The 141,757-nt window shown below is 30.6% G+C and overlaps 16 protein-coding genes, 1 long non-coding RNA gene, 1 other non-coding gene and 1 pseudogene across 32 annotated transcripts; 9 read left to right on the top strand and 10 right to left on the bottom strand.

The window, feature by feature from the left end:
• Positions 1 to 4,568: 4,568 nt before the first annotated feature.
• On the bottom strand, positions 4,569 to 4,640 carry TRNAP-CGG (transfer RNA proline (anticodon CGG)). Its single transcript has one exon. It is a non-coding gene; the product is annotated as a tRNA-Pro (tRNA).
• Positions 4,641 to 6,392: 1,752 nt separating this feature from the next.
• On the top strand, positions 6,393 to 7,242 carry LOC114190879 (LIM domain-containing protein WLIM1 pseudogene; annotated as a pseudogene).
• Positions 7,243 to 8,179: 937 nt separating this feature from the next.
• Positions 8,180 to 12,566, bottom strand: LOC114192390 (uncharacterized). The gene is made up of 2 exons (XR_014996692.1): positions 12,250 to 12,566; positions 8,180 to 8,872 (listed from the first exon to the last, which is right to left on the bottom strand). It is a non-coding gene; the product is annotated as an uncharacterized LOC114192390 (long non-coding RNA).
• Positions 12,567 to 14,261: 1,695 nt separating this feature from the next.
• LOC114190910 (uncharacterized) lies at positions 14,262 to 19,312 on the bottom strand. Of its 6 annotated transcripts, none has more exons than XM_085676215.1 (5): positions 18,889 to 19,312; positions 16,741 to 18,565; positions 15,134 to 16,079; positions 14,817 to 14,869; positions 14,262 to 14,677 (listed from the first exon to the last, which is right to left on the bottom strand). In XM_085676215.1, coding segments are annotated over exons 2-3 (933 nt in total). In that variant the 5' UTR covers positions 16,743 to 18,565; positions 18,889 to 19,312; the 3' UTR covers positions 14,262 to 14,677; positions 14,817 to 14,869; positions 15,134 to 15,148. The 6 variants fall into 6 exon arrangements, with proteins under 6 accessions (XP_085532341.1, XP_027935789.1, XP_027935788.1 ...); XM_028079988.2 differs by lacking the exons at positions 14,262 to 14,677; positions 14,817 to 14,869 and having other exon boundaries at positions 14,950 to 16,079; positions 16,896 to 17,003; positions 17,302 to 17,373; positions 18,431 to 18,565; positions 18,889 to 19,307; XM_028079987.2 differs by lacking the exons at positions 14,262 to 14,677; positions 14,817 to 14,869 and having other exon boundaries at positions 14,950 to 16,079; positions 16,896 to 17,003; positions 17,302 to 17,363; positions 18,431 to 18,565; positions 18,889 to 19,307.
• A 3,594-nt stretch (positions 19,313 to 22,906) lies between these two features.
• On the bottom strand, positions 22,907 to 24,334 carry LOC114192121 (uncharacterized). Its single transcript, XM_028081726.2, has 3 exons — positions 24,097 to 24,334; positions 23,788 to 23,974; positions 22,907 to 23,193 (listed from the first exon to the last, which is right to left on the bottom strand). The coding sequence occupies exons 1-3, from the start codon at positions 24,146 to 24,148 to the stop codon at positions 23,148 to 23,150; spliced, it is 285 nt and encodes a 94-aa protein (XP_027937527.1). The 5' UTR covers positions 24,149 to 24,334; the 3' UTR covers positions 22,907 to 23,147.
• Positions 24,335 to 31,513: 7,179 nt separating this feature from the next.
• On the top strand, positions 31,514 to 35,719 carry LOC114190304 (nucleobase-ascorbate transporter 4-like). Its single transcript, XM_028079136.2, has 14 exons — positions 31,514 to 31,780; positions 31,888 to 31,985; positions 32,065 to 32,241; positions 32,427 to 32,527; positions 32,637 to 32,712; positions 32,797 to 32,856; positions 33,325 to 33,503; positions 33,761 to 33,857; positions 34,080 to 34,166; positions 34,252 to 34,310; positions 34,486 to 34,577; positions 34,832 to 34,909; positions 35,090 to 35,250; positions 35,347 to 35,719. The coding sequence occupies exons 1-14, from the start codon at positions 31,675 to 31,677 to the stop codon at positions 35,563 to 35,565; spliced, it is 1,590 nt and encodes a 529-aa protein (XP_027934937.1). The 5' UTR covers positions 31,514 to 31,674; the 3' UTR covers positions 35,566 to 35,719.
• A 3,769-nt stretch (positions 35,720 to 39,488) lies between these two features.
• Positions 39,489 to 40,550, top strand: LOC146884896 (nucleobase-ascorbate transporter 4-like). Its single transcript, XM_085676066.1, has 5 exons — positions 39,489 to 39,591; positions 39,682 to 39,779; positions 39,897 to 40,073; positions 40,217 to 40,317; positions 40,445 to 40,550. The coding sequence occupies exons 1-5, from the start codon at positions 39,489 to 39,491 to the stop codon at positions 40,548 to 40,550; spliced, it is 585 nt and encodes a 194-aa protein (XP_085532192.1).
• Positions 40,461 to 44,190, top strand: LOC114191429 (nucleobase-ascorbate transporter 4-like). The gene is made up of 9 exons (XM_085676297.1): positions 40,461 to 40,651; positions 41,233 to 41,411; positions 41,673 to 41,769; positions 42,063 to 42,149; positions 42,236 to 42,294; positions 42,608 to 42,699; positions 43,014 to 43,091; positions 43,355 to 43,515; positions 43,605 to 44,190. Exons 1-9 carry the CDS (start codon positions 40,595 to 40,597, stop codon positions 43,821 to 43,823), a joined length of 1,029 nt encoding a protein of 342 aa, XP_085532423.1. The 5' UTR covers positions 40,461 to 40,594; the 3' UTR covers positions 43,824 to 44,190.
• A 4,753-nt stretch (positions 44,191 to 48,943) lies between these two features.
• On the top strand, positions 48,944 to 51,114 carry LOC114190811 (cyclin-D4-1-like). Its single transcript, XM_028079856.2, has 5 exons — positions 48,944 to 49,490; positions 49,585 to 49,671; positions 49,798 to 50,104; positions 50,184 to 50,308; positions 50,566 to 51,114. The coding sequence occupies exons 1-5, from the start codon at positions 49,245 to 49,247 to the stop codon at positions 50,809 to 50,811; spliced, it is 1,011 nt and encodes a 336-aa protein (XP_027935657.1). The 5' UTR covers positions 48,944 to 49,244; the 3' UTR covers positions 50,812 to 51,114.
• A 16,622-nt stretch (positions 51,115 to 67,736) lies between these two features.
• Positions 67,737 to 70,661, top strand: LOC114190183 (protein SOB FIVE-LIKE 5-like). Its single transcript, XM_028078978.2, has 4 exons — positions 67,737 to 68,554; positions 68,684 to 68,767; positions 68,847 to 68,914; positions 69,008 to 70,661. Exons 1-4 carry the CDS (start codon positions 68,147 to 68,149, stop codon positions 69,039 to 69,041), a joined length of 594 nt encoding a protein of 197 aa, XP_027934779.1. The 5' UTR covers positions 67,737 to 68,146; the 3' UTR covers positions 69,042 to 70,661.
• Positions 70,662 to 71,590: 929 nt separating this feature from the next.
• On the bottom strand, positions 71,591 to 72,465 carry LOC114190184 (photosystem I reaction center subunit N). Its single transcript, XM_028078979.2, has 3 exons — positions 72,170 to 72,465; positions 72,032 to 72,078; positions 71,591 to 71,920 (listed from the first exon to the last, which is right to left on the bottom strand). The coding sequence occupies exons 1-3, from the start codon at positions 72,387 to 72,389 to the stop codon at positions 71,789 to 71,791; spliced, it is 399 nt and encodes a 132-aa protein (XP_027934780.1). The 5' UTR covers positions 72,390 to 72,465; the 3' UTR covers positions 71,591 to 71,788.
• A 1,613-nt stretch (positions 72,466 to 74,078) lies between these two features.
• Positions 74,079 to 77,243, bottom strand: LOC114189875 (methyltransferase). Its single transcript, XM_028078596.2, has 8 exons — positions 76,934 to 77,243; positions 76,510 to 76,583; positions 75,825 to 75,967; positions 75,665 to 75,711; positions 75,461 to 75,569; positions 75,240 to 75,301; positions 74,819 to 74,933; positions 74,079 to 74,548 (listed from the first exon to the last, which is right to left on the bottom strand). The coding sequence occupies exons 1-8, from the start codon at positions 77,093 to 77,095 to the stop codon at positions 74,397 to 74,399; spliced, it is 864 nt and encodes a 287-aa protein (XP_027934397.1). The 5' UTR covers positions 77,096 to 77,243; the 3' UTR covers positions 74,079 to 74,396.
• Positions 77,244 to 82,364: 5,121 nt separating this feature from the next.
• LOC114190612 (phytosulfokines 3-like) lies at positions 82,365 to 83,039 on the bottom strand. Its single transcript, XM_028079566.2, has 2 exons — positions 82,823 to 83,039; positions 82,365 to 82,712 (listed from the first exon to the last, which is right to left on the bottom strand). Exons 1-2 carry the CDS (start codon positions 82,952 to 82,954, stop codon positions 82,587 to 82,589), a joined length of 258 nt encoding a protein of 85 aa, XP_027935367.1. The 5' UTR covers positions 82,955 to 83,039; the 3' UTR covers positions 82,365 to 82,586.
• Positions 83,040 to 86,013: 2,974 nt separating this feature from the next.
• On the bottom strand, positions 86,014 to 105,248 carry LOC114190951 (pre-mRNA-processing protein 40A-like). 9 transcript variants are annotated; one of them, XR_014983913.1, is made up of 32 exons: positions 105,078 to 105,214; positions 104,910 to 104,977; positions 104,743 to 104,803; positions 104,593 to 104,661; positions 104,159 to 104,506; positions 103,897 to 104,070; positions 103,726 to 103,802; positions 102,532 to 102,601; positions 99,865 to 99,917; positions 99,723 to 99,780; positions 99,254 to 99,621; positions 99,087 to 99,159; positions 98,903 to 98,998; positions 98,740 to 98,808; positions 98,538 to 98,615; positions 97,098 to 97,184; positions 96,972 to 97,006; positions 96,756 to 96,861; positions 95,335 to 95,415; positions 95,162 to 95,254; positions 95,003 to 95,056; positions 94,786 to 94,902; positions 94,510 to 94,608; positions 94,013 to 94,060; positions 93,844 to 93,936; positions 92,955 to 93,062; positions 92,790 to 92,854; positions 88,271 to 88,373; positions 87,386 to 87,643; positions 87,157 to 87,275; positions 86,629 to 86,775; positions 86,014 to 86,504 (listed from the first exon to the last, which is right to left on the bottom strand). XR_014983913.1 is itself a non-coding variant. In XM_028080044.2 (29 exons), the coding sequence occupies exons 2-29, from the start codon at positions 104,773 to 104,775 to the stop codon at positions 87,153 to 87,155; spliced, it is 3,036 nt and encodes a 1,011-aa protein (XP_027935845.1). In that variant the 5' UTR covers positions 104,776 to 104,803; positions 105,078 to 105,248; the 3' UTR covers positions 86,915 to 87,152. The 9 variants fall into 9 exon arrangements, 3 of the variants coding, with proteins under 3 accessions (XP_027935845.1, XP_027935848.1, XP_085521271.1); XR_014983910.1 differs by lacking the exon at positions 104,910 to 104,977 and having other exon boundaries at positions 105,078 to 105,248; XR_014983912.1 differs by lacking the exon at positions 104,910 to 104,977 and having other exon boundaries at positions 86,633 to 86,775; positions 105,078 to 105,248.
• Positions 105,249 to 109,873: 4,625 nt separating this feature from the next.
• Positions 109,874 to 112,758, top strand: LOC114191910 (F-box protein SKIP22-like). Its single transcript, XM_028081363.2, has 2 exons — positions 109,874 to 111,446; positions 112,560 to 112,758. The coding sequence occupies exon 1, from the start codon at positions 110,008 to 110,010 to the stop codon at positions 111,388 to 111,390; it is 1,383 nt and encodes a 460-aa protein (XP_027937164.1). The 5' UTR covers positions 109,874 to 110,007; the 3' UTR covers positions 111,391 to 111,446; positions 112,560 to 112,758.
• Positions 112,759 to 117,712: 4,954 nt separating this feature from the next.
• TUA2 (tubulin alpha-2 chain) lies at positions 117,713 to 120,095 on the top strand. Its single transcript, XM_028081366.1, has 4 exons — positions 117,713 to 117,934; positions 118,526 to 118,760; positions 118,856 to 119,226; positions 119,312 to 120,095. Exons 1-4 carry the CDS (start codon positions 117,842 to 117,844, stop codon positions 119,960 to 119,962), a joined length of 1,350 nt encoding a protein of 449 aa, XP_027937167.1. The 5' UTR covers positions 117,713 to 117,841; the 3' UTR covers positions 119,963 to 120,095.
• Positions 120,096 to 127,551: 7,456 nt separating this feature from the next.
• On the top strand, positions 127,552 to 131,762 carry LOC114191914 (amino acid permease 6-like). The gene is made up of 7 exons (XM_085676252.1): positions 127,552 to 127,732; positions 127,822 to 128,055; positions 130,011 to 130,104; positions 130,256 to 130,470; positions 130,561 to 130,703; positions 130,787 to 131,014; positions 131,160 to 131,762. Exons 1-7 carry the CDS (start codon positions 127,666 to 127,668, stop codon positions 131,574 to 131,576), a joined length of 1,398 nt encoding a protein of 465 aa, XP_085532378.1. The 5' UTR covers positions 127,552 to 127,665; the 3' UTR covers positions 131,577 to 131,762.
• Positions 131,763 to 131,981: 219 nt separating this feature from the next.
• LOC114191913 (tubulin alpha-6 chain) lies at positions 131,982 to 135,069 on the bottom strand. 2 transcript variants are annotated; one of them, XM_028081367.2, is made up of 4 exons: positions 134,629 to 135,065; positions 133,971 to 134,200; positions 132,896 to 133,003; positions 131,982 to 132,244 (listed from the first exon to the last, which is right to left on the bottom strand). In XM_028081367.2, exons 1-4 carry the CDS (start codon positions 134,819 to 134,821, stop codon positions 132,122 to 132,124), a joined length of 654 nt encoding a protein of 217 aa, XP_027937168.1. In that variant the 5' UTR covers positions 134,822 to 135,065; the 3' UTR covers positions 131,982 to 132,121. The 2 variants fall into 2 exon arrangements, with proteins under 2 accessions (XP_027937168.1, XP_027937169.1); XM_028081368.2 differs by lacking the exon at positions 132,896 to 133,003 and having other exon boundaries at positions 134,629 to 135,069.
• A 1,151-nt stretch (positions 135,070 to 136,220) lies between these two features.
• On the bottom strand, positions 136,221 to 140,436 carry LOC114191732 (pyruvate kinase isozyme A, chloroplastic-like). Its single transcript, XM_028081094.2, has 7 exons — positions 139,697 to 140,436; positions 139,123 to 139,210; positions 138,845 to 139,035; positions 138,113 to 138,231; positions 137,325 to 137,568; positions 136,913 to 137,147; positions 136,221 to 136,804 (listed from the first exon to the last, which is right to left on the bottom strand). Exons 1-7 carry the CDS (start codon positions 140,234 to 140,236, stop codon positions 136,476 to 136,478), a joined length of 1,746 nt encoding a protein of 581 aa, XP_027936895.1. The 5' UTR covers positions 140,237 to 140,436; the 3' UTR covers positions 136,221 to 136,475.
• Positions 140,437 to 141,757: the final 1,321 nt, after the last annotated feature.

The following is a 141,757-nucleotide window of genomic DNA, read 5'->3' as shown; positions in this document are numbered from 1 at the left end:
TTATTTTTAGTTGTATATATATTTCACATTGTCTCTGGTTCATTTGTTGATTTAAAAAACATTTTTGTATTACATACATTTTCATGTTAATGATCACTTTCATTTATTATTATTTAATTTACCAAGTCAAGGTTGCCAACTTCCAAATCTTAAAAAAATGGACATTATGAACTTGGAACCTCTCCAATGATCAACCAAACATTTGATGGCTTATTTTCGGTTTCCTTATTAAAAGGAGAAGCTTGGTAAAAGATTTTTTTATTGTAGAGTACATCAATAGAAAAATAAATTCTGTAGAGAAAGTTAAAGAAGTTGGTGTGTATATAAATGTGTATCAGAAATACTTTATTTTGTTTTATGCGTCTTAAGTCTATTCTTGTTTTGATTTAATCTTATTTATATGGACGATATTTTTTTATAATTTTTTTTAATTCTTATATGTTTAATTTGGTTGGTTTATCGGAAATATTTGTTACGAAGACATAACACTAAATGAAAATTAGGAATCCATATCATTTATAGATTTTTTGAAAAATAAATTTGTTGAAGAAACTCAACAACAATTAAAATCTAATCCCATAAATATAAAAAATAACATCACCTCAAATTTAAAATTAAAATTTTAAGACGATAAATTTATAAATTTTTCTTCTTATAAATTATTCAATTATGTGATTTAAATTTACATTTAAATTTCCAACATAATTTATAATACAAACAAAGTTTCTTAACTTTTTTAGTTTTACTGTGACTTAAATTTTCAACATAATTTCCAACTCAATGTTAATTAACATATTTAAAGGGGTAAAATATATCGTAAAATAAGATAACTAAATTATTTGAAATAATTACACGTAATATACTTTTAATATATTAAGAAAAGTGTTTTCTAGCATCTCTTTCTTAGTAATAAAGAATATATATATATATATATATATATATATATATATATATATATATATATATATATATATATATATATATATATATTACGAATAAATGAACATTAGATTCTAAAAATAACACATATACTAGATTTCTAAGAAAATAAATACATCCCCTATGTAACACATGATAAATCTATTATAATGCTAATAAATTTATAAATTTAGCAGTGATTAGCAAAAGATTATTAAACAATCAATGATATATTACATTTACAAATATCATCATAAATATAATGATAAATAATAACAAATATTTTTATTATAAACTTTGAATATGATTAATAATAAATAAAATTGTTATGAATTGTAATTACTAATTTAATGTATGTTATAGTAAATTATTTTATTAAAATCATATTATTTAGCACTCCTTTTAGAGTTTACATCTTTTTTTCTTACTCTATTTTGAAATTGTGTTTACTTTAACGTTTGTATTTTTTCCACAGGAAAAAGAGAGCAATAAAACTTGCTCACTTCTATGCATTTGAGAGAGGAAAAAACGAAAGAATAAAGAAATTCATTTATTTTTTAATTATTTCTCATGAACGAATAGATTCTTGAACTGAAAGGTGAAGATACGTAACATTAATTGACCAAAAAATTGTTATAAAAAAATTGAAAAAGTAATTTCTTTTATTAAAATATTTTATTTTAATATTTTTTTATAAAATAAATCTAAGTCATCTAATTATAATTTTAAATTGCTTTCTAAATTAAGAACAATTTGATATTTTTTTCTATTAAACTTCATTTTTAATTTATTACATCAATTAAACCATTTACAAATTATAAAAAATTTACTCTTAAATTCATTTATTTTTATCTCTAAATTCTTTAAAGTGAACGATACAAACTTCACAATTATACTTTATATTTGTTTAATAAATTAAGTAATTGACTTATCTAAATCTTATTCAACTCAACCCATAATCACTACTCACTGCTATAATCAAGAAAGAAAGAATGGTATGTACCTTAATGCAAATAATTTATATTTAAGTTTGTGTTCATTAATTAAAAATCATGTTATCATTTTAGTTTCATAGTATTTTTTAATATTTGTAACGAAATATTCTATGGTTATAATCATGTTCTTTAATTATATTTGTGTTTTGTGTCAAACAAGTTGTTTTAATAGATTTAATCCAAATATAACATTTACAAATTTAATGTACCACAACAACATGTTTTAAATTATTAATAATAAAAATTAAACCAGATTCAAATTCAAACTTTGATGAATTAAATTAACAAATAAGAAAAAAGAAGTATATAAATCAGCTCGCGGATACAAATCTAAGTTTCTCATGGTTGGTCCTATTATTAAAAGGCACAGGGTTTGGTTTCTACAATTTTTTTTTTGTTTCGAATGGGCTTATGAAAAAAAAAAACAGTTAGTAAACTTAACACATTTTAATATTAATAATAATAACACAGTTACGAAAAAAAATATTCAAACAAATATTCTAAAAAAAGTTAGTAAACTTAACACATTTTAATATTAATAATAATAACACAGTTACGAAAAAAATATTCAAATAAATCTTCTAAAAGAAAGTTAGTAAACTTAACACGTTTTAATATTAATAATAACAAGACAGTTACGAAAAAAAATATTCAAATAAATCTTCTAAAAAAAAGTTAGTAAACTTAACACATTTTAATATTAATAATAATAACACAGTTAGGAAAAAAATATTTAAATAAATCTTCCGAAGTATGTAATGTTTTAATTAGCAAAACAAAAAACGAGATAAAAACTAACCTCCACCAACACCATAAATCGAGTTCAGCAATTAACTTCCCATAATTGAAATCTCACCTTAAAAAAAGTCCATAACTTAGGTTGTTTTGATTACTCCATTTATAATTTCGTTGAAAAGAGATTTAGATTAAAATGAAGTGAGGTTACTTAATTTGGATCGGCTAGGAATGTTTTTCAGAGAAGTAGTTTCATATGTTTCAATATAGGTTAACTCAATTCATTATTTGCGCACCCATTCTTGTACATTGCACCTCTGTTCATTTACCCTTTGTACTCATTGTAAATGCTAACACTCCGTCGGATTGTAAATTAGAAATTTATGCTGCATGCACCCCTGTTTTAGCTATCACACCCATGCTTTATGTTTCATTTGGTTTTATGTTTTTTATATATAAATTCATTTTTCTGAAATTTTTTCTTAAATAAAGTTTGATTATCATGTCTAATCTCAGACTTGCTTGATAATTAAATGTTTTTCTTAAATAAATTTTAATTATCATGTCTACTATCGTATTTGTTTGATCACTAAATGTTTTTCTTAAATAAAGTTTAATTATCATGTCTAGTTTCGGACTTGCTTGATAATTAAATTTCTTTTCTTAAATATAAGTTTTAATTATCATGTATAGTCTCGGACTTACTTGATAATTAAATGTTTTTTCTTAAATAAAGTTTAATTATTATGTTTAGTCTCGGACTTGCTTGATAATTAAATGTTTTTCTTTATCATGTTGAGTCTCAGATTCACTTGATAAATAATACATATACATTAAAATTTAAAATAAAAAATAATAACGATAAAAAGGGATATTAATCAAATTGAAGTTTTTAATAATTTGTTTTTAATAGAGAATTACTTAACCCTAATTTCTCATTTTTGTAGGAACAAGGTTAAACACCTTATCGAGCCCTGAAATAAAATTTAAAAAAATGTTTTCTTCATTCATATTAGTGTGTTTTTCTTGATTTTTTGGAAAAAAAATATTTTAAAATCAAATTATTTTTGCACACTTGATTAAAGGGAACTGGCTTAGGAGGGATGTATAGGGTGCTAATACCTTTCTTACACATAACCGACTCCCGGTCTTGATTCGGTTTCACAAACCATTTTGTAGGTTTTCTATAGTTTCCCAAAAATTATGGTGGCGACTCCCTCTATTAAATTTTTATTTTAAAATGTTTTTTTATGTTTGTTGTCCTGTCGGGATTTTTTCCGAGGTTATGACAATTAATAAATTTAAAAAAGATGAACGAAAAGTAATATGCAGCTCCACACTTATCTAATATGTAGTTTATAGCTCATTTGCTCATTATTTCCCCTTATGTTGCAGATATGATTTCATCTATTTTTTTTTCAAGTTAGCCAGCTAGTGCAAGGAATAAGGGTTGATTTGTATAACTTATAATCAAATTTGTAGTGGTACATAAGTACATCACATTGGATTACTAAATTAGATTTATTATTAAATTTAAAAAAATTGTACGAATGGAAATATGTAGTTCCCCACTTTTTTTTATTGTACAAAAATTTAATATGCAGTTTGTAGCTCATTTGTTCATTATTCCCCTTATGTTGCAGATATAATTTCACCTTTTTTTTTTCAAGTCAGTCACCTAGTTCAAGTAATAAGGGTTTATTTGTATAATTTATAATCAAATTTGTGGGTGGTAGATAAGAAGTACATCACATTGGATTACTAAATAAGATTTATTAATAAATTTTAAAAATTGTAAGAAAGGACATAAGCAAAAAAATTTAAAAGAAATTTACAAGTATATGATTTCAAGCCGACTAGTGTAGGTAATAAAGGTTTATTAATCAAATTCGTTGTGGTACATAACTGTAATCAAAAGTGGGGGCATTCCGAGAATCGAACTCGGGACCTCTCGCACCCGAAGCGAGAATCATACCACTAGACCAAATGCCCAGACCCCTAGTGTGGTTTAATTACTTAAAATTGTTAGTTACTACTTTTAGAATTAAGTAAACTTTATACCGCATATTAAATTATTTTTCCGTAGCAAGCTTTAATGCTTAAAAAGTTCCCTCAAAAACAAAGTTTAACAAAAAACACTTAAGAATTAAAAAGTGCATCGAACTCAAAGCCAGTCGCACCCACATCTAGAATCAAACCACCAGACCAAATGCCCTACGTTACTTCGAGTTATTTTTAAAATATTATACGTTAATAACATTTTTTTAATCATCATCTAATCAGAAACTTATTAGTATCATATCGCTGATCTCCTTTGTGAGTCAAATGTATATATATAGGTAAATGAAACTATATATATCGCACCACAAAAAACAATTTTAGGAAGTAGTTTTTTAATTATTTGAATATTTATTAAATTGTATATGAAATTTACATATTAAAATAGTTTGTGTAATAAATTCATAAATATAGATATAAATAAAATAGGAACGTTACAAGGCTTCACTTTGATTTTTCCATTAGCAGGTTATTTTGAAGGCCCGATCATTATGGTCAACTCGTGGGGCCTTCTTCCTGTTCCTCAAAGGAAAGTTTCAGTACCTCCACTTTTATTTTTGAAAGTCAGAATAGTCTTTTGACTTTTTTTAGTACGGTAAAAATTTTCTCTTCATATATATTAACTCTATCATTACACTCGGCCCTCATCCACTCATCCCAAAATAAATGCATTTTGGAATACAGTTAAAAAAAATAATAGATTTCAAAATTCGATGAATAAATAATTTCACCAAATTTCAAAATTCTGTTAAGATTTCTACCAAATTTTGAAATTCGATTTAGAAATTTATCAGGATTCAAAATCGTATTAAGTAGCTCAGTGGATATCGGAATTTGATTAAACAGTCTTCCAAATTACAAAATTCGGTTAATATTTATTTAAAGTATTTTTTAAATTAAAAATTTAATAAACATTTTAATTATATAATTTTTCTAAATATTTGTTTAAATTAACATAAAAATAAAATATATTTCACTTTAATTTTAATTTAATAAAAATTTAAATAAATTTTATTAATATAATTTAATATATGTTAACTGGATTTATTTTTTAAAAATATTTTTTCAAATTTAATTTAATAAATATTTTTTTAAATGTTTATTTTAATTAACATAAAAAAAAGATTTCATCTGAATTTGAATTTAATAACGTTCTCATATTTGGATTACTCTGCTGCTGGTAAACCTGTTGTTTGGTTCTCATATAAAAGAACAAACTTATGGATACCATTTATTTAAAAGAATAATGATAAATAGACACTTTATTTTTTAATTTACAATTTAACACCAATAAAAAAATATTTATATTTTAAAAATAAAATAATTTAGAAAGAATTAAATAAAAAAAGTACATATATGAGATTTTTTAGGTGGTAGATAGGTGAAGAAAAATGAAATGGTACTCACCATTTTCCTATTTAAAATAATGTATACCTATGCATTCATCTTCAACTAAATTTAGAGTATCCATAAATACCATAATAGACTTATTCAAGAAAATTGTGGGTTTGCAACAAACCCTAATTAATGTAGGACACGTAGAACAATCTATACAAATCTCCGTTCATCTGAACCACAATTTAATTACTGAAATCAAAACCACTCCTTGATATTCGTGGTTGTTAAGGTGATCCGAAATTCACTCGTGTCCACAATTTGTCTCTTTATAACCCTTGCTGTGCTCTCCATTTTTTCATCATCGGAAGCAGCAAGAAAGAGAAAGAAGCTTAAGGGAGAAGGAGCAAAGGAAATTCTTGCAACAAAGAGTGCAGCTTTTCCTCTCTTTCTCTCTTGTTCATTCTTTCTCTCATCACCCTTTGGTGATATAATAATATAATAAAGAAAGAAGCCATGGCCAGCTTCGGAGGAACCACACAAAAGTGCATGGCTTGTGACAAAACCGTTTACCTTGTCGACAAGCTAACTGCTGATGGCCGTGTCTACCACAAAGCCTGCTTCAGATGCCACCATTGCCGCAACACCCTTAAGCTCAGCAACTACTGTTCTTTTGAGGGGGTCCTATATTGCAGACCTCATTACGATCAACTTTACAAGCGAACCGGAAGCTTGGACAAAAGCTTCGAGGGAACACCCAAAGTTCAGAAACCAGAGAAACCAATCATCGAAAGTGAGAACTCTAAGGGCATCGCAAACGTCTTCTTGGGAACCAGGGACAAATGTGTGTGCTGCAAAAAGACGGTGTATCCCACTGAGAGGGTAACCGTTAATGGCACACCCTACCATAAGAGCTGCTTCAAATGTACCTATGGAGGTTGCACCATAAGCTCTTCCAACTTCATCACGCACGAGGGAAAACTCTACTGCAAGCACCATCACATTCAACTCTTCAAGGAGAAGGGTAACTACAGTCAGCTTGAGAATGACCAGGTTCCTACTACCACCACCGAATCATCAACATCAACAACATCAACGGAACCCGTTGCTTGATTGAACTCGCATAGAATGCTAGCATTTGTTTTGCTCCGTTAATGCTTGTAAACAATATCTTTATTCAAGAGACAGAAAGTTTGCTCTATATTCACGCGTGCGTCTTTGCATCTTCCACATCTACTTTTTCAAGTTAACAAAAAAATTCTCAATACACATTCATTTTGGTGTAACTAAAATATTCAAACTGTTTAATCGCTCATTCCTGTTCCAATTCTATTTAAGCATTAAAACGCGATAATATGAATTGAATAAATAAATATAGGTATGATGTTTTTTAAATACAGGCTTAATTACGTTTATTTCTCTCTAAAATTGAGTGTGATTTGATCCTAATTTTTTTTTTACTCCCTTAAAATTAACTTCCGTGATTTACTAAATTTGATTAAAAAAAAAGTTTTTCATGATTTCAAGTTTAACATTAAAACTTTAGGGTTGTTAATATTGTTTTCATTAATCCAAATTTAGGAAAAAATGTTTATTTTTTTACTTTATTAAATTTTAAAAAATTGATTCAGGAGACTAATAAGCCAGAATTATTTCAAAATATAAAAAGGATTAAAAAATATATAAACAACCTAGTTATGAGTGTCAGCTTCGATCAAGTTACAAAATATACTACTTCATTCCTATAACTTATATAACTAATTTCGCCAATTAAAAAAAGGTTACTTTTAGTTTGAGAACTAAATTTTCTTGTAATTAAATAATTTCTAAGAATATCCTTAAGTAATTAAGGTATAAAGAGAAAATAATAGTAGTGAAGTTTAATTTAACCGTCACACATTTTATTTATGAATTAAAATAATTAAGAATATTTTAACAAAAAGTAACACTCAATTAGAGTGGTGTTAACCCCAAGTAACACAGTTCGTTCTTATTCTTAATTTTATTTAAATCTGAGGTTTATATATTGCTTGAATTGATATGAATCTTATAATTTCAAGCATGAGCACTAAAAAAGTGATTAAGAAAAGCTCAAGGCCTCTAACAGGAGGAATGTTACATGTGATTGACTATAAAGCTCTAACGGAATTTGCAGTGAGCTTTCAATGAACACAAATGAGATGGGGAACAAAGCAAACAAGGATACCACAATGCAGTTAACGACTGAACCATAGTCGGACTCGGACACAAAAAACAACAAACGAGAGAAATTCAAATCCCTGAAAACAAAGAGTAACAGATACACCAAACAGTTTTCCTCATCACCAATTACAACATCCATACATCATCAAACAGTTCTCTGGTGTTTATCCATCAATATTCATACAATACCTAGAAATCAGCAACAAAAGGGGGCTGAGAAGAGAGGAGGAGGAGATCAGAGTGGCGCAGTGGAAGTATGGTGTGCGATGGCCATGGCGCGACCGTAGTCTGGAGTCACATGGCTAGCCGATTGGGGGTATCGCCCGAGATTTGGAAGGAGAAGGAAATCCGCAGTGGCTCCCGTTTTGGTGTGCGTAAGCAGCAATTTAAGAAGCAACTCCAGTCACGTCAGTGTGGCTCTGACATAGTGGATGGTGGCGTGTGCCTGGGTTGGTGTTGCTCCCATTACCCTCATGTGATGAAGATGGGGAAGGGGAAGCCCCTCGTGTGAGTGATGAAGGAAGAAAAGAGACTGTGTGGGCCTGGACCAGCTTTGATTTCCTACACCTCCCATTACTAATGCTTTGCACCTCTATATTGGTTTGGCATTTTATTTTTATTTCAGACACCTATGTTTTTCATACACACACCTCAATTAGTTTTACTCTTACTTAGAATTTTATACTTTGTGAAAATAATAAATGATAGCAATAAAATAATAAAAGAAGTAAGACAAAAATAAAAGAGTTTTGCACCACGTTATCATTTCTTCTTCTTCCGCCTACATGCACACAACCATATTTCTGATCTCTTATCACTCAAATACTCATGCTTTTCAGAAATTGATCTCCCATCCCCCACCAACGCGCACCTCTCGTTCTTTTTCTCTGAACTCAACCAGTGTCGTGCAATGTTGTAAAATAATTGATGATTCTGCTTCTTCCACTACTTCCTTTTTATCATTCTTTTATTGCAACCATAATTTCTTTCTCACACGGTTCCACATCTTAGAAATTGTGGACTATTTTTATATATATGCACCATAAAAACATTTTTATTTAAGTTTCACTTTTAAGATTCAATTTATTGTCTTCACATGGCAATGATTCATTAAGTTGAATTCAATTTTATCACCATTCCAACTGCAGACGAAAATGGCTCGTGTGCAAATGCAATTTCCATGTAGCCCTTTCAATTTAGTTTCATATGTTTATTAAAGATGTTTTATTATAATTAAGAAATGTATTTTGTAAACTAATTTCTGCAGTTTGAAGATTGAATTAAACAAGCTTAATAAGAGATAAAAGCATCCAATTAATCCATACAACTGTCAGCTTCCACATAAGCAATAAACTCATGCAAACCAAAGTGGGTCGGCTTGGGACGGGCTAGAAGATTGAGCTCGCATTTCTAATGCGGACTAGACTAACCCGTCCCAAACTTTAGCAGGTCAGATATAGGGCAGGCCTAAAAGGATTGGGCCGACCTGCATTGCCACCCCCATGCGGTGAAGGTGGTAGAGTGATGAGTATTGATTGGTGTTGTTGAATCTTTATTGATGATGTTGATGTATATGTAGTATTGTTAATGTTCACTAGCTTACCCTTGTAATGTTGTGGATATGATTTCCACCTGCGATGATCGTATATTATACAGGGGTAGAGGAAAAATGCAAGTGGCATTGGATCAATAATGAGATGGTTAGCTTACTAATAGTAAGAACACATGTATATATTTATATACTTTAGTATTCCACAGTTCCTCATCGATATGAAATTTAATATTTTTTTAAATTTAACTCATCTTTTGGAGGATTGTGAATACATGTATATATATAAATTTACACTTATGTACTTCCTCATCAATATGAAATTTTATATTTTTTTAAATTTAACCCATCTTTTGCAGGATTGTGAATACATGGTATATAGATTTACACTTATGTACTGTTGATTACTAATTACGTAATTATTTAAATTAGTAGTATTATATGCTAATTTGGGTCATTACACGTAACCTCTTTCCCACCTCTAGTTCTTCCACCTCTAACGCCAATCTTTTTCCTAAATACAAATTCCGGATTATGCATTTTTTATTTTGTATTCTGGAATATAATCTTTGTATTTCGAAATATACAATCCAAAATACAACTTTTGTCTTCCGGAATAACCACTATGGTGCATTAACATAGTGCACAAATCATAACTTGGCTAGGGGTCTAACTGTATTTTGTTCTATATTGTCTTCAACAAAAATTTCTCGAAACAAAACTGTATTAAAATACACTTAATTTTTCTTATAGTATACTTCACTTCCCAAAACAATCTAGTAGCTGATGAATATGAGATCAGTTGACACAAAATAAATCTTGCAGGTGAAATCCAGTCAGTTGGTACAAAATAAATAACTACAAATGCACCCAAATGAACAAGTATGTGTTGGTATGTGAGTCATTGACGAAGCAATAAATATGAAATGAGTAAACAACCTCCGGGTGATTTACATGAACATATAGCATAAAAAAGAAGAAAGTCAAGATAGTCAGCAGTATATAAAAATATTCCAACTATGTGCATCTAACACTACTCTTCCATTGCCCTTTAGTATCCTATATTAAGATATCTCATGTCAATTAGGAATAGAGTGAAAAAACACTCCTTATAAGACTTGGATAATGCTCCCACATTTTTTGGGCTTAAGCCCAATTCATTTCTAATATGATTTTAGAGTCTATCCAGCCTTAAATGTTGGGCCAATGGAAGATATATAGTCTTGGCATGACGGGAATATTTTAAGATGTCCTATAATGGCTAGAAATAAAACCAAAATACATTTTATAAAACTATGACAATCCTACCCGATACCTAGCACCGAACCATATTTTAACTATAAAGATTGGTTTACTAATGATGGAGTTGCTCCAAGGTGAGACTCTTTCAATTGGAGGAATGATGAAGATGGATGTGGAAGCTTGATAGAAGTGGAAGAGGATGAGTGTTCTTGAGAGAGGTTAGGCCAACTCTCAAGGAAGAGGATAGGAAATCCAAATTTTAAGAGACCAAGATAGGTCATCTGTCTCTATATTCATAATGTGTTGTGGCTTGATGGTTTTTCATCATGTTTCCTGGACCATCTAACATCCACAAAGCCTCTAGTAGACGACACACATCTTGTATTGTCAGTGGTGGATAGTCTCAATAGTACAAGAAGTGCTTTAGTGCCTACTAAGACTAGAGCATATGTTGAAGCTACCTAGTGACATTATAGCTAAGAAGAGGAAAACACCATTCAGTCCAAGACTTCCCACCCTGTCTTGATGGTATCCAATGACAGTAATCAAAGCAGACATGCTACCGCTATGCATTGCTACACTTACTCCTTGAACTGCCATCATTGTCTTAGAATCTGGCCTCTGTTCACTCTCACCACCACCTTTCTCTCCCAAGTGTGACCCATCTCCAAATCCTTCTTTGTACCACAGAATATGAAACCTACCACATAGGAAGGTTCATAGGTCGAAGCTGATATCCCCAAACCCCTATGAAATCCCTAGAACCATCACTTTTTATAATTTTTGTAGAGGCACCATTCCCACTGACATATTGGGGTGATGAATTTGACTTAGACACACCATCCACCTCTGACTCACAACATCAAATAAGGTGCACACAAGTTGGCATGCTCCCAACCCCCTAAAACATGCCATCAAACTAACATCCCTAACTACATTCCTTACTGTTTGCACATAGCATTGTCAGAAGACAACTATATCATCCTTCTTTGAACAAATAGGAGTCTAGGATGCCATAATTGAAAAAAAGAGTAAGAAAAAACACCAAATTAAGCCCTATTATATATATATATATATATATATATATATATATATATATATATATATATATATATATATATATATATATAATTTTTTCAATTTCAAGCTTTTTAACAGGATCACCAATGGATTTTAAGCAAGCAGAATCGAAAATTACAGTGAGATGCACGATACCTATTTTGACATTGTGAAGTTCGGTTCTGAGTATACAAGCCCTTGTCTTTGTGAGTGTTGAATCAATTAAAGATCCCATTCCATAACTGGAACGAGTGAGAATAGCCAATAACACATCAAGATCGACACAGTGACGATCAGAATCAGGTGAACAGAAGTTGATCTTGAAATTCCCAGGCTGCGGGGTTCTCTAACTAACCCTAGATTGCCATCTTCACAGCAAACAAATAGCTCCAGGAATCGATAAGCCCACGGACCTTTACGATGCGCCGCCCTTACCTCCACACCAAGAAGAGGGAGCTCTCTCTTCTTGCACTCCAAATCTGAAATGACTAAATTATTTTCATGTATTTTTAAATTTCATTTTAACAAATTTATCAGTTCTTACAACACTAGAATGGATAGTTTTGCAATCACGGACATAAAAAAAAAATAAATGTATATCAAAATAGAAATTAAATTTAAAATTAATAACTTTATCCAGAAACTACCACATGATTAACCTTATGTTTATAGATATAGAATTTTATTTCTTACTAACCATATTATCATTAAGAGTGGATTGTTAAGCTATTTGTAAAACATTAAGATTATTTCTTAAAAATATTTAACCTAGTTAAAAACTATTAGGGTTATCCAATTATTATTAACAAACGAGTTTAAATTAATCACAAAAAAGTAACAAATGATTATTTAACCTAGGCAAAACTATTATTAGGATTATCAAATTAATTCAACAAATAGGAGAGTGTGATTACACGAGGACAATGACAAATACAATATTACACATTTTCTAAAGATTTATCTCACCTCAAAATCTTAGTCTTAATCCTTTATTATTATTATTATTATTATTTATACATTTATCATATTCTTTAAGGGAATTCGAATTTAAATTTAATTATTTATTATTTGTAAATTATAAATAAAACATACAAATTTAAGTTTAATAAATTCAAAATTAGAGAAATTTAAACAAAAAAGATCTGTATGAATTTGAAATTTAAATCTCTTGAATGGCAAATATTATTACCATGTTACCACGTATACGTAACATATTCTTTGTTGGATAAAATATTAACCTATAAAAGTAAATAAAATATACAAATGTAAGTTGAATAAGTTCAAAATTAAAGGAATTTAAACAAAAGAAATTATCTGTTTGAATTTGAAATTTAAATCTCTTAAATGGTAAATATCTAAATATCTTATTACGATATGTATGTACATATTCTCGTTCGATAAACCTACAAAAAATAACAAACACTTTCAAGATGCGTAAAAATAACAAACACTTTCAAAATGCGTAAAAACAACAAACACTTCCAAAATGTGTAAGAGTATTCGTATTACAAACTTTATCTGCTCGATTTTTATCAGAATATTGTGATTTAATTTTTCATGCAGCAAGTGGGGAAAACAATTCTTAACTGTTGGTACAAGAAAGAAAGAACTTGATTTAGTAGTGTAGGGTACAATAGAACTTAGTGTCATTATCTTAATAAAAAATGGCTCAGTGTTAGTTAACGAATTGGTATACTGTAAAAATACAACTTCAAAAATTTAAAGACTTAAGAATGCAACAAAAAAATAGGGAGATTCCATAATTTTTTAAACAAAGATACCGCTATATTGAAGAGACCATCAGTTCAATTGAAAACATAATTTAACTACATTAAATATATAAAGGGATTCCTAATAATGTAATATCAACGAGAAGATATCATTTTTAAGCCAAGTATATAATTGCTACAGTTATTCATTTTCATACGTCGCGATCGTTCCTATTGTCCTCAAAAGGTGTCTGGAACTACACCCATGAATACGACAGGTCCAGAAAATATTAATTTTTATATTTTAAAAATTACATTTAAGGAAATATTCTCTACTATCTCAATTTAGTTGTTGCTTCAAAAACTTCCCATTCTCGTTTTCCAGTCAAATTTAAAGTTCAAATTAATAAATGTTTAATTTTCTCAATACTAAGAATGCTGACCGTACATCAACAATCATAACAACACGCCAATAATCTTTAAGCATAGGAGGTTTTCTTTTTGGCATTTTTAGAATATCATAGTTTTGGAGTACTCACATCCACCAAACATAGATACACTTTTTTAAGAATCTCCTCCCATATCTTTCTTTCTACTTTTGGCTAAATAGTTCGAACACAAAAAAAATCAATTTTTCTTTTTCTTTCTCTACTAAAACAGTGGTCTTTTTCTCTCTCTAAAAATTCCAACTAGTATCACTAGTTATCCATTATCCCATTCTTAAGTAAACATAACATAACAACATCAAAGAAGAGTAATTAACAAACTACTGATATGAAATAAGCTGATGCATGTATTTTGTCGGAACGAGACTTTGCTTGAATCTATTTTTTAGGTTCCATGGATAGAAACTGACCAATCTTCCTCAATACAATCTACATTTTTTCAGAAACGATGAGTTAGTTACCTTTGATTAGAATTGTAAATTATTATTACTATGTCCAGAACACATTAAAGATCATTATAAAGCAGTACGATTGATAAATAAATAACCTTGTTATCAAAACATATTACCAGGAGTTCAATCTTCTTGCATGTTTAAATAGATTTGAGTTAGTCCCTAATTCCTGTTCAAAGAACAAACTGTGTTATACAAAACAAAACTGATTTTGTATTTGTATCCCAAACCACTTTAAAGAAAATATACTAACAAGAAAAAGCATCTTAATTTGTGCAACTCAAATTACATTTCTAAAACTAACTGTAAAACAAAACGTATTAACCTTTCCGTAAGGAAGGGACGAGTACACAATTTTATTCTGTGCAGAATGAAAAGGCATAAACATAAACTCATCAAGAAACAGAGGAAAAAAATCTGCATGTGTACTCACTAAAGCTTGGTCAGGTTAGTATTTCCTTCTCCATGAAGTCCACTTGAGTTTGAGATGGTACCACAAAGGTGGTATTCCCAGCACCCCTCCTGTGAGTCTAGGATCAAACACATCAAATTGGACCTTTCTTAAGGAATCCAAAAGAACCTGAGAAGGCACTGCTGGAAGGAGCACTGGAAGAGCCTCAGCAGGCACACTTGCAGCTAACTTCCGAGCCTTTTCTAAGTGTGCATTGGCCACTGATGCCATATCATAAACGGCATCACAAAGACCCTCACGAGAATCCACCCACCTCTCTTCCCCATTTTCTTGCTTAACTATTAGCCCATGCTTGGATGCTATTGCAGTTGGGATGTACCAAAAATGTCGGTTAAGAGATGCATGGTAGGGCAGTGATTTGAGGAGCAAGAGAATGCCACTGGCCTTGCCGATATGTGAGGCTGCATGATCAGCTGCAGTAGACTTTATACCACCTGCTTGAAGTGTCAGGTACAGCATGGTTGAGACAGTGTCCTCGGCGTATTTCTCCAACTCTCCAATAGTTTCTGGCATGTCAGTAACCTCTCTTCTTGCATCATTGATCCGAGCCTCAACGGATCGTTTCAACCATATCTTGCTGAGTCTGGTCTCAGCTATCACAGATGACAACGCTTGTGCTGTTGGGTGTTCAATCAATTTATTGGCAAACATTTTGTCTATGGCTTCCTGCCACCAGACAAGACGCATAAGGCCAATCCTGGGATCTGAAGCAATATCCATAGCTCTAGCTGTTTCAACATTCAAGGCACAGAATGCAAATGCAGCTTTCCGCATGGACGGAGGCAGCTCCAGGAGGCAAAGATAGTGATGATAATCATAACTTCGCACTTGCTGTACGCAATGGGAGAAAGCTGCCCTTAAGTTACCTGACGCTGAAGCACCGTTCATTAAATCTTCACTTGGGGGCCTACAGATGAAAGTTAGATCTATCACAATGACTATACATGGTAAAGTAAAAGTTGCAATGAAGAAATCATAGGGGCCTAGAAAAATATTATGTTAGTATGTATAAACAGATGTGTAACAATACATATGTTAAAAGTTAGTTGAGGATAGGTCTTTGACTCTTTGTCCCTTGAAATTATAACTAATACTTTAATCCTGCAGATACGTGAAGAGTGAATAGCTAGTTCTGATCTCTGAAACTGCCGACACCCTCCCCGCGTTCTCCCCCTATAACGAAATTGAGGACTGCAAGGTTGCCGCTCTCCCACTACTAGATATATAATGTACACTAACACTAAAAAAATGTTACTAAATCATGAAAAATGTTATTAATAGAATTTAGTAACATTTTATCACATGTTACGTATTCCCCATGTTACTATTTATTTTTTGTAACATTTATACTTATTAATAGAGACATTTACATAAATGTTACTAAAGATTTAAGTAACATTTTTTTAATAAAAGTGTAACATTTGTAAAATGTTACTAAAAGTTTACAGTAACATTTTTTTATACAAAAGTGACATTATAAAATTGTTACTAGAAAGTTTTAGTAACTTTTTCTTAATAATAAGGCTACATGTTAAAAATGTTACTAAAAATAATAGAAAAGTTCACACATGATTGAGCATCGCCATCAAGGGCCTGCGGGTAAGATTCTTCAAAATTTATAAATAAATAGTGTTAGTCAAACCAAACTGAAATTAAAAAAGAAAATTTAGCATAACAAGGTTAAATTCCACCATAAAACATCTAAAAGAGAGGGGAGGATAACCCTGAAAAGAACAAACAAGTCCTTAATCTCCTATGGCAACGCAACAAGTGAAGTCTTGTTTAGGCAGAGGCCTTCCACCTTTGGCACACAAAAGAACACATCTAGGACCTGTTGAATAATAAAAAAGAAACAAAGCTTACATCATCCCATTACTTCATTTCAAATAAACTTCCAGGTTCAAATAAAAAATAAGACAACAATGCAAATCCAACTTCAACTATTTAGAATAGCAATGCATAATCTAAGTTCATTTAGCAATTGAATTGATAAGTACATCGTTATGTAAAAAAAACTAGGTGGGTATATAAGTAGACAAATTTAGTGATACAAAATGAATTGTCTGTGCCAGTATGGCATACTACAAAATGTGCTAAGCAGTATAACCTCAAATTAGCTTACAAATTACCATAACCATTTGCCTTTCATGAGTGCCTCCCGCAGGAACACAATAGCAAGCTCCCTCTTAACCTGTTTTTCACTTAAAGAGGATCTGGTTGTATTAAGGTAATTCATTTTTCTTAACAACCTATGATGCAGCCCGAAACACATGACAAAATGTGAAACTATCAAATGATAATTGCTTATATAAATTATAACAGTTATAAATAGGAAATAGTAAGCCTCAATTAGTTATACTAAATCAAACAAAAGTAAACAAATGTAGCACACCCCTTAAGATTTTGGCTTCCTTGTTTTTGTTGAAACCTCTCAAACAAGACATAAAAAATAGTAGCACATACCGCAACATGGAAGTACCAGACATGCTACCTTGATCAAGATCCTTACAAATCACATCCAAAAGTTTTTCTACCAATAAACACCCTATCACTAGCAACTCTCATTAAACTTAACTATATCTTTGCATACAACACAAGTGAATCCTGCAGCAGAACATCAATACAATGAGTGCAAAATACTTAAAAAGATTGAAATCATCATACAACGAGTGTAAAATGTTAACTCACACTCCTGTTTAGATTGATATCATAGGTCAAATAGTAAAACTAATAAAAGTCCTACCATATAATGCTACTAGCGTAATTAGATTTCAAAAACAATGAATCTGAACATCATAACTCAATCCCTTGAATGCAAGCAAATTATATCATTGCCTCAATACCTTTGCGTCACATTAAAATTCCAATCAATGGATGTGCTAAAAACAAAAGTTGAATAACTAAACAAGATCATATCGATGGGCATTCTTGAACACAAAAATACCATATTGACTTCAAGCATTGGAAGCTATGTACATTTACAATTAACAAAAATGATCCATGGGATTAAAATCTTTTCCCTCCCAACTTGAAAAGATCTGCAGCTAAAATTTAAATAATAAAAACTACAACCGTATTTTTTTCCAGAAGTAATGCACATTACTTTTTACTTTTGATTTACCAATATTCGAGCATAACTATCCCTAAATAGAGAAATGAATCAGTCATGCACCATTCACTCTACACAAAATAACTATCTTTCTAAAATCTCCATTTCAAAGAGCACGCACAAAACAGAGGAGGATTTCGATCCCTTACCACTAGATAGTCACAGAGCACAAGAGCATGAACCACAGAACCACGAATCAGCCAACTACTTCACCACGAACCAGCCACTAGCGAACCACGAGCGAACTAGCGCGCCTAACATTGCACTTCGGAACCTAAATACAACTGTTGAATCGCCTTCAATAGTGTTAGGGCTCAACTGAGTTCGATGTGAAAGGGGATTTGTCTTAGGGAAAATTGAAGAATAAAACAGCAGATGGAAGTGTTGTGCGTGAGATTGAAATTTCAAGTTAGGGGAAATGACTTTGCAATGTCTAGGGCCCAATGGTTGTGTGTGTGCGAGATTGATATTGGAGAAGGGAATAACTGTGGGAGATTGAAATTGGGATCAGGAATAAAATCACCCATACAAATCATTTATTTGCCTCCACAAACCTCGTATGCAGCTAGAAATTGCTTAATTCGTCTAGACACACCAGAATCTTTACCTGACTCAGGTTTGGGTTGTTGAACGATGCAAGGATCACGAACACCATTCTCGCAGCAGCAATCAACCCGCTAGCTACCATTCCCCCGACGATCTGCCCTTGTTGTCTAGAGAGCGAGATGACGAACCCATTGAGAATCGTTGGTGACCGTAATCGTTGGTGACGGAGCGTGATGCTAGGCAACAATGCCGGAACCAGTGAGAACACTGACGCCCATATTCACGCGAAGTTCTGTGTCGAACCCTAGATCAAAAAGATTTCATCCTGGTGTAGAATACCTTCAAAGCATGGGAGATAAAACAAAAGGGAGAGAAGATGGTAATCTAAATTAATTTATTAGAAATGTTACTAAAAATAGAGAAAGTGTAATGATATATAGTGACATTTCTTAAAAATGTTACAATATTAATATTAATATTCTTTGTAGTAACAATTTTAAGAAAATGTAACTGTATTATACCTATAATAACATTTATTAGCTAAGTAAATGTTGATGTAGCTACTAAGTGTAATACGGATTGGACTCATGTTTGTCTTCTGAAAATATTAAATTTAGTCAGAAAATATCTACACTTTTTTACTATTATATAAATGGTTCATCCTTAATTTCATTTTTCAATTTTATTTTTAATAATTATTTTTTTAATTAAAATAATTATTTTATCAAATTTATTCTTCAAGTATCTTTTTTAAAAGTTTAACCACATTTGACCTTTTTCTTAATTTAACTATTTTCTAAAACTAACATAATTATTTATAATAAAAATTCTATTTTCCAGTTTTATATTTAGTTTTATCATTTTAGAAACTACTTTTTCAAATTTAAACAATTTCTCATAATAAAATATTTTTTAAACAATACTACCTATAATATTTTTTATTTCAATACCTACTTTATCTAAAAAAATTATTTACATGATATTACTTATGACTAAATTTTATTTTATCTATAACTATATTTTTATGTTTTTTATAATAAACGATAATAAAGTTATTATTATTGTAATTATTAAATTTAAAGAATTTTTATAATTTTATTGTAAGAAATGATTTTTTTAAAATAATTTTCTATTCTACTAGTTATTTTAATTTTAAAAAATGGTTTAATTTTGCGTAAAAGTGGTTAAATTTAAAAATCAAAATCAAAATTGGTAAAGTAATTATTTATATTTATATATAAAATGGATTTGTTTTTTTTTTCGTTTATATTTTTTTTTCAATTTTACCCTTTATTATATGAAAATATAAAAAATGTATACATAAACTTCTGCAAATAATAATGATTTTCTAAGTATATGTTTTCATTTTAAAAATATTATATAATTTTTATGAATATGATATAGTTATCTTGTAAGGTAATTTAGTGGTTTCTATAGAATTATGGTTTATCATCATCATTAAAAAACTTCAGCAAATTTTTAATTAACTCTTCATCAATGAATTTATGATGCTTGAAATTTTATGAAATTCATTTTGCATAGGTAAAATTTGTGTCGGTGTACTATAAGATTTTTTTATTATTATTATCTTATTTGTTTTATTTTTGCAAGAAGTGAGGGTAAGGATCTTCTTGAAGAGTTAAAATTTGTGGTGTAATGGGTGATTTTCTGGTTAATGTATATTCTATATTCTAACCTAAGTACCCATAATAATTATTTCTAAAGTTTACTTAATAGTGTAATTGATTTCTATTAATTTGGTTAGTTTAAACATATGTTTAATATTTGTTAACAAAAGTCTATCAATGTGACATTAGTTATCTTTCTTCGTTGTGCATATATATACGATGGATTTTGCATAGTTTTATAGAGTTAAGTAGTTTTCACTCAATCTGTTCTAAGAGAGGTTGAGAAGAAAAAGTTAAATTTTAGATAAGAAATTTGCTGAAATGTCAAAGAAGGCGTTGATGGGTGTATGGAGATAGATAAGTGGTCGAGAATTCTTTTTCTATAAAAAGATTGACAATGAAATTGAAGATTTATTGGTAACAGGTTAAAATAAAAAAATGGAAAAATTTACTTAATTAAGACTGATGATGAAATATGATATATAAGTAATGATTATAAATTTGTAAAATAACATATGTGTTGGCAAATAAGATAACACAACAACAATCACATTATCCAATTAAAAATAAATAAATAAAAGAAACTAAATTGAACGGTATAAATACTTTTATTGTTAAGAAAAATAATAAAGACTAAAATACTAACACCATCCCAACTAGTTTCAGTGTTTTTACAACTTGACTCAAAATAGGTCATCTGATATTCTCATTTTACCTTCCCATTCAGTTTTAGTATTTACAACAGGCCTCACAATAGGTTATATGGTATTCCCAGTGTACAATGTACTGTACTGCTATTTAATTTTGTCCTTAAATAAATTAATAAGTATTGGACAGATACAATTATTCCCACTCTTAATTATCGGAAGTATAAGACAATTTTAATAAAACGGTATTAAAAATATGTATCTATTGTTTTTCGTAATCAATGTATAAAAGTTTTAAATTGCAGATAGCTTGGAAGGTATAAATCATGTGTGCTTATTATATTTTATAATAACAAAGTAATAAAACTATTATTATTATTATAATTATAAAAACAAATTTAAATAGCTAATTTAATTCTTTTTTAGATAATTATTTCATTATAAATAGTTATATTAGTTTAAAAATAGCTAAATTTTATAAAAAAAAAAAAGTAAACTTTACAAAAAAAAAATCACTTAAAGGATAAATTTAGTAAAATTATTATTTTAATTTAAAAAATACTAAAAAAATAAAAAATAGGATAATGATACTTTAATCCATTTTTTTTTATTTACTTTTAACTCACCACTCTCAACACTCTCATCACCCTCACATCATTACATCACATCACGATCACATCATTACAAAAAATTAAAATAAAAAAAAAATAATAATTAAAATATTATTTTCCTAAAAAATATGTACATTCTTTATTCTTTATATAATAGTATAAAAGTATAGATAATATAAGTATTCACAAAAGATCTCTAAGTGCAGTATATATTATTAAATTATTAAATAAAAACTATCTCAAAACTAAAAGATGAGATTAAAAGCCAAATATTATATTATATTAACAGATATTATACTTAGAACATTAAATATTATTTATTAATAATTAAATCATAGTTGATAGCTGCCATTAACACCGTATCTTTTAACACCATCCCGAAAGATCGAATTAAGTGTTTGAACATTATCTCCTTCTGTTTACAGTCCAAAGAATATTTGTATGTATCATGTCTAAATATGTTGTGTAAAATAAATCAAGAATAGCACACAAAAAATGTGTACTTACAAAAATTTAAAATTGTGATTGTGTTCCAGAAACATAGTATGGGGGAAGATAAGAATAAGAAATGCATAAATGACAATTATAGTCAAGAGTATTAAAGCCACACACAACTTTAACAGTGAAGTTGGTAACAGTCATTGAGTAAAATAAAAACAGATTGTTTTATTAGTTTTTTTATTCACCTACAGGGAACTCCTAATACAGTACTCCAGAAACCTTTGTAACCGGGAAGAGAAGGTATGTGTGTGAATTACAATAGAGACAAGGTTAAACAGAGATTTTAGGTTACAGAGCAGATGTGTATAATTGAAACTGTTGTAGTATAAGGAGAAGAGAAAAGATATGTGGGTGGAATACACTGTTCAAGGTATTTGAGGAATCCACTAATCTAATTTAATAGAAGTAATAGTATGACAAAACACATTATTGGCCATGCAAAAGCCAAAAGTGCAATTCGCGCTGTCATCACATTGAAACTTGTTAAGCCAAACTATTTTATGCTACAATTTTGTTTCCTTGTGCTACTTAACTCATATTACTAGTTTCGTCTCGGTGGTTGTCTTATCAATGTTTTCAAAATCCAAAACCACGAACTAAACAAAGTACAAATTCAATTCATATGCAACAAATTTAAAAATTAACCACATGCAACAAATTTAAAAACTAACACAAGAAAGAAACACAGAAACTAACGAAATTGGACAGATTTTTATCAATTGTCAATATTAACAAAAGCATCAAATGTAACACAAGAACCACAGAAACTAAAGAAATGCCGTAAATGATGCAGAAGTATAATGTTGAGAGCAATAGTTCATATCCACTGAATGTAAATCAACAAGTACAAATAAAAAGCTAGAAGCAATATTCCTCATGTTCAAAGCCATATTAAACTTTCAAATCCAATTTGTGCAGCAACCCAAGGTTTCCTCAGAAACACGCATCCAGCAGGCAGCAGCAGCAAAGAGCAGCCAAGCTGCAAAAATTCACAAATTCAAACAAATTAAGTCTTTGAACAAGAGAGACTGATAATTCAGTCTCGCTATTTTACTCTGTCAACTCAGTTGACATTTCAAAGTCTTTGTTTATCATAAGTTAATTAGATTAATTAATCCCTAATTCAAAAACAATTTGATTTCACACTCTATCAATGGATTTTCAATGCTTAATCAAGTGGTTCTATAGCTAACAAACTAAAAAAAATAGTTTAATTGAATTAAATATAAGTATTAGTTGTACTAAATCTTGTTAAAGCAAATAACTACAGATTACTTAGAAAAGCCGCAGTGGCGGACCCACCCAAAAAAAATGACATCTGTTTTGAGTGACGTGCGGGTGAGAGAAAGTGAGATTAACAGAGACAAAGCAACTACTGATAATGAAAACCAAACAAGAGAGGGCAAGAGCCGTGCAAGGGAGCACACCCCAGATGCGGTACGCCCGCAACCGCAGTCAACCGAGTCAATCCCGATCTAGAATTCTGAGTCACCGCGATCATCTCGACTCACTCTATTTTAATTTTATAATTTATTATCTAGGAAGAGAGAAAATTAAGGAGAGAAAAACTCACCATCCTTCTAAGCAACCAGGACCCGTTGAAGACTGTTGTTGAGGCGGCGGAGGCTGAGCGTACTGAGGAGGCGCGTAGGGAGGAGGATAGCCCTGCGCGGGATACGCCTGGGGAGGGTAGCCTTGCGGAGGGTACCCTGGGGGAGGGTAGGCGTCCTTCCCATAAGATTCCCCTGGAGGCGGGTAACCTATAGTCATAACAGATCAAAAATCAGTGAAATTAAATAGAAAAAAGAGCAATCGAACAAGATCAAACAACATGCAAAGGCTGAAAAATAGTGTTACGAAAGTAAAAAAGAGAGGGAAAGACCTTGGGGTGGAGGAACACCGACCGGTGGTTGCTGCTGGTTGTAATAACTCATGGGGAGAGAGAAGAGAGACTACAGAGAAGGGTGAATGGGAGTTTGTGTTTGTGAAAGAAAAGATACAGAGGAGAGGGTATTTATTGGAATTGAAATTGGGATAGTGGGTGGGTTTTCCACCTTGGAGGTTATAACCGAGGAGAGCTATTTCCTATGCATTCTTTCTCCTTTTCTTTTCACTTTTATTATTATTATTTATAAAAACTTATATAATTTAAATAATATAATAATGAGTTATATGTTTGGTAAGGAACAGGAAGCAACCTGTCATGGTCACACGTCCTGGTCGGAACCATAAATTGTTGGCTTCTGTAACTTCTTCTTATTCAATATGTTCTTTTACCAATTTTTTTTTTTCACTTGTGGTATTCGGAATGGGTATATTCCGTGTCAAATGCGCGTTACGCGACTCTGCACTTTTCTTTTCTTTTTATCAATTAACATTTATTGTTAATTTAATAAGATAAAACAATATTGTTCATATACAATTTATAACAGTATAAAATACATAAAACAATAAATAAATAATTTATTGTTGTATTAAAATATTATTATAATTTAAAAATATAAAGTCATTTCTAATATTTTAATTACTATTATAACAAATTTATATCTCATATTATAAGAAAAAAGTTAGAAAAGAATATAAAAGAGAAAAAGGTTCTGTTATCCTTCTTGAATATAAGAGTATATCTGGCAATGAATGTTTAGTTGTATCTCACCTTTTCATGGAAATAAAAAGTGCATTATAAAATGACAGGATAAAACATTATCTTATCATATTAGCACAATAATAGTCGTTCAAACAAGGTTCCTTTTATTTATTTATTTTTAAGTTAATTTGCTATGTAACAAAACAATTTATATCTTTCTTTTTCATCAGATTATTTAATCGGCAACATTTATATCCGCATCCCAAGCAGTGATGGAGTTTCCTTATCTTTCGATCTCTAACTTTCTTTTTTATAAACCAAAATTAATATATAAATACTTTTTAAAAATTTTAATAAATTTCATATGTTTACCTCTCGTAAATTTTATATTTTTACTGATAATGAGAATAATAACATAAAATAAGCTATTGTATTTAAAATGTCTTTCGCTAGTCCCAACTGGTCCCTCTTTCTTTTAGATCTGGTTACTTCTCTCTGTTTTAGTCTTCGTCTTTTTCCGTGTTTGCTTAACAACAATAAATATACCTTTTTTTAAATAAAAATCATAAGTTTCCTATGGAATAACAAATGGAAGCCCATCAAAGAAATTTAAATTGCAAATGTAAATTTGTCAAATGAGAAGTATAAAAAATAATTTGACTTCTTCTAGAAAAATTGACTTGACTCATCTAAAGTGTTACTTAAAACCTGACCGGATGGACAAACAATTATATGAGGATACCAGTAATTTGTGGCAGCTGTATGCATGGACAACTATTGCCATGATCAGAACAAAACATGTGTCATGAGCCAAAATTATAAATAAACTACACAAAAGAGTACTTTTAAATATTTTGTTAATTATTTTCATCTCATACTCATACAAACTTAAATATTACCGATTTAAATTGAATTGGGTCTCGAAAATATTTTTTTTTTAATATAAGTTTAATTTAACTCAATTTACTTGATCTAAAAATGAAAAGTATTTTTTTAAATATTTAAATTTATGTTTTAAAAATACCAAACGATCCATTGAACCAAGTTGTTTTGGATGACTCATTTAATTGTTGTACCTCTCTTCACTTTGATAATAACTTAGTGCTTGATTGATAGCTTCAAATTAGGAATGGTCTCTTGATATATTTAAAAAATTGGTATATATTTCCGTGTCCATGTTAACTTAAATATAAGTTTAAATTCAAAAATAATCTTAGGAAACCATGTTTGTAAGCTTTTACCTTATATTTTTTTTTAATAAATCAAACCTCGCAAAACCCCACTCCATATAAATTTAGTTTATACATAAAAGAATATCTCATTTTTTACCTAATTCAGTTTGATACAAGATTTTATACTAATAAAATAATTTCCTAAAATAAAGTTATTCAGCAATTCTTATCAATTTAATAAGATTCATAACATACAAATAATCCATCTCAATATACAACATTTTGTGTTACAAGCATAATCTAATTTAAACATCAATCATTCCATTACTAAGAATTCATGAGCATTTACATTACAAGTAATCTAATGCAATTTCATTAGCTTCCAAGTTAAATATGTTCCAGTGAAAGTTATAAATAAATATAGTTTCCTTTAGGTGGAGTTTTGTTCTATAAGATATACAGGTTCTGAAGAGTATTGAGTAAATAATGCTAAAGGATTTTCTAGATCATTTCCAAAAAAAAAAAAGTAAACTTAGCAAACAAACACACCACGACAAACCTAACAGCACATAAAACTAAGAGAAAACATTTCCTACTTTCATGAAAGTCACAAGACAATCAAGAAAAAAAATACTCCACATAAAAACCTCAATAGGCAATATAAGTTTTCTTATGAAAGTTCAAAGGAAAGAAGGAAAGAGAAATTATTTGAATTTAATATCGTGAAATAGTCTCTACCGTGTGCAATATATCAATTAATACACAAGTTATATAAGTTAGGTTTAAATAATTATTTGGTAAGTTTATTTAATTTGGTCATACTTTATAATTTTTATTTAATTTAGTCATAAATTTTAATTCCGTTAAAATTGATAACAGAGTCGTGTATATACATCACTTTTTCAATATCGTGATGCACTATACAGTGACATGATCGTTTATTTACTGTAACTTTGATTGTGGTGTTTAACTTAATGCAATCTAGATTTTTGAATTGGGAGAAATTAAAAATATTTGAAAAAAATGACGTTTGAGTTATTTACACCATTTTAACACATTTTAATTCAAATATCAATTTAAAACATTATTTAACGAGTTCAACAAAATTATCGTTATTATGTTGAAAGAATTATAACCATTTATTTTTTAAATTCAATGATCAAAATATATAAAAATTTGGAAGAAAAACAAAATTCAATTTTACATCGAAATTTATCACTATGAATATATTTAATTGTATGAAAAAATAATTTACTGTTGGTTTTATACATTTCATTTCCCTTGTCATTTTTAACATCGTGAAACTTTATCTCATCCTAATATCTTCAACCTAGTGTGACCGTTGCAAAGCACTTGCAACCTCCCTACACGTTACAACCTTTCATGAAAGTCCCTTGCATTGAATTTATATGAATATGTACCACTTCTCTTATTGCAAAAATCTCACATATAAAATATTTTTTAAGGAATTTGTTTTGTAATTATATTCCATAGGTCAATCATACGCAAAAGTATCAACATAAATAAAATTTATAAAAGTAATTAGGTTAACTAACTAGGCTTATATTAACTAGCCTAATATAAAATGTAAAAAAAAAAATACTAAAAATTGTGAAAAATATTAAAAATATTTACTATAATTTTACATATTCTATCAGACCCAAAAAAAGGAGGTTGTCATATGTTGAGACGGCTTTGACAACCATCAAAGAGTATGCGTTGAAGTTTATTTAGTGAAATTGTTACCAATTTTAGAACAGGTGAGTTAATTATACGAGTAGAAAATGAAATACAATTTATAAATCAGAAAATTTTAATTCTTTATATTAAATTTAGATAACAAACAGACAAAAAATATTAATTATTGATGACACTTTTTCTAAACATTTGTTATTGATTTAATTTAACTTTAAGAATTAATGCGATTTTTTTAAGAATGTTTTAAATAAATAATTGAGTTAACCTTTTATCCTATCTTAAATGAGTACTTACTATTAGTACATTTTAAAAAAAAAATTATTTACTCTCTTAATGCTACTGCATTATCACATGTGTTTACTTTTCTTTATAATAATAAAAAGTAATAAAATTATGATTATTATTATTATTATTATTATTATTATAATTAAAAATTAAATATAAATATAAATACTTTGTATGTTTTTATTGTAAACATTTTTTATTATTTTGTACGTAATTTTTAATTAAAAAATATTAACTTAAAAAAACAGTTAAATAAATTAATGGTAAAATTTTTTAAAAATAGGGTTAAATATGTTTTTTGTCTTTCAGTGAAAAATTGGAATTAGTTCTTTTTGGAAACTTTGAACCAAATTGGTCTCTCAATTATGTAAATACGTGAATTTAGTCATTTTTACCAAATTTTATTAAGTTTGTTTGAAATTTCAAACATAATTCACTATAGTATTTTAGTTTGTTGACACCATTTGACACATTTTCGTTTCAATATTAGCTGAAAATATATTTTAAACGTCAAATAAACTTAAAAAAAATGGTTTAAAAGACTAAATCCAGAAATGTCTAAAGATGAGAGACTGAATTGATTCAAGGTTTCCAAGAGGTACTAATTTCAATTTTCACTACAGGTTGGAAGACAAAAACATATTTAACCCAAAAAATATCATTTGCAGTATAAAATTAATAAAATAATTATTTAATTTAGAAAAAATTATTTAAAAAGCAAAAACTGAAAACAAAAAAAAATCGTATATATAATAACAAATGCGAATAGATATAAAAAATTTGAATTTATTATTATTATTATATTAATAAAAACCTTATTAAGTGGTTAGATTTAAAAAATGTATAATTACTTATTTGGTCCCTTAATTTTTTGGTTTAGTTCAATTTGATACCCATATTTTTGGTTGGTTCAATTTAGTGTCCTAATTATTTAAAAGGGTTTAATTTGGTCATTTCCGTTAAGTTGGAGTTAACACCGTGTCCGTACAGGACACGTGTCAAGCCGTGAAATTTTTTAACTTTTTTTTGACTTTTTAATTTTTTTTATAAAAATTTATAATTTGCCATGTGTCAGAATACTATCGTGCCATGTGGCAGTTTACAGTCATGACACATGGCAGTGATAAAACCTGTTTTCAATTTAGTCTTCTATTAAAATTTTCTATTCAATTTAGTACTAAATTCTTTAAAACAATTCAATTTTATCCTTTCAAATTTGAGACCAAATTAGTAAATAAGTTTAATTATAACTTATATATGCATATTAAAATTATTGTTTTGAATTTATATATGAAATCATTACACCTAAATATTCAAATTATTTTATTTTTTACAAGTGTAAAAAATTTCAAGTGTACAAAAATATAAAGGTAAAAATGTAAAAAATAAAATAATTTGAGTATTTAGGTGAAGTGATTTGATGTATATATTAAAAAAAATTATTGTAACATGTATATATAAGTTGTAATTAAGTTTATTTACTAATTTGGTCTAAAATTGAAAAAGATAAAATTAGATCATTTTAAAAAACAGGGATACTGAATTGAACCAAAATTTTTAAATAGATGACTAAATTGAAAACAAGTTTTACCACTGTCACGTGGCACGACAATAACATGACATGTGATAGATTAAAAATTTATAGAAAAAAATTAAAAATTAAAAAAAAATAGAAAAATTTCATGGTTTGACACGTGTCATTTACAGACATAGTATTAACTTTAATTTACCAAATTAAACCATTTTAAATAATTGATGTGCTAAATTAAACTAACAAAAAAAATATGATAACCAAATCGAATTAAAAAAAAGAGTTTAAGTACTAAATCACTTATTATACCTTTAAAAAAATGTGTCAACAATATACTTTTACATCTGAAAAGTCGCGTGAAAGAGGATGATGTTTGAACCGGAAATAGTATTTCATGACAGTGTTTGGTATGTCTGAAGCTGGCAATAATAAATTCGAAGAAAAAGAAAAGTCCTTCCAAATATAATGCATGCGCTCTTTTCTTCTTTTTCTTCTTTCTGTATTTTAGCTTCAGGGGGTTGTTTTTAGTTATCTTTCTCCTTCACAATAAAGGACCGAAAACAGAAGTTATTGCATGTTTCTTAAATTTAATTTACTGTCTAGAAGTTATTGGTTGGAACACACCATACAATGTTCAAAAATTACACTACAATACTTCATCATAAATTGAAATCCATTCACACAGTTTTCCTCTTTTAATTTTTCTCCTCTTGAGTACATCCAGTCTCTTTTTCTTTTCTTTAATTATTTTTTACTTTTTTACTATTTAAACTTTCACCTCAATAAGTTGTGACATATATTGCTTTATTTGTAAATGGTGGTAGACAGGGAAATTTATAGCTGAATCAGGCAATGAAATAAGATAGACACAAGTAATTAATTTCGTGGGTTCGTTTCTTTTTTGTAACAATTTGTCTCTTGATAATAATTTAAAAAAACAAGGTTGGTGATATTTAGAAGGAAAAGTGAGAGAGATCGTGATCGATTATATTTTTTTAAAATTATTTTAATTGTCAATTTAGTCATTATTTAGTGGCTAATTATTTATTATTATTAGAATTGATTACTATTAAAAAAATTTATTGTAGTATATTACAACTTTATAAATTAGATATTTCATTAATAAATATGGTTAAAATATTTTAAAATATCAAACACAACATATATCAGATACTGATAAATGATCCAAGTTGAAATACTAGTATAAAAACTAACTAATAACCATTACCCAACAAAAAGAACAAGTAATATACTTACATGTTTTGATGGACAACTTACTTAATGCAGATACAAAATATAAACTATTTTTTTTTTAAATACATTATAGACTTATAAATATATTATTATACATAACATCTGACCATTAATAAACATCAACATGGAAGTTGTTGAATCAGTGTTGTTTTAATTTTGCATAGGTTTAAGGTGGTGAACCATAGACATGATATTCCTCGTTTGGTGTTCCAACATTTGACCCCTGAAACCCTAATGTAGTACAAGCAAATAAAAAAGAAAGTTAGTAGTAATAGTAAGCTAAGCTAACAATACCGACTTCAACAAACCAATTAAGGTAACCTCGTCACTGCGAGAATCTAGTAAAAAGCCGTCCATGGTGCACCACTCAATTTTGACCATAGATGTGCTCTTAAACAAATCAATGGCCAGATCAATGACCTGAAAGTTGTTTGGCCAGAATTAGTATTCACGTGTAAAAAGCACGATAGAATTTTATTTTGTTTTCGTTTATTAGTAACTATACACACATTTTCTTAACTTTCCGCTTAATTTCACGTTTTCTAACTTTCCTCAACAAATATAAATTTAATCTGAAATTATCTTGTAGAAAGTTTTAATAACGATTATATCTGGTGGCATTGTGGTACTGTTATTGATTCTTACCCTGCTCGTGTTATGATGTTACAATTCTGTCCCATGAGTACAGTGAAGAAAATGACAGGGTTCTGTGAGAGTTGTTGAAAAGTGTGCCAGGTGAATGTGGAAAAGCGTTTCAGGCAGAGGGTAGAGTCACAACGCCCGTGCCAACTCTCACTCATCATTTTCATTCTGGACCATTTCGTAACAGACACAGTACACACCTGTTTTGTTCTCTGAACATTATAAGAAACATCGACTAAGAAAATTAAACTACTGATTAAACAAAACAAACATTAGAGATAAAGAGAAACAATGGCAGCTGGTGGAGGAGGAGGAAAGGCTGATGAATTCCTACCTCATCCTGTTAAGGACCAACTTCCGGGTGTTGATTACTGTGTTACCAGTTCTCCCTCATGGCGTAAATTCCACCCTTGGCCTTTTTATGTATCTAAACTCAACTTTTTTTGACAATTTTTTTTTTTTTTTTTACGAGGATGTTCTTTTTTGTCTTTAATTTGGTTGCAGCTGAAGGGGTCATTCTCGGGTTTCAGCATTATCTGGTTGTGCTTGGGACCATTGTCATTGTTTCCACCATCCTTGTCCCTTTGATCGGTGGTGGCAATGTAATGCAAATTTTTAATACTCTGCAGTCATGTCTTTCCATTTGAGTCTAATTTCTTTTTCTTTAAAATAAAAATATAGGTAGAAAAGGCTGAAACAATACAGACTCTACTTTTTGTTGCTGCCATTAACACACTTCTGCAAACGTTGTTTGGCACACGGCTTCCAGTGGTTGTTGGAGCATCCTATTCTTTTCTAATTCCTGCTGTTTCCATTGCCTTTTCTAGCAGAATGAGTGTATTTGCTGATCCACATCAGGTTAGCCCCTATTTGTTATGTGTTGATATTGTTGCAGTATAGCTCTCTCTAATTATTGGTGAAAATAATTAATAGATGGTATAGATATGCTGTTTCTCATTGGAAAATTAACTATTTTTCATGAGTAGTTTTGAAGTGTTGTGCATGTTACTAAAGGCAATTGATTCTTCACTGACTTTTTTCAGAGATTTAAACAATCTATGAGAGCCATACAAGGAGCACTTATTGTTGCATCGTTTTTCCAAATCATTGTTGGCTTTTTTGGCTTTTGGAGGATATTTGCCAGGTAGATGACATACCAGAGAATCTCTTGATTACTCTTTTGCAATCTGCTCTTTGTAGAAGTCAGCAATATTTCAGAATAGTAAAGTTCACTATACTAGTTGATACTGCAGGTTTCTCAGCCCGCTTAGTGTAGCCCCTCTTGTCACTCTGACTGGACTAGGATTCTTTATGTTAGGATTTCCCAAAGTACACTCTTTGCTCTTTTCTTATGCATAGTGGCAGTTTCTTTCATGTGATTCTTAGTTGTTTAACAAACAATGATTCTTGTAGTTGGCAGATTGTGTTGAAATTGGTCTCCCTGCATTAGTTATCATTATCATCTTGTCCCAGGTATGTTACTTTCTTTAGCATTCTCTCATCCATTTTAATTTAATTCTATTACAGCAACAAGACAGTGATTAGTGAGACAAAACTCTTTTTTAATATAATATCCAAATCCCTCCATATTAAATTTCATGGGTCTTCCATCATTAAGTTAAACTAGTAATGATTTCCTTAAGCAAGGTACCACGTTCAAGTTTTGTGTGTAGGAAACGTTTCAGACTAAGATTGTTCTTGCAGGCTTCTATAAGATTGTCTGTTGTAGAGAATATTTATAATCGGGACCACAAAATACATGGCTTGATATTGATATATGCATAATTTCACTTGTTTTGAAAAAACTCTTATAAAATTTAAGTAACAAATTAAAATAGTAGTACTGCAAGAACTGAGTTGTTATCTGTGTATATTATATACCAAAACAAATCAACACTTTGAATTGATATTTCTACTTATGTTAAATAAATGGCCTTGCAGTACATTCCACAAAAGATGAAATCAAGAGGAGCTGATAGATTTGCAATCATAGTCTCAATTGGAATTGCATGGGCATTTGCTGAAATTTTGACTGCTGCTGGTGCCTATAATAAAAGATCGCCTAAAACCCAACTAAGTTGCCGTACTGATCGATCTGGGTTAATTAGTGCTGCTCCTTGGTTAGTCTTAATAAGTTGCTTGTATTATAAGAATCATGCTTTCAGAACTACGTATTATATTCTATAATAGATGATGGTATGTAAGGATCAAAGTAGTTTTTGCAACTATGTGCCAGGACATGAGTGTGTTTAGATCACCTCTTCATAAAATACACAAATTCATTCTTGATCATTTGGTAATTGTAAATTCATTCATATGGATATGTATGATCATTTAATGGATCGCCCTTGAATTAAATCTCTCTTCATTTATGTAGGATAAGAGTTCCATATCCATTTCAATGGGGACGCCCTTCTTTCAATGCTGGTGATGCTTTTGCTGTGATTGCTGCTTCTCTTGTTGCAATTGTAGAGGTTTGCTTTTGTTTCTTTTAATGTGTCCACAATCTTGTGCAGATGATTGCTATAACTTTTGACTCTATTCATTGGATTACAAGAATTCTGTGAACTTCTCTTGGGTCTTTTTTATGCTATCTTCTTGAATTGACAATTTCTAACTAAAGGTACATGATTAAAGTTCTTTTCATTTGGATGTCCTTTTATATAATTTTTTTCCTTTTCATTCTCTGGGGACAGTCAACAGGGACATTCATTGCAGCATCAAGATTTGGAAGTGCAACCCCTGTTCCACCTTCTGTGCTTAGTCGTGGTGTTGGCTGGCTGGTGCTATGCGATTCTCTGACATTACATTTGTTCATGCAATTACTTTCAAAATTTAGACTCATATGTTAATGTTTGTCGATTTCAGGGCATTGGCACTCTTTTGGATGGCCTTTTTGGCACAGGAACTGGATCCACTGCATCAGTGTATGTTTTATTGCCTTAAAAAATCATCTGACTAGCTGTATTCTTAAACCATGAACCTAAGTTGCTGTCTGAAAATGATGTTTCCTGAATTGTTTTCAAAAATCTAAGAACCTTGATGATTTTCTTTTGCTTTTGTACTAAAGGCATTATCTAATTGTCTTTCCTTGACATTAAGTGAAAATGCAGGACTCCTGGGTTTAACACGAGTAGGAAGCCGCAGAGTCATTCAAATATCAGCTGGATTCATGTTTTTCTTCTCTATATTAGGTGTTGAAACAATTTCTTCAATTTCTTAAACTCTTGATTTGGTGTAAGGCTCTATTTTGGCGTATCCACAAAAGGTGGAATAAAATGAATTGGATATCATAGCAGTATGATGATTTCATATATTCAACTCCAATCTACCTCATCTAAACAGTCCAACCAACCACTATGAACGAATCAAACTGATCTTGATTTACATGTGTTATTTTGTTCTACTGATTTTTTATTTAAGCGTTCATGTTTGTGCTTCTGTGCAGGAAAATTTGGAGCAGTTCTTGCTTCAATACCTCTGTCAATTATAGCAGCTATTTACTGCGTTCTCTTTGCCTACGTAGGTAAGTGTGTGATGTACTGATTTATGTGTTGCTTGGGCCAATGCATTGAATATAATGCAACATGAATTAGGGAAAATAACTCTTACCCATTTTTATGTGTAAAATGTATTTCCATTTGGTAACTTGATGTTTTATTCCTGAATTATTTCTGATTTAGTTGAATCACTTTATGATGAGCAGCCTCAGCTGGGCTTGGTTTTCTTCAATTCTGCAATCTAAACAGCTATAGGTCATTGTTCATCCTTGGACTCTCTCTCTTCCTCGGTTTATCAGTTCAACAGTATTTCAACGAATATCTGTTGATATCTGGACATGGCCCTGTTCATACTGGCTCCGCTGCGGTTTGTATAATTAACTTAAAACAAGTTTCCTTCATTCTTCTTATTTTACTGTTACCATTGTTTATTCTTATGGTTTCATTGTAACTCCTTTTGCAGTTCAACGATATAGTGCAAGTGATTTTCTCATCCCCAGCAACTGTAGCAATCATGGTTGCTTACTTCTTGGACTTAACTTTGAGTCGCGGAGATAGCTTAACTCGCAGAGACAGTGGGAGACATTGGTGGGAAAAATTCAGGAATTTCAATCATGATATTCGAAGTGAAGAGTTCTATTCACTTCCTTTCAACCTCAACAGATTCTTTCCATCATTTTGAGTGCACTTCCATTTTAAAATTATCAAAGACAAAATCTATGTTCCTTTTAGAATTTATTGTCTCAAAGAGTGTCTGTAATAAATATATGTATACAAATATGTATGTATAAGTCGTAAGTTATATCATTACTGACTTATTTAACCCTTCCCAAGTATTTCAATTGGGCCTCTAGTAGTCCACTCTGCATGGCTAAAAGTAATTGGGCCTATATGGTAGCGGTTATCATGCGGGAATCACGCTCTGGTGTGTTTTTTCTCCCTGCATCTCGTACTTTTACTCTTACTCTTACACCAACATATGATCTAAAATTCCAATTTTACCCAACAAGAATGATTTGAAATCCAGAATAGTGAGAACGTCATTCGGGATTAGTATTCTGAAATACATTTTCTTCTAAATACTTTATCTAGAATTAAATAAATGATATTTATTTCAAATGATTTTAGACTGTTAATTCTGAAATGTTTATCGTTATTTTGAAATTATATAATTACATTTTAAATTGCAATGCCTAATCTGAAATATATTTAATGACGCACTTATTTCTGGAATATTGATTCTAGAATTGCTTTTATTATTTTTCCTTACTTGTATCTAACTAGATATTATGTTAATCATATTGTTACGTTTATTATATGAAATGTCAATAATATTAATTATGCAGAAATATTTAATATTGAGCAAATATTGTAGACAATAGAATAAAACTAGTATGGAAAATACTATAGTAGTTTATTTAAGCTTTTGAAGTGATACACGCTGACATTATAGTAATAGAATTTATTTACCACTTGTATTTTGTTCAACATATAAATAGTTAATTTGCTATCTAACAATAGGGATAAAAATTGATAATTTTAAATTGGTTTAATTATGCCTTTGGTCCCCATTTTGGAGTCAAAATCTCAAAATGGTACCCAAAATTTTAAAAGTCTCAAAATGATCCCCTTTTTTGTTAAAACATCTCACATTTGCCCTTTCCGTTAAGTCAAGGTTTACGCCGTTAGAGAGAGTGTCACGTGTCAGTTTCTCAATTTTTAAAATTTTTTTATTATTTTTTTTGAATTTTTTATTTTATTTTATTTTTTGAATTTTAAAAAAAAAAATCAAAAAATTGCCACGTGTCAAGCTGTCATCGTGCCACGTGGCAGTAACAGTGACACGTGTCAGTATTATGGCAGGTGTCATTTCCTTAGTTTCAATTTGGTCCCTTTATTTTAATTTGTCTCAATTTAGTTCCATTTTTTGTAAAAATGTAGCAATTTTGTCCTTCTCCAAATTGAAATCAAATTTAATTTCTAGATAAATGTACACAAATATTTCCATCAAAATTAATATTTCAAGTAAATATTTTTAACAAAATTAAGTTCATTTAATTAATATTTTACATTGAACTTTATTTAAAATGGTTTAAAAGTTGTTAATAGAAGATAATGTTAATAGAAAAAAAAATTCATAAATTAACTAGTTCATGTAAAAATAAAACATATATAAATTTAAAATTTGAAATCAATTTTAAGTAAAGTTGAATGTGAAACATAATTTTAAATAAACTTAGCTATGTTAAAAATATATAATAACAATATCAATTTGAATAAAGATATCAAATTTGATAAAAATATTTGTATAACATTTATATAAAATTAAATTTGATTTCAATTTGGAGAGGGACAAAATTGCTATTTTTTTTATAAAAATTGGGACTAAATTGAGACAAATTAAAATAAAGGGACCAAATTGAGACTAAGGAAATGACACCTGACATAATACTGACACGTGTCACTGCCATTGCCACGTCACTCCGTCACTGCCACGTGGCACAATGACAGCTTGACACATGGCAATTTTTTTGATTTTTTAAAAAAAATTCAAAAAAAAATAAATAAATTCAAAAATTCAAAAAAAAAAAAATAATAAATTCAAAAAATCGAGGAACTGACATGTAGCACTCCCTTTAACGGCGTCAACCTTGACTTAACGGAAATAGCAAACGTGAGACGTTTTAACAAAGAAATTGACCATTTTGAGACTTTTAAAAATTTGGGTACCATTTTGAAATTTTGACTCCAAAATGGGGACCAAAGGCATAATTAAACCTTTTAAATTTTAGCGGAACCAAAAAGAAAGAAAGAATTTACAGAGAGCAAAATCAGAATTTATGTTAAGAAACCAGAAACAAATTTAAACTTTTTTTATATGTATAAACTATTTATTTAAGTTTCTTAATCAAACAATTATGGTATTTTACTTTTAATAAGTTGGTTGGTTTTCTGTCTATCTTTGCAACATTGATGATCTGAGATGAAATTTAAATAGTTTGATTTTTTTTTCAAATGTGATAACATTTATAAATAATATCATTAAATTATGTAATATCAACTCAAATGATAAATAAATAGCTTTATATAGCTTTAAAAATAAGAAATCATTATATATTACAATAAAATATACCAAAACTATAATAAATTAATAGGTTAAGAATCTATTTCATTCTACTATCGTTTAAAGTTTTCAATTAAGTTCACTTTTAAAAACATAACAAGTTAGTCCTGTTTTTAGATTGACGAAAACTATTTCCTAATGGCAGTTTCTTCCCATATATTTTTATAGGTTTTTATTTTAATTTTTTAATTATATAATTTGAAAGTCTTTAACTTTTAAATTGTTTAATTCAGAAATCGAAAATGATTATGTAATTGGAAAGTTTTTTTTTTAATTCCGTATTATATAATTTAGAAACTGAAAATGACTTTCACATTTTATAGTTTGTAAAGAGCAAAATGAAAAAAAAAAATGGAAGGCAGAAAGAAAGTTATGAAGGTAAAAAAAATATTTTCTGACAGTTAAGCTGATAAAAAAGAAAACTCTAAAAAAACTCGAGACATTAAAATCATACAATGAACATTAAAAGCTCAAGTATAATGGTTGCAACATTTTTTTTTTCTTTTATCAATTTGTACTTATATTAAAAACTGCATATAACACAGTACACAATAAATAAATATTAAAGCAAGCATAACTAAAGGCATTTGCTCCTATCGTTTTTCCCTTGTTTGGTTATAAATGCACTATTTATCAATTGGGTAAAATAAAAAAAAAAAAGTTTACAGAAAAAAAAGACAAAAAAAAACCAGTGAAAAGTTATTGTTATTTAATTAAAAAAATGAGTGAGAAGTTATTTTAGTTATTGCTATTCATATATTTTATTATTATTTATCATTATTATAAAAAAAATATTGCAGTATTTATTTTAATAACATAATTGCTGGTACACACAAAAAAAAAAATTACAAATTTCTCCTTGGGAACATAATGCATTTATGTTTGAACAAGTTAATTTATTTTGGTGATACATGCCTCATTATGGTATAACTTTATTTATGGAGCAAGGTTGAAAGCTTGGGGCCAATTAAAAATTTAAAGTTAATTTAATATAATTTTATAAAATAAGATAAAACTAAATGTTCCAAAAACATATAACAACAAAATATATCTACACAGAAGCCAAACTAAATATCATTTATAAAGATTCAGTATTACAAATATTAGTAATCACATGAAGAACTTTCATAAATTTTGCAATAAAATTCAAAATTACAAATGTTAATAATCACATCATTCATAGGATGTTGAGTCCCATGTTGAATACCATGAAGAAGTAATATGTTACAATGCAGTGTGTCTCAGCTTCTGAAACACGCACATCTTAAGGCAAGAACCAAATAACAAATGTGGAACATGTAAAGACACTTTTGTTATATATAAGCAAAAGGTGCATTCTCTTCACAGTACCACATCGCAATGCTAGAGTAGGCCATAGGCCATAACCATAAATTCACAACCAAAGAAAAGGTATTTGGAGCACTCATCGTGTTTCTTGATTCTCTGCAGTGCGATACAAGAGGCATCAAATCAGAGACAGAATGAACAATAACAAACAAGAAAACGAGACACAAGCAAAGGAAGAAGAAGACATGGATGAAATTCTCGGTGTTGCTTACTGTGTTGCAAGATTTCCCTCATGGCGTATATGCTACTGCAACCCTTATTTTCTGCCTAAACTTAATAATTAGCACTTCACAGTTATACATTTCTTTCGCTTTGGTTTGGTTGCAGCCGAAGGGATTTTTCTTGGGTTTCTGCATTGCGTGGTTGCGATTGGGACAATTGCCATGGCTTCTTGCATCCTTGTCCCTTTGATGGGTGGTGGCAATGTAATAAAGCTTCTGAAGTTTTCTTAATGCCGTTTTCTTTTATACATGACGATACATGTGTTTGTTTGACAATCTTTCTGTTTCGCTCGAATTTCTTCTTCTTCTGAAATAAAACAGGAGGAGAAGGCTGAAATGATAGAGACTCTACTCTTCGTTGGGGCGATTAACACACTCCTGCAAACGTGGTTTGGAACACGTCTTCCTGTGGTCATGGGACCATCCTACACTTTCCTAGTTCCTGCTGTGTCCATTGCTGTTTCCAGGAGAATGAGTGTGTTTGAAGATCCGCATCAGGTTAATCAGTGTGTCTGCATTGTTGTATTATAGCTCTATCTAATTACTACTTAGGTTTCGTTTTTTATTAGAAGTTTTGGAGATAAAAGTGTTTAAGTGTCTCATCTCACTGATTTGAAACTTTTCTTGGCTGGATCTTTCAGAGGTTTATACAATCGATGAGAGCCATTCAGGGGGCACTTATTGCTGCATCGTTTTTTCAAGTGATTGTTGGCTTTTTAGGATTTTGGAGGATTTTCGCCAGGTAATGTACATGTTTCGAGTTGCGTTGAGAATCTATTTTGATATTTTCTTTGGTGCAATTTCGTCTTTGATTAAATCCTTATAGTTTGGAATAGAAGAATCACTAATATTTAATACCGATGTTACAGGTGTCTGAGCCCGCTTAGTGTGGTTCCTCTTGTCACTCTCACTGGCCTTGGACTCTTCTTATCAATATTTCCAACAGTATTGCTCTTTTCTTATGCGAATTACTAATTGTTTGACAAACATAATCGCTGGTTGTCGTTTCATTCTTGTAGATGCTACATTGTCCTGCAATTGCTCTGCCAGCTTTCTTCATTCTCGTCGTGTTCCAGGTATAATTTTACACATTCATTTTAGTTTATTTTTTCTCAAATATTTCTATAGCAACAAGATAGTGATCAGCGAAGCAATAATATAGGTTAAATTACTTATTTGTTAACCGCACTTTAATAAACTTCACCTTTTAGTATTTCTATCTAAAAAATATCTTAGATGGTTTTTTTTTTCATAAATAGTATAATTTTATTTTAAGTTTATCGAAATGGATAAATTTGTAAAAGATAATACAGATAAATAAGTCAAGACTTGAAACATAACTTCAAAAGGAAGAAATAATAATTCAATGTGATTTTACTTTCAATATTTTATTTCAAAATTGGTGGAGAAATCATACATGAAAATACGATTTTATTTTTTTATACTTTTCAACTGAAGTATAATTTTAAATACATTTTAAAGCCGTGGTCAGGGATACTTGAACGTACAAGCAGTGGACAATAATTAAGTAAAAGAGAAAGTCACTGGAGAGATCGTGCTTCGCCAATTGATTTGGCTGACTCTTTAATAAAATTACCCACAAAAAATCAACATTCAAAACTGATATTTGTACTTTTGCTAATTAATGGCCTTGCAGTACATTGATCGAAGGATGAAATCAAGAGGAGTTAATCGATTTGCAATCATAGTTTCAATTGGAATTGCATGGGCAGTTGCTGAATTTCTTTTTGCAGTTGGTGCATTCAAAGAAAGATCGGTTAAAACTCAAATCACTTGTTTTACAAATCCATCTGCGTTAATTACTGCTGCTCCCTGGTAAGTCTTAAGTAGCTTGTTTTGTGTTATTAAGACTCGTGCAGTTTTTTTCAGATCCATATTTTGTGTTTGTGACGTGATAGATGATAATGGTAACATCAAAGGCTTTAAAATATTAAACTAGTTTTTTCAATTTTGTACTTGGAGCTGCATGTGTTCTTAGCACCTCTTACAAAATTACAAACACACGAATGCCTGGTCATTTTTCTAATGGTTATCTAAAGCTCTGTTCTTCAATTAGACATCATTCCATTTGTGCAGGATAAGAGTTCCACATCCATTTCGATGGGGACGCCCTTCTTTCAATGTTGCTGATATTTTTTCTATGGTTTCTGCTTCTCTTGTTGCAACTATAGAGGTTCGTTTTTTTTTTTTTTTTAATGTAAAAATACTTGTGAGGATGGTTTTTATATTATTGAAATAAAACAATCACAATCGCAAAGTCTAATGCTAGCAATATTTTGCACATGACATTGTGTACCTATATCAGTACGACTTGGTGAACTTGCGAAATTTTCGGGAACTTGCCCCAGTGTTTTTGACATTATCTTGTAATTTGACTACTCTTAATTTTAAGGGGTATTATTGAAGTTCTTTTTTATTTGGATGTATTTGATATAAGTTTTTCCCTTTTCATTATTTTGAGGACAGTCAACAGGGACATTCATTGCGGCATCAAGATTAGGTAAAGCAACCCCTATTCCACCATCTGTGCTTGGTCGTGGTGTTGGTTGGCTGGTAATGGCTGATTCTTTGACATTACATTTCTACGTCCATTTACTTCTAAAATATTAGACTTATTCATCGAAGTTCAATGATTTCAGGGCCTAGGTACTCTCTTGGATGGAATTTTTGGCACTGGAACTGGATCCACTGCATCAGTGTACATCTTGCTTACCTTTAAAAATCATCTAACTAACTACTATTCTTAGGCTAACTATCTGAGTTTTCCTGGTTCTAAGCATAAAACGAGTTTCCAATATTTTATCACTCAATGAGTCAATGTTAATTGAATCTGTTTAAAGAGGAGATTAACATGTTATCCTCTAAGAAAATCTTAGAGGTTATCAGGAACACCTGATTTACTATGACAGCCCATTTGTTTTATGTTAAACATGTGAATTTTGGAAAAAAATTCTTTTACTATCTCAAAAGACATTATCTAATTGTCTTGCCTTTTTATTTCCTGCATTAAGTGCAAATGCAGGACTCTTGGGTTTAACACGAATAGGAAGTCGCAGAGTCATTCAAATATCAGCCGGATTCATGCTTTTCTTCTCTATATTAGGTGTTACACCGACTTATTCCAAATTCTAAACTCTCTATTGGTGAAACCAAATGTGTCATATTTTATATTTGCATTGGACAAATCGTTCCTTACTAAAGTTTTATTTGGATATATTTCATTACATTTCATTTCAAACAATAAAAAAAGCACCGGCAAATAATATCATTTCATTCCACTATTCTCTGTTTCATCCCTTTTCATCAATTCAAGCATGGTCTAAGTGATCAAAAAAATCAAACTTACCAAGCTTTTCATGTTATTTTTTCCACCTAATTTCTTCTACTTAACCATTCGGGATTGTGCTTTTGTGTCAGGAAAATTTGGAGCATTTCTTGCATCAGTGCCTTTGCCTGTTGTAGCAGCTATTTACTGCATTCTCTTTGCCTTCGTAGGTACGTGTGTGATTTGTGTTATATGGTCGGATGATACATTGAAGAGAATGCAAAGTCAATCAGGGAAAATAATTCTACAATCTTAATGTGCGTGTATTTGCACTTTAGGACAACTAACAAGTTAACCAAAAGCAAATAAGTGTCTGACTACTGACTGCCATGAAACTGATGTAAAATGTTTTTCCATTGGAACATACTAATTTTATGTTTTGTTCCTGAGTTACTTCTATATTTGATTGTAATGTTTCTTCGATGACAAGCAGTATCCGCTGGGCTTGGATTTCTTCAATTCTGCAATCTTAACAGTTATAGGTCAATGTTCATCCTTGGACTTTCGCTCTGCATCGGTTTATCTGTTCCTCAGTATTTCAACGAGTATCTGTTGCTACCCAAACATGGTCGTCTCCATACAGCCTCCACTGGGGTTTGTACATAATACCTTGATTCTGTTGATTTTTGTTTAATTATAGCCACCTTTGGTTCTTATGGTTCACTGTAACTCTCCTTTTGCAGTTCAACAACACAGTGCAAGTGCTTCTCTCATCCCCAGCAACTGTGGCAATAACAGTTGCTTACTTCTTGGATTTAACTCTGCGTGGTGGAGACACGTCAACTCGGCGAGACAGTGGGAGACATTGGTGGGAAAAATTCAGGAGCTTCAACCAGGATATTAGAAGTGAAGATTTCTATTCACTTCCTTTCAACCTGAGCAAATTTTTCCCCTCAATTTGAGTGCACTTCCACCTCAAAATGAACAAGAGGAAATCTATAATTCTCGGGACAATCTTTCTATGTATATATATAGTACAACATATATCATCGTATCTCAAATTGAAGTAGTGTGAATAAGAAAGATTTAGAACAAAAGAGTTGGTTGCAGTTTATGTTAATATAAACTTGCATGCATGCTAAGTTTTTGTCTTACACGTCTATGTACTTGAACGGTGTGAATGTAGTGTCTTTTAGGATTGAAGCTTGAAATTGAGTCCAAGCTCAAAGTGGAAAACACATGAGAGACGATAATGATGTATGAAATCAAAGGACCAAAAGGGAACGTGCAAATTGAAGTTTTGAAATCTGTGTTGTGGAATTGAACATGAAATTTATAGCTTTCTTATAGGCTCACCTAGGCATGGCTAAGACTAAGTGGGTCCATATGGCAGCCCTTGTCCTACGGGAATCAGCTTCCGTGTTGTCATGTAGTCACATGAAAAACAACAATAATTTTGTTTCAACCAATTGTTAGTGTGAAAAAGGTTTGATACATAGTTAATGAAAAAATTAGTTCGGTGTAGAAATATAGATATTTCTAGCTCAAAATAAATTCTCCTCCTCAAAAGGTTGTTTTTTCTCTTTAGGTAAAGAAGGAAAACAAAACAGACTCAACATATCATATATTACTGTTTTCATTTAAATTTTCAGTACACATATTTATTACACAACATTGTGCAACTCACGCTTACAAAGGGGCAAAGGTTGTCTGAAATCTTTGATTTCGCTTTGAACAACATATTTGATAGTATATATTTTTCAACATGTAATTTCAATTAAGTGAGCTCAATTTTTGGTGTATGCAACACCTGATGCAGTTGCGTAAACGACTTTGTAAAAGACATGAATGCTCACGTGTCATGCGAGGCCAGTGATTCCCTTTGACTTTAACATAAGGCTTGATTCATTAGATTGGATGATATACATAAACATAATCATAAGTAACATCATACACTGAAAACTTCTACATTATATATAATATCTCAACAATAATGATATTATTATTTTATTTTAAAATTATATTTATATTTATTTCTAATTAGTTTTTTTTGTACTATTTTATGTTATTTTCCGTAATAATTTTTGTTAGTTCAACACAATTTAAATACTAGATTTTACAAGAACCTCAAACATTTCTTTAAACAATTTAAATATAGATTCTATAAGGAACCTCAAACATTTTTTTTTAATAATTATTTCTTTCATAGGATATCTATAAGAGAATAAGTCTTCGTATTATTGGGATAGAGATTCGATTGTAATCCAGTTCAGTTAACTTCTGTCACGAGATAATCAATATTACTTACAAAATTCATAAACATATTTACAAACTATCCATAAGCTATTGAGATGAAAAAAAAAAAAACTCCGTTAACTCTTTCGGTGCAATATTTGTTAAGAAAATGTTGAAGCCAAACTTCATGATTGTTTATATAAAATGGATTAATAGTCTATATTTCTATCAAATCTTGAAGTATGGTAAGTTATAAGTATGTTGTTTGAAGAATCAATTGAAAGAATATTTGGAAAAACCAACAATAACTTTAACAACGATATTATTGCATTTTAACTATGTTAGTGCAATTTTGTAGGTTTGTAAAAATTTAACATCGTTTAAACAGCAGGGATTAACCGATATATAAACATTGTGTTTCGTTAAGTGTTTTACAACTTGTTTTATTAAATTACATGAGTTTTATACGTGAGTTTTTAACCGGAAATTTTCAAAAATAAAAATACAATCTCCTCTAGTATATTTTTTCACCAAGAAACTATAATATTTAAAAATAAAATAATACTTATATAAATTATTGAAATACTAAAAAATTCTATATTTTATTACACTACAAAAAATCCTATATTACTCAAGAGTCATGGTAAATGACTATTCATAGACATTTTTCTTTCTTAACTCATTAAATCTTTTAAAGATAAATTTGTAATTGATATACCGAGTTTCAAAATATACCTCAAATATGATAGCTAATCTAGATAACATTATGTCAGTAGAGTTGACATAGGAATATTGATAACGTTTGCAAAGACGAAAAAATATTAAGAAAAAAACATTTTTTCCTTTTATTCTTAAATTGTCCTACACTTACACTATTGCATGATCAAATCAGCATTAAAAAAAAATAGATCAAATACATTCAATGTTACAAAAAGAACGTCATGATTCGATTATAATTTTAGTTGACTAGCAACCTAAGCATCACATATACTATAACTCAACAAATTCATACCAATTTGATTCAAATAATAGCATACAAACAAAAGTAATGCTAACTCCCCTTACATTGGCTCTCTTTGTAATCTAAGGAACAAGAAATCGAAAAGGAGGACCCAAGAACATTCTATGAACTCCTTAATCACTTCAAAGTTTGAAATCTTAATCGTTAAACATCTTGAAATGGAGTTCTATCTGAAAACCCCTTCTTTTTCCCAAATTCTAAGTGATACATGATTTTACTGAGAATAAATATGAAAATTAGAGAAGGAGAAGAAGAAAAGCTAACCTAAAGTAAAAGTTTCGAGATGGATGTTGATTTTTTTTCTTTTCTCAGCAGAAAGGAAAAGAAAGATTTAGATTATTTTTTTCTTTCCATCTTGAAGAGGACGAGAAATGAGAAGTGAATAACAAAAGTTGTTTTTATCGAAATAGAAATACAGTTTAAAATCTCTAGTTGCACCCATAAGTTTGCTAAGTTCACTTCTATTTTTCACTAGTGCCCACATAAAACTCCAGGAGCTACTTTAAGCACCATTAAAAGTTATATTCTTACTCCTCAACTTAAACATAATCATCACAATTCACTTGAATCTAAAACAAACTCACAATCATCATCGCACACATGTTTAAAATACATGTCCAAAGAGTGTCCCAATATTTGAAGATGGTAACCTTTTATTACTTTCTTTTAATTCTCCAGTTTAGTCATATTTTATACATACCTTTTTTCTTAAAATTATAGACGATTTTTTAACTACTTTCATGTGACGCCTTCTATGTGATTAATTAATTATTTGCGTTAAATTAATGTTTAATTGCAATAAGATCATTATATAGTGATGTATAACAATATATTTAATTTAAAAAATTTATTTGTAGATTTTTTTTTTCTAAACTGAATTTATTGTGAAAAAAATAGCATTTATTTAACTAGATAAACAATAAAAGAAGTAATATGTTATTATACATGTATAACATTAGGGATGATAATGTAAGATGAGTCATCCGAGCTGGTATGCAGACTTCCAAAAAAAAGTGTGATGTAGGTTAAATATTTTGGTCTACTAACTCACTTACACTCAATCCTAATAACTTGTAATCTACATGTAACAATGGATTGAACCACGATTCTTACAATACAATAATACCAACATAAACATACTGTGTTTCTTCTAATCAAATTGTTCATTCATATTTTTTTTTCGATCTATACAAAAATAACTCTCACGTAAAACTATTAAAAAGTAACTCATTCATTCTTTTTTTTTTCCTTATTTCTATTCAATTCAAAACTATTTTTATTTTCAACTGTTTTGTACTTAAAAATTAAAAACTATAAAATTCCAAACATTACTTATTTAAAAGAATAAATTTATAGAATTTATGATTTACATTAATTTAACTGAATAAATATGAAGTTATTAAATCTTTGCATTATAGTATTTTGCCACAAGAAAAAAAATTACATATGTGATTACCAAATATTATGCAAGACAAAGTACAAAAATTAAGTCTGAGACTAAAACAAAGTAATCAACCGCATTATCGTCCCTGTGTAATAATAACATATATAATCCAAATAAGTACTAAAATATGATATAATAGGAATGTTTTATCCATTAGAAAAGAACGGTTATTTGGGTCGTGGTTGATATGTAAATGAAACTTAAAATTTGCATCGTAGGATTTATGTGATCTCCTCCCTCAAGTTGGCTAATCGAGAGACGGTTACATAATTTTTACGCTCTCTTCTCCTCGATATACCAGCCCATCATGTGGCGTAACAAACGAAAATTAAGTAATTATTGTGAATCTCATCACTTGTTTGGTTTAGCATTCCAATGTTTAAATCATCTTTATACCCATTCCGTTTCTCCATGCATTGTACGAGTAAGCAAGACTGCTACAGTTTAGAGTTATGCTCCTTTTGTTTTCTGTGAAAAATGCTGGTAAGCCAAACAGACACTCCTAAACTTATTCACAAAGAAGATGAAAGATAATGGAGACTTTTTGGATCAAATGTATAAATGTTTATAAACAAATGTGGTATAGAAGAGGTGAAAAAATCTTCTTAATTATAGTATGTTGTTTAATAAATTATTAATAATGACAATCGATTAAACATCATGTTAAATAGAGAGTAAAAGAGGAGCCAGAATGTGAACTTGGTCCGGTAAACGGGGCCGCAGATCCATTAAAAAAAATCATGCAGAACAAGATATTGAATTTGTTGGTCTACAAAAGTCTGGTCCGTATAATTAGTAGTCTGTACGAGTCAGAGGCAGGATGAGACAGGCTGGCCGGTGGCCCATGAAAAAGAAAAAAAAAATTTGCACTTGTATGTTGTTGATTTTCTTGTATATATTAATTATTTTTTTCTGAACTTATGTAAACATTCCAAATTATTGTATAAATTAAAAAATATATATTTTTGAATATATTAAAATTTGAAAAAAATACATCAATACGATTATATATACAACAAAATAATAAATTATTAGTTTATCATTCAACTCTCCAAAACTTTTGTTTTATTTTTTAAATTTGTTAAAGTTTCTTTATTTATTAAATATTAAATCATACAATATTAAAAAATAAAAATCGGACCACAAACCATAATCTATGCAGAACGAGCAAGATGTTTTGATCCACATTTGATCAAATACAGAATAGATCTACACGAGTTTACGAGTTGGACTGACCGAATTATTATCTCTGTGTGTATTATGAAGATGAGGGTTATTATCTTGATTAGTAAGAGTGATGATAAATAAAAGAGTTGTGAAAAAGTAATGCTGGGGATGAATAAACAGTGAGTAGCGACACATAAATCACCACCCCCACCGCATATGTCCCTGCCATTAACCCATTAACACTCTCTCTCCTCTGTCTTGTCTATGCTTGACAACTCCTCGTTTCTGCAATACAAAAAAAAATAAAACCACAAACACATAAGAAACTGTTTAGCACTCTCTCTGCAACTTCACACGCACAGACCAAAAAGAGAGAGAGGCGCAACCAAACAAACAGACAAAAAAGAAAACTTCAGACACAAAGAAAGAGAAACCCAACAACTTCAACATGTCAAACACAAATCCATAAAAACCCAGCCATGACCCAACACCATTGCCTCCTCACCCAACGCCGCAATGTCTCACTCACCGGACTCTCCCTCCGCCGCCGCTAACTTCCTCTGCCGCGAGCACGCCAGCGAGGTCACCTCCGATCACCACCCCCCGCCAACCCCTCCCTTCCCAGATGCAGATGACGCGCCCATCTGCGGCCTCCTCGACGCCGAAGTCAACCACATGCCGGAGAAGGACTACCTCCGCCGCTGTCGTGACCGCTCCATCGACTTCACCGCACGCCTCGACGCTGTCAACTGGATCTTAAAGGTACGTACGCAACGCATTTACTCTGACTCGAGCACGCACGCAGAAGCACTTTGGCTTAGATGCATGAACGAGTGATTTGTTTCTGGCAATGCAGGTCCACGCATTCTACCAGTTTTCTCCAGTGACGGCGTTTCTCTCCGTCAACTATTTGGACCGTTTCCTCTCTCTATGTTCTATTCCCGTAATGCACTTTTCTTCTCTCACTTTTTCTCCCGAAAATGTCATGCTTTTTAGGCGTAAAGTTAGACATTGTTATTTTTTATTATTTTATAATTTTTTATTTTAATTTACTTTCAATTTGTGGCAGCAATCGAGTGGGTGGCCGTTTCAGCTGCTATCAGTGGCATGCCTGTCTCTGGCAGCGAAAATGGAAGAGTCTCATGTCCCGTTCTTACTGGACCTGCAACTGTTTGAACCCAAATTCGTGTTTGCTCCCAAAACCATCCAGAGAATGGAGCTTTGGGTCATGTCCAATCTCAAATGGAGACTTCGCTCCGTCACACCCTACGATTATCTCAGCTATTTCATCACCAAGCTCCCTTCCTCCTCTTCTTCCGACTCCACCACTCACTGTTTCTCCCACGCCTCCAATCTCATCCTTAGCACCACCCGTGGTAACCTTCTGGTACTCCAAACGGCACGTCGTCGTTTTCAGAAATGTGTTCATCTCACATCGATGTTTTTGTTGTGCAGTGATTAACTTCTTGGAATTTGCGCCCTCCACAGTAGCAGCCGCCGCCGTGCTGTGCTCGGCTGGACGTGACATTGCTTCCGCCAACGGCCAATGGCCGCTGATTTTTCATGATAGAGTAAACCATGTAATGCTGCATTAAACTTAATTTTTATTCCTTTTGAAATATAAAATTCTATGTTCAGTGAAGTGCAGTTGAAGTAATTTAATTTGTATTTGTTTTAATTATTATTAGAATTAGAATAATTGGAAGGTTAAAGGAGCGTTGAAAGGTGTGTCTGTGTTACAGTGTTTGGTGATGATAAGTTGTTTTTTGCTGTTTGGGGGTTGTTTGTTTGTTTATTATTATTATTTAAGCAATGAATCTTTGTTCTTCGGGGACAGGAAATGGTGAGATGCTGTCACCAACTAATGGAGGAGTACGTGGTGGACACGTGTTACGCATCTAGTTCCACCATCAAAGAGAGAGTAGCCGAGCCGCCGCCGTCCAGTCCCGTCGGCGTGCTTGACGCTGCCACCTGTGGCAGCTGTGACACACCTTCCGAGAGGATTTTCTTCGGTTCAACAGATGAACAACAAGCCGAGCCGCCAAATAAACGGCTTCGCTCCTCTGCTCCAGATGCACAGTAGCGGTAGATAAGACCGGATGGAACCTCATTCCCGGCATAAAAATATTTAATTCAAATATTCATATATTATTATAATTAATTACAGGCACAATATAATATATAAATGTGTCCTTTTCCTGGGTATCTTTTGTGAGGGAGAAAGAGGTTAATTACTTTGTGGTCTTTTTGTTATATTTATGATGGTCCTATTTTATATATTTATATCTTGATCGTATAAAGACAGAAGGTCAAGATTTTGTTGCTCTAAAGGTAATTCTATCCATGAACTGTTTATTTAAATCTTGAATTTATGATTGCCACAGAATTTTGAAGTCCGAATGTATTATTGAATGATATTGTTTAGTAATAATAATTGGTTGGATCTGCATTGGAAAGTACTGCATGGGTCAGAGGAACTGCGGAGACCGAAATAATTCAGTTGTGCCGCTGAAAATGCTGCTTGTGAGTTATAATGTCTGGTGTAATTCTGGGGGCCTTGGGCTTGAAAAAGGACACAGTAGAAATGTGGGAAAAATGGAAGTGGCGTGCTTGGGCCTAACGGGCCAGCGGGGGTGAGCCACGTCTCCGAGAAGTGGGCCCATTTTTAGATGTTGAGTTGCGAGGGTTAGTGTTAGGATGGTGACGTGGGGATGAGGGGTTAATGCCACGTAATGGTTACGAAAAGAGAAGATTTGGAGGGAAAAGAGATAGATAGTGGAATTGTGATTTGACGAATGGGAAATACTAACATCACTCACATCACGTCGTAGTAATAGTTGTAGGACAATGGCCTGTTAGTCTAAGGGCTATAGTGGTAGAGGTAGAGGTAGGATTGTAGGTAGGGGAACAAAGAAGGAACCAAAAAGGTGGTGTTGAGAATAACGAGACCTTTGGACTTTGGACTTCGTTTATCCTCATAATAATTAAATACCCCAATACACACCCACGGGACGCTGAGAGACACTATTCCAGGTAAAGACAAAGATATTCGTTATAGTTGACCTCACTTTTTCTTTCTCATCATCCCTCTTCTTACTATTCTTTTTTAATCTTTCACGGTCATTAAATTTCTTCACTGTTAATGTTATGCCATAAATGCGATCTAAGAAAATGGGCTTTTTGTCATGTTTCTTTGTAGTAGTGTTTTGTAGGTATAAAAAAGGGGCGTGGTTATGTTATTTGAATCATGGTGATGATAATTGTTAAGAGATGATAGAAGAATAATAAGGAGTAGTTGAGGGGCTAGAAAAAAAAAAGTGTAGTAGTAGGGTGTCCTTGGGAATAATAGGAAGATAAAATGTGTGTGGTGGGGGAGTGAGAAGAGTAAATGAGATGCATTGGTAAGGGAAGTTGGTGAATTTGAATTTGACATCCCAGGCTGTAAATGGGACCCTTCCCATCAGCAAAATTTTCGGCACTGCAGTACGCGTGTGCACGCCACAATATCTTCTCTACTTTCCACCTAACACTTTTCAAACAACAAGGAACCTCTCATGCTTCATTTTTTATTCATCTTCAAATTATTAAATCTTTCTATATCCATTTCTTTCATTTTTTTAAATTGTATCGTCAAATTCGTATTTTACCCCCATTTTCATGCCATGCCAATTTTCTAAACATACAAACAATGCGGTGATGTTTAGTTACCAAAATAACTTCTTACGCACGACTGTATTCAATCATTCTTCCGTCAAAATTCAAACTCAAACACTAAATTGTAGGATCAAAGTATATTATTATTATTATTATATTGATTTTCTTTTTTGCTTTTATTCTAAGATAATTCTCTTAAGTTTGGCTCATGTAATTCGTTTAGCATTTTGTTTTTATTCTTTGTCTTGACATTTCATTAGTTATTTTAAAACGGACCGTCACTATAAGACTGAAAATGAAACATTTCAAACTTTTGGTATCGCCACACGTACTTGTTACATAAGTTTAAAAATGTAAGTACAATATAAAGAATATAAATTTCAAAGCACTTAATGAGAATTACTTTAGTAATGATAAAAAATTCAATTCATCAAAAAAATGTAACGTAATGAAAAACTAAAAGTAGTTAATATTAATCGTTTGTGTGAAAACCTAGAAAATAATAGTTTAGAATGAGTAAGTGTTTAAAATAATGGAACTTGATTATTATATTATTTAAAATCTTAAATATAAATAAAAATTTAATAAACGAGTTTTATTAGTTATAAATATTTTATCTCTCTAAGAATTGTTTCTAAAATTCTTTATGCCTTCTCTCTAAGTTTGTGACTCCTGTGATCATTTGTTCAACCATCAAAGATTGCTAGGAGATCCTTGCGACACACTCTACGTTTTTGTCCGATCAATTTCTCAAACAGAGTAAGTTGATTTTTTGCTCTTTTCTTTGATTTTGTCTAAATCTCCTTGCATGCAGATGATTCTAGACCGCATGTGCCTTATGAGTTGTCCTTATGTTTTCTTACTGATAAGTGGTTCTATTGATGCACTCTGATCATGTTCTTGCTGTTCTTTTTTTTTTACACACCTATTTAATAAAAATATTCTTTTTTTCTAATATATATATATATATAGAGAGATATTTATTTATTTATTTATCTCTTTTAGAAAATTCTTCATATATATTTTTTTTTACACACACATATTTAATTAAAATAATTTTACCTATATATATATATTATATTTGTTTTGTTTTGTTCTTATTGTTATTTTCAATAAGTAAAAATTACATCATGATAAAATAAGTAGGAAATTTCAATACCTGTACCAGTGGTTGGGCTAGTGTTACTTGCTGGGCGAGCATCAGCTAGTGGCTGGGCGAGTGATTCTAGCTGGACGAGTAAGTACGAAATTGAAACTTACATTCTTAAGTGATTTGAATGATATTTTTATAGTTATAGAAGCTTTTTAATTATTATGAATGATGACTATATGATATGACATTGTTTATATGATACTGAGTTGAGATTGGTTTATGCTAACCCAAGGAGGACTAGCAATGATTGTGGTAGTGTAAGGATTGATGTAGGGATTGTCTTGGCAATTATCTTGACGCTCTAATAACCATTCAAATTCTCAAGTAGAGAGGAATGGGTATTGGTGAGAGAAGCAGGAGGTCCTAGCCTAGGGTTTTTTGCTTAACCATAGGTGTTAACGGACTAACCTTGTATGTGGCAGAGTTTTACTCTGTAGCTGTCGCTCTGCAGAGCATGAGATGCCACTACAAGTGCACAATTGCCTGGATCCAACTTCAATGCATGATCTAGATTAATTGGATATTAGATTATTAAATTGTGTGAAACTAATTGATGATTTGTTCTCGTTGTATGTTATTAACTATAGAATTTGTGACACCCCGATTATTATACTAAATAATTATTATCTGATAAAAAGATATAGAATTAATTTTTTTTTATAAGATTATTCTTGAGAGAACATTAATAATAACATAATATCATATTCATATATATGGTTTACATCTTTGTAATTGTTCATGAAATATTACAAAAATATATATTTGTATAATATTAAGAGTCTTACATCAAAATAGAAGATTTATCTATATTTTTAATATCTCCTAAGATATTAATAGAAATTATCCATGAGTTAATCTTCAGAAGATCCACCAACAATATCCCGAATAACTCTCACTGAGCAGGTTCATCTTCTGTTCATGCAACAGGTACATATGAAAGAAAAATATGAGAGGAGTGAGGTCTTTATAAGCCTTAAATATCAATCTTAATAAACTCAACAAACAATACAGACACCGGGGGCCTAGATTTGGAGCTACAACCACAAAACTTGATCTTGTTTTACCAGACATATGGATCCATATTCCACTTCTGATGATCCAATATGAACATCAAAAGTTACTTTGGGAAGTGATTAGGTAGTTGAGTATTTCTCATAAAATATTGGTACAATCATAATTATTTCTTTCTCGAGAATATTAGTCATTCATCGGCTCACAAAAGAGATATATACTCACTACCTAACTTTGGCGATGCCGAGCAGGTATCAGATAGTCCCAAGTTTGGCCTATGAATATCCTAGTCCAATGCGCTATTCTGAACTATCCAGATATTCACCTACTTGGTAAAACTTCCTTAGACCCCACCATGGTCCATGCCTTTCATCCCGCAGTGTACCAAACTGTGACTTCCCAAATACAAACACTTTGACACTGGTTTAATCTCAACTTATTGAAACCAACTTAACTCTCACTCAACTGACATACTCTTGGATATTTTCAAGGGTCATAAAATGTGATGACTATCAAATCATGTCATTTGTATAAACTATACACAAAAAACATAAAATAAAATAAAATGTACATGTAATTTTCTTATATTCAAGCTCACTGAATAAAATAATATTTACTTTCACTTCACATTTTTTTTAATCATAAAATAATGATAAAATAAGAATCAAAGCAAGAACTTTAAATAAATAATTAGATAAGGATTATAACATTATAAATAAATAAAATAACAAAAATATAAATTAAACGGGACCAGTGCGTAACTGGAGATATATTAATTGAAATAAATAAATGGGACCAGTGCATAACTGGAGATAAAATAAAATAAATAAATAGGATCAGTGCGTATTTGGAGATAAATAAAATAAAATAAATAAATATGATCAGTGCGTAACTGGAGATAAATAAAATAAAATAAATAAATAGGACTAGTACATAACTGGAGGTAAATAAAATAAAATAAATAAATAGGACCAGTGCGTAACTGAAGATAAATAAAATAAAATAAATAAATAGGATCAGTGCGTAACTGGAAATAAATAAAATAAAATAAATAAATAGGACCAGTGCATAACTGGAGGTAAATAAAATAAAATAAATAAATAGGACCAGTGCGTAACTGGAGATAAATGAAATAAAATGAGTAAATAGGACCAGTGCGTAACTGGAGATAAATAAAATAAAATAAATAAATAGGACTAGTACATAACTGGAGGTAAATAAAATAAAATAAATAAATAGGACCAGTGCGTAACTGAAGATAAATAAAATAAAATAAATAAATAGGATCAGTGCGTAACTGGAAATAAATAAAATAAAATAAATAAATAGGACCAGTGCATAACTGGAGGTAAATAAAATAAAATAAATAAATAGGACCAGTGTGTAACTGGAGATAAATGAAATAAAATGAGTAAATAGGACCAGTGCGTAACTGGAGATAAATAAAATAAAATAAATAAATAAATAGGATCAGTGCGTAACAAAGATTAAATAAAATAAATAAACAGGATCAATACATATTTGGAGATTAAATAAAATAAATAAATAAACAGAATCAGTGTATAATTGGAGATGAAATAAAATAAATATAAGAGGATAATAAATGAAAATAAGTTAAATGAAAGTAAATAGAATAATATATGAGTCAAAATAAATAAAAGATTAATATAAAACCCATGAGCTTATCAAGATTAATATATAAAAGCTTAACCTCACTCCACCTTACCTTATTGATTGAAGAACACACTAATAATAATATTTGAAGAGGACTAAAATCTCTTTGAATCTTTATTCTAAACTTTTTTTTTCTCTATTTTTTCTTTCCCTCTCTTCTTTCTCTTTCTCTTTCTCTTTCTCTCTCTTCTTTCTTTCTTTCTCTTTCTCTTTTCTTTCTCTCTCCTTTCTTTCTTTCTCACTTTTTCTCACTTCTCCCGTAACCTTCATTATTCCATATATATATATATAAATAAACTAAGCTAAGCATATGCTATACACATCATTACTAACATTAATGAAGAGATCATGTTTATCTCTTCATCTTATCCTTTGTTTTTTTTTTCTTATCTTTTCTTCTTTTCTTCTTATCTTCTTATCCCTTCTTCTCCTTTTACTTTTTTTTTTATATATATTTTTATCTCTTTTAGAAAATTCATATATATTTTTTTCTACACACACCTATTTAATTAAATATTTTTACCTAGTATTTATATATATATATATATATATATATATATATATGTATATATTATTATTTTTGTTGTTTTTTTTTATATATTTTTAATGTTTAAACTACATTTAGATAAAATATGAAACATTAGTAAAAATATAAGATTTTCTAATTGCTTTATTTAAAATAAATAATACAGTTTATTAAAAAAAAGGGATGTTACAGAATTGATTTAAGTTCTCTTTTTTAAATCATTAGCTTATCATTCTTTTGTCTTTTTTGTTTTTTGTGTCTGTTATTTCTTGTCATGATCACCTGATCGGTATGAGCAGTTGAAGATCTTGCAGCTAGCCCCGTACAGGGAAAGAGGAGGAAATGCTGTACAGTAGAGTTTCTATGGAAATTCTACTGTTTTTGGTTTAGACTTGTATTTTCTCTTTTAAAAACTCTAGTACAAGTTGTGTATATAAATTGTATAGCAGTTTATCTGGTTTTTGTGGGACGACTGTAACATACTGTTTATATTTTGAGTTTTTTGGGTTCTATGCTTTGAACTATCAGATATGCAATGTTTTGTTTAATGGTTTGGACTATTAAATAAGATGTTACAGTTTGCGTCAATATAATATAACTAGTACTATCACTATATATTATTATTTACATAAATAATATATATTTATTTCTAAGTAAATATTATATATATATATATATATATATATATATATATATATATATTTCATTCAGTATTATAGTATTATATCATTATTCATTCTCATATATAATTGTAAAATGGATTATTTAAAATAAAACATTGATTACATATATCACACATGTAAATAAATATATATATATATATATATATATATATATATATATATATATATATATATATATATATATGTATGAATAAATTAAATTTGAGACTAGTCATAAACTCAATGAACCAAAATAGTTGTAATGACCAAAGGTGACTAAAGGCTTTATAGGATTATCGGGTCTTGTAAGAACAATATGTACCAAAATCAAGTAAGATGTAATAATCATTTCGACAAATTTTGTCCAATTTAATTTGACTGACATAGAAATTTGGTTGGATACTAATATCATAATAGTGTAAGAATGTCAGTAAAATCATCTCATTATAATTAGAAATAAACGTGTTTAAATCGTGTTTGAGCCTAGATTAATTATTGATTAGTACTAGAATCATCAACCAGCCCTATAAATACAAGTAATTGTAATAACCAAAAGTGACCAAATATCCTATCGGGTCTTGTAATAAATAAATAAATATATATATATATATATATATATATATATATATATATATATATATATATATATATATATATATATATATATATATATATATATATATATATATATCATACATAAATATTACAGTTCACACACAATCCATATATTTCATTGAATCATTGTTTAAAATATTAAAAAAATATCCTTCAACAACATTATCATCAAGGTGTCAAAATTCTTAATGACATTATAAATGTATATGATAACAATTATAAGACATGTTCGGAAAAATACATTTGTATTAAAAATATTCCTCTAAAAAATTAAAATTAATCGTCAAACTATAATACTTTATATACCTAATTTTAACCAAATAAGTAAATTGTTTTTACTTCTCATCATGTAATGAATTAATTTACGTGATCATATAATTAGTAGAGTTAAAATGTCTCCTTTATTTAATGAGTTAGTAAGCTTAATATCATCAGAAAGGATCAACCATACAAATTACAATGAGTTAATAAACTTATATCCCTGCAAATCATGGTGATACAACAATACAAATGTGTCTATGAACTTCCCTTTTTGACAATTTATATTTATATACATTTTCGATATAAATAGTAAAATAAAAGCGAGGTGATTGAGTGTAAGAGTAGTGGCATTTAATTTTGAGATGTTTTTGGTTGGTCTAACATTAATTTTGTAAATCTGAATGGTGGAAGAAGGAAGAGGGGTGGATTGTGGAGAATGGGGCCATAAACAGTGCACAGTGTTCAGAGTTGTGTAGTAAGAAGCAGCACAGAGTTTCAAAAATGTGAGGACCTCACCATGAGACAAAGAAGCATTAAGAACCTTACCCACTCACTCTCTTCATCTTCATACATATCAACCTCATATCACCAAAATATGAATCGCCCCATTTATTGAAACCACCCAATACAAGAAACTACTCAAATACTACTCCAATCCAAACATAATTCTAAACTTAAACCATTTCAAACAGAACAAGAACATTAATTTGAGTTTTTATGCTTAATTTATTAGTATGTGGTAACTTAAAAAGCGGGTCCTAGATTTTGGATAAGTATTGTAAGGTGGGTGACCTGTGAGTAGGTTAGGGTCAGAGTTAGCAGAGACAGTGGTTGAGAGGATGGGAATAGTACCTACTATTTTAATGAATGGAAGAATAGGGTTTAGATGGTTCCTTTGACCAAACATTCAGTTCAGCCAGCTGGAGATTTATTTAGGTCATAAGCACTTAACACTTCTGAGAGTATCACTACATGTGAAAAATGGGGTGAGAGGAAACAAGCACAAACAAAGTACACAGGGTAATTTGGTAAGACAGAGATGAGGTGAAAATGCACAAATTTAGATGGCTTGCAAAAAAAAAAAAAAAAAAAAAAAAACTAGTGAGAATTTGGTTTAAGTCAACTTAATAAAAATATAAAAATAATATATCCGTGCAAATCTTTAATTTTGTGGTGAGACCGAATTGTGATAATTTTTTTTAAATTTGTCTCTTCTTTTATTTGCATATCTTTTAAAATGAAAAAAAATCGTTTATCTTTGTTTTCTTTGTATTCTTTCAATTTTAGACTCGCTAGTTTTTATTTAGTCCACTGATCTACCTAGTAGTTTTTAATTGTGTCATTTTATATAACTTTTCAAACTGTTTTACTTTCAATACAATAATAGAAAAAAATAATGAATTTATCATACATGCATTTAAATTATTAGAGTTGTCAAAATGGATAATCCAGCCCGACCCGGCTCGACCCGTACAGATTGATGATTTAGTGAGTCAATCCAATCCAATTCAGTCTGAATCTGTGATAAATCGGATAGGCTCACGTGTTCCAATCCATTTTTACAACTCTATAAATTATTCACCATATTCTATCAATATTGGGATAAAAACACAAGAATGCTTTCATAAAAACAAATAAAATGCGAATCGAAAGTCCAATACTTTTGTTTACCATATTTTACATAATTATAAAAACTATATTTTTCCCCTAGTGGGCTGGTTATGCTACCTTTGTCCAAGACAAAATTGGACGGGCTAAAACAGTTATGGCGTTAAAAAATCTCAACCCATTCCACTTAAGAAAACGAGTAAAACAAAAATAAAATAAAATAAAACATAAAATCATTTGACCATCCATGATTTCCATCATATACTTTGATTTTCTTTTCAATTTGTTTTATCTCACCTTTTATAATGTTTATTATGATTTTCATTTACCACCGAACGGAATTATATTTCATGGTCAAACAATGTAAAATGAAACTACTTCAATAACAATAATTAAATGTTAAAAATAGTAATAAGAAAATGTTAAATACATTTTTGATATGAGATTTAAAAAAATAAATGGATATAACTCTTATCTAATTACCTTTTTTTTAGGTTTACATCTTTGCTCAAGCGCAAATATTAGTATGGAACATCATTTAACAAAATAAAAAATTAATATTATTAGATTAAAAGATTATATCCATCTATTTTTTACAAGTTTGAGAAACAAAGTGTATAGGGAGGTCGAGAACATCTCAATCCATTGGTGCACAAAGAAGCTAAGTAATTGGTGTATAGGAAGGTCTGTGACATCTCGGACCATTGGAGCTGAGTACATCTTGATCCAGTTAAGGGCATGTGTATCTGGATCCAATTTAGGGATAGGCTACATACAGACGTACATCCCTAATACTATTGGTTCAGACATACATATGTACAACTCAGTACATATGGCCTCAAACATACAAGCATACATTACAATTGTAATATGGGACTCTAAGAGTACATTCAACAATATTGGGAGCATAAGGGAAGGTAATAGGACAGTCATGAAATTTTTTGATATTTACGAAGAAAATAAAATCGGTTACCGAGATAATTAAATTATAATTAGAATAAAGTAATGTAAAAAAGAGTTTAAGGGTTAAATAATTGTTTATTTTATATTCAATAACGTCTTGTTTACTTTTTTTTTAATTCTAAAATTTCATATTAAATAAACTTTAAATAGAAATTCTAAGAATAAAAATTTAAACATTAAAAGATTCTGTAAGTAGAAAAATATATAAATAAAATAAGAATGTACTTTTTCACATCGTTGAAGATATAAAAATATCATTTATTAAATAAAATACACATCTATTTAAAAATATTTTTTTATTAAAAATACGAATAAAATAAGTATATTTTTAACATTTTTAATGAACGTGTGTTATGTAGTATAATATCATAATATGTAGATATATTTTTTATAAATAATAATTTAATTATTATGTTATTTTATTTGTTTTCATCGTTTTGAATCGTAAAATAATACGGAATACTTAATAAATTAATTTTTAAAATTGTAAAATGTATTTGTTCTTAATAATATATGACCATTTTTTTAAAGGGGTGATTATGATTTTAGACGTTTAATAAGATGCTTATAAACAACGTAGGACGTGGTCCGGTGATCATGACCTGTTCCACTTGTTACATCGTACGAGATTTAGTCCGTTGTACGAACGAGCGTATGTGTGTGAGAGAGAGTTAATTAACCGTACAAAGAATTGACGTGTAAGCATTGGGATAATGCAGTAATTAATAAACACACCACAAAATATAAAACAGTTTTAATTATTAATTGTCATCACACTATAATTATATTCTGATAATATAATTAGTCTGGTCCAAATATTACCCGATTCAATATATATATATATATATATATATATAATATATATATATATATAATATTGTACGTTCAAATATTACATTTTGGTTAATTTTATATCAAAATAAATTTATTTATTTAACAGTTAAATAATAATTTCACGTTATTATGATTCTTTATATAAAATTTATTAAAATAAGTAATACAAAAATTAAATAAACTGCATTTGAAAAATATGCATCACACATCTTTTATTTATTATGGGTTTCTTCTTTATTTAGATGGCATTTATGTTTACTTTGTTTGCTATATATTATTCTTTAGTGTATTTTTTAAGTAATTACAAAGACATTGTAACATTATGTGAGTTTAATAGTATTTTTTATTTTATACTCATAGTAATGATTTAACTTTTTCTATTTAGTTTCTATTTGATTTTGTTTATATATTTTAAGTGTGATTTTTTCGGTAGATCAACGTTAAAGATTGTTTAGATATGATGAGTTAATATAATAACTCATCCATTTTAAGCATTTAAAGATTGTTTTTTATATGTAATTAAATTATTTTTTTTAAATATCTGCAAATATTCATAAATACTTTTCGAGTTTTGAAAAACTTGTAGATATATTTTAAATGGATATCTAACTAATAATGTGATGAATAATAAGTGAAGTTCTTGTCGTGGGTCAGGCAGTAGATAAACATTATTCGTACTTGACCCAATTCATTATCATCCCAAAAAAATAACGAAAAAATCTTAATGATTTTTAAAATATAAAAATAATATTAAATTAAAAAAATTAAATTATTACTATAGAATGAAGAAATAAAAAAAAAACTATTAAACTTTAAATTTATCAAATAATATGACAACATATTTAAGAGTAATAATCTTTTTTTAATAAAAGCATTACTACAAATCAATTGTAGAATATATTTTTTCGTGCAGGATTACACTATAATGTGGGGAAAATGACAAAACATATCGCTTGTTGGGGATTTATCCATATCAACCAAATTGGTAACAAAAAGACATATTTAATGTAGTAAATTAATGCAATTTATCTTCTTAAAAAAAATTAAATTTACAAAGTAGTGTTTTTACATGAATAAATATTTAAATACAAAACTACAGGCATTGTAAGTTTATTTTTCAAAAGTGAGAAAATTATAGAAATGTAAACTTTTTTCAACAACAAATTTAGAAATTCACTTTCTAGTTTGTTTAAAACTAAGCTTGAAACATAGAAAAAGTTACTAAATCGTTTTGCACACTACAACACATATAAAAATGTGTCTTTCTTTCTCAGTTATATATATATGATATAGAAAATAATTTTCTAAACATCTCTTTTAAAAATGATTTAAAAGTACTATTCTTTAAAATTGCTTGATTCTAAATTCACTCATAGAACCTTGAAATCAATTAAAATATATATATATATATATATATATATATATATATATATATATTTATTTATTTATTTATTTTTGCAATGCAATGAATGACAATTTAAATCTTAGTGTTGATATTTAGACTATAGAAGTTTTCTTTACATTTTTTTCTCTCGTCCATAAAACAAAGATTCGTATTATAATGATATGTAGTTGGGAGTGAAGATTGTATCTTAGATCTGGACAATAAAAAAAATTAAGAAAAAAATTAAAGTGAAGCAAGTATTTAATTTATTTATTGTTTAAAATAATATATATCCGAAATGGATGGTATTAATTTTTAAAGCGGGAGATGCAGCATTGAGCAGCTGTCATTAGGCCCCAGTGTAGGTATATAGTAGCCACAAACACATTCTAGATAGCCCACATTTTATAATGTTAATTTTAGGTTTTTCTGATCGATTTATCATTTACTTCACTCACACCTTAGGTTTATTTTTGACAGAAGAAAAACACAGTGTAGCTTTCATTATTACCAATTACCAGCTAATGGAAGTTGACACTTTGGAAGGGGACTAGGTCAAAATATTAATCTTGAAAAGCCTCGTATAATAAATTGCAAAGTAATCGCACATATTAGCTGGGTTTGAACTGTGTTGCAGTAAAAAATAAAAGCAACATTATTTTCACACGTGTTTCGATATATATAAGTCACGAATTGTTTTGAAATCAAGATCAAAATAAATTTAAATATTATTTTTTTCTTCGATCTCTTAGACGTTTTTTAGAAATAAAATCGTGACGAAACTCAAAAACGCTTCGAAACAGATATCTCGAAAACGTGATAATTATTTCTAACAATAGTTACGGATTAGAATCGGAACATTAAGTGATTCAAGGGATATTTTGTACATTATCTTTTCTCTTTATTTTATGTTTCAATTTGCATCACCATTATTACCATAAAGAATTGTGTACACTCTCTCATTGTCCTAAAATTTTAATCATATATATTGCATTTGCATAATAATAATAATAATAATAATAATAATAATAATAATAATAGTAGGGTTTTGGATTCGTAACATATTACATGCATTAATTATTGTGGTATGCATTTGCATTATTTACGCCTTCTTTTAGGTTCCTCTAGTTGCTTCCTATAGACCACCAACTCCTCCACGGAAAAGAAAGTAAAAAATAAAAAACCTTACCAATACTAGGAAGCTTCGTTAATTCTATTTTCCATGTTGGAACAGACAATTTCGAATTTATTGATTAATATTATTTTCAACCAAACATTGACCATTTGGTTATTCTATGAAATTTTAATATTAGTGACGGGTGGCTCAACTTTGATGGCTCTCTATTATTCAGTCCATTTTTGTGTACATCAAAATTAAATAATCAAACTTAAAATCCAAGCATATCATGGTTGAGCGCCAGATCAACATTCCATTTCATCTTATCCTAATTCATAGTAAACATAACTTAATGCATTCATATATATATATATATATATATATATATATATATATATATATATATATATATATATATGTATATATATATATATATATATATATTTGTCGAGTAATCATATTATTATTACATATTACTTATTTACTTTCAATAATTAATTTCTATTAATTATCTTAAAAGACATTATTTTCACTGATGATTTATTTTATCTATAAATTTAATATTATAACATAAAAAAGTCACATACTACTTATGAACAGAATCTGTTAATAATAATAAAAATTTATCGATAAAACATTTATATTATCGACGTTTTATTCATAAAATGATTGTTAGTAAATTTTATTAACAAATGAATACATTAGTCAATAATTATCAATGATCACGAATCCATTAATAAACATCTGTGATAGAACTTTCAAAATATCTTTCAATATTTTGAAATTAAATCATGACAAAACTTTCAATTTTAAAACAATTAAATATAATAATTGTTTTCAAATGTAAATTCAAAACAATGATATATTATTTTAGATTTCTTTTCTTAAGTTTTTGCACGAGGTTTTATAAGATTTGTAATTTTTGTTATCAGTTTTAAGAAATGATTTCATTATTGTAAGATAATGTTTTTACTTTTAATATTAAAAGATTTATACAATATATTAAATTTTAAATATCAGAACAGTATCATTTCAATATATTCTGAATTTTTTTTTTTACTAAACTTATATCTTAAATTAAAGATTCAGCTATATTGAATTATATTAACGCAACTATGTTCTTTAGGGCTAAAACTAAAACTAAAAATAATTATAATTAAATAATATTAATTTATTTATTCTCAATAATTAAATAATACAGATTAGGCTACTTCTGTACCTTTTCTCTGGTTATTTAAATTGTGTCGTAGTCGTGTAGTAGTACCTAGCTAGTACTTCTATTATTTGACCATCATCACGTGCCTACCTTTTAAGTACGTAAGTTTAAGAATCATTATGGACACTTTGAATTTATATTCATTTTTTTTAGGAAGGGACGAATGGATATACATTTGGGATAATTTAAGAAAAAAAAATTCTTTATTAAATTGAATCGAATTACATATAAATTATAAAATAAAACTGAAAATTATATAAAAAACCTATAAAGCATAACACGTAGATAAGTAGATAAGTTAATTTCAATTTATAGTTTTTTTTTGTCTTTTCTTTTTAAATATGTTGAGAAGTTTTCTCAAAAAATATATTTACACACGTGTTGTTGATTGACTATTTGACACCCATATTTTTTAATTTACTATTTTTATAAATGTAATCATTTTACATTATAATTAACAGTTTTTTAATTAATTAATTAATTATCTGAAAACCTTTAGATAAATAAGTTTGATCCTCTTCTGATTTTACTTTTACTCAAACTTTTATTTTTTATTTAAATATTTTAAAGAAAGTGAGAAAATTAAGTATTATGTAAAAATAAAATTCATAAATTTATCTTAAAATTTTAGATTAAAAATAATATTAATATGAGAATTCATATTTTATTGATTTTGTATCTATAAATGAGTTTTCTTTTTAAACATTTCATTAAATTGGTACGATACGTAAACTAAACTGAATTGATATTTAAATTAAAAATATATTTTAACAATTCAAAATCATATATATATATATATATGAATTTATTTATAAAATTGTGTTAAGTTGGTGAAATTTATTTAGGATTTTATGATTTTTGAATTATTAAACCACGTCTTACAACACATTTATCTAAGTAGAAAAAAAAATGCAGGTGGGATTTAGATGAATGTGCATGTACACGTGCAGACATGTGTTTGAATAGTACGTAACATTGAAAGTTTGGATAAACGGTGACGGATTTGGATGTTTTAAATAAAAAAAGATACATTATATATAAAAAGTTTGAAGCAATTTCAAAAGGCTAAAGAAGATAAATCGAAGAACTTCACGATTTATTAAAACTATATAAAGAATATGATAATGAATTTTGAAATAGTTATGACTTGAAGCTTGTCCTTTTGAATGCACACGTGGCCACATGCTTATGTAAATCCTGGCAGTGGAAAGTTTTGGAAAGGAGAAATAAAGGATCGTGAATGTGATTGCATGTGGATGTATAAAATCCTAGTCAACTGCACTATGCCCCAAAACATTTTCACACTCTCTCATTGATGCACTTATGCATATCACTTTAGCACTCCTATTAATTAACTTCTACTCATCTCTTTTATATTTTCAAAATATGATATATTTTATTTTAACGAAGGAAAATATATTATAAATTTCATTTTTTAATTTTTATCTTTTACTTCTTAACGTGAACTATTAATTAACGTGTTATTAATTTTTTATTTGAAAAATTAATAATTATACTAAATCATGTTAAAGAGTAAATAATAAAATTAAAAAAATTAGAATCATATTATTATTTTACTTAAATGAAAAAGTTGTATAATCTATTTCTATGACTGCAATTAGGGAGATCAACAGATCGGGTAGGGTACGAGTAGTAGCTTCGTATTCTACCCGTTGGATAAATATCCACTCCGTACCCATATCCATATTCGTCAGATATATGTTATGTGGGTACTCATATAATTTTTTAATGGGTATCCGTGGGTATTTAAAAAAAATAAAAATAAAAATTTAATAACATATTTTATCGTAAATTCAAATTAAATACAATACATAACATTCATAATTTTCAAACAAAATCTAAATAAATAATTTAATTAGTGTTTAATGACAGCTTACAAAAAATGATTTTTTTAAAAAACTAATTGATAAAAAAATCTCATTCAAAATCAATATATTAATACTTTAATCATGTTATTTTTTATTTTTTTTAATTTAAATTAGAGTATAACGAAAATAAATATTCACGAGTACGAATATTATGATACTCGTACCGTCGTGTTAACATGCGAATATTAAAAATATCCTTACTCGTTATCATATACATTTTCTATCCGTTATTTATCTACATATATTCGCGAATACAATTTTTTTACATGCATATGCCTATAAAATCCTATTCGCGAATACGAATAATCTTTTTTACATCCCTGTACTTATAAAATCCAACGTGGGAGTGACCTTTACTTGTATGACTAAACAACACAGTTTGCTAAGCATTATATATGATTAAAGTGTTGTTCTAAATAGGATGATAACAGTGATGATATGCGAAGAGAGAAAGAGGAAATAGAGTTGAAGCATGTTTTGTTTGTTAAGAGTGTACACAGTGCTTCGCTGTCTAGCATGTGAAAGAGGTGTGGCTCACCCAACTGGCACTTACTCATTCGCATACCAAGCGCAATGAGAAGAGAATGAGGACAAAACTGCTCTACCATTTATTTCACTCTCATTCTCTATACTCTTTTCAACCTCACATTCGCTCTTCTTCTGTCTCTCTCTCTCTCCACATTGCTCCCCAAACCAAAACCAAAACCACATTGCCATTCCCTTAATAGCCTCTGCAACACTTTCATAATTTCTTTCATTCTTTTCTTCCTTTTACCACTGCAAAAACTCACTCTTTCATCACTCCTCTATTTTCCTATATACTAGGAAAAACAAAAAGTAAACACACCAAGATGAACACACTTGGTTCAGAACTACGCACCAGTGGGTGTGAGTCTGGTTGGACTCTATACCTGGAACACTCTTTCCTTAACCAGAATGCTTCTTCACATCGGGGTGGAACTGAGGGGTTCTGTGAAGAGGAACAAGAACACAAGGACAAAAGATTCAAAGATGAGGACTCTGGGGAGGAGGATTTGTCCATGCTTTCTGATGCTTCTTCTGGACCTCCTCTTTTTCCACACTACGACTCTTACTTCAAAGAAGATCTCAATGGCTGCTTCTATTCTGCTTCCGAGGCAGTGAAGCTGGCCAAGACTAGTAAAAAGAAGCAGAAAGTTAAGGAAAATCAACACCTTGAGGATCAGCATCTCACTTTTCTTCACGACACCGCTAGCTCTCCTGTCTTTGACTTTTCCACTGTATGCTCCATGTTTGTTTTCAAAGCCAAGAATTTGTGCTTGCATGTTATTTCCTCGTTTAGTATTTTACCGAAAACGGTGAATCCCTTGAATGTGTTTTGTCACTCATGGTTCTTGAAAAATTTGCAGGACAATGTTACAAGGGGCAACCAACAGACATCTGTAGGGAGTGTGGTTGATTATTCACAAGGTTTTTCGGCAACTTATTTTATGGTACTTCACTTTGCTCTCTTCTTTTGATTTCGCTATTTCACACTTCTTTAAAAGACTACAACCATTTATATTCTTTCAGGGAAGATCGTCATTCCAAGAAGAACACTTCGGTTTCTTACAATCAGAAAACGAAGTCGAAGGCAACAAGTAAGTTTTTCTTGTATGTACATGAAGAAGAAAACAGATTTCGAATTTTTGGTTATGATTGAGATCTTTTAATATGCATTCTTTGTTTGACAGATGGTATGGAGGAAAAAGGATGGGAATAAGGTGAATATATAAATATATGTGTGTGTGTGTGTGTCGGTTCTGCTAATGGCTGTCTCTGCAATGGATGGAGAATCGTGGTGTTGAAAGGGACCCTGTACCTTTCTCTTTTTTTTTTTTTCTTTTGTAGCCGTTCATGTAGTGGGAAACAACATGAAAAGACAAGTTAGATTTATTTTTTTTGTTTACTTTTTTGCTTTAGAAATCTTATTTTCTTGTCAATGAATGATGATTACATTTACAAGGCATATGTGTGTAAGGATGCTCCTCTTTTGTTTCCATGAAGCCTCAGGCACAATATAAATGCGGCACTAACAACATTCCATTGGTTCAAATATTCAATTAAAAATGAAATATTTGGCTTTATTAAGGTATTATATCTAAATTCGCTTCCTGATCTTTAATTTAAAATGCAAAAATGTTAATATGAACTCAGTATAGTATCACTTGTTTTAGAAACAGAACTAAAAAGAAACTTTTCACTCGTGAAAGGAGTGAGGAGGAGACTAAGACATGCTATCGATAATTTAATCGCTGCCGACTTTACATAAAAAATGGTGGTCACAGATGATTTAGATTTTGGTTACGTGATTGTTTTGTGAGTTAGGTACATTTGATTAAGTAGAATGTTTATATTAGTAGTTATGATTAAAAGTTAATGAAAAAGAGACAAGGGGTTTAAGAGTGTTAGGAGGAGGAGTGAAGAGAAGGGATGGGTTTTAAGGTTGATGTTGGAATATTTGGCATGTCTCTCTCAAAATCTCTTTCAAGCTCTGGAGATCCTGCCTGTGATCTTCCTGACCCAAAGTAACATGCCCCATTTTGTTTAAAATATGATATTTGATGTTGGTTTGTGTGGTCTTGTTCCCTCCAACTCTGTCTGCTTGGAAACTGTCATAGGACTTGATGTCATCCATAATTCTGCCTTTCATTTTTTTTATTCCTTTATTTATTCCTAGTTCGTTCCTATTAAAATAAAGGGCCAAAATATCTGCCACAAGTCCAGAAATCTTCAACAAAGCTAAAGAACATACCCAACACAATCTAGGATCACAAAATCATAATCTCAATCCACATGTTTTACATAATTCAGTTATTGTAACTAATTAACCTATCCAGTTTTAAATAATAATTATGAAATAACAGAGAGTAATGTTTTGAAGTTAGATAATGGTGGTGTTGATAATGAAAAGTTAAACATGCAGGAGAAATGAAATTGTAGAGAGACAGAGAAAATAATTAAAAAAAGTTATGATATTCCTTGGCTTGGTTGGTGCATTCAATATAAATGGATAAGAATGAAAAAGGTTGTGGGGGGAAACATTTGTGTTCTTCCAACCACCGCCCAAACCAAACCCCTCTGTCATTGGAAGAGGGTAAGGAGGGTGCTTCGATGCTTCCAACAAGTTTATTGTCTCATCTCTTATTTATGTGATGATGGCCAATTTAGTTTCGATGTTTCCGTTTCTCTGGACAATGTCTGTACTCTTGAGGATTCAAAGCTCTGTGCCAAGAACATGATAATTTATTGTATAGTCTGAAACTATACCTGATTTCTCACAAATTTCTATGTAATATGCAACGAGCTTTTTCATTTTAAAAAACACTAATAACATTCAATTATGTATCCCATCAAAATAAGCTAAATCACTGTGAATATTGCATCACTGCATAATTCTATTTCATGGTTGGAAGCAAAGTGTATACTGTTACTGGTATTCTATTTTATAACGCAGTAAAGGTGCAGTGCAATAGCTTTTTTTCCCATTTAGAGAGAAACATTGAAAAAGTTTAGCAGGCAAAATCATTCTTCCTTCACCTTTTAGTCAAAAACCACACTTCAAATCCCAAAGGAATTTTATTTTCTTCCTTGAAAGTAAAGGTGAGAGTGTAGACCCTTATTTTGGTAACTGGTACTAAATTTGCACTGTTCAATCTGGCCTTCACATGTGGGACACAGGACTCTCATATACACCTTGAGGACAAGATCACCTAACCAACTTGCTCCATTGGATAACTATTTGACTCATCATGAAATTTGAAATTTGATCCTTTACAGTGTTAGTACAGACAAAACATTGAAGGAAGATAGCCCTTTGTACAGGCAAAGACGGCTAGAGATTTGACTTCAAATATAACTTTGAACCATTGGTGAAACAAATTAATTCTTTGAAGCAAAGTTCATGATAAAAGTTTTAAAATTAAATCTGGCTTTAACTAGAAATTGTGAGCATAGAATGCATGTGGAATTTGGATTGGTGAACCTAAAAGTAATGTTTGACCATAACACCAAATCATTCCGTAGTTTAGTGACAGATTTATTTTTGAGGGAAGACTTTGAGGCTTTGGCCTGCCAATAATATTTCTTGTGCTTTGAACAAAGTCATGGCAATGCAGTGAAATGCTTATCTTATTATGCCACAGACAATTGGGTCTCCTATTCAGTGACGCAACTTGCAAGAACAAAATTGCCAGCATATCCAAATACCCCACAAGATAAAACCAAATCAAAAAGAAATCCCACAAGGCTGGAATTGTTGGAGACAACGAAGAATGTGATGCCAACCAATGTCAAATTAAACTCATTAATTCAATCACCTGAAAAGGTTGTACTCAGAGGATTTCAAGGACACAGTAAATCACAATGTACAGGGTTCCTAAGTGTGTACAATTCCATAGGTAGAGAGCTACAGTCTACAAAAGCAAGTTCAGTGTCATCTGAACAACCATTGAAAAGTAAAACAAGAAAACCTTTCACTTGTTTTTTTGAAGCCAATCAAGGATACCCTTTTCTGTATCTGAAACTGTCCCATCCCTTCTCTTCAGCGTTCCTTCCATCAGTTCGAAGTAATCCTTGTAATTTCGCTTGTAATAACTATCCAGCCTCTGCAAACAATGCAAACAATGTGATACAAAATTAAACACAAACCTTATTCATGTATTGTACGCTAAAAGACAAATGCAAAAGTGGGGGAACTCAGCCAGTGATTTGTTTACCTCTTTGTCATTTTTCTCCTTGTTTTCCTCTGATTTCTTCTGATATTCTGGTGATAATTGATTTCATCACAAAATTATGATGTTAGGAAGAGCAATAGAACTTGTCATAACAGAAGAAGCGTAAAGAGAAAAGTGTACTTTGAAGAAGCTGAGTTCTAGAGTCAGGTATTTGGGTGGTGGCAATTAGAGTGGATAAGACAATGCCTCTTCTTCCCAATTCCAATTTGGTGTTTAAGGTTGGTGTGGATGTGTGTGCTGCTTTCCCCTGTGTTCTAGGAACTGCTTGCAAATTAGATGAAGCATACTTGTTTAGTGTAACAGTTAGTGCCATCAATATGCTTTGCCCAATTGAACTCATTGGATATTTTTATTTGTCTTGAATGTGTCTTGCTAACAGCCTAGAATCAAAGAGTTATCCAAATGGATAATGAGATGAGGCAAGGCAAGACGTGTGGACGAGCTTTTGTAGGTACTAACCGATGAAAGAAAGAAAAGAAAAATCTCATGCGGTTATGCAGAGAAAATCTTATATCTAATTCCAGAAATAACAGAAGATTTTACGTTGCAGTTACTTTTACTTTTATTATTTTTAATTTTAAGAAATATACTAGTAATATTATTTGTTTAGTTTCTAATTCTAAAGTTTTTAATATTTAAATTAAAAATGGAAGGTAAGTTTTATTTACAGTCGTAATATGATAAGTTAAATATAATATGATAAATTTTATACGTTAATTAACCAAAAGTGAATAATATGGAATTGTCCTAATTTAGTTACATGTATTAAATTATGAAAATATTTTTATAAAAACTTTATTTTCGCTGAGAGAGCAATTAAATATAACTTTATTTTTATCTTATAAAGATTGGCAAGATCTAAAAGGACTGAATATTTTATCTTTCAATAATATTGTGACATATGTCTTCAGCTATTTATAATACTTTATTTTAATATAACTTTTCATAACATATAATATTTAAAATCAAACATAAAAATCAAATCAAATTTCGTAATCGTGACTTTTATATTCAACACACAAATCTACTAACAGCTAAAATTGCAAACTAAATAAATTTATGGATATAACTATCCATCACAATAATTTTGAGTTACAATAGTATTGATCATCACACTATTAGATTTTGAAATTGAAAAAATATAAAAAAACAAGCTAATTTTTTAATCAACCAGATTGTGGCCGACCTCAAGCAAAATCTATACAATTTTTTTGAAAGATTAATATAATTTAATGAATAAACAGTATAGTGTCCAAGTCCGGTTTAGAGCGGTCTATCAAACCAGTTCAACATATGTTTTTATCTTTAATTTTCACTTTTATTGCATACAAACTCCATTTTAATAAAATTGTTTTCCACTCATTTCAAGTTTTAAATCTGGATAACAATTAATATACGGTCAACATTATTTAGGCACTTATCAACTCACGTTTTTAAGATAATGTAATCGAACTATTTAAGCTAATTATCACTTAAATATTGTTTACTGAAAAGTTAAAAAAAATACTGAATCTAGTTACGGATAATTGAAAATGTTTACAATTTCATTCTTACATTGATATTTGACTATTTTAATAGCTAATTTTATCTTGTATACTTGTTTTTAAATATTTATTTTCTCTTTCATATTTATCTTTAACCTTTTAATAATAAGAGACATGTCTTTTCAAGAGAAACGAACCTCTTAGATGATGAATCATGATGCCTCCGGAGACTAGTCTTTTTCGGCTATAAAATAAGCTAAGTTCAGACAAGAATAAGGATAATCCAGACAAAGAAAATCAATAAATTAAAATGAATTACTTTGTTATAGTATTGTTGGCCACACATCACAAGTGATACTTGAGCAATGAGCTTTGAAAGAACAGCATACGACAATAATTAATTACATCGAATTACCTTATGGATATAAATTGTTATGCCCTATAAATATGAGGTGTGTCCGGAATACCAAACAGGACATCTAAATAATATAACAAATACAAACTTGATGATCAAAAGGGCAAATAATATTGAGCAATAGGGAGAGTGGGACAAAAATCTTTAGATTTAATTAAAAACATGACATTTCAGAAGGAGGTGGGAAGAGAAATACGATCTAATTATACCCCAAGTCACTAATAAATTCCCGTGTTATCAATTTTAGAAATTACATTTGTGCAGAACTACCCGATGTGTCTTCAAATTATTGCCTTGCCACGGTTGGACTTATGAAGAGATAGCCACAGTGAATTCTCTCAAATAGAGAAGGAAAAGTTCTACAAAATCTTTACAGCTTTATCTCTGTTGCAATAAATTAATCTAAAAGACAAAACATAGTCATGCCTGACCAACCTACACTGAGGAATCAACTGACCGAAGTTTGCAGTGAGTCAGACCATAACATGACAGTTGCCAAAAGTGATATAGTGGCAGTTTCAACCCGAAGACGATGAGGTCCAAGACTAACAGCTGTAGCACCTGCTTCCATCATCATACTCGCTTCTTTCTCGGTGAAATCTGGAGAACCCGACAGCATCATAAACTAGCGTTAGTTCGATTTAAGCAAAAAATAGGTATATATATTTATTCCTGCAAAAAAACATAGCAATTAATAGGCAAGCACACATGGTTAACAGGGTCACATTTTACCCTGATGATGAGAGGGAGAATTCACCTCAGGCTCACAGTCATCCTCAACTTATTATCTTATCAGTTGAACTTCCCATTATTTCTAGACATTTGGTAAAATAAAAAGGTGAAATTGAACTGCAATAAACATATACTAACCGCCTTCTGGTCCAATAATTATTAAGCCACTGGTTTTCTTTTCCAATGATGTCAATGCACTAAGAACAGGAGTTGCTTTCGCCGTCGCAACAAGAGCTAGCTTTGATTGTGCAATCTAAGGGACAGAAAATAGACCAAGTTAAGTAATGACATCAGCATAATAAATTCAGTAATGCTATTATGTAATCATGTATATCAAATAAATAGCCAACAAATAACACAGGGATCAAATCCCTTGTTTAACTGTGAGAGGAAAGAAAAAGGAAAGCCCAACGATAGAAGAAGCATAGACATCCAGAATTACAAACAAATCACTAATTAATCCGATGGAGGTTATCACAATGTACTGGTTAAAATTCTTCTCAAGGAATTGAAATTCATGCATAATTCCAGGCTAGGTAGTATGAAATGGAGAGCTCACAAGGTGCAAAAGGTCATCAATCTCTATAGGATCTTTCAGAACCATTTCATGCAGTCGTTGACCTGCAAAAGAGGCAAAGATGCAAGGTTCACCAACAAAAACAAAATGCGGTGCCGTCTTAGACCCAAGTTTAAAATTCACTTCAGTCTGAATGAATCAAAGAAAATTCAGACGAGAGTATAATAACTGTATATCTCAAATGAAAGTATAAATATAATTACATTGTTTGGATGCTGCTAAAATGACACGTTCCAATCTGTCCACCCGATTTTCTGAGATCGATGGAGAACGTTCAGTCAATAGAGGAGTTACACTACTGGCTCCAAGTTCCTATCGCATTTAAACATGAATAAAAGAAAACAACCATAACACATTGAAGCTGTAAGTCTAACCAGATAAAACCTCAAGATATTATTGAAACGTACAGTGCATTTTTCTACAAGCCAGTCAGCACGCCCACCCTTTAGAGTACCTAGACAGGTATCGTTCTCAATGAGTCAAATTTTGATTGTAAGAACTAAAGAGTACAAAACATGCCGCAATTATTCAGTAGCTGTAGTTTGGTATAAGACTACAAGAACTTGCCAAAACCAGCAAATACGTGCAATTGTGTATTTTGTGGAGGTATTGATATCAAATCACTCGATGCAACAAAATCAAGCCCACTGCGGTCCATGTCCTGTATGCATCCTTCTACCAGACCTCCTTTTCCATTGAACAGCTGTACCCTTGAACAACATAATTAGGATCATCAACAAAATCTTCTTCAGATCAGATTGAAAGAGTAGTGCTAAAAAAATGAGCAAGAACTATCTGTTCCTTTGCATCCCTTGAATTAGTAGCAAAGAAAATTGTGTCTAAATAAACGATCCTGGCTAAACAAAATATTTGCCATAAATCATTGAAAATAAACTATCAAAGCAACTCCGCTCTCACCCGCCCTTTTCAGTACTAATAACTTAGTAGGAGACACTACCCCACAAGATTTGTGCAGACAAGACGTTCGACCTTCATCTACTTACTGTGATTTACTAATGCCTTTATACGTCTTCCTAATTGACATCGCGAAAATTATAATTACAATCATATAAACTTTTAAGGAAAAAGAAAAAGAAAAGAAAAAATGAACTGAGTTTCTCTCATAAGGAAAAATAAACTTACGAAATTTGTATGAATAAATTGGATTTTGACTCATGAAAGAAAGCGAAATTAGTATAAAACTTCAAGGAATGTCCTATATAAATAACGAGCAATCATCAATCAGAATTACCTATCGTTGGTGCTCAACCTCAGTACTTTTGTCATATGCCAGAATTCATCACCTTGCACGCGTATAACACTACCCTGCATTTTCCAGGGTAAAACTAAATAAAACTATAAACATATCTATAATCATACTAAATAAAGCACACCAACCAGAACGACAGTTTAGAAGGGGAAAATTGAAAAAGGAAATGTCAACAAGCCGTTAAAATGGCCTTTACCAAACACCAATTACGAACTTTGCTTAAGCCCTAGCTCCATGAAGCTAAGTGCTGCTTATAAATTACACCCGACAAGGATGATGACAAACGAGGGGTTCCTAACTGAAAGTGGATCCAAATTGAAACTACAAATAGTGGAATTGATAAGGACTTGTAGTAATATAAAAGAGTGACATACAAAGCAGAGAGAAAGAAGAAGATAAAGAATACCTTGGAAGGAGGAAGAATTTCGGAGTAGAAGCGAGGAAGGCCACCCCGTGACTGGTCTCCATACTCGGAAGAGGAAGAGAATGTCATTGCACGCACCGTCAGGTTTCGGAGCCATGACCGATTCACGAAGCGAAGGGTTACGCCTCCTAGGGTTTGCAACATTTCTCTTCGGCACCCAGTTCAATTTCAATTTCGTGATTCTTCTTGTCTTCACCGGAAACGGTTGGGTTGCGTTGCGTTGCAGGTGAGAAAGAAGGGGGCTTCTCCCTGCACCCCAAAGCATTTCTCCTGTACTCCCAAAACTTTTTTTGTTTTCAATTTTACCCTTAAATGAAGAAAGAGAAAACACAGTAAAAAAAATTAACTGCACTCTTACATCCAGTCAACACGAATCTGCTTTTGTTGTAGGTCTCTGCACCCCAAAAAATGCCAAAACGGATGACAGAATCCGTTTCAAGATTTTAAATATATTTTTTAATTTTTGTTTTGTTTATTTATTATGTTTTCATATATTATAATATATATCTAAAAATAAAGTAATATATATATATATAATTTGATTTGTAAATAACTTTTTCAAAAATAAATGTAATTATAAAAATAAATAAAACTAAATGATAATTAAATTTTAAATTAGATAAAAGAACGAAATTCCAAATTCGTTTCTGTTTTTTTTTTTTTAATGAAACGGAACGTGGAATCCGTTTCGCACAGAGCTGAAACGGAATTCCAAATCCATTTTTTTTTTTTAACGAAATGGATTGTGGAATCCGTTTCGGGTTTATGTTTTTCGTGCTGAAATGGAATATGTATTCCGTTTGGTTTTTTTTTTGTTTTTCTGAAACCCGTTTTAGCGTGTTTTAAACTGGTTGGAGAGGTGGAGCGTGTTTTAAAGTGGTTGGACAGGTGGAGAGAAGAGTATTAATGATTGAATTTGAATTGGTAAAGGAACACAGCCTAAGGGAAGAGTGGGGTGTGTGCATGATTGATGGGCCATGGGAGAGAGAGATTTGGGAGACGGAAGACACATTCCGTTTCATTTTTTTAATTTTTAGCAAAACAGATTGTGTAATCCGTGTCGGAGGAAGGTGAAATGGAATCCGTTTTGGTGGTTTTCTTGGTTTTTTAGAGTGTGAGATTCGTTTACGTAATTAATGTAATTAAGGAGTGAGTGTTGGAGTGTGAAATGAAAAAAAAAAGAATACTTAGAGTGATATAAAGGGGAAAGAAGACACTACCTGATAAGAGGGCTAGGTACACCAAAAACACCAAAAACAAATGTATTCTTAACTTACAACATCCCCACAACCACCTACGAACATGAGTAATAAACATATATATATATATATATATATATATATATATATATAATTTTGTAATGGGTGCGAAAATCATAATTTATAGGAAACGGAATACAGAAACCGTTTCAAAACGTTATGAAACGGATTCTGTATTCCGTTTAAGAAAAAAATTTGCAATTTTTTTGAAACGGAATACAGAATCCATTTCAAAACAATTTTTTTTATGAAACGGAATACAGAATCCGTTTCATAACGTTTTGAAACGGATTCTGTATTCCGTTTCATAAAAAAAATTGCAAATTTTTTTGAAATGGAATACAGAATCCGTTTCAAAACAATTTTTTTTATGAAACGGAATACAGAATCCGTTTCATAACGTTTTGAAACGGATTCTGTATTCCGTTTCATAAAAAATTTTTTTTTTTATGAAACGGAATACAGAATCCGTTTCAAAACGTTATGAAACGAATTCTGTATTCCGTTTTCCATACAGCTCTCACGACCACGAACCACACAAACCACAATGAAACTGAGCAAAAATTTTAATGAAAGCTGGATGATGGAGAAGAAACGGAGTAGAAGAATACTAAATAGTAACGTATAATAACGTTTTGGGGGTGCAGGGACGTTGACGCAGTAAATGGAATTTACTGCGTCCGTACCCACTTTCACCCATTCTCACAGTATATTAAATAAGGGCATAAACGTAAATTTTGGAGGTACAGGAGATTTCTTGAAGGTGCAGGGAGAAGGCGCCGAGAAAAAAAGGTTTATGGCGCGAAAAACCCACCACGGCCCATAGGTTAGGCCCATCTAAAATTCTAGTTCATGGACAATTACTTCCTGCATACCCATGATTTCTCTTTGTATATAGCAAGAAGAAAATGAGCTCATAAAATCCATGCATTTTTCGGACCATCTAGAAAAATACATTCCTAAATTAAGAAAACCCATTTCCATATAGTTACAACGAATGAGATCTTCATTGAACACGTCAATAATGGTATCAACTATTAATTGAAGGGTGGCGTTAGAAAATAAAAATGAGTGAGGTGAATAATATATAGGAAAAAGAAAATCCACAAATCCACTTCTTAAGGTTTTAAGATTTGAAAATAGTATTAAACATATTTATTATATTTGAGTTGACTCATAATTTGAAACTCATTAGACTACACGATTGTTGTATTTCGTCCGCCACCCCCATACTGTGTTCAGGATGTCTCTCATTTTACTGAATTAAATTATTTTTATATTTATATTTTTTTTCTACTTTTTGTCATATAAAAATATTACTCTTACTTCTGAGTATTTAATAACGTAAATCCTTATTTATTACTTGGTATCATTCTTATTTGTAATAAAAAGTATTTAATAAAAAGTTTAGCAGAGTATAAAAATGAATGAAACACAAATATCGTACCCGGTAAAAAATAAAATAAATGTACGTTTGAACTTTTACGGGATTGGGTTACTATTTCATTACTTCTCTGTTGAACTTTAAAATCTTCATACATAAATTTGCACTCTAGCAAGTTTTGGTGTGTAAGAAGTGACAATGATTTAAAGAAAGAGAAAAATGTGTTACTGTTTCATTTACGCCGGCTTTATCGATTATTGTAGACTTTGACTTCCTTTTTAAGGGTAAACATAAAAATGATGAGAATAATTAGCACTAGTAATCCTAGGCGTGGAAGTCAAAGATTGTAGTAATTGTAACCAACTTTTTTTTTCCAAATAGGGTTGCAAATACCGTACGACAGAGTGTGGTAGACCACATGAAAATATAAATCCACGAAGGATGTATAGTTAGGTGGTGGATCAACATTTCTAAACGCATTAATTCACGTGTTGGAAGTTCCACGTCTATGAGAGAGATAGATAATTTTATAATATATAAATGAGATGCAAACTTCATCTTATAAATCGATTTTGTAAGGTTAAATTAATTTTAAAAACCTGTTTCTAACATGGTATCGGAACTAAATTAGAGTTTATCTTAGTGAACTTTTTTGAACATTCTGTTCTACCAGCTATCAAATACCTCAATATAAGATAGAGATAAGACAATTTCATAATATATATAATATATAAGTGAATAAAAATTATTGTAATTTGATCATAGTGATTCGGAGTGAGCTGAGGGACACGCCACCATTGATAGCATGTGAAAATGGTGCTTGTAGGCCAACTTATTTACATTGGTCAACAATGCACTAACTGGGCCATAATTATGAACTTCATGCTAAATATGTTAAACAATGAACCAAAAACTTCTATATAGATAATATCTCTGTTTTTAAAACCAAAAATGAACGGACACAATAACAGATAGATAAGATAAACATTTTTTCCTCTTGCTTTTAAGTAATGATGTGCTCTGTGGGCATGCAGCCGCAAACTCCACTGCTTCTTTCAAACATCATATGTTTCATATCATTAAAGTTTCTTCACAATTCATTTTACATTCATTGGATCATATATTTTTGGTAAAACACATTCAATTTGTAATTTTTTTTCTTGTGATAATATTAATAGGTTAAGTCAGAGTGGAAAGGGATACAGTACATTCAAGCATTCACGTAAGCATGAGTCTGAGATATTGGATGCATATTTATAAAATAAAATATGTAACACATTTCATCTTAATAAATGGTTGTTATTAATTGAATGTGTGTGAATGCATGAATACCCTGGCAATAGAAATATGTTCAAAGAGGATACCACTTGATGACCTAAAGGCTATAAAGCATATCCAGTGTGATCACGATGACTGATTATGAATATGCTTCACTTTTATACCATTTTTGCCAACCTTCTAGTTATGAAGCCAATGGTGGAAAAGATACATTGGAGAGATTGGGTTTGAACTTAGAGAATTTTTTTCTGAAGGAAAAGTCGTGGAAACTTCTCTTTTCTTAGAAATGAAATTAGAGAAAAGAAAAACTTAATTAACTTTGCTTAATAGAAAGATTATTAGATTAAGACTTTTGTTGGAATAACTTTTGTCCAGATGATGTTTCCATCACCCAACCCACCAAAGAGTTTTCTATTGGTACGATTTGAAGCAAGAAGGAAAGTATGTGTTCCTTTTCATATTGGTGAGGAGCAAGCAAAACCAAGAGGAATATTCGTGGAATTGTCAAAACCATGGTATTCATAATGCTAATTTGTTATTATCGTCTTAACCACAGAATAATTGCTTTTCAAAAGACACAATACATAATTCAAATCATTTCTAACACAGGGCCTTACAAATAGCTTAAATTCAAATCAGCATGAAAAGATTCAAACTTACAAGAAAAATGATATTGTTTTTCTACTTAAATTTGAAATCAATTTATGGTTTAAATGTTTGTCTAGACCATTAAATCATAATGCAAAACAAATTATTGTTGCGGTGCCAGCCAAAGAATACAGTGAGCCGACCAAACCAGACTTAAAAAGTTTAGCTTTACTAAGTTTGATTTGTTTATTTAGCACACTCAATATGGGGTGTGATTCTTTATCCTCACACCAAAAACAGGGTATGCAAATAGCAATAAAAAATGAGTGTCGGGTAGAGACAGTTTTCTGACAAAAGTGACGCGTTTATGTTTAAGATAAATTAATTTGTAAGTATTTGATTTTTGTTCCGATCCTGCACGAGGAACCTCATAAATCTTATCAGAATAATAATCACGACGTAGTCATTTAGTTGAACTAATGCAAGAATATTTGGGTGGCAGTGGCATCATATCTTTTGTCCCAGACAAGTTTCATTATCTTTTAACAGTGATATATATATACATATATTAAACATTGATTATAAGCAAAGAAACGCCAAAGCTATAATCGTGAAGGTTCTGTAATTTGAAGCTTTTCTCTTTTGTCCATCCCTAATGCACATGCTATTATTCACTTTGGGAACCAAAGTTACTTTCGGTTCATTGTTGTGTTCGTTATTTCCCAAACAAGTTGAAGACTTTACAGCTGATGCAGAGCTTCATCATGCAAGGTTCCATTGTCTTTGATATGACCAATCAAATTGTGACCATGCCACTACGCACCCACCACCACCACCACGAAAAAAAAAACATACTTTTCTGATGTATAAACCCAGTTTCAAAAAAACTATGGATAAATAAAAATAAGGGTAATATCCAAATTTATACTATCAAAATCGATATCCACATATATTCATCGGTTTACAATATGAAACAAAAAGAAAAACTGCAGGAAAAGAAAAACAATTGACTGAACCAACTCTTAAGATTTCAGAAGTGGATTATATATATATGTATGTGAAAAGTATAGCTTATGCATAATTACAATGATAAGCTTGAATCCGGTATGAGAAACAGCGATGAATCTCATGGTTTGTGCTTCTGTGTGTAGATATAATCCGTGTGAGCCACAAGTGTTCTTCTCATCAAGCAATCTTCTTCTGAAATACCATCGCAACTTTCCTCCACGTCCAACTTTTCCTCTTCCAAAACCTTAAAGAACATACGAGAAGAAGATTATTAACAATTGAATAATACAAAAGAAAAAACACATACGATGTATGTAACTGTTCATATGATATGAATTAAGAAAATTAACTGACCCCATGTTGAGTTTTGGTTGAAGTGAAAGAGGAAGAAGCAGGGCCAAGTCTTCCAGCATATGTGGAGGTTAAGAAGAGGAATAACACTGCAAGGCAAAGGGTGGCACTAGTGACCTTAGACGACATTTTCATTCTCTGTTTTCTGAGAAAAACTACCAACTTACAAAAAACTATGTATATCTAATATATCTTGATCATGCAAATAGAATATGACTCTATGATTATATAGATGGTTGGTGTAGGGGCAGGAGTGGAACTTTACTCTTTGGGTTGTTAATAGTAGAGTCCCGTGTTCGCGTGTGTACGTAAAACTACGCGGAACTTTTATAAAGAGAATATGAAAGATTAAAAAATTCTCACTAAAATTTAATGCGTAAGAAGCTGTTACAAAAACACTACCTTGTTGTGGTGGGGACTGTTCTCACTATTTTTTTGTATTTAAAATACTTTTAGAATGTTCTTTCTCGAAAAGAATCTTTTTTGACTTTTGAAACATGATCATAATGTTTATGCTACGACCATTCAAGATTAGTGTGGAAGGTGTGTTCGTCATGTTTAGAGTTGGACATCTAGTGATCATGGTATGTTATCAAAAACTAAGATTTTGAGTTTTTCTTATAAATATATATATAATGAGATTTGACAGAGATTACGAACGTGTGGTTTTGACAAATTGCACGAAGCCTGACAAGGAACGGTAGCGGATTTTTTAAAATAAATATTGACTGAAAATTAAAATAAAATAAGGTGAAATTTGAGGGAAAACACTGCTACATATGTGATATTGAAGAATAGCTTTTCGTAACAGATGGTACTTTCATCTTTAGTAGTACCATATAACTTAAGATATTAAAGAAATGCATACAAAATTATATTGGGCACGTTGTAGTGTTGTTTATGCATTATAATAGATAATTGAATAATTATATCAGATTAACGAGAATTTGTACTTCAAAATATTTGAAAAAACAATGCAAATAATCAGCGACAGCAATTGAAAGTATGCCGGCCTTAGAGTATTTAAATTGGTAGAAGAAAGAATTTCCAACATCATGTGTGGTTGTTTTCACTCAAAAGTGCAAATGTATATTTAACCATAAAATATGATTGGTTTTAATATCAGCATTAGAGAATAAGCTTTTAAAAAGCAAGTTTGTTTTACAAAGAAAGCCCTGAAATTTATTTCAGATTTTATTTAAATTGTGTTATAATTATCGTTTATATTTTACTCACCGTCTTAATGACAAAACCGCTTCAAAAAAGTTGAAAAATAATCACGTGTATTGGATATTTCTTTGTTCACCATTGTAATATTCTAGAAAACTGGCTTTCAATGTGAACCAAAGCATTTGGTGGCCCTTGGAAATTAAGTTGTTAACAATTTGTCAAATGACATTTCAATATAGAGAAAAATACGTTCCTCTATAAATGAGAGTGTCATTATTTCTCTTCCAAATTTGCTTCCAGAAAAAGTTTATTCAAATATTAATAAATTTTTATAATTATTTGTTTTTTTAGTTAATTTTAAAAAATAAAATTGAAAATTTACTCTTTCCAAACACAAGTAGGACCAACTGCAAAAATAAGGCATCTATAGTGATTGGTGAAATGGTCCCAGTAATTGAGATGATGGATTTTTCTCATGAGTGTTATCAATAGCTTCATGTTTTTACTTAATCCTTTTTTTTTTTCTTCCAATATAAAGCTTTAAAAGATCAATGGCTGTGACATCAACTTCATAATCCAATTCGTGACAAAGCAATCATGATGTGCTTCCACATGTAATGCAAAATTGATTGCAGTGATTTTTAAAGTTGCACATGAAATAATATTTGGCATGTCTAATGGGGAACATTAGCAGGTACAAGCAATTAGAGTGCACCCAGTGGCACTACTGGATGACGTAAAAGTGCCAAAAGAAAAGTAAGAATCAAAAGCATGAAATTTGCAAATGGAAGAAGCTTTTCATTTATTATTCAGCTTTTGCATTTCTAGAGATGATCTAGCTTAGCATCTATCTTTTCATATTCACGAGTTTCTTCTTTACAGGATTGTCATTTTTGTATTTATGAATGTTGTTGGAGTGTGTTTACCTTTGCAACCGATGCATGCATCGTAGTGACTTTTAGAAACCTGAAATTTATGAATTCCAGATTGATAAATCTGTTATACAGAGTTCTGTATAAGCTCTGTTTTTCCTATTTCTGTAATAACAAGTTCCATCACTTGCCTTTCGATGCCAGTATAAGGTCTATATTTAAACCAATTTTTATTAGAATTGAGAAAGAACTCTTTCTAACCTTATCTCAAACTCAAAAGTTAGGTTCATGTACTTTCACATGTAGTTAAGGTTTGGACACTAGCGATTAGGCCATTCTTATACCTTACTAGAATGAGAACAAACCTACCTCATTGCACAAGAGGATTGGAAAAAGTCATACGTAATAAGTGGTATTTTGCTCATATACTGAGTTATGATAGTTCGGTGTAGGATGTTAACATTACCAGCTTTGAACTTGAACCAACCAAGCTTTTAAGTGAACCTTTACCAAATATAAATATAATTGGACATCTGAGACAGATTTTCACATAGATTAAGCAATTGAGGTGGTGTACAATGTCAGAACTCACAAGTCACAATCTAGTGGCGTCTAATGCTAAAACTCAGAAAATTCTACAATAGCCCAAAACTTCTCCATTTCTCTTTTATTAAAGGCTCTGATGGTACTAAAGAACGAGAAGGGGGGGTCCAGATTATTAAGTGCATAAAGGGATAGGTTCAGAATTGTGCTGCGCAAGTCTTCCACATTAATGAGTTGATTTCGCTTGTCCACACATAAGAGGCAAGTAATGCATACATTCCACTTTTGACTTGGTGTATGTGACTAGTTAGTGATTAATGTTGTTGTGAATTTAAACTCCAACATACAAGAGAAAAAAGTAAAATGAACCAAAATTTGTCACTGTTTCCGAACTCTTTCAACTGTAACTTCACACCCATTTTATTTTGAATATGTGTCATGATAGACGCCAAAAAATTACTTGAAGGAATAAGTTGTTACCAGCAAAGTTATTGAATAAAGGGGGCAAAGATGAAAAAGAAAAACGGATGAAAGGGTGGGAAGAATGGAATCAAAAAAAGGCGCAGAAAGGAATAGTGCAGCTGTTGTTTGGCCCTACCAACTCAAAAATACTTGGAAATCTTCATTATTCATTACCATTTTTTCTGTTTGAAATACTATAACTTCATTATTCATACTGCGCCTTGGTCATTAAAAAATGGTTGGCTAGAACCTATTTGTGGAAGAATTCTTCGGTTCTAACCGTGAAAAAAGGCACTTTGATCTATAATCTGATACTAGACTTTTATCGCACTATCTATGTAATCTACATTTTCGTGCCAAAGAAGTTACAATACATTCCTTTACCAAATAAACTTCACCTCGAAAAGATAATTCAGTAATAATTGTGGTAGGGAAAAACAAAGTCTAAATAAAAGGGTTGTGTCTAGTGTGAACTTCACTAATGATAGATAAAACAACGCAAGTCAAATAAGCGGTGCTTGTTACCTGATTAAGAGAATGATTTCTCGGTTATGACCATTTTGGAATTTCCGATAGCTCGCGGTGTTAAGCATTTCCCTAGGTGCCGAGTTCTGATCACAGGCCAGAATGCAGATCAACTGTAAATGATAATGGTTTAAACGTAGAATCAGCTGCAAACCATTAGCACAAAACCTCGTAGAAATCTTAGGCCATGTCATTAAATTTTTGTGAATGTAGGTCCATAATGAGTTTTGGACACACCTACTTGTGGTTATGAATCAGGTTCAGCCTAGGAAAGAGAAACAATAATTGTTACAGGCAATCAGTGACATAACACCATCGCAACATAACCAAGTCCGATTGGGTCCAGTCTGCACTCAAAACATTTGTCTAAGATTCAGCGTTAAACTACAATGATATTACATATGGACCAAATTAAATCACACTAGTGCCAATAACCCTCCTAGTTGAAGCTAACTCAGATACATAACTAATGGGCCTTTATTCAATTAGTGATTTTTGTGATACACACAAAATTTGAACATGATTTTGTGAAAACTGGACATGAGAATGTTTCATTTATCAATCAAAGCAAGTTGCATTGCAACAATTGGGATCCTCATGTGAGAACTTAACCTTTCATTCTTGTAGCAAAATCTACAGTGCAGAACATTAGAATACTAGTAAGTTCTCTTGAAAATTTGTTTTAGAACCTTTTTTTGGAAAAATAATACATATTGAGCTAAAGAAGAGGTAATCACAGGCGATCGAATAGAATAATATGGCTACCATCTATCCACACCATCTCCAAATTCCCCATCTTCAAGATCTCCATGATCACCTTCTCTGCGGTGGTCTCTCTTGTGTCTTTTGTGGCGTCCTTCATCTGATTCATGGCCAGATGCACGCTGCTCCACCAAAGGAAAAAATGCAACCAAAAGGCAGAAGACAATCAGTGAACAATGAAGTATAGAAATTATTAACATCTTTAAGACAGACAAGTCGTAAATCTACATACGCGCTTTGACTTCTTGCGGTCACTACCATGACCGTGAGATTTCTTAGTCTTCTCTTTATCCATCTCGTGCTCTGGACTATGACGCTGCTTCCTTTTGTTTTCTTTAGATGATTGGATTTCAGATAACTCCATACTGTCACTGTCTGCTTTATCCTTCTTGTGTGCCTCATCTTTCCCTCTTTCACGCCCTCCATCTTTCTCCCGTCTTTGCTTCCCTTTTCTTCTCTCTCTTTCCTCCCTGTCTTTTTCCTTCTTCATCTGCAGAAGAAATAGTATAAGCTACTCAGTGACTCCTCTATTGAAAGATTTTATGCATAAAGAAATTCATCAGTTTCAAAAATTGATATACAGATTGACACTACTCCATGCCTGACTAAAAAAAAAATCACAATCAAGGTAATGAAAAACTACAGAGGATTTTAAAATAATTTATACACTGAAATTACTATGATATGCACTTTGTATTCATTTGGAAAATTCACTCGTTTTCTTTCTTAATGGTAGAAAATTGCAGTAACAAGAATGCATTAAAAGGAATTCATCTACACCTTAAAAGAAAAAGATAAAACAGTAAAACTTAAACATAAGAACATACTTTCGTCTTTTATCGCACTTCATTTAGCAAAATGTCCCAGATAAAAGTAGAACAACACAAATATAAATTGGCAAACTCTAGCATACATCACAATTCACGATAAAATTATGATAACTGATATTCCCAGCTATTGAACTAGGCAGTAATCAACGAGCTGACTGATTATCCACAACAAATTTGCACTCCTTTCTTCTTTGTTCTACCCTATAATCGTGAGAGAGATTTGCATTTCATATAAACATATCTTATTATTACAAATCTCAAACACATGCAATGAGCAAAAATTATACCCTTTCCTCCTTCCGTATCCGCTCACTTTCTTTTGCCTCTTCTTTCAGTTGTGCAATGTACTCCTCGAATACTTCCTTGCAAAGGCTTTCATCTCCAATAGACCTAATAACATGCAAAGTAAAGTAAAAATAAGAGCTTGAATGTATTATAAGTTAATTCTAAGAAGAAAATCTCAAAAAACAGTGCAAAGCATAGAAGCTCGAACATGTTACTGCAGATCACAGTGTGCCTTCTATACTACAGCTAAGATATATACAATATTAAGTAAATTTATAATACACACAATAATGCTCCAATCTCAAAAAGTACAGTTGTTCAAGACATTCATCAGTTAGGCCTGATGCACATACCTGGATATAGAGATCCAACCAAACAATATCCAGATCCAACAAAAAAAACTAGATGCCTAAAATATATTTTAACTGGAATATTCTTTGTCCATATTCAAAATTTGGTTGGATATCCACAATTATCCAATAAGCATTTTAGCAATGATCCTCTGATTCTTTTCCTCAAGAAAAAATATCCTCAGATGCTCAAGAAACAAATATCTATTGCTAAGAGATATTCCATCAAATATGTTTTGTAAATAGCACATTATTAAGATAAAAATATTTTCAATCCATGTTGGAAATTCCACACCAATTAGAGATAATGATTATATTATAATATATAAGTGGATGCAAACTCGATCTTGAGGTATAGGCTTTAAGTTTACTTGTTAGGTTGGTACCACAACTTATTCTAGCGAAGTTTGTTAGATCTATTACAGAATCTACAAATATTTAGTCACACGTTCAAGATATTTAAGCCTCAACATGATAGGATATGACATAGATCTCATAGTGAGCAAAGATATAGACAAATTATAGAAGTGAATGCAAATAACACCTTACAAATCAGTTTTGTGAAATTGAGTTGGACCTAAAGTACACTTTTTAAGAATCTTCTAAGTATTTAAGAAAAAATATATTCAAAATCTTCCTATTCATTCCAACATATTTTTATTTCTTATTTTAAAGGATTTGATTATTACAAATAGAGATTATAAGAATGTAATTGGTGTGATTGTGATGGATAAAATAATTATTTATTCCCTTACATAGTTCAAGCAAATGTCTGCTTCACAGTTTCTCGTCATCGCTGGAGTTGGTTTTGGGAATTTGGCAATGGGAGGCACCAAACTGGGTGGAGTCAGTTCTCAGGAATGGAGGATGGAGTGAATCCAATAAACCCCAAATGGATACAGGATTGGGTTCAGGTTCTGAAGTGGTTAAGTTCAATCAAGTTGTGCTGGATGCTCCAGAAATATGGCTAGATATCAAAAGAGGTTTCAGATGCTTTGGATTAAGCACAAAATCCGCTTGTAACTGGATTTTCGAAATTAAAACCACTCCTAGAAATAAATTTAGGGTTAAATATGTTTATGAACCCTCAACTTTTAGTGAAAATTATAATTAGTTCCTTTTTGAAACTTTGGTCCAATTTAGTTCCCCAACTTTTAGATACGATGGATTTAATTCTTTTAATCAATTTTTGTTAACTTTATTTGAAGTTTCAAATGCATTTCAGGATACTATTTAACTTAACATTGAAGCGAAAATGTGTCAAATGGTATAAACAACTCAAATATTATCATGAAATATGTTTGAAACGTCAAAAAAACTTAACGAAATTTAGTTAAAAGGATTAAATCCAAACATCTCTAAAGTTGGAGAACTAATTAGGTCGAAATTTAGTTAAAAGGATTAAATCCAAACATCTCTAAAGTTGGAGAACTAATTTGGTCTAAAGTTTCGAAGAGTGACTTTCGAAGAGTGACTAATTCCAATTTTCGCTAAAACTTAAGAGACCAAAAACATATTTAACCCATAAATTTAGAACAAGTTTTAAAAATGTGTCCACATTAATGGATTCATTTTGAATTAATCAAACCATGCAGTTCCCTGATCATTAATACTAAAAATCAATAATCGAAATAGTTCACTACAAAATTTGAATACTTTAATTGTAAAAAAAATATATGCATTGTAGTCTATGTGTTTAAACCACTTAAATGACACATAACATGCATCAAAACAGCCTATTGTGCAAATTAAAAAAGTTATTCCAAAGTACAATAACAATGTCAATATCAAAAGAAAAGGACACTGGCCCGTCCTCAATCTGAATCATTCCTTAAATTCGAAAAAAAAGGACCAGATCTGGTAACTGGTTAGATATGCAAAAGAAAGAAGGCTTCAACACTCGAGGAAAACAAATCCAAACACCTGCAGTGGACTCTGGCAATCGAACAGGAGATATTTCCCCCTTAAGGGCACCAGACACCATTTGACAGAAATCAAAAGAAAAGAAAATTCTAAAATTTTATGACTAATTGGATTACGTAAAATTAGTGAATTTCAAATTCCACCTAAAAGATAAGAATTTGGAATTCTTCATTTCTCTTTGTACTCTCTCCTTAGCCTCCCCTACATTGTTGGAATGACTATTTTTCGATTGATGTTGATATGAGTTATTTTTTATTAAAATTGTTAGGATTATTTTTCTTGCTGTAGACAATTGTTATTTCTCGCCCGATTATAAACCCCGTCATCGTGGCCATTGTAGGGGAGGAGGCTACTCTTTTTTACTGATGTAAAGTAGATTTTTTCAATTCAGTATTTTTTTAAGGATACTAATGTTACTCTTTATCAATAGTTTGTTAAGACTTCTCTCTAATGTTGAATGGAAAACTTTGGGCCAACATTAACTAGGATAATTTTTGGTCAACTAAGGGAATTTTTCATCCGACATGGATTGAGAAGTCAATGGAAAAAACTAGACCAACATCACAAAAAATAACACCAGTCAACGCCAACCTAAACAATTTCAGCCACCGTTAACAATAAAAAAAAAAGGCTCTGTCAATATCAATTAATAAAATATTGATGAATTTTGACCAAAAAATAACATGAACCAAGTTTGACTAAAAAAATCATCAATATTGATGCTTTTTAATTATTAACAATTTTTTATATTTAAATAATTTTTGCATTTGGTGGTAATTAAAATACTTTGTCCAAATGAGAAAATTAAAAATAAATAATTTGAATGGCCTTATCTAAAGAAAACATTTGAAAAATGAAACAACTTAAAATGAGATCAGTTCAAATTTGGCATGAAGTACACCTGGTTAATTCCTTATTCAGTAAGCATGGTATAAGAAGAGTATCAAACACTTACTTTTATGCAAATCACTCTATGAATGTAGAAGAGTCATTGGTGGTTGTCTAATAGATGGAGCAAGAAAGCTAGGAGCAGCAAGGGCCAATGTATTTGAATGTCTTGGAAATGGTGAAATTCGCTATCCAAAAATGCAATGCAAAGGTTAATTGAAAACTAACACTTGAGATTTACCAAGTTTGTTATACTTGTGTGTATTTTACATCGAAAAATCAACTGTTGAATTTTCCAAGCAATTATTATTGTTATATTGTTATTGTTATAACTATACATTTCACACTTTTACATGTTCCCATCACTTGACAAGAGCCAAATCCACCACGGCCAATTAATAAGGCATATCAGTTTACGCACCAGCTTATATTTTTCCTAGTAGATTGAACATGTATTTTACTAGAATGGGCATCCACAACAACCCTAACATCAAGAATATATAGCATCAGATGCCATATAAGAAATGGAGTGGGGTTAACTCAACCGAGAAATCTAACTGTATAGAAAGAGAATTGTTCAAGTTCTAACAAATATAAAAATGATCCTAATTGATGAGGAACTTAACAGTGTTAAAAACATCACTGGCTTTGTTCAAGCCTACATTTTCCTGTGTTGGCTCCATTCCTGCTTTATGAAGAATGGCATGGATGCTTCATTTTGGTTCTTCTTTCCTCATATTGGCTTTACTCTAGCATGTCTTGCCACGTGTTTGATTCACTTCATCCTACTTTTTCGCGCTCACTTCCCTCTACTTTTCACTCATTATCATCAACTTTGTCATCTGCTCATTATCCCCTCACCTATTCCCAACCTGGCATACGAACCTATCAATGACTGCCGCTGTTATCTCTCACCCCCAATGTCAATTAAATGGATGCCAGAGTTTTGATCACTTCATTTGACCATGTTTTCATACCCTAGTAACTAAATGCCAGTATTTGGGTTTAACACAGTCAATCACGTAATTACACAACGAAATGTCGGGGAAATCAGCATCCTCATTTATAATTTATTGTTTTTCCTAATTCCTAATGCCTATATCATTGATTGTAATTTCCAGTTACATGTATTTACCATTGTACAACCTTATGACTATAAATATTCATATGCAAATTAAATACTTGCAATTAAAACACCATGGAATAGACACCACTAAATGAGATTTAATTTCTTTTTCCAAATATATATTCATTTATTTAAAAAAATTAAAATCATCCTTAATTAAATAAAGCCTTATTGCTCCACTTCCACCCACAAAACAATTTATTCATGATGTTTAAATTTATCATTGATCCAGACCTGAACTCCTGGCTATCTTCAACAAGTGGTATTGAGTCCTCCCAATTTGAAGACACAGTAATGTCCTGCAGTGAAGTAGGCAAAAGAAAAGCATATATAATACTCTTTATTTCTCAACCATTACAATATAACATAACTTAGACCTTGATGTATATGATACTGCACCTTGATAGAATATAGCAGATGAAAGAAATCATCGGCAAGACGTTTGCGCTTCTTAGCTTCCTTCTCCTCCTTCTCTTTCACCCGTTCTAGTAGCTCTTCAAACACAAGCTGCAGGATACCAACATATCCGCAAAACATGCATATATAAATTATATTCCGAACTGAGAATGATTAGAATCAAACTCTAAGAAGCTTAACCATTTCAATACATATGACACCCTTTATGGTCATAGGTAAATGAAACAAACATTAAGGACTCTGGTAAATTCACAAAAGACAATCATGGATATATAAAAAACAAAGTAACTTTAGATTTCTCTAATTATCATAATAACTAGTTTTCCATTTTTTTTTTCTATTAATTCCTCCATTGAGTGAGTGAGAATACTATCGTAAGCAATCCATCTCAATTATATAGACGAGTTTTATGAGAGTATACCGGGGTTTTCAAACAGTTGCACTTATTACATCTACAATGAATCAGATAACCACCAACACGTAGTGGCCACCATAGTCAAAAAAATGAAGACTCGGTGTATACAGAAAATAGTACACGTTTTACAACTCTACTTTCAAGAATTCCACAATGTATTTTCCTGTTAAGGAGCTAGTCTCCCTATCTGCATTTGTCTATCCAGGTAAGATCGAATGTTCAATATTAGGGCCTCTCTACTAGTATACTCCAACACACGTGCACACACACAAAATGTCATAATAAAAGCAGGCAAAGAAAAAACCATCAACTAAAGAATGGCTGAGAAAAACTAGTAATCCACCATTCATTCTAATAAACAGACTTGTAATTAATGTTGAGACAAGTAAAGAAATTCAACATATTTGAAATGCATAAAACATAAGATAGAAACATATATTCCACCCATTAACCTACCTTTAAATTGAAATCAGATATTGGAGAAGTACCAATGTCTTTTGATACAGCTGATTTGAAGTCTTCAAACGTCCAGGTTGAGAATAAGGTGATCTGAGATACATGATAAAATCATATCCATCAGAAAAGATTTGATAAGCAGAAACCACTGAAGACTGATACATCATACCTTTGCCAATTTCATTGCATCTTTTATTCGACTTTTTTCTTCATGATACTGTAATATACAAAACAAAGGAAGATTTCCGGTTTATGAGAACCACTTGTTAGCAATCGTAATTTTTTTCAGGATTCATGAAAGTAGAAGTCCACCAGCTCTATTTAGTCATGGCAGAACTCATTTCAATATAACAAGATATGTGTATTGGAATGGAGCCTCATTAGAACCCAATTTGATCTCTTATAGATGTGGGATATCTTTAGCTCACCTAGGATAGTGTAAATCCTTATGAATGTACATGATTCCAACAAAAGATGTTCAGCTTCATGATTTAACACGAGAATTTAAGAGATTCAACAAATAATAATACCTTTCTATGTTTTAAAAATAAATTAATGTATAAATGCACGAGATTACAGATCCTAAAAGGAAAAAACATAAAGTTTACACATGAAATTTGTAGAAAAAGTTCAAAGCCAACCATAAAGAGAGATTAGCATGCTCACTTGTTTATCTAGCTCTTCAGCAACATCTTCATACAAGTCTTTGGGAGTTGAACCCGATGTGTTTGATGCCACTGCTATGTAGGCATGTAAATCTTTCACCTACAAGACCACTCAAAAAAAATCATCTCCATGGTCATTAATAAAAAAGTTGATCATAGACAACAAATAAGAAAATGGAGAAAACTCAGCAACAAAAAAAAATATTACGTAAGCTACCACAGTTTAAAATTTGCATTTTAAAATATAACAAAAATTACAAATAAATGGATAGTAAACCTTTGTATAATAATCACGCCAGTGAGTTTTTGCTGTAAGAATGCCTGAGGCGATATGTTCCTCCATCAATTTGCGGAACTCATCACGGTTTTTTCGTTCTATCTTTCTCAGTTCTTCCTATTACGTTTGAAAACAGATATTACGATATTAAGCAATAAAGGAAGGAAGTAAGGGGTAGAGTTCTATAGAGCCACACAGAGGATAAACATAATAGTACCTTTTGAATCTTCTTCTGCTCTTCCTCTTCCTTTTCTAAATCACGTAAATAATCCTGAAAGGAAAAACATAAATTAGATAGACACAAATTTTCAATAGTAAAGATGCTCATTTAGAACGACAACTTCAATTGTGAAAATAAAAAAAAAAAAAATATTACCTGGAATATTTCCAAGCGATCAATTTTTTCAAGACAAGAACATCTTTCATCAGCCTCTAAGCGATCTTGAACTTTTCTCCACTGTGTACTAGCCTGTGAAGCAAAAGGTTGGATGAGAGAATAACACCATAAAAATCTTGGAATTTTTTAGGGCATAATAAACAACCATTTACCTTTATAAAGTCACACGATTCCAAAAACCTTTTGTATTCCATTATATTTCGCTTTCGTTCCTCCTGTACCCTTGCTCGTTCCTGAAAAAAGTAGTACATATTTATTTAAAGCAATTCAAAGAATTTTTACGATTATATGCTTTGATTAAAGCAAAAAACTCCACTCATGGTTCCATACCCATTAAGAACCGAAACTTTAATCTTTTCTTAACTTTTAATCTTTTGGTTTTTGACTCATAACAGACGTAATTTTTCCAATAATATAACTTAATTACCAACAATGTTGTCAAAATTGCCAAAATGCACAATCCTGTGAGTATGGGAGAACCAAGCATACAAGGCGGATAGTGCATAGCATAGATCCTGAAGGTATTTGTGGTCCTGGGCAGGCTTACCCAGTTCAAGTTACCCCAACTCATGTTTTTGGGCTTTCTGGGTTGCGTTTACAATGACCCAGTTTTAGAAATTAAAAAAGGCGACACTTTTCCCCTAGGGTTACCAAGAGCAAATCAGTACCAAACAACATCCTGTGTAACTCTGCTCTGCTCAACTGTGCTCATCGCCACTGTCGGCCATTGTACCGCTCCTGTCAGTGGCAACCAGTGTACCTATTGTGGTCACCATCATTGCAACACTTTATTTGTAGTCGCAGGCCATCGAAACAGATGTGATGCTGTTCCTGACAACAAGGCTCACATCACCATTGCCAGTGACGCCATTGACATCAATCTTCTCTGTTGCTTTGGAGATTGCTAGCTATTAGTGAAGCTTCTTATCTCATCAATTCAGTAAAATATAAAAATTTAAAAGATATTTCTTCTCAGTGTTATGTCCTTTAATTTTTTTAATATATTTCTTCTATTCTAGCTGCCATTTAAAGTTGGACTGTTCAGTTACACATAATTTTAGTAAGCAATTATGAATTTATCAATTAGAATGAGTTACTTATTTTATGACATATGGACCTATGTTGAGTTCTGTATCCATCGGATCTTAATATGTAATAAGGTTAATCATGAGTTATTTTTCTTGTCTATATAACTTTTAATCTATTCCCAGTTTTGTAATGATCCTCGAGTTTGACAACACTAGCTACCACTGACTTAAATCAACTAATCGTTCAAAAACAGTTTTTCTCTTCACATTAGCAAAATTTTGATCATCCCAGAAACACTCAGAATAGATTTTATTTAATAGTGAAAAACTAAATTTATCTGTGCAAATATAGGCACTAGAGACTAACAACACCATATATCATATCATACAAGGACATCACACATGTCTAATCCAAAGTTTTACCCAGAAGCAAGGTCAGTATACTTAACATTAACAAAAATATGGGCATATATAGTAAACATTCACTCAAAAGTAAATGCCCAAAGGTTCTATAAATGGTTGAAGGATGAGGTAACAGAACCCACCTTGTTTACAAGTTCCTCCAAGAAGCTTTCAAACATATCCCTACGATCTCTGTCACGTTCAACAGCCTTGAATCGTTCATCGTTTTCAAATATAGGCGCGGCTTTGCTGAGTGATGTCCAAAAGAATTGATAGCAAAGAATAATATTATCATAAAGTATATCAACTGGATGCAATGTCTCAAAAAAAAACAACTTAAATATCATGAGAAAACAAACCTCCATCTAGTGGATGAAGTCAAATCCGTGGATTCCTGGAACATAATTTAATATATTAGCAAAAGAAAGGTAAAAAGGAAGCCACACATAACAGCTTTAAAGAAACACCAAAGCGCATAAACATACTTCTAACATTTTTTTAAAATCCTCCCGTGCTTTTTTTTGTTTCATTCGCTTTTCCTCAGCTTCATGTTTTTTCCTCTGATTTAAGTACTGAAAAATGAGAAAGAGAAGATCAATTTACTAACATTTAATGTACATCCAGAACATATTATAGAATCTCCCCAACCCATGCATTTAAAAGAGATGTGAACATAAATCTTGTAGCCATGTATAAACATGGAGAACATAGTCTCAAGTAACCTATTCTCTCTTAATAATAATCATGCATAAATATATTCTTCTTATTCAGATTTGTTAAAATAGTATTTCGGTATAAATTTTCTTTTCTAAGAAATACTGAGACTATGAGAAGTGTTAGTTAGATTGACCAAAAGAAATAATGAGAATTGTGGGCATAAAGATCATAATACTTTATCCAGTACAGGAAATTTGACCTCATCCCCAAGTGTCTGTATAATTTCCTTGTGTTGAGGAGGATTTAAGCTTTTTTTATTTTCAAAAGTGCATAACAACTCAAACATCATCTGCAAACATTTAAAAAAATAATTGTATTTCTATAGCATACATCCAATATGATGCACACCTACAATACCAGACATTTGAGCCTCTAAAGACAGTTGTTGATCATAGACACGACTACAGTTGTCAATAGTTCGATTGAGTGGCCAACCCCAAAAGTGCAATAGCATGTTCAGAGATGAAAAATGTATCCAAAACAGATACAACATGAATATTTTATAGGACCAGAAATGCTCAAATAAAAATATGTTCATAATTAATAATTAAAAGTCACATCACAATACGCCAAGCTCACAATCAAGGACCATAATGGCATTAAACGGTAAAAAAAGCTCAAAGGTCGCAAGAGTCCTTACACAACCACGAATAGAGCATAGGGCCTATAGAAACAAAAATCTAACAGGCTTGTGCATGAGTAGTGGCAAGGAAAGAGAGGTGTCTGAGCAGTAAAGGGCATGAAGAGTAGGACATGTATGCTGTGGGTCATGGATTGGCACAAAATAAAGGAAGATTTTAGAAATTATTGTGTGAATGATGAGGGATGAAGAATTTCAAACCCTATAACGTTTCTGGTGCAAAAAATGGAGGGGAAATGATAGAAAAAATATCTAATAACTCAAATACGTAAACCAAGATGGGTTTTAAACAGTTTTGATATAGTGCAGCAACAGTCACAACCACAGGTGTGACAAACACAATTACTAAAACACAATCATCTTCACACAATTTCCTTCTATACTATTTACACATTTCAAATTGGAGTTGTTCAAATACTTTACAAATAGAACAAAACAATTGATAATTGCACCTTACAGAATAAAATAAGCCAGCTAAAGAAACAGTAACATAATAGGAAAAAGAATAAGGGAATAAACGAAATTCTTAGAAGCAATAAGAGTTCTTTCCAAATTATATAAGAATTACCTCATTGAAAGCTTGCTTCCTTTCACCAAGTGTTTTTAACGCACCATACCTTTTATCATTAATTATTAAACGCATAGCCTAAAGCATAAAAATGCCCATGTCAAGCAAGCAAATCACATAACAGGAGGCAGAGAAACATTTAAAAATTTGAAAAATGTATACAGGTATGCGACATTAAAATGCATCAATGAAATCACTCTACCCGATCCCAAGTCCAGTCAGATCCAACATTTGCAGAATCCAAGAGTGCTTTGAAAGCATCTTTGGCCTCCTAATAAGGTAATATAATGAATGATTAGTGCCCAGGAACATAATACGTATAGAAATAAAAATAAATAAAAAATGTTGATATTTCATTCTCATACCATCTTATTTGCAAAAACAAGGGTTTCTGGCTCAACTGCCTTTGTTTCTCCAGCCGCGTGATTACTTCTCTCCCCTACTGATTCAGTTTTACCATCCTGCAAAATTTGAGACAAACCAGTATGATAAGCACCAGAAAATAAAAACATCATCCAAGACATAACAAAACAACAATGAGAAATGTACTTCTTTGTCTTCTGCAGGAACTCCATCGGCAGAACCTAGAATATCTTGAGTTGAATCATTGTTAGTGTCGTTCCTACAATATTTACCGCACAATGAAATTGCCATTCATCTACACAAAAGAATAAACAAATGAAGACTGAACAGGAGATCAGTGGAAAAGACACTACGTTGGTGTTATAGAAGCGCTAACATCCGTATCAACAGCTTTATCACCTCCCGCACTGGTTTCTGATGGTGTGACAATATTTACAGGTGCCTCAAGTTCATCCACTTTTGATCCAGCTATAGGGGTTGCAGAAGGAGACGTAGATGGCCCAGAAGGCATCTCAGGTTGTGGAGTACTTGTGGATGTAGTAACAACTGGAGCAACTGAAACAGGACTTGATGGTTCCCCTTGACTGCTTACAGATATATTATCTGCATTTACTGTTGCTTCAGCCACAGAAGGTGCCGGAGAGGGTTGAGTATGAGAATTCGGTAATGCTTCAGAATGTGGTCCACTGACAATTGCTTTTTCAACTTGCTCACGAGCCAACTTGGAGTAAATAATTTGCAGGAAAAAAATTAGCTCAAAAATTAAAGGCAGAAAATAACAGGAAGAAGATTTGAAAGAGAATTGTTTTCTATGGTGGAAACCTTCAGTTCCTCAGGAATTAACCACTTAGATTCCTTTGTGACCTTGTTGTAGAAATACCTACAGGGTATTCATTAAATAAAAAAAACATAAATAAATATCAAATATAGAAGGGAGAAAGACATTAATGCAACTAACACCCACTTTCGTCCATCGGGACTAATATACTCCTTCCAGTTTGTTGATTCATCCACTCTCTAACAAAATAAAAGAAAGCAATTAGTGGGTCATTTCTCATAAAGATATTTCTTTTCAATAGAAAGATTGGTATCCTCATCTTGTAATAGAAATTCAGGTCTCAGAAAGCAAGACATTGAAAGAAAGAAAGAAAGAACATCAAATCCAGAAAATAAATGGGCAAGGTAAAGGATAAAGACGAATTAACTAACTCACAACAAGCACTATGACAACAAGCCTATTCAACTCATTTCATTTTCTAATTTCTAAGCAGCTCAAAGTGAAGTTATGTTTTATGGAATTTGTAGTTTCTATTGGTCCAGTCCCATATTCTTGTGTTATGGACTTTAGAAAATAAAATAAAGGATTGAGTATTTCCAAAAACTTATCAAATCTGAATATACATAAATTTCAGAAGTCATATAGTGCTTAGATAGTATCCTATAATCATGTACCTCTGAGAAATGTCTATTTAGAAGAAAATTCTAAATATTTAGTAGCAATGCTGATTGGAAATCAGCTTCCACATTGTTTATTCTTAATTCTCTTGTTTTCACAATATTCACAGAAAATTCAGTGAAACAAATCATTTCACTGGCAACTTAGTCAAGTCTGTCTTGCTAATTACAGTCTTCCCGACAAAGCATATTTTGTATAGATAGGACTATCTGAACCTTCGCTATGCAACTGCAACTCACATTGTACCAAAAGTCCATTAAATAAATGCACCTGTAAATTTCTTTTACAAATATCATTCACAGTAATCTTTTGAAGATCCTAAAATCAGACACTTTTTTACATGTTTCCTACTTGCATAATATTAATAGAAAAATCCAAGTGAACCAAACCATTTCACCAGCAATGTTGTCAATGTCCATCTTGATAATCACAATCCTCCCAACAGAGCATATTGTGTATAGACAGGAGTACTAAAGGAGTCATAGGGAGTGCACATGATGATCTGAATCTTCATTATGTAACTACACCTTACATTCATACCAAAAGTCCATAAATAAATGCACCTGTAAATTTCTTTTACAAATATTATTTACAGTAATCTTTCTAAGATCCTAAAATCATACACTAGCAAACACTGCATAGAGGAAACAGAAGGCAACCACATAGATTGCTGCCATAGCACAAAACCAGAGCTCCAAAGTGTGAGCCATGGTAATACAACAAAAAAAGGAGAAAAAAAAATCAACACCCATTTTCTAACAATACACTTGTTCCACACAAATGAAGATTAGCAACATTCTTTTGGAATTTGGACAAAAAAATTGCCAGAGACATTCACTTCATCTATTAGTCATGATATTTGAAACTGGTAATAGGATGCAAGTACGAAAAGCTGTGATAACATTCAAGCAATATAATAGATAGAGCGATCATCAAAGACCCACAGCACGACCTACCTCTCAATAGAGTAGCACAGCATGTACCTGTAAGCACCTTAAAGCTATGGGAGTAACACACGTAGATTTTAATAAGGTAAAATTGAAAGATATGAAGTCCTAAAAGCATTAAAAAAAATTGAATTGTCTGCAGGAAAACTAAAAGACAAACACCATATGTTCGATAAGAACAAAAAAGAAATTGTCTTTTATACTTGAAATTGTTAAGTTGTTACTTCTGAGTTTGAGTATATTGACCTTACGAATTTTCAGTTCAAATTTACTTAAATTAAATTTAGTAGAGATGTTAAGGTTGTTTGCGTTATTATTTTTAAAATATAAGTTATATTTTAGGTAGAATCTTTTTGATCCATGCTATGATCGCATTATTTATGCCCCCTCCTAATCTTAGGTAGGACTTCGATTTTGATAACCTTGATCTCATTGACACTTTATCAAAAAAAAGAAAAGGGTAGAATATGAAGTAAAGCCAATATTACCATTCTCCTTATTTAATGTAACAATATAATCTATGTATTTTCCACCATTGCATATGAAGTACACATGAAAGAAAATAATCATAATCAGGAGAAACCCCTTTAAAAGTAAAAAAGACGCACACATACAAGAAGGGAAAGAAACAGCACTTTCCTCTCCAAAGTAATGTCAAACAAATAACATAATATCTCAAAGTAACAAACATAAGCAATCATGAGTACTAAGTCCACAAACCATTGCTAAATGCCCCAACCATAAAGAACTAATCCCCGATGATTATTTAAGGTCGGATAGTGAAAATAAACATAGGACAACATCAAGAGTCTTTCGTCATTCTTTCTGATTTATAGAACGGAATTTCTATTCTAGACTAAAAATTGGAAAAGAAAATTCTTCTAGAGCATCACCAAGGAAAACAAAACAAGTTGATATCAGACAGCCCAGCCGGCATTTATCACAACACTGACCTTACAACAAGACGTAAAAGTCAAGATTGATGGTTGCCTGCCTGAGAGAAAATCAGTTCAGTAATGAATGAGCTAATGCCAGATTATTTTCACCGGACTTGGACAAATAGAAAGCACATAACAACTCTTGAATAATTTGACTCAGCTGATACAGTAAATTGACCAAGAGAGATATGTACATCGCAAACTTAGCAGAACAAATAAATAAAAGATCCAGGGGGTACAGATAACAAGTCGTTTTACAAAATGATAACAAAATCAATCGCATAACTAACCTCAATAGGCGTCATCAATTCAAAAGGCTTCTCCCAACTAGATACTTTAGTTTTCTTATTGTAATAAAATCTGAAAAGTTATACAATTAAACTTGTGAACAATTATATCTAGAAGACTAGAAATGTTTCTTGTGCCAAGAAAATATGCATTACCCTATGAAAATAGATATTCAATCCATATTACCAAACAAATGTCCTGAACATTAAATAATTGACGGCTACATCAAACAAGGGAGTCAGTATATATAATTAAGTATATGCATGTAGTTTTGTGTGGGTGGATGTGGGTGAGACCCCAGCCTTGATTTCCCTCCAACCACTGTAAAAAATATTTCAAACTCAATTATATGTGCCCAAAATGAATAGCGATATTAACCTAGTTTGACTAAATAAAAACCTAATCACGCTGTACCAACCCCTGGTTTACATTTAAACATTATATCACATTATTCTACATTTTGATTTGAGGTAGTCAACAATGACCACGGTTGTGTGGCTTTCGTTGACCGAGATCCAACTTGAACTGAAAGTGGTCTTCCTTTCCAGCAAGCCTAAGATGCGGCAGAGGTGGGTTACAAAGACACTACAACATTCAAATTAGCAGAAATTTTGCAATTTAATGATTAGCAATAAATATGCCAACTAGTGAGGCAAATGCCATTTCTTGATTGAATGTCATATTTGTGGCAAGGTTCAAAGACTGCCATCATCAAGTAATGACACATGTCCAACTAACTAACGCAACTACTGCTTAACATTAATTTGCCAATATATTTGCTGACTCAAACATCAAAGTATTTTTACTACGCCAACCCATATTCACTGCACAAGAAAGGAACCGTCTATACAACTCGATTCTCAGTCAACAAGAGCCATTGGTCAAAATCAAACCAGTAAACAGTTAATATCTGGAGTAATTCGAATAAAACCATTCTGAATGCCCGTATAATTGGTCAAAATCAAACCAGTGTACAGTTAATATCTGGAGTAATTCGAATAAAACAATTCTTAATGCCAGTATACATTATGTGTTTCATTCACCTGGTAATGAAAAACAAGACCCCAAGACCGTTTCCCACTTGATAAGATTGGCTACATGGATCACACGCCATAATGTTCATAAATTATTTGAAGAATATGCAATATCAACAGCATTCTAACCTAGGAATGCAAGCAAACATTCAAATCACTTACGTTCTTCCAGTAGCAGTGGTATGCTCAATCCAATCTGTGGAGCCATTCTTAGCCAGCTGTGGCTGGACAATGGTAGCCTGAAAGACAGAAAATAAATCTGCATGAAATTCTATTTATATATGAGCCATAACACTCAATCCATGTTATGACAAAAATAAGTAAGATTCATACCGAAGGCATGACAGTTGTAACTAAAGGCTGTCCTCCACCGTTGCTCTGAAGAGTTGGCCCTGTGGTAATGCTCTGGGATGAAGAGCCCGTGAGAGCATGAACTTGAGGAATAGGTTGAAATTGCCCGGTAGAATTAAAATTTGTCTGCACTTGACCATAATTGGATGCTGCAAACTGTGTAATGGCAATCTTCAAATCAGCATTCACATATAGGAAATTTAGCTTACCCACTACAAGTGCAACATACAGGCCAGGACTTTACCGTATATGATGAAGAGAGTGTCATTCCCGGACCACCTACACCTGGTGTGTAACCATTTGGAGCTTGAGAATCAGGTTGAGGCATCATTGATTCAGATGGGATGTGCAGGTTTGGGCGAGCAACCGGCATTGGAATTGCCTGCGATGGGGGTGGTAACTGCGGATTAGGTCTTGGGGGTAACTGTTGAATTGGTTGAGAAAATTGGGGCTGTTGATTTTGAGGAGGCATTCCAACACCTATCATGGGAACACCACCAGGACCAACAGGTTGATGTTGGTGATGCTGGTAATGTTGAGAAGGCATGGAAATGAACTGTTGTGGCTGCTGAGCAGGAACAACAGGTCGGAACTGCACAAACAGATATGTTCCTTGAAATAAGTAATAATTTGACATAGAGCCAATACAATCACAGGAAGAAAAAAAAAATACATTACCTGAACAGGCATAGGTGGAGCATAATTGCGGGGAGGTTCCACTGAACCAGTAATAGGAGGCCGAAGAGGCTTTCATGACAAAAACAAAACGCATTAAAATAAAAGAGACAGAGAAAAAACCAAAATTTCCTAGTTCAATATATACTCTACCTGTAAACCTGGAAATTGCGGATTATTTGACATCTGAGCAGAGAACCCTCCACTCCACACACTAATGCAATCAAAAGAGTATATATTTATCAGTGTCTTAGGAACCCCAAAGATATCATTTTGTAAATAAATTTGACAAGTTTAAAAAATTGCACAGAAACGGATACCCAAAACAATGTGCCTAAAAATTCACCGACAGAGAAGCTGTATGGAAGAGAAAGTCCCGATACTGAATCTTTTTGCACCGGGGGTAAAGGGAATTAGGTTGCAAGAAGAAACGAGGGTGGAATAAAGTGATGATACGGAGAATAATTGAGGATATGAGACATACGTACCAATATATTAGGTTGATGCCTGCGATTGAGTGCTGAATGAAACGGTAATGGGGATTTTACAGTGAACGAGATGAGGAGACAAGACAAGAAGACTAGGCTGTTACCTTGGTAATGGTAAGTGTCCCTCTTTGTATCTTCTTAATTAATTCATTCATTTTCCCAAACTAAAACCTTTTCTCTCTCCTTTTTTTTTTTAGGGCAGATTTCCCAACAAATAATAGGAGAGAATCGGGTCGTGGACTCATGGCCCATTAATTATTTTTTAAAATTAAATCATGTAATGTTTTGATACCAAAAAAACATTTTAAAGTTAGATCATTTGAGTTTTTTTTTATGACCTTTAAATACACATTTTCCATTTCAAATATATAAAGTGAAATATATTAACTGTCTCCCGCTTACAACTCATTGATCAAAATATTAAAATTTATTTAAAAAATCTTAAAGTTCCCTTTCTCTAAATCCCAACTGTGTCTAATAAAATCTTAGAGTTTTTATCAATATTCAATCTCGTGTATTATTTATAAAGTTTCTTCTTTTTCATATCCAAATCTATTACAAATTAACAAATTTTCAGATAAAAATAATAATAATCTAAGACTTTGAAGTGAAATAGAAATGACAAAAGGGTACCAAAATGTATAAGATTAGATTAACTAAAAAATAGAAGAAGAAAAACATTATTTTTATGAATACTAAGTCATAAAAAGTATATTATTAAATGCTTATTGTATTCCACTCATTTATCATCTCTAATAACTATGTGTAATTTTCTTCATAATTTCAGTACTATTCTTTAAAATAACTCATTATACACAATCAGCTTGGAATCTTAAAAAATTATAAAATGACAAGACTTCAAAGTAAATGAGCATCTCACTTACAACTGTTGTAATGTTATTATGTATAACAAGTAAACTTTGATTTCAAAAGTAAACAGGTATATTTTGACTGGTAGATATTATTAGACTAAAAGAATTGCATGCCCCTTGTCTTAAATTTTCATGATACTAAACAACTCAAACATGTTTAAGATAATAAGAGAATGCTTTACATAATCAACACGTATTGTCATGTTTAGAAAGGAAAATTTAATAATGCTGTTGAAACACAACACTACATTATTCCCTTTTACGAGCCTTTGTGAATAGTTATTGATTTATACATTATTCATAATCTTGCATCTTTTTTATATGATGTTATTCAACCAATCAAAACACATGATGGGATATGCTCACCAAACCAAAGACATAACATTGGCCAAAAGTAATATCAGAAGGCATTATTGCATAATAATGATATAAAAAAAAGTGAGAGAAATTGACTAACAAATTATATGATCTCAAGCAACTTTTAGCGATGTAAATATTATATTTTATTAATAAGAGAGGGGCTGATAGAATATGTTACTGGGATGTAACAAGAGAGTGGGCTGATAAAATATGAGTGGTTATTCTTGCATAACTGAAAAACATATTGTATAGACTACACAATAATTTATTTTGTTCACTTTTAAACTTTAACCCAATATGCTTTTAGGTTAAGGTATGTTTCAAGTTGTAAGTGATCTCTTTGTAAAAGATATTCTGACTCTCGAGTTAGAAGTACGCACCAAATGATAATAGATATTGTAATAATGAACACATAATTAATTTATCTCGTGAATAATGTTATTTATACTTATTTGCGTGTACTTTTATTTAATTGGGCATGATCCACCTATGTAATCACATTGATTATTTTACTTAATGTATTAGTAATGCATCTTAATTATTAACCTTAATTGACTGCGACTTTCCTCATTTACTCTTCTCACAATGTCTTGGGTGATACAGTGTGATCAAGGGGACATCGAGCATATAAGCATAATACATGATAGCAGTATGAGATGATTAGTAATATACGTTTAGATGATCTCGGGTCGGGTACCCGATATGATCACACGCGTTATATGAGCTAAAATTTAGCAATGTAAACGTATGATATTATTACCAACATAATGAGCCGATAAAATATATTAATAGTCATTTAATGTATCGTATAAAGTCTTATGAGATATTTGTAATGTCTCACTAAATATAATATTATATGAGTTTTTTATATACTCAAATGAGATTTCTAATATATAGCAAGCATTCTCATAAGTCATAAAGTTATAAAAATATTTTTTGAGCTTCTTTGTAATATATTTAAAAATTGTTTGGTGCAAAAAATACAATGAAACTTGACAATAACATTTATATATGGTATTGTCACGTGGCATATCACAAACTATACACATGAAAAAAAAAAAAAAACGAGAAAACTACAAACTTATATGTGAGATTTTGTTATTGCAAGTAAGACATTATAACAAGTTGGCTATGTAATTTTTTTAAGAGAATTTTGTTTTTGAGAATCAACCATCACACAAAATCGGACAAAAACAAGGTAGACTAATTCACATCGTCATCTTTATTGAATATTTATCATTTAACTCTTCTGTTAACAAGTAGATGTGATTGTTATATTACTATATTATTTTTGCTTTATTATTTTTGTATATTAAAAAATGTGATGTTATATGATTAAATATAGAATGATAGTGCAACTAATATGTGAAATGATGAATATATCTTGATTATAATGACATGAAAGTTATAAAAAAAATATATGACGAGCTTAACCGAATTTTAACGAGAAAATTAAAAATCATTTACTATTTTAAAATAACAATAATATCAATTTTTCATTAATCATAAAATATTCATTTTTTTTTGAATAATGAATAAAAAAGATGACAAGATCAAATGACATATATGTTACCTAACTAATAAAAAAAAAAACTATAAGAATATACAACATTTTTTTATAGAAATTCAATTCAAACTTAACTCGTGAGAACTTAAAATTAATGAAATATTTGAAAAATAAAAGTTTAATATTTTATTTATAAGAATTCATGATGTTTTTTTAAGTTAGAAAAAACCTGCTTGACTGTTTATTTAAATTCAAAGATGTAATTCGTCAATATAAATTATAAATATTTTGATATTGAAAAAGTATTTGACAACACATTTTTTATAATTTAAATTTGAAACGAGTAAAAATACATTTTCTCCTTATGTTGTAAATATTAAATATATAATATTTAGTATAAAATAATTCCAATCATCATCTTATACAACATGGCATAATAAATACAGTCAAATGAATGAAGACACATATCAAGAAGGGTTGATGAAACTGATTTTTCTCTATGGATATATTATAAATATTAAATATCTTTCTACCACTGGAACACACGAGTCTAGTTCAAGAGATTGATTCAAAAGGCAAAGTTGGTGGTTGATTAGTGTTAAACTTCCTGATGACTTTTAGTTAAAAATTATTCTGTAGTTAGATGCTTATTTTTTTCAGGAAAAAAAAAAATGAGAATCATACGAACTAAGATACTTTACAGAATTTGACAACGTGTGTTAAACTGTACGATTATGGACAAGTTTAAATTAAAAATATATTACACTCAACTTTTATGACAGAGTTAACCATCTCTAAAACTGATATTGAAATTAATGTTCCCGACGTATATTGTCTTTCTGCATTTTCTTTAAGGATACAAATATTAAGGGTGTTTATCTTTGTGTGAATTTGACTTATGTATGTTTTTTCGAGGGAATTTAAAAGATAAAGTGAGTGAATTTAGAGATAAATGTTAAGAAAGTTAGTGAGAGATTTGAATGATGTAATAGATAAAAAAAATTATAATAGATAAAATTTAAGAATTACCTAACTACCCTTTTAATAAAAATAAAATTAAATAATTTTTAAATAAGTTAAAAATATTAAATTTTAATAATAATAATAATATTATTATTATTAATTATTACAATAATATTAATTATATATGATAAATAAAATTAGAGTGAAATTAATATAGAAAAATGGCACAAGGATAAAATTGTAAAGTGTAATTTCATCTACCAAATTTTCTATATAAAAAAAGTATGAAATTTTAAACTGCTTTTATAAATCTGTACTCTTATTAGTTGATTTCTTTGAAAACGACTCGAATAAAACCATAAATCTGTCGTTGTAAATCAACTAATTTAAACAATTAACTTAAACCAACATGCGCTTGCAATCGATTTAAACAATCAGTTTAAACGAACATGCACTAAGAAATAATACTTTATATATATATATATATATATATATATATATTATTTTTAAATATTTCATACTTTTTATACATTTTTTAAATCTTGTAATATGTATTTTTGAAGTAACTAATTTCATGAATAACGATACGATTGATAATTTTTACAAAATATATTCCCATTATTTTTCTTTATCATTTTAATTAAATAAAACTTTAAATATCAAAAATAAAGTATAAAATAAAATGAAATTAAATATTAAAATAAAAAATAATAATATAATTATCAATTCTTCAATTAAAGTTCAACTGATCGACTAATCTAAGTGAAAACACACGCATTATTATGTCTCATGTGTGTTATTTTTACAAGATAATAAACAATAATAAAATTATAATTATTAATGTTATTATTATAATTATAAAGTTAAATATAAATAATTTCTATAATTTTATTATGAGTAATTTTTATTTATTTTGTAAATAATTTTATAATTAAAAATAGTTAAAATTTAAAAAATATATATACAGATAGATACTGAAGGAATAAAATTAATAAAATGATAAATTTAATTAAAAAAATATTTAAAGGTTAAAATATCAAATATAAACACAAGAAAATCACTTTATTTCGTGTTTGTTAAGATTTCGAGGCTCACACATGCAAAGCAAGGTGATAACTATAAACCATCTGTCAACGAATTGAAGCACTGTGAGACACAAAACGTTTCTCAGTTTTACCATCAAACAAGAATTGAGGCAGAAAGAAGAAGCGACACAGAATCAAATACGATGAAACTGAGACTCAGATCCTTGGAATCCAAAGAAACCCTAAAAATCGATGTCCCCAATTCATGTTCTCTGCAGCAACTCATTGACACCGTTTCTCACACCATCTCTTCTTCTTCCTCTTCTCTGCACCTTTCCCTCAACAGAAAGGACGAAATTCGCGCCTCTTCGCCGAACGACTCTCTTCACTCCCTTGGCGTCGCCGCCGGCGACCTCATATTCTACTCTCTCAACCCCAACGCCTTCTCCCACGAAACCCTCCCCCACAAGCCAGAAACCGCTTCTCGCGACCGACCCACCATCCAAAACTCTCAGGAAACCGTCGCCTGCGACGCGCCCTCGAACCCCACCGTGGAAAAGCATCCGAGTTTGGATTCAGCGGAGGTTGAAACTGTCGAAATGGTTAATGGATCTGACGAGGCGGTGGTGGTGAGTACCAATTCAGAACCTTTCTTTGTGAGAAGGGTTTTAAAAGAAGCCCTCGGAAACAACGTCAGTGATTTCAAGTTGTTAGTTTTTACGGTCCACGGTGTGATTCTTGAGTCTGGGTTTGTTCGAATCGACAAGGATTCGGGTATGGCGGTCAGTTGTTCTCACCTTCTTGATGATTCTCCTTCTGCGTTTTCTTCGGTGATATCGTTGAGGTATGCCCTGCCTGAAATTCTGGTTAATGGTGCTTCGCATAGTGTGAATTTGAAATTTCAGACATTGGGGCATTTTGTGAATGTTTGTGGGTCGTTGTCTGATGATACTGGGTCGAGGTTGCACTATGTTTGTCTGGATAGACGTAAATATGTCAGGCCATTAGAGTTGATGCTGGCAAATTCTGAATCTAAGGGCAGTGTTAATGACGGGGAAGAGATTAGCTTTGGGAACGAAGTTTTTGAAATGTGGAAAATGGTGAAAGACAGGCTTGCATTACCACTGTTGATTGATCTTTGTGAAAAGGCTGGATTGGATCTTCCACCTTGTTTCATGCGGTTACCGATGGAGCTTAAGCTCTTGATTTTGGAGCGTCTTCCCGGTGTTGATTTGGCCAAAGTAGCTTGCACCTGTTCAGAGTTGCGATACTTGTCAACCAGCAATGAGTTGTGGAAGAAGAAGTATATAGAGGAGTTTGGGCAAGGCGAGACTAGAGGATGGCTTTTCAAGGATTTGTTTGCAGTGTCCTGGGAAACAAAAAAGAGATCGCAAGGGGTTCCTTTTCGACGACAAGGGGTTTCAAGACACTTTATTCTCCCACCCAACCCTTTTAGAATGCCTCCTGCTCCTCCAATTTGGGGTGGAGAATATGGTGTGCAGCCATTCTTTGGTGTTGCATTCCCTAGGTACCAGCCAGGCCGGATTATCATTCCTCCGTGTACTCTGAGAGATTTCAACCCATAAGCTGCTGAGTTAAATTCTCCTCATCAATGAAGTGTAGTGCTGGGACCCAAACCTTGGTATGGCTCAACTATTTTCTCCTTAGTTGTTTGGAAAATAAGTTGCTAAGTTGATGCATCATGAGTGTCTGTTTTTTGAATAAATGATGTTTATTGTAAGTATTTGATTTGTCGGTTTCATTTGTGTGTAGTTATATGTTTTGAATGAATGATAGTATTCCAAATGTGGTCAGGACATAGTTGTTCTGTTCAGTCTTTGTGCGTTAGGTTTGGTTCATGTTCATAACCAAGGCAAAGCCTAACGCTGTTCCAGCATATGTTTAAAACTTTTCGGATAATTTTCTTCAGAAATGTATGGACCCCATCCTTTTTGCTGTGTACATATTACTGTAGTACAACAGTCAAGTGTATAACGTTATTACTATAAAAGGATTTGAATCTTTTGATAGTTCTACTAAAATAGCCAATTAACCATATGACGCGGTATGTTATGAAATTAGAAAAAGTTCTTGATTGCTCACGATTCCTCCCAGCAGACAACATTGGTGTGATGCCAGGGGTAGTTCTTTACGGTAATGATACTCCTTTGTGCTATCGTGTATTTCATATTTGAAGAACATTGTTTTGAACTTAAAAATGTTTTGATAAAGGGTGAGAACCCAACCTTACTAGAAGTGAGGTTTTAGTTCGCAGTCTGTATGCTTGCAGTGTGATGTGTGTACAGTTTAACTTGATAAACAGATGTAATAAATAAATAAGTAGATAGTAGGATGATAGATAATGAAGTAAATGAACAACGCGATGACATTGTATCTTGATTCTTGCAAATGGGAATATCAGGGGCCAAAATAGAGCACTGTGCGTTGTGTTGACTTTTTTTTTTTTGTGGGTGGAGGTTTACTTTGTATTGGTAACTGCTAAACTACTCATTGCATACTCAAATAAATGGGACGTGTGACATTCTGAATTGACAACTGATTTATGTTTTTCTTTTCGTTGGCTATTCTGCTACTATTTTTGTCATGCATTAGGCTATAAGTTGAATCATGAAGTAGTTGTTTACCATTAATGTCATGAAGTAATGGGATCTCCATTGTTTGTTATCTTATATTCATAGCATAGCTCGGGTTTGAGCATGACTTCTTATAGTTCGGTACTTTTGCAATTATGCAGGCAACGAAGATACTGAAACAGGGAGCTGCTGTATTTGCCATGGAAACTGGAGACTGAAGTGAAAGGCAACCTCCATAAAGGAAGTGAAATAAACTGTTTTTGTATATAGTTTTTTTTGTTAAACTGCTTATGGATGTTATGACAATGGATCTTTCGAGTATTATTGAACGAAATGTGATGTTCAAAATTTGAGTGTATACATTGTAAATGGCCTCCATAAAACGACTCATAGTGTAGGAAAATACAAAAAACAAAGGATAGGAATATGGCTAAAGGGAAGTGATTTCAGGCACGGAATTTTTTGTAGAATGATTGGAATGGAAATTGTGTTTTTAAGTTGTAGTGTTATTTCATATCTGGAATAACTTGGACACATAGTTTCTGGTTTTTCTACATTGGGCCGCTCTGTTTGATACGCTAGAGGGGTGGGAAAGGAGCGGAAATGGTAGGGAAATTAAAAACATAGAGGTAGGGATACAGGTTCTATAGGCCCAACCCACTTATGTGCGTTTAGTTTTTTAACCCATTCAATTATAAGTTTTTTTTCTTTCTGCATCCCCTATCATGACTAACTGCACCCCTGTTAGGATTAACTACATTGCCATCATGACTAATTGCACCCATACTAACACAAAAAGAATAAAATAGACTTGATTGTTGCACAACACTATGACATTTAGAGGTGTTAATTTGGTTTAGTTCAGAGGACTTGGCACTGGTCATGGGTTAGGGTCAAAAAAGTTCAAAAGAAAAAAGGTTTCATCAAAGAAGTCCATAGGGTCAAAAATCTTACAAAAGTTCTGTGGATCAGGACCAACCTATGAGTTTTTTTCTCAGGACCAACCCATGAGTTTTTTTCTTAAACATGAAAGTTATATTATTTTTTAAAAAATATTATTAAACTTTCTGGCGACCTAGACGTGTCCGATGGCCCCAAGCGGGCTTAACGATTTGGACGATTCGAACTGGATCAACAATCAGGACGGATCCAATAATTCAAATAGGCCTAACGACTTAGACAAATTTGACAAATTTGACGATTCGGGTTGGCCCAATGATCTAAATGAATCTCGCAATGCATCGTTGACATTGCTACGGTGGAAAGAGAGAAAAGTGCTCTGGAAAGAGAGAAAACTCTAGAAAAAAAATCTTGTTCTAAAAATCTTATTTCATAATGTATTTAAAAAATATTGTCTTAGAAAGCTTTGGAACATAATCTCGAAATTATGTTCATGTATTTTGGAAATTTTGTTCCAAACGTTCTAAAAATTGTTTTAAGAAGGGTAAAAAACATTGTCTTAGAAAGCTTTGGAACATAATCTCGAAATTATGTTCATGTATTTTGGAAATTTTGTTCCAAACGTTCCAAAAATTGTTTTAAGAAGGGTAAGTGGTAATTTAAAAATAATCGGCTGTCACTATAAAATATTGGGGTGAAAGAAGAAAAAGATTCAATTAGAATTGGGTTGAACAAGTTTATATTATTTTAAGTTTAATAAATTCAATTCAACTGTATAATAAGGAAATAAATAAATATGTTATTATTATTATTATTATTATTATATATATGTATATATATTAAAGTTTATAATGTATTATTTTATCTGCACCATTATATAAAGAGATATAGCATGGTCACTTTAATTAGATAATTTTATTTTTTAATGAAAAATAATAATTTTCTTTAGTTAAAATTATTAAATAATTTTTCTTTCTACAAGTAGTGGTGACTATTTTTTAAAGTAATTTATATAATTATATCTATTTCATTATATAACGGAGATTTCTTTTTTAGTACACTTTTTCTTTTACTTGTATCAGTTTTGTGAATTAAAATAATTATCTTTTCAATTTTATCTTTTAATTATCTTTTTAAATCAAACATTTATTATTATTTTTTAATTAAAATAATCATTAACAGTGGAAATTTACTTAAATAAACAAAAATTATTACAACAAAATTATAAAAAATATTTCATTTATTTTTGTAATTATAATTTAATTATTTTTTATTATCATAAAAAAAGCGAATATACGTATGCATGATATAAACTTTAAAGGTTGTAAGTAATAAAATATATATATATATATATATATATATATATATATATATATATATATATATATATGTTAGAAATACAATTTCTATAAGTCAAAATAAAAATATATATAAAACTACAAATAAAAGTTATAAAATACGATTTTGGTATAAAAATATAGGTTAAAATATTTATTTAATCCCTATTTTCATTCTATTTTGTCATTTTAGTTATAATATTATTTTTTTTTGAACTATATCATAATTTTTTTCAATTTGGTTTATTTTTTTACTAACACCTAACGGTGTTTAATAATTAATATTAACATTAATGAATTATAACGGTTATGAGTCACTTGGTAGTTTTTTAATTTTTTTAAAAATTTTTTAAAAAATGTTCACGTGTGTCATGTACAAAGATAATGTTTTATATCCAATTTGGTTTATATATTCATTATTTTTGTTCTATTTAGTTTCAATTTTGTTTAGAATTGATGAATTTTTTGTTCCTCTCAAAATTGATACCAAATTTATTTTTATATAAAACTTATAATGATATTTTTATTAAATACTTTTTGTTTAAGGTTATAATTAATTTAAAATTAGAACAAAAATTTGAAGATGACAACTGAGACCATAGATCTAAAATTTTAAAATTAATCATCATCCTTCAAATTTTCGTTCTAACTTTAAACTAACTGTAACCCTAAACCCTAATATTTAATAAAAATTTTAATTTTAATAAAAACATCATTATAGTATTTATATAAAAATTAATTTTGATCTCGATTTGAAGAGAGACAAAATTGTTTCATTAAAAAAAATATGACTAAATTGAACAAAAATAATGAATATAAAATATAGGAACCGAATTGAATATAAAACATTGACTCTTATATGTAACTCATCGGGACCAACTATTTATTTTAACAAAAAAATTATACTAATATACTATAAATGTAAAAGAAGTTGTCACACAGCGGTAATTTCATTGCAAATCACATTAAAGTCATTACCAAATTACACGATTTCAGTGTTTATAGATTTGGAAGAAGTCACCTCAACCTTCTATCATATAAACTTTATCATAATTTTTCGAGATCGTATACTATTTGCACAACTTTTATTAAGCATAATTAATCGTATACTATTTACACAACTTTTATTAAGCATAATTAATTATGTTGAAGTCGACAGTAATCTTCAAGTTTTGAACATTTCCATTGAATTGTCATGTTTATGACTTGAGCTCCAAATGTCATAAATCGCCGATTCTAATGACAACTTCTTTAGAACAAATTCGAACTCAATTAGCATGATTTAGTCTCTTTATAAATTTTTAAAACAAAATCCAGATATGTAATTTTAGAGTTTAATTGACCATAGTAAAGAAAATCAAGAAAGAAAAAAAAAGAGCCTTAGGTCACAAATTCAACCATCAACATTCATATAATATATTGCACATTAATTTATTTTTGAAAAGTTCAAACACTTCATCAATAATCTGGTGGCACTAAAGATTTTGTTACAAAATAGTAATGATAATATAAATGTTTTTCTTAGTAATTATTGTAAATTGATCGACCAACATGGGTTAATTAAATAAAAGAAAGCACGTGCACAATACCGAAAAAATAGGTTTTTTTCCCAAACTTGTGCAATTTTTTTTCCAATTTCTTAAAATGGTGTAGTTTTTTTTTTTAATTTCCGGCAGAGGTAAGTCGTGAGAAAATGACACGACTTCATCTTAAAGAAGTCGTACCAAAATAAGACGATTTTAATTAAAATAAGCTGAAGTCGTGTCAACATGGAGAGACTTCTGTGTTATGAAGAAGTCGTGTCATATTCAGACGACTTTAATTAACATTTTAAGCAAAGTCGTGCCAATATGGAAAGACTTCAGTATTAAATTGTTAATGAAGAAATCGTCCCATATTGGAGAGACTTCAGTGTTGTATTGATAATGAAGAAGTCGTACCATATTAGAACGACTTTAGTTCGAATAAAAATTCAAAATTTTTTAGTCATGTTAATTAGTTAAATAATAATGCATATAAGTAATCATCATTATCATTATCTTCGATGTCGTCTATGTCTTAATTGAGGGTTCTGAACTGGATCGTCATCATCATTATCTTCACCTAGACCTAGACGACACCAAAGAAGACCTCCTTGTGACACAGACTCTCATAGATAACTTTCATGCCCTATTATAAGAAACCAAAATCATCATGAAATTTTTAATTACTTATATGCATTATTATTTAACTAATTAATATGACTAAAAAATATTTAATTTTTATTCGAACTAAAGTCATTCCAATATGGTACTTCTTCATTATCAATATAACACTGAAGTCTCTCCAATATGGGACGACTTCTTCATTAACAATTTAATATTAAAGTCTTTTCATATTGACACGACTTTGCTTTAAATGTTAATTAAAGTCGTCTGAATATGGCACGACTTCTTCATAACACAGAAGTCTCTCCATGTTGGCACGACTTCAGCTTATTTTAATCAAATTCGTCTTAATTTGACACGACTTCTTCAAGATGAGGTCGTGCCATTTTTTCACGACTTACCTCTGCCGGAAATTTTAAAAAAATAAACTGCACCATTTTAGAAAATTGGAAAAAAAATTGCACCAGTTTGGGAAAAAAACCTAATAATACGAAATGTATAACTTTTGTTTCTCATAATTTTGCTTCAACTAAATAAGTTATAATTTTTAGTCGATCTTTCAAATTGTTTTTTTATTTCCCATCTAACTATTTATTTTCTCCTTTACCAAAGTGTAAGTTCGCAAGTAAATGTCAAAAAAATGGAATAGCAGGGACACACACCCCAATCTTACCGTTGTTTTTACCGTTGTTCTTACCGTTGTTCTTTTTTAAATGCAGTCCAGTACAAACGGTAATTTTTGACTGGCCTCGGGCGGCAAAAAAGAATTTAAATTTCAAAAAATGTAAAGGATGGGAACTAACCATGGTTAGGAAGTTTGGTTACATGGGATGCAGACAGCTCAACTATTGCTAGCGCACCGTGAACCAACCCTGGTTAGAGACAATGACAGCGTAGCAACCCCATCTCTCTCCCTATAAAAGGAATATGCAATCCCCAAACTTTCCCTGCATCCAGATTCAAAGAAGGCGTCTTCATAAACGCCTTTCTTTTCCATTTCTTCTTCCTCTCTACGCTCCTATTACCTCGTTGCAAATTCGCTATTTTTAATCTGCGAAAATGAGAGAGTGCATCTCAATTCACATTGGTCAGGCCGGTATCCAGGTCGGAAATGCTTGCTGGGAGCTCTACTGTCTCGAGCACGGCATCGGGGTGAGTCTTCCATCTCAACATGCTTCCGTTTTTTCTTTTGGATTTTCGTTCAGATCTGTGTCGTGGAGGCTTCTTTCGTGTAATTCTGTTGTTGATGCGAACATTCGTTTCTCAGATCTAAGGAAATTCTAGCATTTTCTTTTTGAATTTTTTCTTTTCTTTATTTCTCTTTGATCCCTACTTTATTTAAACTAGGTTTTTATTATTTTTCTAAATCTGCTCTCTTTTTGTTTTTGTGTTCCCAGAGTTTATTTTTCAAGATCTGTTTGTAATTGCATTCTCTAATTAGGCTGCGAATCTATATTACCAATAAAATGACTTTAATGTATCTTATTCCAAATCATAATTGGGGTGTCGCTCTCGATTTTCAGATCTACACGTGAAGCTTGCAAGTTATTCTGATTAGATTGTTCTTTTAGCTGTTAGATTTAATGTTCGTGTTTATGATTTCAAACTTTAGCTCCTGTTATTGACAGTTTTTAAATCTTGTACTTTACGAAGCTGAAATCTACCTAATTGAGGAATTATGAAAAGTAAATATCGTTAAAGAAAGAAAGTACCGAGAGCTGATATTTCATGATTTTTATGCAGCCCGATGGTCAAATGCCAAGTGACAAAACAGTTGGTGGTGGTGACGATGCTTTCAACACTTTTTTCAGCGAGACAGGTGCTGGAAAGCATGTTCCACGTGCCATCTTTGTGGATCTTGAGCCCACTGTGATTGATGAGGTGAGGACTGGACCTTACCGCCAGCTTTTCCACCCAGAGCAGCTCATCAGCGGCAAAGAAGATGCCGCCAACAACTTTGCCCGTGGCCATTATACCAGTGAGTCCCAACTATGTGAACTTTTGTAATATTTTATGTGGGTGTTATAATTTCTTGCACTTATTGTTATATTTGTTGTTTGTACTCTATATCAGTTGGGAAAGAGATCGTTGATCTGTGCTTGGACCGCATCCGAAAGCTTGCTGACAACTGCACTGGTCTCCAGGGCTTCCTGGTCTTCAATGCTGTTGGTGGAGGAACTGGTTCTGGTCTTGGTTCTCTCCTGTTGGAGCGTCTCTCTGTTGATTATGGCAAGAAATCCAAACTTGGTTTCACTGTCTACCCCTCTCCTCAGGTCTCCACCTCTGTTGTTGAGCCATACAACAGTGTCCTCTCCACTCACTCTCTCTTGGAGCACACTGATGTTGCAGTGCTTTTGGACAATGAGGCCATTTATGACATCTGCAGGCGCTCCCTTGACATCGAGCGGCCCACATACACTAATCTCAACCGTCTTGTTTCTCAGGTAATAATTTGCATATTAATGAGATTAAGTGTAATTATTACCAAAAATTATGTGGATTAATTGATTTTTTTTTCTGTTGGATTAGGTGATTTCTTCCCTGACTGCTTCCCTGAGATTTGATGGTGCCCTGAATGTGGATGTGACTGAATTCCAGACCAACTTGGTCCCATATCCCAGAATCCATTTCATGCTTTCCTCCTATGCCCCAGTTATCTCTGCCGAGAAGGCTTACCATGAACAGCTTTCAGTGGCTGAAATTACCAACAGTGCTTTTGAGCCATCTTCCATGATGGCTAAGTGTGATCCTCGCCATGGAAAGTACATGGCCTGTTGCCTGATGTACCGTGGTGATGTTGTGCCTAAAGATGTGAATGCTGCTGTTGCCACCATCAAGACGAAGAGAACCATTCAGTTTGTGGATTGGTGTCCTACCGGTTTCAAGTGTGGTATCAACTACCAGCCACCTACCGTTGTTCCTGGTGGTGACCTTGCTAAGGTGCAGAGAGCAGTATGCATGATTTCCAACTCCACCAGTGTGGCGGAGGTATTTGGTCGCATTGATCACAAGTTTGATCTCATGTATGCCAAACGTGCCTTTGTTCACTGGTACGTGGGTGAGGGTATGGAAGAAGGTGAGTTTTCAGAAGCTCGTGAGGACCTTGCTGCTCTTGAGAAGGATTACGAGGAAGTGGGTGCCGAGTCCGGTGAGGGCGTAGAGGAGGACGAGGAGTACTAAAGAAGCTATTTCAGATTCTTGTACTATTTTCTGTGGTGTTTCATGTTCAGTTATTTTATTTTGATGCATGCTTCGCTGTTCAAGTTCTGGACTTAATGGCAATGTTCATGTTTATTTTGTTCCGCGAGTTCAACTTTACGGGTTAAAATTTGGCCTAAAAGAATTAATCATTTCCTGATTGACAAAAATAATTCAACTTTCATTTTATTTATCTGTTTACACGTATATCTAAATTCTTAATTACAAAAATTATCATCTATAACAATTTTCGTCAATAACAATTTATAATGGGATGATATGATGTAGGTCTGTTCATATTTTCGTTGTGTTATATTTATTCTTTTCCATTTTTGGTTTATTTTTCCTTTTTATTTTATTAATGGTGTTTAAATAACGTATTTGAACAGTGTGTCATTCAATGATTTATTTTATTTTATTTTATTTAAAAAAAGTTATTCAATTAACAATTATGTTACATGTGTCATGTGTTGTTGTATTATTATTTTTATTTAATTTAGTTATTATATTCGTTATTTTGGTTTAATTCAGTTTTATATTTTTTTTTTATTTTTGTTAAAATGAAGTAATTTTTTTTATTTTTAATTTGAAATCAAATTTAACCTTTTATAAAAATTATGTATTTTTAAAATTATTAATAAATTTTTAAATTTAATATAAATTATTATATTTAATTACAAATTGAATATAATTTTTATATTCAATTTTTAAATAAAATATAAAATATGATTAAAATATAATTACTAAATGTTTTAAAAAATTTAGTAATACTTGTAAAATTGACATTTAAATCTACAACATTTAAATTTTTTATTGAGTTTTTACATACTAAAATATAAAATTTCATATTTAAATGTTAATTTTATAAATGTATTTTTTTCTAAAAAGATTTTATCAGAAGAAAATATTTAATTATATTCTAATAATATTAATTTTAGAAAAAAATATTAGTAATATTAATAAAAGATATTAAATGGTTGACAAAATTGATTCATTTTAATAAAAATTGAGACTGAAATAAACAAAAGTGAGGAATTTAGAGAGTGAATTGAACAAAAATTAATATATAGAGGGACTAAATTGAACTAACACAATCACAAACTGATACGTGGCACAATTATATTTGACATGTGGACAATTATTTAAAATTAAACATTAATAAAGAAAAAAACAATTATTTAAAATTAAACATTAATAAAGAAAAAACTAGGAATTGATAAGTAATTAAACATCCTTAGTATAAATGATTAAATTGATCAAAAATTGACGAAAATGATGATCTAATTGAAAGCAAAATAAAAATGAAGACCAAATTGAACAAATACAACGAAAGTAGATACCAAATATATATTTAAAGCCTAAAATGGAATATTTCAAACTTTTATTATTGCGAGAAAATTTGAACCGAAATAGATATGTTATTTGTAATTCAGAATACTAACGCTAAATGCATAAAATCACATTTCTTGTTTCTCAAAACTATGTTTGGATGTAGGAGAACAATTATTGAATGACGTTAGAATAAGTTAATGTTTTCAATGCGGTCTAGAACAAAATTATGGATTCAACTTAATTTTGCGTTCCTTTTGACTTTGGGAAATGGTATTTTGATAAGTTTGATTTGAAAATAACTTTGACAAACAATCATTTTTGGTAAAAAAAATGTCTAAAATTTATTACTTGTATTTTTCATATTTTTCATAAAAAAATTACTCTATTTAGTAATTTGTTAAATATTTGTTTGTCGTATGAAGAAAATCATGTTTCTTGTCCCTCAAAACTATGTTTGGATATAAGAGAACAATTCTCGAATGATGTTAAAATATATTAATGTTTTCAATGCAATTTAAAACAAAACTACAAATTCAACTTCATTTTGCGTTCATTTTGACTTTGGAAAATGATACTTTGATAAAGTTTGATTTGGCAACAATTTTGACAAACAATAATTTTTGATAAAAATGTTCTAAAATTCTGTTAGTTTTGTAATTTTCATAAAAAAAATGACTCTATTCAATAATTTTGTTAAAAATTTGTTTGTTGAATGCAAAAAATCATAATTATTGTCACTTAAAACAATGTTTGGATATAAGAGAACAATTCTCGAATGATGTTAAAATAAGTTAATGTTTTTAATGCAATTTAAAACAAAATCATCAATTCAACTTGATTTTATGTCTGTTTTGACTTTGAAAAATAATATTTTGACAAACAACCATTTTCTTTAAAAGAATTCTAAAATCTATGACTTTTACTGTTGTAATTTTCATAAGAAAATAAAATATACTCTATTTAATAATAATCTTGTTAAAATTTTGTTTTCGAAATTTTATTTCCTTTGTAACTTTATTAGAAACTTTATTAGTAGAGAGAGGCCTGAATCAGCGCCTAATATTTTATTTAACTTTATCCTGTCATTTTAAACTTATTAACTAACTTCCATTTTAGAATTTCCAAATTCACAGCTTAAAAACAAAACTATGGATTGAACTAGATAAAGCAATTAAAATCGACTTAGTATAATACAAATTTACATTTGAGTAAGGATAATTTTTATTCAGTTTATTTATTTATTTATTTTTGACGATTGAAAAATAGTGAAAATCCTATTCTTTTACTCTTTCTAACCTTCCTCGCTTCTCCGCCTAGTTTTTTTTTTACCATATGACCTGTGCGTTGGATCATATTGTGTATTTTTAGCACGGACTTTCTTTCTGCACCTCCAGAGCATTGGTGACGAAAATATCCCCGTCAGTAAAGTAGTTCACAGTAATTAATATAATTAATATAATTACTGAAGTAGTTTGGTAGTTAGTTGGGGGTTTCATGTTTTTAAGTGAACCTGCACCCCTAATCCAGTTGTTCAACATCACCAATCACACTTATTTTACAACTCCGTTTGCTTTTTGTTTTGTAAGGACCTTCCAAGTACTGCTCCCAAATTGTTCAACTTTTTGCTCACTCTCTCTGCATTCAACTTCTTTTGCTCTTTGCAAACTTCATATTTCATGCTTCATTCCAGGTAACAAGTTATGCTTTGTTGTACTTTTTATTTTTTATTATCATGCTGTTTTGTTGTGTTATGTTCATATATTGTTGTTTTAATTATATGGTCATGGTTTTATCTGCTCTTCCATTGCATTCGAAAAACAAAAAATGTAGTTATCAGATTTCAATACTCGGAAACAGACAAACCGGATTTTAACATCTCCGCAAAATAATCTTACTAAATATCATTTTATTTTCTTCTGTAATGAGAGTTTTATCTTTCTATAGTATTTAGAATGTTTTCTCACTAAATTTATGTTATTTGGCTTTTCTTTATGTTTAGATAATTTTTTTATTTATTTTTATATTATCATATTATATATATATTTTTAAATTGTCTTAATACAATCAAAGCCAAATTTTAATTAGGTAGAGTGATCCGTATTAAGATTAATTTTTTTCTTTTTCTATTTTGAATGGTTTGATAAGAGGAAATGTTGTCATTACAATGTTTAATCTTTTGTTTGGCCTGATTTGAGATTCTAGAAGCGTCAAATAAAAAAACAATTCTAATAATAGGGTTGTCTCAATTTCAAGTAAAGAGGGTTAATATTTTATACGTAAGCAATGGTTTAAGATTGTTAAATATGTGTAAAGTCTGTAATATTTTAATTTATGTATGTAAAGGTGAAAATATACATAATAACTTCTTGTATGAATTTTGGAAAAATATGCTAATTATACGTGGGGTATTATTTTCAAGCATGGTAATGGTATTATTTTTTTGTGTAAAGGAACCTTTGGAACTTGTTTTGGTATTGTAAAATAATGAAAATTCTTGTACTGGTTGAGAATAATCGCTTTGAATTTGAATGTCTGGAAGGGAACATGGTGATGCTCTCTTAGGCGACATAAACTCATTCAAGGTTGATTATTGTTGTTTGTTGGGATGTATTAGATTAAATATTGATTAGGACAAGATTTAATTGAGTAATTATATATGTAAGATGACATATGCAATGGAAATATGACATGCATATTAATATATATAATGATAAGAATTAAATGAGATCATTATTATATATATCGCTTAATTATATCTTTACTTTATGATAAATTTTAAAATTTTAATTGAGTCCTTATTAAATCTTTGAAGTTTGTTGAGTCTTTAAAATTTTAAAATATTTTAATTGAATATCTGTAGTTAGATTTTACCGTTAAATATGACGAGGACATCATTGTCATGTTTAAATGTAATCACGTAATATTTCGTACATAAATTCTTAGAAGATTTACTGAATTTAATAAAATATATTATTAAAGCAAATTAAAATGATGAAATTAAAAGACAAAAAAACATAAAATTATAATTATAAAATACAAAATTAGATAATAATAAAATTATTAATATATTAAATATAAAAATATAAAATATGTAAAATATAAAAATATAATTTTATAATTATGAAGTTATGAAATTGTAAATTTAAAAAATAATAAAATTATGAAATTTTAAGATTAAAAATTATAAAATTTAGAAATTGTGAGATTATAAAATTACGAAATTATAAAATATAAAAATATGAATCATAAAAATAGATAATTAAAAATTTATGAAATTAAAATTATAAAATTCTATTTTTTTATTTTGTATTTAATAATTTTTTGATTTAATTACAATATAATTTTATAACTTCATATTTTGTAATACTATATAATTTTTATCTTTTAATTTTATATTTTTTAATTTGATAATTTTAATTTCTTTTAAGAATAATTTTTTTTAAATAAAGTAAATCTTTGATGGAGAAATTTAAGTATTTTGTAATAGAATAATATAATAACAATATTTAAGTAAAATGAGAATGTAAGTAAGATGTCACATTATACAACTAACAATACAGTATAATTATAAAGAATTAATTAAAAAAAATTATAAAGTTTTGAGGACGATATACCTCAACATATTAATAAAGACTAAATTAAAAATTTTTAAATTTATCCCTTACTCAAACCATAATTAAGTTTGTATATATTTATAATATTTTTGCAAATTGTGTACATGTGTTATATGCATTATGTGACATTGTTTTAATTTGAATTAGTTCACCCTTATTCCTTATTCGTGACTTTTATTAATTTATACGAGGATTATATGTAAGTGTTGTTGATAACTAACTATAATCATGATAATATATACAAAAGTGACAATAAATATTATAAAGACAAATTTATTTATATATAATTGTTTTTAGTATTAATAATGTTTTATAGAGAAATGGGAACTTAAAAATTGTACCCATGCTGATATTGGTAATTATAATTATGTAAGTATACACTATTAATGTTATATGATGATAGGATTAATACTTGGTAAAATATGTGAATTTGAAGAACTGCATTGCATATAAGTATGATATTTTTATATGTTTGTTGTGTTTGACGCGTATCTATAAATTTGAATAATTAATGTTAAAGACTAATAACAACAATAAATAATAAAATTTTTGGTAGTTAATAATAAAGATTAATTTAAATTCTAATTCTTATAATAATTATAATTTTTTATTAATTATAAATAATTTTTTAGATAATAACAAATTTTAGTGTATAAAATAATGTATAATCTAGTCAATGTAATCATTAATTATTATTTTTTGTTAAATTTGACTGCTAGTTTATAATTTTTTTATAGTAAATATTGTTTTTTATATTTGATATTTGCAAGAAAATAATTAAATAATTTATACTATGAATAAAAAATTATAATCAGTAAGTTAATCATAATTTAAATTGAATTGATTAGTTATTAATATTTTAATTTCCTACTTTTATTGATTTTAAATTAGTTTTTAATTTTAATTAAAAATTAATTTAAAAATTAATTTATTGATACAGGATGCTAGAAGTTAATTTAAACCCTAATTATAATTCATAAAATAATTATAATTTTGTTTTACTAGTTACTATTTTATATATTATTAGTCAATACAATGACTACTTATTTTTTATTTATAAAATTAGTTGAACACATGAATATGTTATTATTATTATTATTATTATTATTATTTGATTAAAAATTCATTAAGTTTTGAAAACCAACGTAATTAATATATATATATATATATATATATATATATTAATTTTGACAAATTAGTTACGATGTATTTTAATTATTTACCTTTTTTTTTTCATTTTTACGTTACAATGTAGAATAATTAAATATTAAATGAAAAGTAAGAATACAACTGGCTAAGAAGTATTGTCTTAAATTTAAATCATGATAAATAAATGGAAATAATAATTTTAGAAAATTTGTAATTCACAAACTAATTGTAATATTTTATTTTTATTACGATTATTTTATATATCAATAATTTTTTACTTTTTTTAATCTCTAAAATTGCTTGCACACATGAATATATTATTATTATTATTATTTGATTAAAAATTCATTAAGTTTTTTCTTTTTGAAAACCAACGTAATATATATTTTTTAATTTTAACAAAATAGTTATGTTTTTTATTTTTTTATATTTTAACTTTCTTAATTTTTATGTTATGTTGAATAATTAAATATTAAATGAAAAGTAAGAATACAACTGACTAAGAAGTATCGTCTTAAATTTAGAAAATGATAAGTAAATGTAAATATTTTTTTTTCAAAAGACTAAACCGTTAAAAGAAGCAAAAAGATAAAAATAAAATAGTGTTGTCTAATTAACTGTTAAAAGAAGCAAAAAGAAAAAAATAAAATAGTGTTGTCTAATTAACTGTTAAGAACTACTTAATTATTCATTAACGTGAAATGTTTTTTTATATAAGAAATAAGATGGTTATGGATAATTTAAGTACTTAATAAATATTTTATATTTATCTATAAGTTATATAATAAATATTATTAATGTAATTAAGTTAATTCTTCATCGACATCAATTTTGACCTAGTTAACTGTTGTTGATATTATTATTTTAAAAGTATAATTTGAAATAATACTATGTGTACACAAATTAATTTTTATTTGTTTTTCAATATTTCAAAATCATAAACAAATTGTTTTCTATAATATTTAAAAATCATAATATAGAATTTACAAGGATATAAATTTTACAAAATAATTAAGACAGAAACAAAAATTATTAAAATATAGTGAAATCAAAAGAAAAGAGAGATAAAAAGCTAATTGGTTGAAAAGAAACTAAATTAAAACAAATAAACACTCACATTTTAGGTATGATTTAAATAAGCACAATGATATTTAAACAAATTTTTTTTAGAGATTATATATTTTAAATAGTTTTAAAATATTAAAAATAAAAAAATAAAAAATTATTTAGAAAACGATAAATTATAAAAAAAAGTTGTCAAAATTTAATAATTAAAAAATTATTTTTCTTTAAAAAATGTTTAACTGCTTATAATTATTTTAATATTATAAATAATCAATTATCTATTTGATTATTTTATTTTTATATATAATAAATAAGTTCACATAAAACAAAAAATAACACGTATATTTATAAAAAGACATAATATAAAATGCATAGAGACATTTGATCAGGTCCATATTTGAGCAGTGGTAATTTAAGTCAGAATTCTGCTTATAGTGTTTCCTTATCCATTCTTCCTTCTTATTCTTATAAGAAAAAGAAGATAATCTCACTCACTAATACGGTGGCCAGAGAGAAAGAAAGGAAATGGAGTCACAAGAAAATTACGTACACAACTTCAAACATGACGACGATGGACGCATAAAACGAACAGGTAATGCTATCTATCTCAAAATTATTTATTTTTATTTCATCAATTATTCATGTCATCTTATTTTTGTAATAATTGTGTTGGGCGTGAAGGAACATGGATGACTGCATCTGCACACATCGTGACGGCTGTTATTGGGTCTGGGGTGCTGTCGCTAGCGTGGGCCGTTGCTCAATTGGGCTGGATTGCTGGGCCTGTGATTCTGATGCTGTTCTCTTTCATCACTCTCTACACTTCTTTTCTGCTCTGCAATTGTTACAGGTACCCTGACTCTGTTCATGGAACCAGAAACGTCACCTACATGGACATGGTCAAAACTATTCTAGGTAATTTTTCAACTTTTTTTCTTCTGATTTTTGGAGACCAAATTCAATTATTTATTTATTTATTTATTATTATTATTTTTTACTTCACGCGTTTTCATTATTTCTAACCGTAAAAGAACAGTTTCACTTTAAAAAAATAACACTGAATGAAATATTAGACCATAAAATTTAGGAAATTATAGTGGCTGAGCTGTAAAATGTGTAAGTAGATATTATTTTAATGATGTTATGGTTGACATTTTTAGAATAAAAGACAACAGACAGAGGTTATTAATGAATTCATTATTATTTTTAAACGTTAAGTATTGTTCCTCTACACGACTCTGATAAAAATAAATGTTTTTGAAGTGAAATGGCTTGTTCTAGAAAAGAGATTATGATTTCAAACTGTTCCTAAGATAAAATTTAATTCAATTAAATTTCATGCATACAGACTTTATATTTTGCCGACAGACAGACATGCTACTGTGTGTATGTTCTTACTTTTTATGTTATCGGATAATAACAAATTAATATTTACATTAATTTTAATTACTTTATATATATATATATATATTATTACCTGTATGTTTGACTATATATTTTATAATTTGAATGAAAACTGTATTAAATGAGTAATATAAATTATATATCTAAGTGAAGAAAATTTTTAACTATATTGTTGAATAGTAGAGATATCTCCAGTTATTTTTTAGTCAGTATACTTATAGTTTATATTCATCATTATTTTTTCCTTACGGTTAAGTATACTAGATAATTATGAGGTTCAATTAGATTTAAAATATTATAATTTAAAAATATAATCAAACATAAAAGAGTAATAAAAGAATATGCGTTCTAAATGAAGTATTTTATTATATATAATTGGAGTGTAGTAATTATTTTTATGATAATAAAAAACAATAAAATTATAACCGTAAATAAATTTTATTTATTTTATAGATATTTTTTGCTGTTACAGACATTTATTTTTTATTTTAAAAAATTGTTAAATTTAAAAACTAATTAAATAAAAAATGATTAAATTTAAAAATATTAATTATTCAAAAGATAAAACCGGTAAAAAAATATTTTAATCTAGAAAAATGTTGCTCAGATGAAAAAATTCAAAATAAAATATGAATATCTATACCTACATATAAAGAAGATTCCCTTTTTTATTTTCACATCTCTTAATTACAATCTTATCCTATATAATGTAATTATTTATTTATTTTTTTAAAATTAAAAGTTATTTTTATATGTCTTCTATAAAACTGTTTTTCTTTTTTTCTTTTTTTTATCCATTAATAGTTATTTCTTATTATTTTCTCCTTTCATCTCACTTATTTTCAATAAATATAAATTTATTTTATATATTAACTTAATAACATTACAATAACATTATTTACTAATATAATATTATATATATTTACAAAATATGTAACACAAACCTGATAATACTTGTTATACACTAATAATAATAATAATAATAATATAAATTATTACGACGAAAATAGGTAAAAACTACTCTGAATTATAAATTGGTCGATGATATGTTGACACTAATAAAATAATCTTATTTATAATGTAAAATATTAATATGTTAACATTTTTAAATTTAAAATACCGATAAATAATTATTAAAATGATGTATAAAATACAGTAAAACCATTGCATGGATAGATTTATTCATAGGTATTTATAAAAAAAAACAAATTAATTAATTTTTGTAATAAGCTTGTTATCTGTATCAAGGAAAGTATTTTGATATTTTAAAATATTTAGGTAAGTATTTATCTATATGAATTCAAACAATATCAATATTGGATGACAGAATAACAGCGCAATTACTTGTATTCATTGACAGAGTAATTTAGCACAATATTGTGTGAAGTATTGAGCATTAAAAATGATTTTGAAAGTTAAAAATAGTGTTCTTTTGATTAAATAATGTTGTTCTTGTTTTGGTCCAGGAGGAAGGCAATACCGTTTATGTGGACTAGCTCAGTTAGCAAATCTTATTGGATCATGCATTGGATACACCATCACTGCATCCATTAGCATGGTGTAAGTGACACTATTTCATATTAGATTTTCCAAAACAAGTTGAAATTCAAGAGTTAATTTGATTTATCACTGACTTGAGACATGTTGCAATAGAATTTTTTTTTTTCTTAAATGTGTCAAATTCAACTTGATTCACATAATTGCGGAGCAGGGCCATCGGAAGATCGAATTGCTTTCACAAGTATGGGCACAAAGCTGAGTGCCACATATCAAATTACGCATATATGTCCATCTTTGGAGTGGCAGAGATTTTCATAAGCCAAATCCCTGATTTCCAGAATCTTTCAGGCCTCTCCTTCATTGCTGCCGTTATGTCTTTTGGTTATTCTTCCATAGGCATTGCTCTCTCCATAGCAAAAATTGCAGGTTCTCCGTTGCATTTAATCAACACATTTTACTATCTGCATAACCATGAATGAATAACCTGAAACTAATACACGTCGGAATGTTCCAAAGGTGGAAGCCATGTGAAGACAAGTCTTACAGGGGTGGAGGTTGGAAAAGACGTGACAGACATGAAGAAGATATGGAGTACTTTCCAAGCAATTGGAAACATTGCTTTTGCATATTGCTTCAGTCAAGTAATGGTTGAGATACAGGCAAGCTACCACCTTAGCCAAAATTGGTGCTTTATTTCAGTTTATTTACACGGTTCTTTCCATATAAAACTTGACTTCAACAGGACACATTAAAATCAAGTCCACCAGAAAATGGAGCCATGAAGAAGGCAACAGTGACTGGAATCTCCATCACCACATTTTTTTACATGTTATGTGGTCTTCTAGGCTATCAAGCATTCGGCAACAAGGCACCTGGAAACTTCTTAACAGGATTTGGTTTTTATGAACCATATTGGCTCGTTGACCTCGGTAATGTCTTCATAGTTGTTCATTTAGTGGGCGCCTACCAGGTAATTCTTTCATCACCAAGTTAACATGTGTTCAGCAATGTATTAATCAAATCACCTGAAGTAAATTTTAGTTTAATTTCTATGAAATCACTTTCTATAACCTTGATTGTTAAATTATGAATTTTCACTTTGTGTGCACAAACAGGTATTTGCCCAACCTGTTTTTCTACTTGTGGAAAGTTGGTGTGCAGGGCGTTGGCCTGAAAGCAGAATCATGGCAAAAGAATACGGTGTGAAGATTCCATCGGTTGGAACATACAAAGTGAATGCATTCAGGTTGATATGGAGGACAGTGTATGTGATATTGACAGCAGTGATTGCTATGATACTGCCATTCTTCAATAGCATTGTGGGGTTGCTTGGATCTATTTCCTTCTGGCCATTGGCTGTCTACTTTCCAACACACATGTACCTGGTTCAGGCTAAAGTGCCCAAGTTCTCTACAGTCTGGATTGGGGTCAAAATGCTAAACGGCTTCTGCTTGATTGTCAGTCTTGTTGCAGCAGTTGGCTCAATCGAAGGAATCGTTTCAGACCTTAAAACCTATAAGCCCTTCGAATAAATCCTACGCGTGGTTTATCCCTTGGGATCAACCATTGTTTGTAGCAATGTCTTTGGTCATTATTTATCAGTTTGTTTTGGATCATTTTCTTTGTTCGAATAATACATACACTATTGTATTTACATAAATGCTTACGTAACAACTGCTACATGATTTCCCATACTTTATCAAACCAACATTTTAGCATTCGATGATTCCTTCTTTCTCTTATTCATGTTCAAGAAAGTGCATGTTTTGTGGGCTTTCATTTCATCATAATATCGTCTAGAGGTGAGGAATTTTACTTATTAATAGAAAAATAAAGAATTATAAGCAATGTTTCTTCTGATGGAGATTTTATTTAGTTTTGGATTATACATAGGATCTATGCAAAGTGGAAAAGGCAGATGTAAAGAATTGAGTCAATGATGAAAGGAAAATAGATAACAGGAAGTTGATCCTGGATGATATTTTACAATGGAACTAAATCAACAGAGGCTTAAGTAAACAGAAATTTGATATATGCAACTAGATTCCTAAGAGCTAAGTATGTGTAGTCTTTGCCTTTAGTTTAGACGAGGTGCTATCTGTGATATCCTTTCATCTTCTAGGAGTGCGTAAGGGTCCACATATTGTGGAGGTGATGTGGCCATCTTGCTTGCATCATGGACAAATGTTGGTCCAAAATACTGCAACAGTAAACTAAGGATCAGTTTCAAAGCCATCTCAAAAACATCACTCCTATTTATCCACAACAAAGTGATGCCTGAAGTGTAAGAAGAACATGCCAAAAAGAACACATATTTCCATTAAGTTTCATTTCTCGACAGGAAAAATCATTTCAAAGCTAAGAAATCATGTTGTATTGAGCTTTGTTGCCTCATATCAAATATAAAACCACAGGATAGATTAGAAAGATAAAATGTGTCGAACATCACAAGCTTCAGATTATGAAATGAAGTGGCCGCTCCCAATAATTAAATGTACAAAAACAGTTGTACTCACAGGTTGGGGGTCTTGTCAGTTAACCAGACAAAATTCATAGATATGATAGTTACATCATGGCTGTTTCTACTATGAATTATAACTATTTACATTGAAGAAGTACATAGCTTACAGTTATAGCTGCTAAATTGACATAGTTTGTCAATATACTAGGCTATGTTCTTTTGTCCGTGAATCGTTATTTGCTTCAATTACAAACAAGATAATAAATGAAAGAAAAATCATGTTGTCATTGTACAGATAAGATGGCCATGATACTGATATACATACAATATGATGAAGTGATATATAAAAAATATGCACTCATCACATCAGTTGTCAGGCCAAGTACTTACGAAGTAAAGAGCAGAAAAAGTAGCAACAATTATGAGGATCAACGGTCCAAATCCCAAGAAGAATGTTCCTCCAATTGTCAAGAGAAGTTTAGCCCGAGGTATTAAGCCCTGGATAATTAATTACACAAGTGATTTCACCTCAAAAATGAAATTCAATTAGATCTAAGCATGAAAGTTCATATTTGTATGTTTAGAATAGTTGTATCTAATACATATCTTATTACAAAAACGTATAATATTCTGAATCATAACATAAGCTCTGGCAAACATTCCATCAGTCCTATGCAATCATTGAAATTCATAGTAAGAAGTATGGAAGCTGTATTTCTACATGAAGATTCAGAAATGAAAAACTAAAATTTAATAGCTTATTATTTTCTTAAGTCTTAAAATAATTAATTTACTACAGAGAAGCTAAAGCACATACTTATAAGCTATTTATGACAACATACGAAATAATGTTAGAATTTAGCTATGAAATCTTACATCTCTGAAATTAAGAGAGTTATTTATTGCAAAATCGATAAGATTCAATCTTATTTTGAAAATTATTTAAAATTCCCACTAATTCTATGCACTCTGCAGAAGCCATTTGAACTTTAAGTTCCAAACATGTGATGTCTCAAAAGGCAATATGTTCAAAATTTAACAGACAGATCATGTTTGTTGATTGAAGTAACAAAGCCAAAAGTTTATAGCAGCAACAGCTGCTAGCAAAAAAGGGCTACTGATGTCACTCATTATTGGACCTACTATTTATATAATTTTTCATCCATAGAAGATTAAAAAGTATAGAATGTTTTGGGAATAAGGTTGAAACCAGTCTTGTAAGTTGACATTCATCAATTCGTAGCTGAATTTCAGTACTTGTTGAAATGTTCATCCTTCCTGTCTTTTCTTTGTCCTCCCTCCCCATTTCCACTTTCTTGCTTCTCATTAATATAAAAATGTTAATTAGTATTTTTTGTTCAACACCAGATAACAAAGACAAACTACTGACAACAAAACCATTCAAACAACATAGCTGATTGTTTATAAATTGTTTAAGGAAAAGGAAAGTTGACAATGAATCAACCTCAAGACCTTCACTGTTCAGGGCCATAGATCGTTCTCTCTGATTTTCTAGACTCCTCTCAACGTTGGTTGAGACAGATTTTCTTTTGGGGAAACCTCTATCTTCCTCATTCACGAACACCTCTTCATCAAGCTCATAGTTGCTTTGTTTGTAATCATCAAGCAATGATGTAGGGGTCATACCTCTCCTCTTCAATTCCTTCATAAATAATGACTCCGGAGGCTCTTCACCTGAAAACACAACAGAAGCAGTATGATGACACAAAAAGGTAAAGTTAGTCACTTTGATTATAATCCGAACCCCTTCATTACAAAACCTACTTTTCTGGCCAAAACATAATAACATACTGTTTTTCTTGCTAACCAACAGATAAAAGGCCACACAAACATGCTGAAAGCACAAGAATTCATCCTACATCAGATGAAGACAGGCATAAAAGGGAAAAAAGATCTAAATTTTATTTTAGTAATCCGCCGAGAAAAAGAGAGTGGAAATCACAAATACAAGTCATCAAACAAACAGAGCTAAGAAACTTTAATAAACTTCTGTATTATTTCAAATTAACAGCAACTCTTCTTTCTTACTAAAACTAGAATTACAACAATTTCGAAGAACAATCAATAAATGAGACATGAAAAAAAAAAAAAATCAAACTTGCCATTGTTTTGGCTGTTGGACTCTTGAGAACTACAGCAGACCCTGAAAGCGGAAGACTTAGAAGAGGTGAAAGTATGCAGCTTTGCGATCCTTTTGTGGAAATAGCATGGTAGGTGATTGTTCCACGTAGAATTTCTGGGAAAATTATATTGGGAAAGGGAAAGTTGAGAGAGGGTAGGTCTCAGAGAAGCCATAACTACGGCACCAAATTTGAAGAGACAGACAAACCCAAATGAACGAAAGGGGTTTGTTTTGTTTGTTGGCAGAGAGACGTGAAAAGGCTTCTTCTAGAGGAAGTAAGAAGTAGAGTGGAGCTTGCACCGGCAAGCGCAGTTTAGAGTGATAGAACTGAGGATGGCTAATGTGAGCGGAGGGGTGGGTCTGCGTTTGTGGTTAGAAAGAGGTAACCAGTCGTAGATTTGCGGTCAGAGGCTGCTGACAACATGGACAAAATAATCATGATTTTTATTTCGCGAATACATTTCCTTCACTATTTATTTTATTTTTTATTCTCATCAACTCCAATCAATTTGTTCCTTCCACGAAAATATGGCAAACTTTTTTGGTTGGCTTGTGAATCCAGTTGTTAACGTAGTTTGTCTTTTTTCGGTAAATTTAGAAACGTATTTATCAACTTTATCAACAATAGTAAAATAATATACAAAACAAGAATTCAGATACACATGTATACCTACTACTATTAATATACTTTAATCCAATACAAATCTTCGTTACGAATGAATTCTTTTAAATATAAAAATCAATTTTAAAATAAATTTAAATTCAAAGAGATAAAAAAAATAAAGTATACAAATAAAGATAAAATAATGATTTGAAATGATGGAATGACTTTGGTTTATCAATTTAGGATAATACTTGACAGACCCTTTAATTAAGAATCACTCTCTGAATTACTTATTCTAATATATTAAAACATTAAAACATAAGAGTAAAGTTCATTTTTTTTTCGAAGAATATCATTTATATTTAATTTCAATGAAAATTATTTTGAATTTAATACAGTACATCAAATTAAAAGGTATATTTTTTTCTAAAAAACAAACTTTAATGTTATTATAACCTCGGTTAATTCTGAAAATAAGTAGTGTACATACCAACAGTATAGGGGTTTTTTTTTTCTTTCATTTAATCTCAAATCGTGCCTATATATAACATTTTGCTCATTTTTTCATTTTATTTTGGTAGCATAGAAGTTTTGGAATGGATGAGACATTTCGATATAGGAAAACTTTACTAAACTTTATAGTAAATAATGAATACCTTAAAAATTATATAAGAATAAATTTTAATTGATTAAGATATTCGAATAGAAATTAAATTCTAATTTAGGTTCTCAATAAACTACTTATAACCATAATAGAGGGAATGCCACTTTTTGAACTTCACTTCGATACTCTTATGTTTTAAATTATCCACTACCTAACTGTGTAACTACCATTTACCTACCTACTACTACTTTTTTCAACTCTAATAACAAGGGAGAGACAATTGGGGAGATCCCTTTCGTAAGAATATCATGGAAAGACGAAACTAAGTATTGGATTCGCGTGTAAGCAAAGAAGCTTGCCAATGTAAACAAAGCTGATCAATCAAATATAATTGCGATATATTAGTACAATTTTCTTAGTTAATTATAACGGGCAATTCACCAAGTGTAATTCACAGGAATATTTTGAAACAGGTTTCACAACAAGCTAGAGAGTTCTACACATGAGAATATATGAACTTTGTTGTTATACATAAGGACAACAAACCAATAATACAATACTATCGAAGCCTAGAAAATAAATGGGAGACGTGTCCCTCAATATTTTGCAACCTTGCGTTTTAGGGAATAGTCTTCACCTGAATTGATTGGAGAGCCATAGGAGAGGAACGTGTGTGAGCAATATCCGATACCACTAGAACAACATCTCCTTGTCTGATCAATCCTTTGGATTCCATAAGTTGGACTGACTTTGAGATGTTAGATTCGGCATCATCTGATAAATCAAGCAGAAGGGGCACAACCCCCCATTGCAGATTCAGAGCCATGCGGGTACTTTTATCGTCGGTGAAGGCAAAGATGGGAGGATTTGGGCGGTTGCGTGATAGAAGTGATGCCATGTGTCCATGCTTTGTGTACACAAAGATGGCATCCACACCAAGGTTGTTGGCTGCAGAACAAATGGGTAATTTTTTATTTTTTATTATGATTATTACACTCTAACCATTACTGCGCAGAATTCATAATAGAATCAAGAGGCAAGAATAATATGAAGTACCCATTTCAACAGCACAATTGCATATTTGCTCAGTGATGCATTCTGGCAATTCTGCTCCAAGTTGGTGGTGATTGAGAAGATTCTGTCTGTTCTCTTCCCGATTCCATGATTCCATTCTACTGCTAGTCATATCCAAGACTGCCAAAGCTTTACGCCCATATGACCCAATAGCTGATTCACCAGACAACATCAAAGCATCAGCATACTGTCGAACTGCTTCAGAAACATCTGCTACCTATTAAATAAAAGCAAATATTTGTGAGGTAAGAACAGAAATCCAATAGCGAACTGGAAACATATCATCATAGAATGGAATTCTTTCCTAGTTTCCTAGTTGCATGTCTTCTAAACCTAAGATCTTGTCCATTCAACCAAGTCCATAATAATCATCCTGGAAAAAAATTGATTTTACCTCAGCACGAGTTGGGGTTGGATACTCGACCATTGACTCAAGAAGCTGAGAAGCTACAATCACTGGCTTGTTTAGTTGTCTGCATACGTAAATTATATCCTCTTGGACTGTAGGAATCTGTTCAAGTGGTATTTCGACCCCAAGATCACCCCGAGCCACCATGATTCCATCAGAAGCTCGCACTATTTCCTCAAGTTTATGAAGAGATTCTAAGCTTTCTATCTTCGACAAAACTTTAATGGATCTGAAACAGTTATAAATAACTTAGCTAAAATAACTTTGAAATAAATCCATGGAAGAAAATAATGTTGTAGCTTAAACAGGCGGATTTGGTTAATTATCGAATAACTATGCTGTTACCAACAGTATTATCAGACAGACAGCAATGGCAGAGGAAGCTGAACACTAAATTTAATAGCTCAGACTATGCATTTTTCAACCACAATAGCTGCAATTTAACCTAGGAAATAGAACTGAATACACCCTCTTGAAGACAAAAATATGACACCATTAGGTGAAAATGATCGGGGGTTGCATGGCTATCTCCATCATAATGCAGTGCAAGTGCCAGACACGAGTGTTCTTATAGGACGTCAAAGGGAAAACGGGGAAAATAAAATAGACATAGTGACACTGCAGTAGAATGCTTGTGATACTTCGTATATTCCTAGCCACTGGCACGTCATTTATATTACAAAATAATATCAACATCCTTTTAGAGGAATTAACGGTTACCCTATATTGCTAAAACCATATAACTATTCCTTTTTGAACTTGTGCTTACTTACTTGGTTGACTTCGTGGAGAGATAGTTCTTTAGATCCTTAACAGAATCAGCGTGATTGACAAAGGATAAGGCAAAAAAGTCAACACCCTCAGCTATACCGAAGTCAATGTCAGCCCAATCCTGTGGATGTAAACAACTCAAACTTAGGAGAGAAAAAAACATAAAAGGGAAAGATTTTCAATTCATAATTAAAATTATTCAAAGAAAAATACCAAAACAATAAAATAAAAGAGGTTCTTAAAGACAAAGTCATTATTAGTTTCTAGTAAAGTATGAATACGATTTGTTCAGTTCAGAAAAAGGTAGTTTCTCTATATGCTGTCACTGAAACTTCTTTAAATAGTTATACTGACATTGTAAAACAGAAAGGTTTATTGTATTGTCTGAGAATTTAATAAAATTATAGCATATATGGTTGTTGAAGAAACATCAATTTCCAGATCTTCTGAATGGGTTTTGAGGAGCAAAACTTGGGACTTTGGAAGGATCAATATAGTGTGCAATGTATCCATATATTGAAAAATGTAAGCACTGATTCTTGAGGTAATAGATCATTTCACCATATTTACAACAAAATATTAAACATGAATTTTGACAATTGTTGACATTGTTAGCCAACGAATGCTTTCAGAAAATCAATGCCATACATGTAAAGAAATAATTGCAGTGCTAAATTTATCCTTCATGATCTTCGTTAAATGAGCAGGGGAAGGAAAAACCGGAATACGCATACCTTTGTTGATAGAGTGGGGAGCTTGTAATTCCTCCTCACAAGCTTTCCATCTCTCCAGAAACTAAATTTGGCTCCAGGAAGGAAAAGACCAGCATCGATGCACTTACAATGCAAATCATTTCCTTTCCTTTCAATGACTTCAAAGCAAGCCATTCCACCATCAATAACAAGTTCATCACCCACTTCAATATCTGATAGACATTAACTAAGTTCAGTACCTAAATACATTGTCAAAGAGAAGGAAGAGTTGGTTCTTCACTCATCAAGCAAGACATCACCTTCAGAAAAACCTGTGTAGTTTGTCTGTACTGTGAATGGGCGAGAACCCTCAAAATGCTCAGCAGTAAAATGCCAAATTGAACCTTCCTGAGATGGAAACAAAAACAATAGACAAATGTGAATGTCTCCAAATTAGCTAAATCTAGTAAGTGTGATCATATAAGACAAGCTAGCACAAAAAAACCTTTCACAAAAAAAATATAAACATAATCTTTTAAATTTGGATTTAGATCTAACTTAACCTCAAAAGACAGCTCGGGAAGGGAAAGTTGCTCCACATCTACATATTCTGTTATTTTACCATGTCACAAGTCAAGGTGAGATCTCCAACACTCTCTCACACTGAGTACTAGATAGTTTGCAAGGCTGAACATCTATGAATGATACGACAGCAATTCAACGAGGGGTCTGATAACAACAGCCCCTAGGATGGGCTCTAATAATATCTTATAATTTGGGTTTGGGCTAACTCGATCCCAAGAGCTAACTCGTGGTACTTGTTACCCCCATTTATATATACTATTTTTTTAACATATAACTAGTGAATGTTAAAGAAAAGAAAAAATAGCATACCTCTACTTTAACCGAGGATGAGGCTCCATGGTCAACAAAATGAATCTGACTACCTTCAGTGTCAATCATCACAGAAACACAGAACCCTTTCTCCTCATTTAACTTCTTGATCTTCCTAATCACATCACGGTGCCACTCCCTGGTGCCATGACACATGTTGAGCCTGGCAACATTCATGCCTCCTGAGGCCAAATTCTCAAGTTCCTCCAAAGAGCTGCAAGCAGGACCAATTGTGCAGACGAGCTTGGTCTTCCGCAACCCCGCAAACCCCTTTACCGTTAACTCTCCCTCTGAAACCACGTCCAGTCCAGAATTACCCTTCAAAGCCTCGCTCTTTGAACGCTCCACTCCCACATCCACAGCAGCACGAACCTTAAAGTTAAACCTTTCACTCCCCTTCCATCTCCCTCTGTTAAAACGAAATCCGAGGCTGATGACTCGGCCGCCAAAACCCCGATTCTTGAATTCAAGCGGAGCGCTCCCAGCAACACTCACTACACTTAGATCGCTCGCTGATGCAACTATTGACTTCAAAACCATTTTTAGAAGAAGCTAACGGAAGCTTGTTGCTGGTTAAAGTATAGATTTAAATGGAAATGTGGTATCAAAGATTTGAACTTTACGAGGTTTTAGTTGTGGGTTTGAAGGGTTTCTTTGTAAACTCCGTCAGCCTTGAGATTTTGGATTTTGGCTGCCAAGAAGGGAGTAGGTTTGGGGACGGTGAAGTTAGCTTTGGCTTTGGCTGCTCTTGCCATATTTATATTTATCATCTTTTGGAAGACAAAATGTCAACCCAGGGCTTCATTCGTTGAAAATTATTTTTTTATTTTAATTACAGAGAAATTTTTTTTTTTTTTTAATGTTAACCATTTAATAATATTTACTGAATTATTTATTTAATCATAGTGAAATCCGCACCGGGATTGACTATTTAATTCACTTAAGTTCGACATTCCCAAGTAAAGATAAGGTAATTTATATTTCACTCTCTTTTTGTTTTTTGTTTTTTCTTTCTCTGTCTTTTTTACACTCCCATTTTCACGCTTTAATCTAAACACAACCTTAAATTTAAAATTTACATGTTAGTAATAACTTTATTTTAGATATTAATTATTTAACTATAGTTATATTTTATTAAAAAATAATTTAAATTGAATTTCTCAAAATTATGTTAATCCTATGTAATATACTTTTATTGTTTAATATAAATCGATCAATCCAAATCCATTGATATGATGTTTTAATTTGGACCACAGTCGGGCCGATTTTCATGCGGCGATCATATACAGGAATAGCAAGTTCTTTATGCTTTCATTATATTTACAATCAATTTTTATAACACTTTACAATTAATTCTAAATTTTTGTTATGTCATTCATCTTATTTTGTATGAATTTTTATTTACTCATACACCTCCATTAAATTATAAAATAATATTGTATAATTTATAAGCAACTTACTTCTGTGACATGGCAATGAAATGAAAACAAATACTAATGTCTGGGAACAAGTTTGTTGATGTTTTTTTCTTTCTGTAAAAGCTAGATGGAAATGGTTGGCTCATAATTTATTATAACAGAGATATTCATTAGGCCGACAAGTTAAGGAACCCATATTGGGCACGTGATAAATGAGAAAATAATGAATATGTTATGAAGTAGCAGACTTGGCAGGTTCTTATTGTGCTGTGTGGAACTTCTTTTTTATTCCTATAGACACTGTCCATATGGACTACAAAGAAAGGATCATCATCCACTTTAATGGACTAGAAATAAATAAAAAAATGCAGTTCCTTCTCACTCTAGAATGTCATTTTTTCACTATATGTTTCTTTCAACCAGACTTAAATAGTTTTTTTTTTTTCATTTGTAATTATATTGATTTTTTTTTTCATTGGAGTTTTAATGGTTTTTATCATTGGTTTATCACTACTTTCAGTTAAGGTATTTTTTTTCTTTAGTGACAGTAACCATAACTAACGACTAAAATAAAAAACATTTTAAAATTACAGGGACAAAAAAATAATGTCAAGTAAGAAATAAAATTAGTACAGTTATATGG

The sequence above is a fragment of the Vigna unguiculata genome, chromosome 7 (assembly GCF_037176805.1).
Source record: "Vigna unguiculata cultivar grain cowpea cultivar isolate G323 ecotype 2 chromosome 7, ASM3717680v1, whole genome shotgun sequence".
Classification (NCBI taxonomy): Eukaryota; Viridiplantae; Streptophyta; class Magnoliopsida; order Fabales; family Fabaceae; genus Vigna; species Vigna unguiculata.
This window is presented reverse-complemented; position numbering and strand designations above follow the sequence as displayed.

Excerpts from the sequence above, each read along its gene's own strand:
- LOC114192121 (XM_028081726.2), bottom strand. The coding sequence starts at position 24,148 with ATGAGTTATTACAACCAGCAGCAACCACCGGTCGGTGTTCCTCCACCC. Across the intron at positions 23,975-24,096 it reads CGGTGTTCCTCCACCCCAAG|GTTACCCGCCTCCAGGGGAA; the intron begins GTCTTTCCCTCT and ends TTATGACTATAG. Across the intron at positions 23,194-23,787 it reads CCTGGTTGCTTAGAAGGATG|CTTGGCTGCTCTTTGCTGCT; the intron begins GTGAGTTTTTCT and ends GAATTTTTGCAG.
- LOC114190304 (XM_028079136.2), top strand. The coding sequence starts at position 31,675 with ATGGCAGCTGGTGGAGGAGGAGGAAAGGCTGATGAATTCCTACCTCAT. Across the intron at positions 32,242-32,426 it reads TATTTGCTGATCCACATCAG|AGATTTAAACAATCTATGAG; the intron begins GTTAGCCCCTAT and ends GACTTTTTTCAG. Across the intron at positions 32,857-33,324 it reads TCATTATCATCTTGTCCCAG|TACATTCCACAAAAGATGAA; the intron begins GTATGTTACTTT and ends ATGGCCTTGCAG.
- LOC146884896 (XM_085676066.1), top strand. The coding sequence starts at position 39,489 with ATGAACAATAACAAACAAGAAAACGAGACACAAGCAAAGGAAGAAGAA. Across the intron at positions 39,592-39,681 it reads TGCAAGATTTCCCTCATGGC|CCGAAGGGATTTTTCTTGGG; the intron begins GTATATGCTACT and ends GTTTGGTTGCAG. Across the intron at positions 40,074-40,216 it reads TGTTTGAAGATCCGCATCAG|AGGTTTATACAATCGATGAG; the intron begins GTTAATCAGTGT and ends TGGATCTTTCAG.
- LOC114191429 (XM_085676297.1), top strand. The coding sequence starts at position 40,595 with ATGCTACATTGTCCTGCAATTGCTCTGCCAGCTTTCTTCATTCTCGTC. Across the intron at positions 42,150-42,235 it reads GTCGTGGTGTTGGTTGGCTG|GGCCTAGGTACTCTCTTGGA; the intron begins GTAATGGCTGAT and ends CAATGATTTCAG. Across the intron at positions 42,295-42,607 it reads ACTGGATCCACTGCATCAGT|TGCAAATGCAGGACTCTTGG; the intron begins GTACATCTTGCT and ends TCCTGCATTAAG.
- LOC114190811 (XM_028079856.2), top strand. The coding sequence starts at position 49,245 with ATGTCTCACTCACCGGACTCTCCCTCCGCCGCCGCTAACTTCCTCTGC. Across the intron at positions 50,105-50,183 it reads CATCCTTAGCACCACCCGTG|TGATTAACTTCTTGGAATTT; the intron begins GTAACCTTCTGG and ends TTTGTTGTGCAG. Across the intron at positions 50,309-50,565 it reads TTCATGATAGAGTAAACCAT|GAAATGGTGAGATGCTGTCA; the intron begins GTAATGCTGCAT and ends CTTCGGGGACAG.
- LOC114190183 (XM_028078978.2), top strand. The coding sequence starts at position 68,147 with ATGAACACACTTGGTTCAGAACTACGCACCAGTGGGTGTGAGTCTGGT. Across the intron at positions 68,555-68,683 it reads CTGTCTTTGACTTTTCCACT|GACAATGTTACAAGGGGCAA; the intron begins GTATGCTCCATG and ends AAAAATTTGCAG. Across the intron at positions 68,915-69,007 it reads AACGAAGTCGAAGGCAACAA|ATGGTATGGAGGAAAAAGGA; the intron begins GTAAGTTTTTCT and ends TTTGTTTGACAG.
- LOC114190184 (XM_028078979.2), bottom strand. The coding sequence starts at position 72,389 with ATGAGTTCAATTGGGCAAAGCATATTGATGGCACTAACTGTTACACTA. Across the intron at positions 72,079-72,169 it reads TAGAACTCAGCTTCTTCAAA|AATATCAGAAGAAATCAGAG; the intron begins GTACACTTTTCT and ends AATTATCACCAG. Across the intron at positions 71,921-72,031 it reads AGGAGAAAAATGACAAAGAG|AGGCTGGATAGTTATTACAA; the intron begins GTAAACAAATCA and ends CATTGTTTGCAG.
- LOC114189875 (XM_028078596.2), bottom strand. The coding sequence starts at position 77,095 with ATGTTGCAAACCCTAGGAGGCGTAACCCTTCGCTTCGTGAATCGGTCA. Across the intron at positions 76,584-76,933 it reads AAATTCTTCCTCCTTCCAAG|GGTAGTGTTATACGCGTGCA; the intron begins GTATTCTTTATC and ends TGGAAAATGCAG. Across the intron at positions 75,302-75,460 it reads TTTAGCAGCATCCAAACAAT|GTCAACGACTGCATGAAATG; the intron begins GTAATTATATTT and ends CCTCTTTTGCAG.
- LOC114190612 (XM_028079566.2), bottom strand. The coding sequence starts at position 82,954 with ATGAAAATGTCGTCTAAGGTCACTAGTGCCACCCTTTGCCTTGCAGTG. Across the intron at positions 82,713-82,822 it reads CAACCAAAACTCAACATGGG|GTTTTGGAAGAGGAAAAGTT; the intron begins GTCAGTTAATTT and ends ATGTTCTTTAAG.
- LOC114190951 (XM_028080044.2), bottom strand. The coding sequence starts at position 104,775 with ATGTCAAATAATCCGCAATTTCCAGGTTTACAG. Across the intron at positions 94,903-95,002 it reads AGCAGAAGAAGATTCAAAAG|GAAGAACTGAGAAAGATAGA; the intron begins GTACTATTATGT and ends CAAACGTAATAG. Across the intron at positions 94,061-94,509 it reads CTGAAGAGCTAGATAAACAA|TATCATGAAGAAAAAAGTCG; the intron begins GTGAGCATGCTA and ends TGTATATTACAG.
- LOC114191910 (XM_028081363.2), top strand. The coding sequence starts at position 110,008 with ATGAAACTGAGACTCAGATCCTTGGAATCCAAAGAAACCCTAAAAATC.
- TUA2 (XM_028081366.1), top strand. The coding sequence starts at position 117,842 with ATGAGAGAGTGCATCTCAATTCACATTGGTCAGGCCGGTATCCAGGTC. Across the intron at positions 117,935-118,525 it reads GTCTCGAGCACGGCATCGGG|CCCGATGGTCAAATGCCAAG; the intron begins GTGAGTCTTCCA and ends ATTTTTATGCAG. Across the intron at positions 118,761-118,855 it reads TGCCCGTGGCCATTATACCA|TTGGGAAAGAGATCGTTGAT; the intron begins GTGAGTCCCAAC and ends ACTCTATATCAG.
- LOC114191914 (XM_085676252.1), top strand. The coding sequence starts at position 127,666 with ATGGAGTCACAAGAAAATTACGTACACAACTTCAAACATGACGACGAT. Across the intron at positions 130,471-130,560 it reads CTCCATAGCAAAAATTGCAG|GTGGAAGCCATGTGAAGACA; the intron begins GTTCTCCGTTGC and ends AATGTTCCAAAG. Across the intron at positions 131,015-131,159 it reads ATTTAGTGGGCGCCTACCAG|GTATTTGCCCAACCTGTTTT; the intron begins GTAATTCTTTCA and ends GTGCACAAACAG.
- LOC114191913 (XM_028081367.2), bottom strand. The coding sequence starts at position 134,821 with ATGGCTTCTCTGAGACCTACCCTCTCTCAACTTTCCCTTTCCCAATAT. Across the intron at positions 134,201-134,628 it reads GTCCAACAGCCAAAACAATG|GTGAAGAGCCTCCGGAGTCA; the intron begins GCAAGTTTGATT and ends TTGTGTTTTCAG. Across the intron at positions 132,245-132,895 it reads CTTTTTCTGCTCTTTACTTC|TATTTTGGACCAACATTTGT; the intron begins GTAAGTACTTGG and ends TTACTGTTGCAG.
- LOC114191732 (XM_028081094.2), bottom strand. The coding sequence starts at position 140,236 with ATGGTTTTGAAGTCAATAGTTGCATCAGCGAGCGATCTAAGTGTAGTG. Across the intron at positions 137,148-137,324 it reads CAACCCCAACTCGTGCTGAG|GTAGCAGATGTTTCTGAAGC; the intron begins GTAAAATCAATT and ends TTTATTTAATAG. Across the intron at positions 136,805-136,912 it reads CAATTGTGCTGTTGAAATGG|CCAACAACCTTGGTGTGGAT; the intron begins GTACTTCATATT and ends TTTGTTCTGCAG.